At 37.1% G+C, this 113,054-nt stretch overlaps 14 protein-coding genes and 3 long non-coding RNA genes across 24 annotated transcripts in view; 10 read left to right on the top strand and 7 right to left on the bottom strand.

Annotated features, from left to right (window-relative positions):
- LOC111210009 overlaps positions 1–823 on the top strand; it is a 1,456-nt gene extending 633 nt beyond the window's left edge. Inside the window, exons 1-3 of the long non-coding RNA XR_002661398.2 lie at positions 1–178; positions 258–370; positions 490–823. The exon at positions 1–178 is cut by the window's left edge and continues 633 nt beyond it. This is a non-coding gene — a long non-coding RNA (uncharacterized LOC111210009). The remainder of the gene's footprint in view (positions 179–257; positions 371–489) is intronic.
- An 18,039-nt stretch (positions 824–18,862) lies between these two features.
- Positions 18,863–21,140, bottom strand: LOC106426068. Of its 2 annotated transcripts, XR_001285245.3 has the most exons (5): positions 20,789–21,140; positions 20,563–20,670; positions 19,546–20,243; positions 19,090–19,444; positions 18,863–19,003 (listed from the first exon to the last, which is right to left on the bottom strand). It is a non-coding gene; the product is annotated as an uncharacterized LOC106426068 (long non-coding RNA). The 2 variants fall into 2 exon arrangements; XR_001285246.3 differs by lacking the exon at positions 18,863–19,003 and having other exon boundaries at positions 19,140–19,444; positions 20,632–20,670; positions 20,789–21,128.
- Positions 21,141–37,792: 16,652 nt separating this feature from the next.
- LOC125593007 lies at positions 37,793–41,822 on the top strand. The gene is made up of 2 exons (XR_007328875.1): positions 37,793–39,447; positions 39,530–41,822. It is a non-coding gene; the product is annotated as an uncharacterized LOC125593007 (long non-coding RNA).
- A 4,580-nt stretch (positions 41,823–46,402) lies between these two features.
- Positions 46,403–48,324, bottom strand: LOC106426008 (protein RRP6-like 3). The gene is made up of 7 exons (XM_013866724.1): positions 48,186–48,324; positions 47,884–48,113; positions 47,699–47,797; positions 47,534–47,617; positions 47,446–47,449; positions 47,024–47,325; positions 46,403–46,930 (listed from the first exon to the last, which is right to left on the bottom strand). The coding sequence occupies exons 1-7, from the start codon at positions 48,322–48,324 to the stop codon at positions 46,403–46,405; spliced, it is 1,386 nt and encodes a 461-aa protein (XP_013722178.1).
- Positions 48,325–50,534: 2,210 nt separating this feature from the next.
- On the top strand, positions 50,535–55,661 carry LOC106426044 (FIP1[V]-like protein). The gene is made up of 8 exons (XM_013866759.3): positions 50,535–51,282; positions 51,665–51,894; positions 52,038–52,164; positions 52,244–52,312; positions 52,444–52,584; positions 52,748–52,849; positions 52,951–54,552; positions 54,753–55,661. The coding sequence occupies exons 1-8, from the start codon at positions 50,596–50,598 to the stop codon at positions 55,287–55,289; spliced, it is 3,495 nt and encodes a 1,164-aa protein (XP_013722213.2). The 5' UTR covers positions 50,535–50,595; the 3' UTR covers positions 55,290–55,661.
- On the bottom strand, positions 55,305–59,866 carry LOC106426013 (glycerophosphodiester phosphodiesterase GDPDL7-like). Its single transcript, XM_048768844.1, has 9 exons — positions 59,740–59,866; positions 59,501–59,633; positions 58,368–58,664; positions 58,174–58,283; positions 57,586–58,084; positions 57,186–57,506; positions 56,972–57,114; positions 56,393–56,876; positions 55,305–56,277 (listed from the first exon to the last, which is right to left on the bottom strand). Exons 2-9 carry the CDS (start codon positions 59,610–59,612, stop codon positions 55,976–55,978), a joined length of 2,268 nt encoding a protein of 755 aa, XP_048624801.1. The 5' UTR covers positions 59,613–59,633; positions 59,740–59,866; the 3' UTR covers positions 55,305–55,975.
- A 175-nt stretch (positions 59,867–60,041) lies between these two features.
- On the top strand, positions 60,042–62,046 carry LOC106426080 (VAMP-like protein YKT61). The gene is made up of 6 exons (XM_013866794.3): positions 60,042–60,515; positions 60,710–60,807; positions 60,881–60,985; positions 61,192–61,257; positions 61,449–61,535; positions 61,783–62,046. The coding sequence occupies exons 1-6, from the start codon at positions 60,323–60,325 to the stop codon at positions 61,831–61,833; spliced, it is 600 nt and encodes a 199-aa protein (XP_013722248.1). The 5' UTR covers positions 60,042–60,322; the 3' UTR covers positions 61,834–62,046.
- Positions 62,047–62,098: 52 nt separating this feature from the next.
- On the bottom strand, positions 62,099–62,937 carry LOC125593006 (temperature-induced lipocalin-1-like). Its single transcript, XM_048768845.1, has 2 exons — positions 62,500–62,937; positions 62,099–62,421 (listed from the first exon to the last, which is right to left on the bottom strand). The coding sequence occupies exons 1-2, from the start codon at positions 62,869–62,871 to the stop codon at positions 62,236–62,238; spliced, it is 558 nt and encodes a 185-aa protein (XP_048624802.1). The 5' UTR covers positions 62,872–62,937; the 3' UTR covers positions 62,099–62,235.
- Positions 62,938–67,776: 4,839 nt separating this feature from the next.
- Positions 67,777–70,096, bottom strand: LOC106426072 (glucan endo-1,3-beta-glucosidase 6). The gene is made up of 2 exons (XM_013866784.3): positions 69,587–70,096; positions 67,777–69,030 (listed from the first exon to the last, which is right to left on the bottom strand). The coding sequence occupies exons 1-2, from the start codon at positions 69,919–69,921 to the stop codon at positions 67,923–67,925; spliced, it is 1,443 nt and encodes a 480-aa protein (XP_013722238.1). The 5' UTR covers positions 69,922–70,096; the 3' UTR covers positions 67,777–67,922.
- A 4,747-nt stretch (positions 70,097–74,843) lies between these two features.
- LOC106426071 lies at positions 74,844–82,470 on the top strand. 2 transcript variants are annotated; one of them, XM_013866782.3, is made up of 24 exons: positions 74,844–75,063; positions 75,172–75,280; positions 75,366–75,530; positions 75,609–75,777; positions 75,871–75,963; positions 76,167–76,316; positions 76,396–76,435; positions 76,536–76,593; positions 76,680–76,762; positions 76,993–77,091; positions 77,208–77,323; positions 77,455–77,573; positions 77,766–77,836; positions 78,325–78,430; positions 78,605–78,744; positions 78,858–79,016; positions 79,298–79,401; positions 79,645–79,820; positions 80,384–80,573; positions 80,685–80,784; positions 80,968–81,136; positions 81,263–81,345; positions 81,431–81,507; positions 81,588–82,470. In XM_013866782.3, the coding sequence occupies exons 1-24, from the start codon at positions 74,992–74,994 to the stop codon at positions 81,757–81,759; spliced, it is 2,820 nt and encodes a 939-aa protein (XP_013722236.1). In that variant the 5' UTR covers positions 74,844–74,991; the 3' UTR covers positions 81,760–82,470. The 2 variants fall into 2 exon arrangements, with proteins under 2 accessions (XP_013722236.1, XP_013722237.1); XM_013866783.3 differs by lacking the exons at positions 76,167–76,316; positions 76,396–76,435; positions 76,536–76,593; ... (1 more) ...; positions 76,993–77,091; positions 77,208–77,323.
- Positions 82,135–83,470, top strand: LOC106426063. The gene is made up of 6 exons (XM_013866774.3): positions 82,135–82,387; positions 82,456–82,509; positions 82,601–82,681; positions 82,775–82,844; positions 82,995–83,083; positions 83,180–83,470. The coding sequence occupies exons 1-6, from the start codon at positions 82,196–82,198 to the stop codon at positions 83,312–83,314; spliced, it is 621 nt and encodes a 206-aa protein (XP_013722228.1). The 5' UTR covers positions 82,135–82,195; the 3' UTR covers positions 83,315–83,470.
- Positions 83,471–83,499: 29 nt separating this feature from the next.
- Positions 83,500–86,042, bottom strand: LOC106426062 (protein REPRESSOR OF SILENCING 3). The gene is made up of 4 exons (XM_013866773.3): positions 85,782–86,042; positions 85,513–85,701; positions 85,064–85,411; positions 83,500–84,958 (listed from the first exon to the last, which is right to left on the bottom strand). The coding sequence occupies exons 1-4, from the start codon at positions 85,983–85,985 to the stop codon at positions 83,636–83,638; spliced, it is 2,064 nt and encodes a 687-aa protein (XP_013722227.1). The 5' UTR covers positions 85,986–86,042; the 3' UTR covers positions 83,500–83,635.
- Positions 86,043–86,206: 164 nt separating this feature from the next.
- On the top strand, positions 86,207–91,860 carry LOC106426065 (phototropin-2). 6 transcript variants are annotated; one of them, XM_048768846.1, is made up of 22 exons: positions 86,207–86,310; positions 86,429–86,618; positions 86,892–87,438; positions 87,526–87,708; positions 87,794–87,885; positions 87,983–88,190; positions 88,478–88,679; positions 88,784–88,854; positions 88,940–89,046; positions 89,135–89,184; positions 89,275–89,517; positions 89,594–89,683; positions 89,758–89,834; positions 89,927–90,011; positions 90,100–90,180; positions 90,260–90,363; positions 90,479–90,528; positions 90,671–90,777; positions 90,861–90,983; positions 91,071–91,235; positions 91,333–91,473; positions 91,554–91,860. In XM_048768846.1, exons 3-22 carry the CDS (start codon positions 86,930–86,932, stop codon positions 91,668–91,670), a joined length of 2,805 nt encoding a protein of 934 aa, XP_048624803.1. In that variant the 5' UTR covers positions 86,207–86,310; positions 86,429–86,618; positions 86,892–86,929; the 3' UTR covers positions 91,671–91,860. The 6 variants fall into 6 exon arrangements, with proteins under 6 accessions (XP_048624803.1, XP_048624805.1, XP_013722229.2 ...); XM_048768848.1 differs by lacking the exon at positions 86,429–86,618 and having other exon boundaries at positions 86,211–86,310; XM_013866775.3 differs by lacking the exons at positions 86,207–86,310; positions 86,429–86,618 and having other exon boundaries at positions 86,636–87,438; positions 89,275–89,379; positions 89,458–89,517.
- A 750-nt stretch (positions 91,861–92,610) lies between these two features.
- On the top strand, positions 92,611–98,979 carry LOC106426049 (formin-like protein 13). Its single transcript, XM_013866764.3, has 17 exons — positions 92,611–92,869; positions 93,162–93,862; positions 94,017–94,238; positions 94,325–96,048; positions 96,144–96,258; positions 96,379–96,450; positions 96,540–96,638; positions 96,775–96,816; positions 96,906–96,986; positions 97,071–97,121; positions 97,202–97,283; positions 97,357–97,451; positions 97,532–97,603; positions 97,685–97,801; positions 98,081–98,149; positions 98,235–98,301; positions 98,420–98,979. Exons 1-17 carry the CDS (start codon positions 92,797–92,799, stop codon positions 98,656–98,658), a joined length of 3,921 nt encoding a protein of 1,306 aa, XP_013722218.2. The 5' UTR covers positions 92,611–92,796; the 3' UTR covers positions 98,659–98,979.
- A 2,571-nt stretch (positions 98,980–101,550) lies between these two features.
- Positions 101,551–103,605, top strand: LOC106426050 (histone-binding protein MSI1). Its single transcript, XM_013866765.3, has 6 exons — positions 101,551–101,997; positions 102,070–102,396; positions 102,516–102,668; positions 102,796–102,920; positions 103,024–103,119; positions 103,212–103,605. The coding sequence occupies exons 1-6, from the start codon at positions 101,653–101,655 to the stop codon at positions 103,444–103,446; spliced, it is 1,281 nt and encodes a 426-aa protein (XP_013722219.1). The 5' UTR covers positions 101,551–101,652; the 3' UTR covers positions 103,447–103,605.
- On the bottom strand, positions 103,520–104,816 carry LOC106426053 (bifunctional bis(5'-adenosyl)-triphosphatase/adenylylsulfatase FHIT). The gene is made up of 5 exons (XM_013866767.3): positions 104,582–104,816; positions 104,379–104,490; positions 104,165–104,313; positions 103,962–104,060; positions 103,520–103,885 (listed from the first exon to the last, which is right to left on the bottom strand). The coding sequence occupies exons 1-5, from the start codon at positions 104,639–104,641 to the stop codon at positions 103,766–103,768; spliced, it is 540 nt and encodes a 179-aa protein (XP_013722221.1). The 5' UTR covers positions 104,642–104,816; the 3' UTR covers positions 103,520–103,765.
- BNAC09G33700D lies at positions 104,763–105,804 on the top strand. The gene is made up of 3 exons (XM_013866766.3): positions 104,763–105,061; positions 105,133–105,365; positions 105,454–105,804. Exons 1-3 carry the CDS (start codon positions 104,855–104,857, stop codon positions 105,644–105,646), a joined length of 633 nt encoding a protein of 210 aa, XP_013722220.1. The 5' UTR covers positions 104,763–104,854; the 3' UTR covers positions 105,647–105,804.
- Positions 105,805–113,054: the final 7,250 nt, after the last annotated feature.

Consider the following 113,054-nt stretch of genomic DNA (forward strand, 5'->3'; position numbering starts at 1 on the left):
CGCCTTGCCTTCTAATTCGGAGGTTGACCACGGCGAATATGACTAAATCGGTGAAGCAAGGCGTTGACCCGCGCCTTGATCTGTGTTGATACAGTTCTATTTTCCGATGGTTGTCGCTACGCTTGCTGAATTTGGAATGAACTTGAAGGATACTGTCATTGAGGATATAATCGACAAGGTTAAGTTTTTTACTTTTCATATTTCTCTTCGCACAATGTCTTTGGTTGAAAGTGATGTCTTGAGTTTTGATTGTTCAGACCTTTGAGGAAGCAGACACAAAACATGATGGAAAGATCGATAAGGAAGATTGGAGAAGCCTTGTTCATAGACATCCCAGCCTTCTCAAGAACATGACTCTTTAGTATCTCAAGTGAGTTTTCTATTTATGTAACCGGGTTTGAATCTATGCAACATCATTGCCTATTTAGTTTCCTTTTGATGATACGTAATAGATAAAGGTCTTGATCTTGTTTGGTGTGTGCTTTGCAGGGATATCACGACTACGTTTCCAAGCTCTGCGTTCCATTCTCAGGTTGAAGATACCTGAAGATTAACAAAGGCAAGCAGCAAGACTTTATGTTTTTTTTTGTTCATTTGTTTCATTGAGCTTTTTTTGTGAAGCAATATACATAATTCATTTGTTTCTCTCAACTCCTATGTTTTTATTGAGTTTTGTTTTTGTGAAGCAAACTTCATTCGATTTTGCATCTTTGATCAGGACTATTTGTAGATACAACGTTTGCATCTTGATATGATATATAAAGTTTTATGTTTATTTGATCCAACCAAGTAAATTAAAGGGCGTTTACTTCAATCTGTGTTTTTATTAACAAGATAATGAAGACTAGGTAAAATCAGCGCTTTAAGCTGGAATCGTTAAGATATTAACTTTTGTAATAAGTCTGAATTAGTAACATCTTTACTCTTTTTTTTTTTAAATATCAAAATACAATTGATTTACAAAAAAAAATTATCTTTATGAAAATATATCAAAAAAAAATTGTTGTATTTATTTTTATTTTGTATATATAATTATATTCTTTACAATTTATTATTATTTGTGAAATAATTTTTAATTCTAAGTCCTTTCGTTAAAATTAGGGGTTGACGTTTGAATTCGGTTCACATGCCTATTCAATTATAGAGTTTTTGAGATTAAATATTTAAGCTCTATTCGGGTATTTATAAATTTTATTTTGAATTTGGTTTGAATTTTTGCGGCTTAATTCAGATTATCACCCGTTTAAATTATATTTAAAATAATTTAAATTCATATACACTTAATTTTTCAAAATCCAAAAATCAAAAAAATATATAACATATAAATTTGAATAATAGTAACACTATCATTTTTCATATTTTGTTTTGTTGTTTATAATTCTATGTGTATATTCTCAATGGCTTATAGCCTCAATTTTATATAGTAAATAAAATGATGATTTAGTATATTTTTGGTGTTTTTTAAATATTATGTGAACATTCTCAATTATTAAAAAGGTCAATTTTGGGGTATGTTTATACTTTACATTTTAATTTATTTCTTGTGTCTTGTTACACTTTGTTTCCATTAAAAAAAAAATCCAATCTTGATCTTGCTAAGGATCCCGAGATTGAAATGCTATGAATGATCTAGTATCGAATACTTGTAATAATATCAGAAAAAAAGTTCTCAGGTGATTCCAGACCTTCAGCTTATATATATAGTATAGGTTATTTTTATTAGCATAAAGCCTAAAGTTTGAAAATCACGAATACAATTTATTTACTTAAAATGTTTTGAAAGTCTTGAATTTTAAAAAATAATAATTATTTTTGATTTTATTTTTATATCAATTTTGAAAATGTTTTATATTTATTTATAATATTTTATTTTTTAACTTAATTTATTTGATATTGGTTTCTATTTTATTTTGAAATAAAAATTTTTTGAAAATACTAACATTTTTGAAAATAATAGATTTAAAAAAAATATTTTTTTCATACTTTGATTGCTTGCTTTTAATCCTATGTATATATTCTCGGGAAAAAAGTCATTTCATAACCAACATATCGCATATCGCAATATATTCAATTCATACATGACTTATATCACCGTGCCAAAACATACCTGAATTTTCGAAAACTTCAAATAACATACATGTTGTTTATCCTTTCGGCGAAATCGTACACCGGTCCCCACATCAGCTGCCACGTCATCTAAATTTGCCGACGTGGAATCTAAGTCATCTAATTTTGTTGATGAGGATGCCACGTGTATAAATTTTCTTTTTCTAAAAAATAACCAAAATAGTTGTTTTATAAAAATAATTATTTAGAAAATGTAAAATTTATAAATTTTTACATTTAGTAAAATCAAAATTAATTAAATAATAAATTTTAATCTTATATGAGAGATATATTCGTAAATATATAGAATAATCAATTTACATCATAATTTTTTTTAAATGGAGCGTTCGGGTACCTGTTAGGTTCATGACGGGTTTTCGGATTTTGGTTCTATTTTGTAATGCGTTCTAGGACCCATACTGGTATTTTTGTAAGTATGGGTCGAGATCAGATAAAATACATCGAGTTCGGTCGTTTTTCTATCACATCCCAGAACCCATAAAGTAACCGTATATCGTTCATATTTGAGTTATATTGGATCGGTTCGGATAACCCAAAGTAAAATCTAAAATTTAAGAGAAAATCATAAGAAATATATACTTATGAAGCAACAATAGCATTGAACTTAAATCATTACAACACATATATAACTCTAAAAAGTTATTTTTATAAAACGACTATTTTGGTTATTTTTTAGAATTTTTTTTTGTATATGTGGCATCTTCGTCAGCAAAATTAGATGGTTAGCATCCACGTCAGAAAAATTTAGATGACGTGGCAGCTAATGTGGCGACCAATGTATAATTTCGCCAAAATTAGATAAATTGAACATATTGTGATATGTTGGATATGAAATGTCGTGTATATTCTCAATAACTTATAGCCTTAACTTTTATATAGCAAATAAATGTTATTTTTGAATATTGTTTTTAGCATATAGCCTAAAATTTGAATCATGAGTTAAATTTATTTACTTAAAATATTTTGAAAGTCTTGCATTCTTAAAAATAATTATTATTTTGTATTTTATGTTTATGTTAAATTTCGTAAATATTCTATATATCAAGTTATTTTATTTATAATGTTTTACTTTTGTTAACTTGACTTATTTGATATTTTTTTTAAATAACGTTTTTGGAAATATTAAAATTTTTGAAAATAATATAAACTGTAATTATTATTTTCATATATTAATTAGTTGTTCATCGTATGTGTATATTTTCAATGACTTATAGCTTCATTTTTATATAGTAAATAAAATGATGATTAGCATATTTTGGCATTTTAAAAATATTATTCGAACATTCTCAATTATTTATACCTTTACTTATACGTATTATACGATATTTGTGAATATTTTCATTAGCATATAGTCTGAAATTTGAAAATTATGAATTAAATTTATTTACTTATATTTTTGTAAAGTCTTGCATTTTTAAAGTTAATTATTATTTTGTATTTATATTTTATGTTTAATTCGAAAAATATTTTATATATTAAGTTAACTTATTTATGCTGTTTTACTTTTGTGAAGTTAACTTATTTGATATTGATATCTATTTTATTTTAAAACAAACGTTTTTTGGTAATATTAACATTTTTAAAAATAACAAATTAAAATGTTGATTTGTCATAATATGATTAGTGGTATAAATTCACAGAATGCAAAATATATTGTAAAATATTATATATATATATATATTTAGAACTTTTAAAATAATAACAAAAGATTTGTAAAATATATTTTAATGATTTGGTCAAATATAATTGTAAAAGTACTTCATTTTTCAATTCAAATATGATAAACGTTTCTAAATATTTGAAATCAAAAATATATATACTATATGAATATATATTAAATGAAACTTCATGTTCATATGAATTTATGATCATTTGTATTGTAAACTATTAATTACCAAATAATTTATGTGATATTTTTAATAGTTTTAGTAATTTATAATCATTTTAACAAAATTTAATATAAATAGTGTTTTATGATCTGGATCTGTCGGTTGAACCGGTAAACCTAGTGACCCTTATAATCCAAGTTTGATTTAATAAAAAACACATTAAATAAAAATCTAATAAAACTTATAAACCCACCATTAGTCCTTAAATCCATGTTGGTTTACCCGGTAAAAACACTAAAAAAGTTTGATAATATTTTTTTTAAAAAATAATTAAACTTATCATACACTAGTTTTTATTAGTACATAAAATTGAATAAGTTATTTGATTTGTCGTATAACCTATATACTACTTTTATTTTCTTATAACATGATTATTTTTGATAGAAATCTTAATTCATAAATTTTGGAATGATTATTTTAAAGTTACATTTGTGAGTTTTGTAATTAAAGTATTATTAAATTGACTATAACTGAATTAACTATAAATGTTAAACATAATTTTTACATATAATGAGTTTTGACAAATTTATTAAGAAATGGGTTTTGATTAAAAAAATTTCAAAAACATACAAGGGGTTTAGACCTATTTTTTTTATAATTGTTGAAATGAAATTTTTAATGGATCATGGATACAATGAATTAAATTAATAGTTAAGTATAGTTTTAATCCCAAAAATCAAAAGAGTTAAATGTCATTAATAAAAATTATAATTATTTTATAACAATAAGGATAGTTTAGGTTACTATTATGTTTTTTATTAAGGGCATAAAACATAAATGATTATGTTTAATAGTATTGAATCTATTGATGCTATATATAGAAGTTGAATTGAAAAAGATAAGTATTTTCTGCTTTCTCTTTGCTTGCTGCTTGTTAAGCTAATTTGTTGTGGATTTTTTTCTCTCCTTTTCTTTGAATCAAAATTTGTTTTCCTTTGATCAAAATTTCTTAGAGAGATTATGCGATCATTAAAATAGCTGTATAATCATCCAAGTGCAGAAAGGTAAAGACTGATTCTCAAAGAATTGCTTACATAAAATATGTTTCTTGGTTGTGCTTTTTATTTATTTTATAAAAGACTCAGGATGTGTGTGTTTTGAAAGTTCGATTTAAATATACACAATTAGTCAATTACACAAGCAAAGCCATTTGTCCCATAAAAACACACACATGCGAAGCCAATGTGTCATATATCCCTTGCTGCAGAGTGCAGACAAAACAAGTAGTCATATCTACTTTAGCTGGGTCCAAAAAAGTCTGATATAAAATAATTTAGGTCTTTAAATGGTAGTCAAAAAGGCTCGTCAATACTAAAGACCGGCTTTCATTAAAAGGATCACCAATAATGCAAATACAATTAGGTCTTCATTCATGATTAAAATTTTATTAAAGAGAAATCTCTCTCAAAAGCGTTATAATAACAAATTTGAATTTTCCGTAAAATCGCAAAATTATATTATCCTTTCAAAACTAAAGAATCTGGTTTGCCTGTTAAAAACTAAGAGTATAAAAGTCAAGTTTTTCTACCAAATTGTAAAATCCAATTTTTTATCAAAACCATAAAATCTAATTCTCCCACCAAAATCGTAAAATGTGACATTTTAATTAAAATCACAAAATCTGACTTTTGTCAAGATCGTTAAATCAGAGTTTTCTGTCAATATATAGTTTTAACATATTTATTGTAATATAATAACTAATTTATTATTGATAATATGAAACATGTCATTTTAGTCTTTTTTATCTAACATCGTTCAAATACTATTATAAAAAAAAATTAACAACTTAGCATCTAGATGTTGTGTTTTTTATGAGGGCTATTTGTAGATACAACTTTTACATCTTGATATGATAATGTAAATTTTTGATGTTTATTGATTCAACAAAGTAATGTTAAAGGGTTTGCTTCAATCTGTGCTTTTGTTATTAAGAAAAGAATAGAACCAAAAAACGATCATCTATTTTCAGAACTGATTTTAACTTATTATTTTCCTAACTAGGGTTTTGACATCATCTTGAAAAATCTCAAAGAAAAAAAAAAGCAAAAATATGAAGCTATAGTCGGTTTCATTCAAGCATAGAATATGGAATATGCGGCAAAGAAGATAAGTAGCCGTTGAGGTGTTGACACAAATGTGACAAGCCAAAACAAATGGTTTGTATATCCATGTATTAAATCGCAAAGAAGATAAGTAGAGAGGATGAATATCTTTCAAACGAAGAAAAGCTTATCGAGGGCAGGTGACATAAATGTTTTGTTTTAGAGATAAGCAAGAGACTTGAAGATACTGAATGCATGACACCAACCTCTACATTAACACAGATTTCAAAACATAGATTAATAGAGAAATTTGAGACATGCATGTACTTTAAGCTACATGGTTCAAACAGAAACACCACTGAAAATTAAGCTACATGGTTCAAATCGAACTTACTGGGTGCTGTCAAAATTGATTCTCTATTTTTCTGAGAAGTAACATTGGTATTGGGAAAGAAATGAACACAAACAGCCTTAATCACAACGTTTCTATCATTTGAAAAAGTCGGTAAATCCATTCCAATCTAACCTCAAAATTTCAATTATAGCATATGAAAAAAATCCATAACCTCCAGCTAAAAGAGATACCCACTAAAGCTAAGTCACATCTAAATTACCATGAACACTCCAAGAAAATATAAATAGTAACAGTTTGATTTAAATTTGGCTAAAGTGTAGTTTGTTTGTTTTTTTTGAAAAAAATGATAAAAAGTGTAGTTTGTTAAAATCAAATCAATTAAATGATAAAACTTTTGATATGAAAATTATATCGGACTAATAAACTCAATATACATGGTGGCGTCGGAAATTAGGAAGTTGGGTATTTTTTTTAATTAATCGGCGAATCGTGTATGCTGACTGGAGAGAAAGCCGATTTTGTCCTCGGGAGGAGCTGAGAATTCTAGGGGGGAGTAGATGTAGAGGAAAATAGGAAACTGACACCAACTGATAGTGGAGATGTGACAGATGCAAAGTTGAGTTTTGTGAACTTTGTATGACGTAGAATTGGTTTCATATTGTGGTGGTAAGAAAACAAACGTATGTGACCATGTATAATTGTTTTCATATTGTGGTGGTAAAAAAACAAACGTATGTGGTCATATATAGTTTCACTAAAATTATGTGGTGTGTATAGCGATTTAACTCAAACATTTATCCGAACATTTTTCCTTAACTCCGGTTATCTAACTAAGAAACTGGTTTATTACGGTTTATCAATAACATTAGTTTCATCAGATTATATTAGTCGAACATAGTTACTACGATATTATAAAGTGGTAGACTGAAAACAAGTTCACTGCCAAAGATTGGAGTGTAACTAATGGTTGATGATGGTAATGATTACATCAATTACGAGAATGAAGAAACCCCATGACATAATAATAAAATAGATATTGAGCCTAAACAATGTGATACTGAAAAATAATAAACAACTTATCAAGATATATAACTAAAAAAAAAACTAATTTGTCAGAATGAGGACAACAAAAACTCCCCCATGATAGGATTAGAAATCGGCTAAGAAACTTTTCAGTAACAATATATTAATATTTTGTGTAACTGGTTATGTTGTTTTAAAACCGGATATGTGACAAGATATATTAAAATCATAGCCAGATATATGTTTTTGAATTGTCCTAGAAAAAAACTTTACAAAAGCGTCTAAGCTTTTTTCTCTGTCTTTCTTAAGAACAAAAACCTAGAATTGAGAAGGTAACTACTATTGTTTGATTACACACGAGACATATAGCTTTGGGGTAATCAATAAACTAGATGTAAATGAGTCCAAAAAGCTTCCAAATAAAACTCTTTGTCCTCAGGATTTGTAATCTCTTGACATGTATTCTCTTGGGATACAGGAAAAAGACACCAAAATAAATAGATGAAAAAATCTTAAATTATTTCTTCCTGGCACGGTACGATTCAGAAATCTTACTAGATCCAACTTGTTGTATAAAGTTCATCAGGTCAAACAGTTTTTTGTCTCTAAATCCTAAATCATAAACACTAAACCCTGAATATTAAACTTTTAGATAAATTTTTTGATGTCGTATCCGGCTTCTTAAATTATACCCAGTTATATCTATATGACTAAATTATTTGTAATAAATTTCATCTAAAAAATTCACATTTAATCCACATAAATAAAATGCAATCCGGAGAAATTAAAACCTATATAGCAATGTCGTTTTACATCTGTAATTTTTATATATTAGTTAATTAATAATTACTGGATATATGGTAAGAAATCTGGTTGAATTATATTTAAGCTGGATTTGTAATCATCATGTTGATCTATGCATTTATTCGTGGGCATTAGATATTTTAACATTTGTAGTATTTAAAATATAATGTTGAATACCCGAATATTCACTACAAGAAAACACGGACAATACCGACGGAAAAACCGACCGAAAAAAATCGGTCAGGATTTTCCAACAGAATTCCGACGAAAACTTGTCGGAAATCTATTTCGGCAAATTCGTCGGAATTGCGTCGGAAAATCCTGGCAGAATACTTTCGTCGGTATTTGGTCATACGATCCCGACAGAAAACCGACAAAAAACTGACAAAAATATGACCGTTGCAAAACATTGACACATACCGACGAAATACCGACGCAGTACCGACAATTTTGGAATTCGGTCAGAATTCCGTCGGTATATTCCGACGGAATACCGACGGATTGAACAGCCGTTTCACTTCCCGATGGAATACCGACGAATTTGCAGCCGTTGCACTTCCCGACGAAATACCGACGAATTATGTAGCCGTTAGTATCCGTTTAGATTACCGACGGAACACCGACGGGTTTTGTACGTTAATTTAGCCGTTATGATTCCCGACGGAATACCGACGAATATTTTCCGTCGGGAAGTTTTCCAGATTCATTATAAATACGACCTCTCCTTCATTCATTCAAATCACAACAATATAAATTATGGGTACTCCTTATAATTTCCGTTCTTGGTTAGATCAACCTCATATGGATCCAAATACAAATTTACTTACGGAGGAATACGCACGTGGTATTCAAGAATTCATGGGGGTGGTTCAAAGTCAACCGGAAGCAAGAACAAGTAAGTATTTATTATGTCCATGTTCTACTTGTAAGAATAATATCCGTGTCAAAAAAAAAGGAAGTATGGAGTCATTTATATTTGAAAGGATTTACACGTGGTTATAAGATTTGGTATCTTCATGGAGAAAGATTTGAGTATGGTAGTAGTAGCGAACCTCAAACTGCCGATAGGTTAGATGAACCTACCACAAATGTAGATTTTGGGGTAGGGACTGTTCAGATGGTATATGATGCATATGGAGAAAATTTACCGTCGGGTGAAGAGGAAGGAGATAGACAAGAACAACCCAATTTAGAAAATTTCCCATGTGAAGAGGAAGGAGAACGAGAACAACCCAATCTAGAAGCGAGAAGATTTTTTGAAATGTTAGATGCAGCTAAGCAGCCATTGTATCAAGGATGTAAAGATGGGCATTCACCTTTATCATCCGCAAGTCGATTGATGGCGCTAAAGACTGACTATAATTTGGCTGAAGGATGTGTGGATGCGATTGCAGATTTTGTTAGAGATGTTCTACCTGAAGATAATCTTGCACCTGGCTCATATTATGAGGTACAAAAATTGGTCGCTGGTCTTGGCTTACCATATCAGGTGATAGATGTATGCATCGATAACTGCATGATTTACTGGAGAGCAGATGAGAACAGGGAGAATTGTAAATTCTGTCGGAAACCTCATTATCAGGATACGAGCAGCTGACCAGGTATGTATGTTGAAATATATTTTCCATCGGAAGTAATCATATATAATTACTTCGACTTATATAATTTATAATTTTTCAGGTTTGCTATATTCGTTATCCGCGGATTAGGCAAAGGAACGATCCTTGGATCGTTGTCATGTCAATAAATCCCAGAAGCCGAGTACAAGGAGTATTTGATCCACTACAACAACAATTAACCGAAGAGGACGGCGAGATTGGAGAGTTTGACGAAGACGATTCAGATTCATCATGTTCATCATCAGATAATTCCTCAGATGCAGAGTAGATACTCTTTTATGAATGTATATGCAAATTACTTTTAAACATTGTAGATTTCTTCTAAAAACAAATTATGGGTTTGAAACATTGTATACTTTAAAATTAAAAAAATAAATTAGATTTGTTGATTTAAAAATCTAACGGTTGTTAAACAAAAATCAAACTGAAACTCTAAATTGATAATGTCCATTGGTATTCCGTCGGTATTTACCGACGCATTTCCGACGAACCCTTAGAATTTGAGGGTTTTGTCGGAAATGCGTCGGTAAATTCTAGGGGTTCGTCGGTATTCCGTCGGTATTTACCGACGCATTTCCGACGGAATACCGACGGACATTATCAATTTAGAGTTTCGGTTTCTTACAGGTATGTTTTTTTTACAGTTGTATTAAATATCATATATAACATCAGACAACAAATCTACCCATTGTATTCTCACAGTTTTAAAACTTTGAACATGACATATATATAATCATTCAATCAAAACCGTTCGAACAACATCATACACTTTTAAGTTGGCTTGTGCCAGTTCTCAGAAGTTGTAACACTCAAATAAATTTATAACATTTTTTGAGAATGTTTTATGATTATATAACATAATATATCGGTTTTAGAAAGTCGTACAACAAATAAAAATAATTTCGACACCCTGTGTAAACTCTAAACCGTAATCCATCGGTATCTCGTCGGAATATTCCTACAAATAACCAACGGAATTAACTATACCGACGAAGAACAGACGGAAATGGTCGTCGGTATTTAGAAAATTACCCGGGTGAAGCTGTACCGCGCAAAATTTCAGCGAACCGCCAATATTAAAAAACCGACGGATTTCCGACGGGTATATTAAATACCGACGGAAAAACCCGTCGGTAATCCGTCAGTTTGTTAAATGAATACATAAGAGAAAATCTCTTCTTTTTCCTCATTTCTTCCCCTTTTTTCTCTCTCTCCGCCCAACCTCTCCTCCTCCCTCGCGATTTCCGGCTAAATCCCCCAAATTCGACCTCCTCTTTCACCCAGTCATGTAAGATTTTCAATTCCTTTAACTTTGCTCATGGGATTTTAAAGGTTACAATGTTAGTTTTAGGGTTTATGTGATTTTGAGATTGATTAGGGATTTGGAAGTTAGTTTAGGGCCGGGATTGAAGTTTTGATTTAGGATTTGTGTGATTGAAGTTATAGATTTTGAAGTTATTGAAGTTATAAATTTTTTTTTTAATCAAATGTTTTTAATTATATAAAAATCGTTTTTATTTATAAAAAATCAGCATATGGTATAAAAAATATTTTTTTCATTATAAAAATTCGTTAAATAAATTATAAAACACATTTTAATTATTATAAAAATATTTTAATTATAAAACGTTTCTAAATAATAAAAAAGCTTACTAATGTTTTTTTTTGTAGGGATGAACCACCTCCTCTTATACTTAGACGTCGTTCTCGCCGGGGTACTTCTTCAGTCACTCAGAGTACTCAGAGTACGTCACCCGCTAGTAGCCCAGTTGCAGCTACCACTCCTCCAGCAGCCCCCACCCCTCTAGCAGCCCGCACCCCCCCCCTTCTGTAGCTTCCGGCCCTTCTCAAAGTTCAAGAGGAGGAGGATTCCCTACTACGATGACTGTTGCGGAGTTAGTTAGGCAACCTGGCCGAGAATCGCTTCAGCGCCTTGATCCAAATTATCTTATTGTCCCAAACACCACTTGGTAAGTATTTGTTTTAAAAGGTTCTTTCATTTTATATTCATCTTTTACATTTAATTGTGTTTGGTTTTATTTCGTAGGTTTGATTTGTCTGGCAATGGTATCACCAACAGCCTTCTTAGGATGGAGTACACGATGCTAAAGCGTGGTTATCCAACTTTCTACGACATGCATGAAGAAGATCAAGAACTTTGGTTTCGGCAATTTGCGGTATATGTTGTCAATTTTTAATATTATAAAAAAAATTTCTACAATTGTAACTTTCTAAAAAAAAATTGTATTTATTTTGCAGCAAGAGTTCACTTGGGAATCAGGGATTACAGAACAAGTGAAAATTGTTTTCCGCCGCAAAGCAGCTTCGCACTACACCAAGCGGATCAATGAGTGGAAGCAAAAATTCGATGTTGGCGAGGTCCCGAAGCACATCAACCCAGACGTTTGGTGGGATTTGTGTGCTCATTGGACGAAAGATGAGACAAAGTCTTTGTCGACAATCAACTCGCAAAATCGGTGTAGCGGGCGTGGCGGGAAAGGGATGTTTGTCCACAACTTAGGGGCAACAAGTTTACAGACCCGAGCACTTCAGCTAGTAAGTTTCTAATCTAATTTTCTTATTCATTTTTAAATATGTGATACTAAATATATTGTTTTTAGATGAAGGAAAACGGTGGAGTTCCCGTAGATGATTTTACCCTGATGAAGAACGCCTATACCAACAAGAAGACTGGGGAGATTCAGGATGGACTTATTAAGGGCGTAATCCAGGTCGTGGAAAATCGAAAAGTGGATCTCCTCGCGACTCAAGCTTCTATGTGTGAAGAAGGCGATTCTGCATCTTCCAACTCCTTAACCGTAGAGCAACTCAACAACCTTGTTCTTGAGGTACATTCTAATTTCTTTTTGCTATGTATGTGTGATATGTGTGTGTGCGTGCGTATGTGTGTGATATGTATTTGTTATTTCTCATTCAGGCTGTTCCAAAGAAAAAGGGCTGTTATGTTGGATTGGCTCGTTCGACCGGAGAGGCTTCTTCTTCTTCTTCAGCTCACTATCCACTCGTTGATGAGCTTATGGAGCAGATTAAGACCAAGGATACGGAGATTGAGTTCCTGAAGCACGACAATGCTGAAATCCGGGTTGAGCTGCAGCAAAACCGAACGACTATGGAGGAAAACAATGTTCTCACCCAGACCTTGTTGCAGAAGTTTAGGACCCGATTCGGTGAAGACTTTTAGTTGTTTTTTAATTTTCAAAAACTTTTTATTACTTTTTATAACTTTAATGTATAATAATGTTAAATTTATATATCTATAATGTTTTTAAATTCTAAATTATCAATTTTTTCCTGAAATTAAATTAAGAATTATAAAAATTGTTTTTTAATTAAAAAAGGAATACCGACGGATAGAGTTATCCGTCGGAATTTCTACATTTATGGACTTTTTTCGTCGGTATTTTCTGAATATTCCGATGAACACCCTTTGTCGGTATTTTCTGAAATTCCGACGAATTCTCTTCGTCGGTATTCTCTATAAATACCGACGGATATGCATCGTCGGACATTTTAGATAAAAACCGACGGAATACGTTCGTCGGTATTTGCCGACGAAATATGTTCGTCGGTATTTACCGACAAATTTCCGACGAATATCAGTATACCGACAAGATGATACCGACGGACATTTTTCGTCGGTATTCCATCGGTATGCGGCTTTCCCGACGAAATTATGACGGATTTGTCCATCGGTATCGCGCAGTTTTCTTGTAGTGATTTGTTTTTCTATCCGGGTTTTTCTTCGGCAATGACAATGATACTATGTCATCTCAAATCTTTGGGAGTGCTCCCTGGTATCAAGAGTGACAGTGTTGATGTACAAATTCATTAGTGTCTAAATAGCACTGCCGAGCTTGAAATCAAAAGCCAGAGAAAGTCACAGTCCTTCCTCAAAAACATCTGCAAAAAGTAACTCCTTTCGTCCTCATCCTAGCATATGAAGCTAGATCCAAAACCATGAAGTTAAATGAAAGACTTCTGTAAACAGTACCAAAACAGCATCAAATAAAACAAAAAAAAAGAATGATTCTCAAATACAAGCTTTCATATTTAAAGTTCAGATGACATGACATAACAAATCTGCAAGTAAATGTGGAGCCAAAAACAAACAAAAAAAATCAAAACTTTTGACGCTTAATTCTAGCATAAATCTCCAAAAGTAACAACAAAAATGAATAGGACAATTAAGTTTCCAGATTCATGATATGAAACCATGCTTGCCCTACTTAAAACATATACTTTATATGGAAGTGAAGACGTGTATCCGGTTATGTTGTTTTAAAACCATATTTGTAACAAAATATATTAAAATCATAGCCGTATATATGTTATTGAAAAAGTACTCATTTGTTCGATGGCGACTATATATAAGCTCTCAAATTATATATTAATAGATTTATTTTGAAAAAAAACTTGGAACGAATTACACAGCCATGTAAAACCAATAATGACCAAATATGGTCATTGACAACATGAATCTTCAAATCATGATTAATGCCTTAATGGCTAGCATTATATAAAATAATTCACAATACTAGGTAAATAATCAAGACATTGAATATAACCAGATATGTTCATCTTTGACTTCATCTTTAGGAAATTCATCGCAGTTGAGAGCGTTTACAACGGCCAACTCGCGAAGAGAAAACCTAAACGGTTCCGCTGCAAACTGAAACCAAGCTTCGTGTTTTTTCTCCACTTTTAATTACCTAGATAAGATGTATCTAGCAAATCTTCCAGAAAAACCAGGTTTCTCTGCGATGTCAACAATCTTACCAAAGGGAGACATGCGTATGTCTGGATCTCATCTTCTTCGAGGGAATTAAGGATGTGATTAATGGTTATGGAGTACTGGTAGGTAAGAACCCTGAGTCCGACCGGTTCTTCACCGGCTACAAACATCATCTCCGGATGCAGAACTGCATCCGTAACATCGTCTTCTAGAAGATCTACGATGCGAGATGAGACCATTTTCAAAATGAATTTCAGAGGTTTTGGGAAACTGAACAGCCTGAGGGAAGACGCTTATGAAAAGGTTTCATACAAATTGAGAGGTTTTTTGCAAAAAATTAAAAGCGTATATATTGTTTGCAATGTAAAAAGAACATAATTACTGTGGGAACAGAAATTCACACTGTCGATTTACGTTTAAATTAGGAAACTAGGAAAATCCTAATTTCCCAGAGGTCCCGGATCTCTGCGAGAGCCAACGGGAAGTGACCAAATATATGCGGAAATCATGAAAAGATAACAAATGAGTTTAAAGAAAATAGTAGATCTTATTTCGAGTCCGCGTAAGATCGTTGCGATCATTACAAGAGATCATAAAATCTTTGGCCACAAAGGCTGTCAGCGAGTTACCTAGTTCTAGCGGCCTAAGAGCTCAAACCTAGTTGAGTCGCAGCTCGATAACAAAAGACGAAGAAAATACAGAAAATGTTTTTGATTGATTTCGGACTGAACCTTATGAAAGGCTGCCTACGTACCCCTTTCGAAGATCAAGCCGAACGTAGTTCAAGAGTGAACCAAGAGATCGAACTGCTTGTGTGCGTTCGTCTGGTAATCGGGTGCCAGTCATGGAAACAGAGCATGTCAAGAATAATGCCTCAGAGTTTCTAAGTGCCGAGAGTTCTGAGTCTAAAAAGTTGTCATGTGTGCCTCTCACCTAGGACTCCTTATATACTCGCTCCTAGGTCGGTTTACGCTTTTTCCTCTTATGCCCTTAAGCCGTCATAACTTTAAAATGGAAATATTCTGTTTTTCCGATTTTTCTAATTATCTTCGAATACTTCGTATTTATCCGCGGAAACTTGACATTTATCTTTCCTTGCGAACCAAGCATAAACCGTCCTACGGTTTATGGGCTTTTGGTTAAAAAATTGTAAGTGGGTTTCGAGTCACGTCTTAGGTCTCTTTGGGCCGTTGTTTGACTCGAAACGTTTATTACGGCTTCTTTCGATAAAAACGAACTTTCCGCGGTTTTTATCGTAAAGTTCGATTGATGACTTCAAATGACGAGAAACATGAAATGGGTTGGCTACGGTCTTCGGGAGATAGGATTAAAGAGTATACGAGAATGCATGGATTCGTGTCGTATCAATTTTTAAGAAAGCACGGTCGCTACCTAGCGACCGAGTCGTGTGCATGCTCGGTCGCTACGTAGCGACCGAGCCATGTACGTGCTCGGTCGCTACGTAGCGACCGAGCTTCGGTGAGAGCTCAGTCGCTACGTAGCGACCGAGCTTCGGGGAGAGCTCGGTCGCAACGTAGCAACCTTGTTCGAGTCTTTCTCCGATTTTTCGTGATTGTGTTTTCTCCGCAAGATTCTTCGTAAAAATAAATCTTTTTCTAAGATTTATTTTTCGTAAAAACGTTCATGCCTATTTTTACGGACTTTCAGACATTAATTCTGTCGTGACCGATTTTGACCCCAACAATTACTACAGAAGCATGCTTGCCTGATAGGCAGCAATAGGGTTAAAAATGATATTTTTATTTTCCCGGTTTATTCAAAATGCGAAATGTCTAGTTACCTAAAATTCGAAATGTCTAGTTATAATAGATGCAAATTCACTTAGTAACTCTACAATATTTAAAATAACTTTTCTCCCACCCTAAAAACCAATAGAACAATAAACTAACTGTAACACATATCAGAAACAATTACATTATTGTATTTCAGTTTCAAGTTTATAATACAGAATCATATTAATTTAGAAATAATAAATTTACAAATAATATATGTATCACAGTGTTATTAAATAAATATACTGTTATAATAACACTTTTTCCATTTATATGGGCGAGGGATACCCGGAGATATATGTTGTGCAAGATGTGGAGCAGATGAGGAATCGATTAACCATGTCTTTTTTGAATGTCCCCCTGCACTTCAGGTATGGGCACTTTCGAAGATCCCAACAAATCCAGCTATGTTCCCCACAAGCTCTCTATTTGTGAATATGGATCATCTCTTTTGGAGAGTTGTCCCACAAATGGAGGATCATCAGTTTGCCTGGATACTTTGGTATATCTGGAAAGGAAGAAATAATAAAATATTTAGTAATATTGATGTGGATCCTATGGATACCCTTAAACTGGCGGAAACGAAATCAAAACTATGGGCTGAGGCACAAATATTGAATGATTAAAAGAGGACGACACATATAGAGGCTAATATTCTTCCGTCAATTCCAGGAAGATGGTGTTTTACGGATGGATCCTGGAAAGAAAATGAAAGTTTCTCAGGTCAAGGGTGGTACATCACATTAGAAGGATTTGCGGGACTAATGGGAGCAAGGAATGTACGGGCTTCACTCACTCCTCTCCATGCAGAGATGGAAGCTTTACTATGGGCTATGGAAGCTTTACTATGGGCTTTACATTTGCGACGGATTGTTCTCAATTGGTGAAGATGGTTTCGGAACCAGAAGAGTGACCAGCGTTTGCAAGTTATTTGGAAGATATACACATCCTGAAAGAGAGTTTTACTAGTGCAAAGATTATCTATGTACCAAGAACGCGGAACAAGAAGGCGGATAGCTTAGCCAGAAGTGCTAGGAAGGAAACGTCTTTTGTAGTTCACATGGATCAATATCTCCCAGTGTGGTTCACAGAGTCAATATGAGTCTGTAAAGTTGATGACAAAAAAAAAAAAAAATAATAATAACACTTTTTCCAATTGATATATCTATAAACTATTATACTAAAAATTTACATGAATATATTATACACTAGGGTAAACCCGCCCTACGGGCGGACAAATAAATCAAGTTATTATAATAATTGTACTTTAAATTTTTTGATATATTTTGACTAAGAATAGCATTTTTCATAAAATTTTCACAATATTTTTTTAATATTCATTTTCGAATTTATATGATGGATACTTATTATAATATCTTAAATTATACTTATTTAGTTTCTTTCAATGTTTATTTTAATTTAATAAAGAATAAGTAAAATAAAGTTATTGCTGTTTCATTTATATATTTGCTTCATGAAATATTTTTTTTCCTTTTTCTTTATAAATTTTTCTTAAAGCTAATGCTTTACAGGATATAAAAGAAATAACTTTATTCATTATAGCTAAATATTTTAAAATAGATAATCTGAAACTGTCGTTTTTATTTATAAATATACATGTTTGTTAGAATCTTATATGTATTATTATATATGAAAATAAAGTTAACCACAGTATCAAAATAATTGATTATAATTTTTTAAATAAATGTTACTAAAAAAATTTGATTGTGTTTTATCCTCAAATAAAATTATTTTTTTGCTTATATATATTTTTTTTTTCTAAAAGAAAATTATATGCATATTTAAAATATTATAATTATGAAAATGTTTGTTACTGTATTTATATTTATTTAAAAATTAAAATTCATATTTGTAAATATTCAAAATATAAATGTATTAAATTTTATTATTTTTAGTATTTTTGATGAAAAAATTTTTTTAATTAATTGACGAAAAGTATATTCATTTTAAAATTAAATAAGTACATTATTAAAATAGAAATAAATAATATAATTGTCTCTATATATTAAAGATGATATTCATTTGAGATACTCAATAAGCATATTTAAATTTAAAATATAAAATAAAGAATATAATAGTCTATATAGATAAAATTAGTTCATTCTATTTTTATATAGATATATTTAGAATGTTAAGGTATTACTTTTCTGAATTTGTTTTTGATATATAACATCAAAATTTGGAACACATGACTTCTTGTTGATCCTTGTTTAGTTTTTTTTCCTTTGAGAGATTAATTATTCCATTTGAGTGATCTAGATGTATTTCTTACGGAAAGCACGAAGATTTTTCTTGATGAGTCCCATCACTGGTTCTTCACCGGCGTCCGAGGAAGCTGTCATAGTAGGAGCCATCGAATAACAACCTGCTTTCAATTCAGCGAGCAGAAGCAATAGGCTTTGGTTTTCTACAGATTATAATAATTGAGAAGAAAAATTTGATGAATCTGTGAGAATCGAACACCCTTATTTATAGGTTTAGTTTTCGTACATAAGTGTATTGAATGAGATAAAGTGGATCATTGGTGTTAAAAGTAGTCATGCAGCCTACGGTTACGCTGCCGCACCTTCATAGCAACTACATGAAACATAGATCGACATCACAGTGGCGAGGTCCCCAAGAAAGATGAAGATGGAAGTGATTCGATTTTCCAAAATACTTACTTGAATTTTTGTCCAAAATAGTGGCGAAAACGCTAATACACTATCATCAGTGTCTAAGATCCACTATATAGCCCATTTAATCAAACAAAAAACAAAGCCATATGTATAAGCCAACGATGGAAGTTATTTAGCTATTCTTATACTCTTACTAAATTCTAATGTCGTAGAATCCCATAACAAAATCAAGCCTATCTTGATTAGATGCATAGCATCCACATCGCAACTTTTCGAGGAATATATACCACATTATTTTTGTGTTTAGAAACAAAGACATATACCTCTAGTTCTGTCAAATCTTTTGCCACACTTTGCTGTAGAAGTATTTGGACAGTGGAAAGCTCAGGCTTCTCGTAACCTATAAACCAAACCAATGGCAAAACACACGGTGCATCAGAAGATTATCTTTGTATCACCCTATGATTATAAGATTCTATAGTTGCAAATAAAGTGTGTTACCTTCAGAGACGGATCATGAGACACCATGGAACGGTGCCTGAAAGAACCTTCTAACGGGCGGCTTCCGCTTTTGATTATGAATTTTGCAAGACTCAACACTTGAAGCAGAATACCATACAACATGTTATTCTCTTTGTCGTTCCCCATATCTTCTTTTTCTCCTACTTCCTCTTCGCCAAATGAAGAATCTCCTAAAGACACAACGCACGCACTGGAGCATTGCCAATAGTCTCTCCAGCGGAAAGCTTTCAGGCTCTTGACTGCTTCCTGCTCTGCAAGTTCTTTCTTTTCCATCCATTTCTCAGAGGCCCGGGAAGGAAACATCACCAAGAAAAAACATCAGATTCTATTCAGATATCATACGTACACTTGCATCAAATTCAGTAATCAAATAATTTTCAGTTAAGAAACATACGCCAAAGCAGAAACACATATACTGTTTTTAAAACTTACTTCTGCTTTCTTTTACGATTATCCATGCCCTCTGTGGAGTCAAACATCCAGGAATCTAGCATTGCTGGGTTGGTTTCTTGAAGCAAGAAACGCCGTAATGAGAAGGTACTTTGCTGAAGTAGACATATGGAATTTCAACATTCAAGTTCTTTACTGTTTTCAAAACTGTAGCTAGCTTTATGTCTTCTCTCGTCTATGGTGGCATCATCATGAATGCGACTTGAGAGCCTGACTATCCACTATCCCTGCCATGAAAGCATGTGCATACAAAGAAAACATATGAAAAGGCAGTCATGAAACTCCGATATTGTAACTTTATGCAGGAGTTCAATTTGTTATCTATACAAACATAAATCAAAGGAGAATATATCTAATTCATTTCCTTACTCAAGAGTCAAGAGACAAATTATCCAGAAAGAACAAAATAAATTCTGAAGATTTGATTGTGAAAACCATCTAAATATGTAGAAAATTTAATAGACCAAATGATGTTGTCTTACGGTACAACTGAAAGCTTGAAGACATATATTTTAAAAGAGATGAAAATACTTAAATATGATAGACCTGATGTGTGTGTGCGTGAAATCTTAAGAAGTGACAAAGATTCAACGAACATGCCAAGAAAGGAGTCACCTTTGCTCTTCTTTGTCTTTTCCTCAGAGTTGACCATAACTACAAAGAGAGATTCAACGTTAATGCTCTCTGCGATCTCAACAAATTTGGTCTTCACTGTGAACCTAGTTAATAAAATAAAGGATTGAATTTTTGATTTGCAGGGGATGAATCTTACATATTTATACTCGCAGATTCACTCTATTGAAGGGATGAGAGAGGCATTGAATCTGAGATCGTGAGAGGAGTGGGAAGCTGCTGTTAATGCTGGCGTTAAAGCTTTAACGACGTTTGGACTCCACGGACATGTGTAACGTCTTTGGATTTCCTTCTCCGGTATGTCACAACACAGTCGGTCAACAAAGCTGCGGATGGGATTAGCGGTGGTATGATGAGGTAACGACGCTGCCGGAGATGACCTTAGAACTGTTTCGGCCGAGCTAAAGATTGGATGAGTTGAGGATGAGAGAACACGTGAATTAGGGTTAGTCCTCGTGCAGAGCATGGGCCTTTCCTCTAATGTAAACCGAAGCCCAACGAAGAGATCTCGTCTTAAACAAACTTAAGCCCGGGTTGGTGCAAAGATGAGGACACGTGTTGTCTCTGTAGAGATAGAGTTTCCACGTGGACACCCCAGGAGAATTATATATATATAGATTATATAACTCTTTTACCTTAATTTTTTTTTTAATATCTCCTTTTGACATTAAAATTATTTTTTTAAAATATCTCTATATATACACACTTTTTTTTAATGTGTTGAAGTAAAATATGACAAATTTTCCATTTTCAGTTATTATATATATATATATATATATATATACTTTTTATTTTTATTTTATTTTAAATGCCACACTACACATCATAAGAGTTTTTTTTGTCTAGAACCTTTTTTGATCGAAGTATGGAACTAGTAAAGTCGTAACTGGTTTTATTTATAATGTGATGAATTAATATTTTGAAAATTAATTTAGTTATAATGTGAACAAATGGTAGAATCGTTGAACTGCATCAAAAGTGTGGATGGTAGAAGCAAAGGCAGATCATCTGCTTTTACACGGATAAAGACAAAAAAAAATTATCTTTAGCCGGTCTCCTGCATTTTTTTCTTAGAAACATAAAAAACTGTGATTGGTGTTTGCTGTACACAAATGCAGGACATCTGCCACTATGCAGGACATCTGCCAATGATCTGTGTCTCCATTCATACTGTGAATTTGAATGAGATACATGATAAATGCAGTATAAATGCAGACAGAAATGATATGCAGATTGTTCTGTATATTTTCTCAATCAACATAAATAATGCAGAACATATTATAATATTAAAAAATAGTGAGACATGTATGCAGGGTAACTTATGTGATAAAAAAATGTGTTCTGCATATAAGAGGAAAATATGGGGTGGTCCAACACAGGTAGCTAATGCATGCTCCTCTTTCCTTGTGTTCTTAAAAACTACAAGAAAAGACATACTTAGCGAAGAAAATTAACGAGGAAAAACAATCCTCGTAAATTTGCGTCGAGTTTACGACGAATTTACGTGAAAAACTAAAGTCATCGTTATTTCCTCGTAACGTAACGACAAAACTGTTTCTTCGTAAAGTGGATGTAATTTTACGAGTATTTTACGAGGAAAAACTATTTCCTCGTAAATACGACGTAAACTTTGCGTGGTATTTACGAGGTAATAGTTTACGTGTATTTAGCGAGGAAATTTTTGAATCCACCAACTTTATAGGTGTTACACGTTTTTTTTGCCCACCTAATTAATTTTCGTCGTAAATTCATAGCAAAATTACAACTACCAGATTCGAATTTTCCTATAAATATGGATGTTTGAACATCATTTTAAACACACCAACAACAAAAAACGTGAAAGAAAAAAAATGGCTGGCTCCGGGACATTTATGCATCAAGCAGATTCAACACCGCTCGCCCAAGAAAGTGGTAAGATGTTCTGTCCTTGTCGGAAATGCAACAATTCGAAACTGGCAAATCGTTAAAATGTTTGGAAGCATTTAATAAATAGAGGTTTCACGGCAAATTACTATATCTGGTTTCAACATGGAGAAGGTTTTAATTATGATCAGAATGAAGCAAGTAGTAGTAATAGCAATTTTCAGGAAAAAGAACCGATTGATCATCATTTGCATAATGAACATAGTTACCATCAGGAGGAGATGGTAGATTATGATAGGGTTCATGATATGGTAGCTGATGCATTCGTAGCTCATGATGAAGATGAAGAACCTAATATAGATGCAAAAAAGTTTTACGAAATGTTAAACGCGGCGAATCAACCACTTTACAGTGGTTGTAGAGAAGGTCTCTCTAAATTGTCGTTAGCTGCTAGAATGATGAATATTAAAACTGATCACAATCTACCTGAAAGTTGCATGAACGAATGGGCGGACTTGTTTAGGAAGACAATGTGTCTGCTGATTCTTATTATGAGATTCAGAAACTGGTTTATAGTCTTGGGTTGCCTTCGGAGATGATAGATGTTTGCATCGACAACTGCATGATCTATTGGGGAGATGATGAGAAGCTAGAAGAATGTCGATTCTGCAAGAAGCCACGATTCAAGCCGCAAGGAAGGGGACGTAATAGGGTACCGTACCAAAGGATGTGGTACCTACCAATTACAGATAGATTGAAAAGATTGTATCAATCAGAGCAGACTGCTGGAAAGATGAGATGGCATGCCGAGCATACTCAGACGGATGGTGAGATGACTCATCCATCAGATGCAAGAGCCAGGAAACATTTCAACAAAGTACATCCAGATTTCGCTAGCAATATCCGGAATGTGTATCTCGGATTATGCACAGATGGATTTAGTCCGTTCGGAATGTCAGGGAGACAATATTCATTGTGGCCAGTCTTTCTTACTCCATACAACCTGCCACCGGAGATGTGCATGCAACGGGAGTTACTATTCTTGACCATATTAATACCTGGTCCGAACCATCCAAAAAGGTCCCTGGATGTTTTCCTACAACCACTGATAAAAGAGTTGAAGGATTTGTGGTCAACAGGGGTGAGGACGTATGACTGTTCAACGAAGACGAATTTTACGATGCGAGCGATGCTTTTGTGGACCATAAGTGATTTTCCTGCCTATGGGATGTTGTCTGGATGGACTACACATGGGAGATTAGCTTGTCCATATTGTAATGGAACGACAGATGCGTTTCAACTGAAGAATGGTAGGAAGACAAGTTGGTTTGATTGTCACCGTCGATTTCTTCCCATTGGCCATCCTTACCGAAGAAACAAGAATTTGTTTAGGCACAAAAGGGTTGTGAGAGACACTCCTCCTCCATATCTAACTGGAGAACAAATTGAAGCGCAAATCGACTACTACGGAGCTAACGAAACAGTTCGTTGGGGTGGTAATTGGCATGTCCCTCGTAATATGCCAGATTCTTACGGTGTTCATCACAACTGGCACAAGAAGAGTATATTTTGGGAGTTGCCATATTGGAAGGATCTTCTTCTGCGCCACAACCTCGATGTGATGCATATAGAGAAGAATTTCTTTGAGAACATCATGAATACAATATTGAATGTCCCAGGGAAGACAAAAGACAACATAAAATCGAGGTTGGACTTGCCGGATATTTGCTCAAGAAGCGAGTTACATATTAAAAGCAATGGACAAGTTCCCGTTCCGATATTCAGATTATCTTCAGAAAAAAAGTCGGTGTTGTTCAACTGGGTGGCATCAGAAGTGAAGTTCCCCGATGGGTATGTTTCGAATCTCTCTAGATGTGTTGAAAAGGGTCAAAAGTTCTCCGGGATGAAGAGTCATGATTGTCATGTATTTATGCAACGACTACTGCCCTTTGCATTTGCGGAGCTACTTCCAACAAACGTACATGAAGCACTTGCAGGTACGTAGTGTATTATATCACAATAATTTACAAAATAATATATGACTAACAATGTGTTTAATTTTTTTTTGAATATAAAAGGCATTGGAGCATTTTTCAGGGATCTGAGCACACGCACTCTTAAAGAAGAAGTTGTGGAACAGCTTCAGGAGAACATTCCCATCTTATTGTGCAACTTGGAGAAGATATTTCCTCCCGGATTTTTTGACGTCATGGAGCATCTAGCTGTCCACCTCCCATATGAGGCATTGCTTCGTGGACCTGTACATTACGGATGGATGTATCAGTATGAGCGAGCCATGAAATATTTGAAGGGAAAAGCAAAGAACCTCGCCAAAGTTGAAGGTTCTATAATTGCTGGAAGTTTGACGGAAGAAGTTTCTCACTTCACATCGTACTACTTTGCGTCAAAAGTACGTACACGGAGAAGAGCTCCAAGAAGATATGATGATGGTGGTGTTGCGCCAACATATGCAGTTGCTGGTGTTCCAGACATCTTTAGCCAGATTGGGCGACTCGGTGGGAAGTCTAAAGAGGTTTGGTGGTCGAGTGAACAAGACGCTCATAGTGCACACACCTATATTCTACTCAATTGCGAAGATCCATTGATTCGTTATTTTGAAAGGTAACATATATTGACACTTCGAAACACATATAAGTATAATTAATTGTATAATTGCGAGAGATTCATTCCTATAAAATGTGATTTTACAGCCTATTTGTTTCTCAAGTCGAAGAAACATTTCCTGGTATATCCACAAGTGACGTAGACAAAAGGAAAGATCAACACTTCATTAAGTGGTTGCGGAATCAGGTATTAACTAAAAAAATTTCATACATTATCTGTATTTCATTAACATTCTCTTTATTTTTGCAGGTTGATTATGACGACGACGATGCAGATTATCCTAAGTGGTTACACGAAGTAATTCAATCTCCACTTGTAAAGGTCACCACATCACAGATGTATTTCACACGAGGCTATACTTTTCATACATATGACTATGGTAGACAACGGGCGACCAGTAACTATGGAATATGTGTGAAAGGGGAAACAGATTTCTACGGGATCTTGACGGAGATTATTGAAGTCGAATTTCCAGGGATACTGAAGCTGAAATGCGTCCTCTTCAAATGTGAATGGTTCGACCCCGTCGTCAACAGAGGTGTTCGGTCTAACAAATTCGGTGTAGTTGATGTCAACGGTGGACGAAGGTACAACAAATTCGAGCCTTTCATCTTAGCTTCACAAGCAGACCAAGTTAGCTTCCTTCCATACCCTCGGATGAGAGATTCAGGTATAAATTGGTTAGCAGTAATCAAAGTTACACCTCGAGGACGAATCATCAGTGGAGAAGAACCACCATTGCAAGAAGAACAGATAAATGAAGTTGAGGAACCTGAACAAGAAATTGATGATATCCTTCTCATTGATCCGCATAATCACGAGTACGAAGATCTTACCGATGATGCCACAGACGAAGCTGTTGAAGACGAGTTTAATGAAAATGATGATGTTTCTAGTGATGACGAGAATGTCGATGTATCCGATTGATGTATTTGTTTTATGAATAAGATGAGGGAGTTTGTTTTATGAATAAGATAATGTGGGGTTTGTTTTATGAATAAGGTAATGTGGGAGTTTGTTTTATGAATAAGCAAATGTGGGAATTGTGGTTTGGAATGGAAATAAAGATGGGGTTTGAAATATATGAAGTAGAAAATAAGGAATATGGGGTTTGGGGTTTCGGGTTTCGGGTTTTGGATTCTAGGGATTTAAACATAACACTCGTTAATTCCACGTAAGCTTAAATCGTCGTAAAGTCCTCGTATTCCAACGAGTAAATAACGACGAAGGACTCGTTAATTCCACGTAGGACTAAATCGTCGTAAATACCACGTAGGATGAATTCGTCGTAAAAACCACGTAGGATGAAATCGTCGTAAATATAACGTAATACAACGAGGAAATAACGACGAAACCTAAAAATAAATATGGGGTTTGGAATATATGAAGTAGAAAATAAGGAATATGGGGTTTGGGGTTTGGGGTTTCGGGTTTCGGGTTTGGGGTTTGGGGTTTCGGGTTTTGGGGTTCCGGGTTTTGGATTTCGGGTTTTGGGTTTCGGGTTTTTGGTTTCGGGTTTGGGGTTTCGGGTTTAGGTGTTCGGGGTTTGGGGTTTCGGGTTTTGGATTTCGGGTTTCGGGTTTCGGGTTTCGGGTTTCGGGTTTTGGGTTTTGGGTTTCGGGTTTCGGGTTCTAGGGATTTAACCATAACACTCGTTAAAAATAACGACGAAACTTAAAATTAAATATGGGGTTTGGAATATATGAAGTAGAAAATTAAATATGGGGGTTTGGGTTTCGGGTTTCGGGTTTGGGGGTTGGGGTTTGGGGTTTCGGGTATGGGGTTTCGGGTTTCGGGTTTCGGTTTTGGGTTTCGGGTTTCGGGTTTCGGATTCTAGGGATTTAAACATAACACTCGTTAATTCCACGTAAGCACAAATCGTCGTAAAGTCCTCGTAGGATGAAATCGTCGTAACTACCACGTAAAATGATTTAAACAAAACACTCGTTAATTCCACGTAAGCAGAAATCGTCGTAAAGACCACGTAAACGGATTTATACATAAACCCGTTAATTCCACGTAAGTACAAATCGTCGTAAATATCTCGTAGTGTACAAACTTGAAAAAAAAAGAAAAGGAGAGAAATACCAGATTAACATGTGGCAAGACTTCTAGCAATTATAATACGTAAGTCTCGCCCACATGAATTCTAATATCTTCTCCTTTTCCTATTTTTTTCAAATATTTATAATTTGAATAGGATTTTTTTGAGGATTGTGATTTGAGATAAGGTGTGATTTGGGAGTTTGTGTGTGGTTTGAGAGTGAGAGTTGTGGGTATATTTATAGGAAAGCAAGCCTCGTTAATTCCTCGTAAGGTAAATCGTCGTTAATACCTCGTATAAAAAAACACGGGCCTTTGTGATTCCTCGCAATTTCCTCGTAAAAAAAAGACGGGCCTTTGTAACTGCTCGCTATTTCGTCGTAAACTTACGAGGAATTTGCGACGATATGTAATCTTATATATACACCCGAGCGCTCACTCTTTCTTTCCTCTCTACTTCCTCTCTACTTCCTCTCCATTTCGTAGCAATGGTTAGCCTCTCTGATTCCTCTCTAATTTGGTTAGTTTATGATAGATTAGGTGGTTAGTATAGGGAATTTAGATAGGTTTGCGGATTTTATGTTGTTTAGTGTTGATTATGTGGATAATGTTGGGAAATATATTGTTGATGTTAATTTTAAAAATTTCATTTTTTTCCAGGTTCGAAAAGGAAGACTTACTGCCCATTACAGAGAGATCTTCGGTGAGCCGGGTAGTCGTTTAGACCCGGCCTCTTCTTCCGCTCCCAGTTCTTCGGGCCAGGAGACTGTCCCCGAGACTCAGTACACTCAGAGAGTCTCTGGGTCTACTTCTTCTACTGCACCATCGGCTCCTCATGTGCCTCCTCCGATGCCTCCTCCTGTGCCTCCTCCGATGGCACCTCCGATGGCCGCCGATATTCATCCTGATTTGATGGTGCCTCCGAGTGCTCCTTACTCGCAGTACACTGTAGAGGACATTCTCAGTCTGCCAGGCAGAGAAGGTTTACCAGTCATCGACCCAGACCGACCGGACGGAACTTTGTGGTATGTTGCATTAATTTTTTTTTTAATTCGTTTAAATTTCTTTTATAACATTAAAAAATAATTTATATTTTAAATTTGTATTTTCCAGGTGGGGGGTTGACGGATGTCTTGCATCGGACGTAACCGACACGATCAAGGGTTACTTCTCCATGCCACATCCAAACTGGAGTAAGACGCCTCACTACGTCAGAAAGACGTGGTTCAAAATTTACGCTGTAAGTTTCTATTAATTAATTATATATACTTTAATTTTTTCATGATTTATATATATACTTTCTAAAAAACTAATTGTTAATTTATTTTTCCAACAGCAAAAATATACTTGGGCCTTGGGGATCACTGAGAGGGTGAGGAAGAAGTTTAACGCGAAGGCGAAAGTTCGCTTGTTGGACACGGTCTCCAACTGGAAGGGTGACTGGATCGTGAAGGGGTATGAGCGTGGCAAACCCGCTGAGCTCACCACGGATGTGTGGGATGGCCTCATCCGTTATTGGCGCCTTCCTGATTCCATTAGAATCGCCCAGGCTTGCTCTAACTCCCGTAACACGGTCGATGAGCACGGGAACGGGCCGATGCTTCACACTACGGGCCAAAAACCCCACGCCGGTGTCCGTTTGGAAATGGTAATTAAATATTTTATTAAATAATTTTTTTAATATATATATTAATTTATTCTAACTTTCTTAACTGTTTTTTAGGCCAAAGAGACGGGACATCTCCCTTCTCTTATGGAACTTTACGAGAGGACCCACAAGAACAAGGCGGGCGTATTTGTAGATGGCAAGTCCGAGCAAATCTACAACGACGTAGTTGCTCGGGTTGAAGACCGCCAGACTCAGCTGACCCAGCAGTCTACCGACGGATTACCCGTCACCTTATCCACACTTGACGTGGATAAGATTTACGAGGAGGTAAATTTTCAAAAAAATTATTTTTATTATTCATTTAATTTAACTTTAAATTTTTACTTACAATATTTATTTTTTGTTTTTAAGGTTGTCCCTAACAAAAGGGACGGACGTTGGGTATTGGTTCCGTCAACGATGTTCCGAGAGCGACATCGTCTTATGGTCAGCGACGGGATGATGAAGTCACTGAGCTGCGTAGAGAGTCCGCTCAGCTGCGTAACGAGTTGACCGCGACAAAATCTCGTATGGGTGGAGTCGAGGGTTTCTTGGACGTTATTGCGGCCACAAATCCGGAATGGGAGTCCATGTTGAGGAACATGCGACAACAACATCCCATTCAAGGCGAGTTATCCGACGTACATAACGAGGCGGATGTTACGAGGAGGAGTGATGAATTCTACCGGGCGATGAACGACCCTTAGTTTTTTTTTGTTGTTGTATTATATAAATTCAAAACTTATTTATATATAAAATATTTTCATTTTGATTTGTTTTTATTTTAAATTTTAATTTATTATTAAATTAAATAATTTTAATTATTTTTTAATTATATTTTTAAATTCTGTAAAAATAATAAAAACGAAGTAAATTCGTAGCTAATGTACGACCTCTTTTCGTGGAAACCTTACGAGGAAATGACGAGAAACAATTAACGACTATTTTACGAGGAAACATTTGCGAGGAAATAACGAGGAAAGGTTTACGAGTATTTTACGAGGAAATCGTTTCGTGGTTGTTACGTGTATTTTGCGAGGAAACTCTTTCAAGGTATTTACGTGTAGGTTACGAGGAACTCATTTCGAGGTATTTACGAGGAATTGTAGCGACGTCTTTGCGTGGAATATTGACGTGGTCTTTACGACGAATCGCCCTACTTCGTCTTTACGACGAAATATATTCCTCGCTAAGTTACGACGAATTAGCGAGGAAATATGTGTTACGACGGACGAGTAACGAGCAAACGCGCTTCCTCGCTATTTCGTCGTAAAGCCTCTTTTACGACGAAATAACGAGGAAAACCGCCCTCGTTAAGGTGATGTTTTCCTGTAGTGTAACAATTACTTTTTTCCTTTACCTCTAAATACTTCATACTACTCTACATTTTTCTTCTTTAGCATATCAAAAGTCCACTAAAGTTTAAGTTTTTTCTATTTTCATTTTTTAAATAAAGTTGTAAGATGAATTTTCTTATACAAATATATAAAATGACATATTTATATATATTTATAAGAAGAATCTACGAGCAAGAGGAATGAAGGGAGATATTTGTTGTATTAGATGTGGAGCTGAGGAGGAACCAATAAATCATGTGTTTATTGAGTGTCCTCATGCGCGTCAAGTTTTAGCTTTGTCAAAGATACTGTCTAACCCAGTTTACTTTCCCACAAGTTCACTATTTACAAATATGGATCATCTTTTCTGGAGGGTACTCCCGAAGATGGAAGATCATAATTTTGCATGGATACTATGGTATATTTGGAAAGGAAAGAATAATAAGGTCTTTAGTAATTTGGATATTGACCAAAGAGATACACTTAAGCTTGCAGAAACTGAATCAACACTTTGGGCTGGTGATTAAGACTACGCAGGCTCCACCACAGAATGAGGTTTTGAATCGGCAGCCGAGGGTTGGTCGTTGGTGTTTTATAGATGGTTCCTGGAAAGATAAAGAACCTTATTCAGGTCAAGGATGGTATAGCATACTCGAGGGCTTTCAGGGATTGATGGGTGCAAGGAATACTAGGGCATGTCATTCACCTCTTCATGCAGAGATGGAAGCTTTGATATGAGCAATGGAATGTATGAGGAATTTACATCAGTTTCAGGTTACATTTGCTACGGATTGTTCTCAATTGGTGAAGATGGTTTCGGAACCAGAGGAATGACCGGCGTTTGAGAGTTACATGCACGACATAAAGCTACTGAAGACACGTTTTACTAGCTCAGAGATCATTCATGTACCCCGGACGGAAAATCAAAAGGCGGATAGTCTAGCAAGATGTGCTAGAAAACAATCGTCTTTCGTCGTTCACATGGATGCAAAGTTACCGGTTTGGTTCGCAGAGTTTATATGAATCTGTCTGTTGATGACAAAAAAAAATATATAATAAATTTTATTAAATTTCACTAACACATATATATATTTAATTTACATATGAATTTTTGTCTTTTTGTATAAATTTTTATGCACATTATTTTCTGTATAATATTAAAATATATAATTACACTAATAATTAAATATAATAGTTAGATAAACAAAAAACATATAGGCTACAATTGATTTTTATTGTTGTTGATAATTAACATACAATAATTAACTAATATTTTTTATACAGAAACTATAATGTCATTTGATTATATTTTTATAGAAATAAATTAAATAAAATCATACATACTATTGATTGCATGTCTTTTTAAATTTAAATAGTTAGTTTTACAAGCATTTAATTTTTTTAATATAAATCGTATTCATTCTTAGATATATATACATTCATGTATTTTCAATATCGTGTTTAACTGATTTTTCAGGTTATGTCATATATATACATCCAATAACATAAGTTAAAATAATTGAGGCACATAATAAATATTTTTTAACAATTTATTATATGTACTATAACACATGCATGTATTTATTAAAATAATAAAAACTATTGATACGAATTTGTAGTTTTTTTTTTGTTTTAGATATTTAACTTAAAAATTATTGTTAACTCGATAAATTATTTTAACCGGTTTGATCTGCATTTTGTGTTTGATCTGCATTAATTTGATCTGCATTAATTTGATATGCATTCCATTCGAAGCTTCTATAGTTATCCAGTGCAAAAACTCAATTATTGTTACGAAAGTCAAAAATAAGGTGCAGCCGTGTTTCGTTGAAAATATAAAAAGATGTGGGGTCCGCTGCACTATTTGCACAGTAAATTTCTTTCTATATATACGAACGTTTTCGTTCATTGTAAAACACGCCTCAATCTCTTCTCTCTCTCTATAATAAGAAATTCTCTCTTCCTATATCAGTGTTAAAATTTCTACGGGTATAAAATTTTGCCCTTATCTAAATTTCTGCAATACAATAAAATACAAGTTCTTTTTATAACACGTTATCAGTTATCAGCACGATCACTCTGCGATTCGGAAAAATTTATTTGTATCATTTATACCCTGTTATAATGGTCGGTATACCGCCTCTACTATTATTTATATCATGTTATAATGGCCGGAATACCGCCTATATTATTTAGTAGTAATTTAATTTATTTATTGGTCGGCCGAGCCACCTTATATTCTGTTTATTATTTATTGGTCGGCCGAGCCGCCTTATATTCTGTTTATTATTTATTGGTCGGCCGAGCCGCCTTATATTCTGTTTATTATTAATTGGTCGGCCGAGCCGCCGTATAATTTATTTATTATTCTGCATTGATCGGCTGAGCCTTCGCATGATTTGTTGTCATAACATAAATATTTCATTGCTGTAATTTTTAATTTTATGAAATTTTATAGATTTGATTGACTGTTTAATACGATATTTTCAGACTGATTTTTAGTGCACTCGATTTAACCCCAACGGTCACAAAGAAAATTTTTCAAAAATTTTCCCTTTCTCCAACGGTCATGAACAGTAATTTTCATCTATAAATACAACTCATTTTCACTCCATTTTATCATCCAAAACATTTCATCTTCTCTCAAAAAATTTCAAATCGCTCTCCTCCGATATTTCATTTCAAGAAAGATGATTCGCGCACTTTTGTTTTTATGTGCCATTTTTATTTGTGTTTCTATTTATGGTTTATTCGTTGGAGAATTTACTCCGAGTGAATTTAAGATGAATATCGGTTTAATTTTCTTTACATCGCTTCTCCTTGTAATTGCTTGCATGATTAATGTAAACGGTTCCTTTTAATATGAATAATATTCTAATAATTTTATTTATGTGCTTTAGAAATACAAATGGCAAAAATCGAGAAACTTCAGTTTCCGGCATTGGAAGTAACTGGGACAAACTACACGGCATGGGTTACAAACATGGAGCTTCATCTAGATTCTGAAGAAATACTCGGAACAATAAAAGACGGCAATATATCAACCTCTCATGAAAAGGATAAGGCCGTGATATTTCTGAGAACATCTAGATGAAAATCTTACGCATGATTATGTGAGAACCAAAGATCCATTAGATCTTTGGAAAGCTCTGAAGGAGAGGTTTGATAACCAAAAGAAAATTACTCTCCCCCATGCACTCGATGAGTGGAAAAATCTACGATTTCAAGATTTTGAAAAAGTGGAAACGTACAATTCCGCTATATTGAGAATAGCGGCGCAATTAGATTATTGCGGTAAGCCTGTCTCGGAAGCAGAAATGCTCGAGAAAACTTACCAAACGTTCCACAAAAATCATTATGTTCTACAAGAACAATATAGAAATTGTGGGTATACGAGGTTCTCTGAACTCGTTGTGGCGCTTATGATAGCGGAGAGAAATAATGAACTCCTCATTAAAAACCACAATGCCCGACCCACGGGAACCAAAGCATTTCCTGAGGTAAATGCAACGGATATAAAAAATCCGGAAAAAGGAAATTATTCCTATCGTGGGCGTGGTCGTGGCCGTGGTCACAATCGTGGTTTTGGTCGTGGTCGTGGTCGTGGTTATCGATTTAACCGCAACCATGAAAGGAGTAACAACCCAAGAGGAAGGGGATCCAACACATGGAATCGATCTGATCGGGTAAAAGGGAAAGAAACCCAAGAAAACCCTACTCATAAAAATGAGAACGTCTGTTACAGATGTGGATCGAAGGGACACTGGTCTCAAGTATGTCGAACTCCTCGGCATCTATGCCAATTGTACCAAGAATCTATTAAAGGCAAGGCAAAGGAAGTAAATCTCAATGAACACCTTGTGGGTACAACATCGACATACCTCGAATCCTCTGACTTTATGGGAGATTTCGACGAGGCCACTCATCAAAATAATTGAAGTGCTTGTACTGATCAAGCTTAATAATGCCTAGTGATGCCATAAAATATTATGTATTTCACTTTCAAAATAATGTTGTATTTCAAAATATCTAATGTATAATTATTGTGTACTTGTTATTGATGCATAATATGTTTACTTATGAAAGTTTATTTTCTTTATTGATATTAACTGTGTGTTACAGAAATGGATAAGAAAGCAAATGGAACAACAACTAAACAAATTGGTAGAGAAGTTTGCATACCAGATAGTGGCACAACGCACACTATACTGAAGGATAAGAGATATTTCTCTACTTTAAAGTCAGTAAAAATGACTATAAACACAATATCAGGTCCTACAGACCTGATCGAAGGAATTGGCAAGGCAAACTTTATGTTGCCTAATGGAACAAAGTTTTCCATAGATAATGCCTTATATTCTCCAAATTCTAAGAGAAATTTGTTGAGTTTCAAAGATATATACCGTCAAGGGTATAACACTCAGTCTGCAACTGAGAATGGAAAGAAGTATTTGTATATAACTTCTGAAAAATCAGGCAAAGGCCTTGTACTGGAAAAATTTCCAGAACTTCCTTCTGGATTGCATCACACTTATATTGATGCTATAGAATCACATCTTGTGATCAAAAGAAATCCAGAAGATGTTACATTATGGCATGATCGCCTTGGTCATCCAGGCACTACAATGATGCGAAAAATCATTGAAAGCTCACATGGTCATTCAATAAAAACCCAAGATATATACCAAAGTAATAAAATGACATGTGATGCGTGTGCTCTTGGGAAATTAATCATAAGACCATCACCAACCAAAATTGACAAAGAATCACCAAAGTTTTTGGAAAGAATCCAAGGTGATATTTGTGGACCAATACATCCACCGTGTGGACCATTCTACTACTTTATGGTATTAATCGATGCATCGAGTAGATGGTCACATGTTTGTTTGTTATCATCTCGAAATATGGCATTTGCGAGATTTCTAACTCAGATAATCAAATTAAGAGCACAGTTCTCAGATTATCCAATTAAAAGAGTTAGATTAGATAACGCTGGTGAATTCACATCCCAAGCTTTTAATGATTATTGTATGGTATCAGGGATTGAAGTAGAGCATTCTGTTGCTCATGTTCATACACAAAATGGTTTGGCAGAATCATTAATTAAACGGCTGCAACTAATTGCAAGGCCATTGATCATGAGATCAAAACTCCCAACCTCTGTATGGGGACATGCTATTTTGCATGCAGAAGCACTAATTCGGATAAGACCAAGTGCATACCATAGATATTCCCCATTACAGTTAGCATTTGGAAAAGAACCAAATATCTCTCATCTAAAAATCTTTGGTTGTGCGGTTTATATTCCAATAGCACCACCGCAACGTACAAAGATGGGACCGCAAAGACGGTTGGGAATATATATTGGCTATGATTCTCCATCAATAATAAGATACCTAGAACCACAAACTGGTGATGTGTTTACGGCACGATTTGCCGATTGTCATTTCAATGAGAAAGAATTCCCAACTCTAGGGGGAGACAATAAACAAGTAGGAAAAGAGATCAAATGGAGTGTACCATCGTTATTACACCTTGATCCTCCTACGAAACAGTCAGAACTAGAAGTTCGACGTATCATGCATTTACAAAATATAGCAAATCAGCTACCTGATGCATTTGCTGATACCAAAATGGTAACTAAATCACATATACCCGCTGCAAATACTCCTGCTCGTATTGAAATACCACAAAATGGTGGAACGGCAGTTGATACACGTGAATCAGGAACACGTTTAAAGCGCGGTAGACCTATTGGTTCAAAGGATAAACTTCCTAGAAAACGTAAGGAATGTGAAAAGCATGATACTCCCAAAATAACAGAAAATATTTTGGACGAAGAAAATTGTGAATCTAACGACAATATAAAGCATCTTGAATCTGAAGGAAATCATGAGATTTCTATCAATTACATCCATAATGGAAAGATATGGAAACGAAATGAGATGGATGATATTGATGACGTTTTCTCATACCTTTTAGCAAAGGAAATAAATGAAGAAAACGAAGATCCAGAACCAAAGTCTGTATATGAATGTCAAAAGAGACATGACTGGATAAAATGGAAAGATGCAATTCAAGTCGAATTAGATTCGCTTAACAAACGAAATGTATTCGGACCTATTGTGCTCACACCCAAAGATGTAAAACCTGTTGGGTACAAATGGGTGTTTGTCCGAAAAAGAAATGAGAAAAACGAGATTACAAGATACAAAGCTCGTCTCGTAGCCCAAGGTTTCTCTCAAAGGCCAGGAATTGATTATGAGGAAACTTATTCTCCTGTTATGGACGCAATCACATTTAGATTCCTGATGAGCCTAGCGGCCAATGAAAATTTAGAAATGCGTCTCATGGATGTCGTTACGGCATATTTATATGGATCATTAGATACTGATATCTATATGAGAATCCCAGATGGATTTAAAATGCCAGAAACGTTAAGTTCCAAACCTAAAGAGTTATGTGCAATAAAATTGCAAAGATCATTATATGGGTTAAAACAATCTGGACGAATGTGGTATAATCGTCTCAGCGAACACTTAACAAAAGAAGGATACACGAATGATCCTATATGTCCTTGTGTTTTCATAAAGAAAACAACATCCGGATTTGTGATAATCGCGGTGTACGTTGATGATCTTAATATTATTGGAACTCAAAACGAAATCCAAAAGGCATCAAACTATCTGAAAGGAGAATTTGAGATGAAAGATCTCGGGCAGACAAAATATTGTCTAGGATTACAAATTGAGCATTCTCGAAAGGGTATATTTGTACACCAGTCTACATATACCAAACGAGTATTGAAACGCTTTAACATGGATAAAGCAACTCCTCTTAGCACCCCGATGGTCGTTAGATCACTTAATGTTGAAAATGATCCGTTTCGACCATCTGAGGAAAATGAAGAAATACTTGGTCCTGAAACTCCATACTTAAGTGCAATTGGAGCTCTTATGTATCTTGCAAATTGTACTCGACCTGACATATCTTTTGCCGTTAATCTTTTAGCGAGATTCAGTTCGTCTCCTACGCGAAGACATTGGAATGGAATTAAACATGTCTTTCGTTACCTTCAAGGAACAACTGATTTAGGCTTGTTTTATCCTAAAAGTTCAAAAGGTCAAATGATTGGTTTTGCAGATGCAGGTTATTTGTCAGATCCACACAAAGCTCGATCCCAGACAGGATATGTTTTTACAATTGGAGGCACCGCCATATCTTGGCGTTCTCAGAAGCAGACACTTGTTGCTACTTCTTCAAATCACGCTGAGATCATTGCACTCCATGAAGCAAGTAGAGAATGTGTATGGCTAAGATCAATAAGCCGACACATCTGTTCAAGCAGTGGGATTGACGAAAATACGGAGCCAACTATTCTATATGAAGATAACGCGGCATGTGTTGCTCAAACGAAGGAAGGATATATCAAAAGCGATAGAACCAAACATATACCTCCGAAGTTCTTCTCATACACTCAAGAGCTCGAGAAGAATAAAGAGATTGAAGTAAGATATGTTCGATCATGCGACAATGCAGCCGACCTCTTCACAAAATCACTCCCTACCTCGGTATTCAGGAAACACATCCATAACATTGGGATGCGCCATCAGAAGGATCTATGACTGTTCATTTGAGGGGGAGCTTACGTGGTTGTACTCTTTTTACCTTACTATGGTTTTTCCCATTGGGTTTTCCTGGAAAGGTTTTTAACGAGGCAACAAAGACGTTAAGCGAGAGCGGATAGTGACACCGGCCCCCAAGGGGGAGTGTTACGAAAGTCAAAAATAAGGTGCAGTCGTGTTTCGTTGAAAATATAAAAAGATGTGGGGCCCACTGCACTATTTGCACAGTAAATTTCTTTCTATATATACAAACGTTTTCGTTCATTGTAAAACACGCCTCAATCTCTTCTCTCTCTATAATAAGAAACTCTCTCTTCCTATATCAGTGTTAAAATTTCTATGGGTATAAAATTTTGCCCTTATCTAAATTTCTGCGATACAATAAAATACAAGTTCTTTTTATAACAATTATATCTTATTTGCATTATCATACAAGACTTTTTAGAAAAAGTAAAATAACATTGAAGTCAATTATTTGGACGTCACTTTTGAACATGTGACATATAGCTTTATGTTTCGTAGCGTGTACCAGTAGACAGTAGTTAAAAAATATTCTGAACTCTAGTTTCCTTTTTAATATTCTCATCAATACTTTACTACTCCCTGGTTTTTTATATTTGATGCTTTAAGATTGTGCACATAGATTAAAAACATTTAAATTTCTAAACAAAAACATCATTAATTGTTTACTTAACTACAATTTAACCAATAATAAAATAGAAATTATAATACCATTGTTCATCTAGCATTAATTAGTAATAAAATTTACATAGAAAATTGAAAACGTCAAATAATTTGGTATAAAAAATTCCTCTAAAACGTTAAATATAAAAAAACGGAAGGAGTATTTTATTAATTCAGTGATAAGGATTGATAATCTGAGAGACGTGTATCTTTAGTTCTTTACATGTTCTTCTCTTCATTCGAGAAAGAAGTTCGCCTACGAAAAGAGCTGGATCTTCTAATAAGTTTGACGGATGAACTATTTTATGATTAAATTAACTGTGTTTTAAAAAGAAAATTATATTTTTGGCCAGTGAGATATTTAAAAACCGGTTCTTAATTTTTTTAGTTAAAAATTAAGAGACAGTTTTTTATATTCTGCTAAGAGTTTCATTCTAAGAATCTTCCATTAATCATGCTATTATATTTTTTTTAGTTGCTTCTGTCTTTTTCCTTCCACCTCAGATTCAAATAAATTATTATCAAACGAAATTCTACACCACTCTCACAAGCCTAACGTCCTTGTTCTTGATAAAGCCTATCACCCTCTGTTGACACCAGACTCCAGTTAAAGTGCTCAAGAGAAACCCAAAAAGATGTATTCAACGCACCAGAGAAATCGTTGTTGAGAGAAATTTCCGTAAGATATCTCCAGTGAGGAATCAGGTCCACTACATGTGAAATAACTGAAGATATCTTGGAGAATTTTTCTCAACAACAGTGGCTCTATGTGTGAGTTCATTGAAGCGGAATGCGTCAGATGTTGAAACCTGAAGCTCACCGGAGCTGACCCCCCCCCCCCGGACACAAGGAGGACGGTCGGCGAGAGGAGAGATTGGAGTGGAATTCGATCGGCCTTAGAGAACAGTGAGTTCCCAGATCTGACCGGTTAGGAAAGGGAGCCATCAGTTAAAGGGTTTTGTATCTTGATATGGTATGTAAAGCTTTTAGGATTATTGATCTAACAAATGTAAGTTAAAGGGTTTGCTTCAATCTTTTTTTTTTTGTTATTTGAGGAATTGTGAAAAGAATAAACCCAAGAAGAAACGATTATCCCTCCCAAGAACAGGGGGCGCCGTCGTCGACTTCTCGTTACTGCTCCGGCGGTGGGGTCTCTCGACGCCGTCGGGAGCGGTTCATCTTCGGATTCTCTTGTCTTCCTCGTCGTTTCTGTAGTTTTCGCTCAGATCTGCGGAGCCTCCTCTCTCGCTTGTGTTGAGATGGAGATCCGGTCGGTTCAGGTTCTGTCGACATCTTCTTAGTCAAGGTTCGTGGTCATGAGCTAAACCCGTCCGATTCATTTTGGGCGGGCTACGGACGTGCCCAATTAATAAATGGTCCAACTGGACAAAAGACCAATTAGTACATAGTCCAATTGAGCAAAGACCAAATAGACAATGGGTGTCTATGAGCTTCATAAAACATAATTTCATGAGTTTAACAAAAGAAAACATAGCTGTACAATTTAACCCAAAAAAACAGTTTTATCGTTAAAATAAAAAATTAACTATTTTGATGTAAAATGTAGTTTTACTATTTTGACGGAAAACCTAATTTCTTAGGTTATAACACATTATATATTACTTAGGTCTCTTTGAATTCTGGATGTGCAATAGTTATCCCTAATAAGAAAAAAATTCATATGTTGAATTGATTGCTAAGTTGTAACGCTCTCCGGCCTAAGTAATATATATGTTGAAAAAACTTCATATGTTGAATTGATTGCTTAGTTGAATTCTGGATGTGTGAAACAAAGCGTTTACAAAGAGAAAAAGAGTGTTACAGTTGTCGACGTTTCTCGAACTGAGACTCATGGCTATGTGGGTCAAGCCAGTCTCTTGAAACGCCTTTTGACACATTAGTTCCGTTCTCAACCCCGCCTACAAGATCTTTTCCTTGAGCTTCTACTTAAACCTCTGCTTCCTGCTCGATGCGTTACCGTCTTGTAGTTGCGAAGGAGGAGCTCCTCCGTGTGGTCCTAGGTGGATGTTATCTTCAGCTTTAATCTACAAAAAACATTGAAAGAGAGGTAGCTTCTTAAATACCTTTGACACTCCTCCTCTATGGATCTTTTTATTTACAGAACAAACCAATCAACCACTGACTTTAGGAGAAGATGTATCAGCTTGTGAATCATCATTAGCATTCTCTTGTTCAATCTCCAAGCTTGGAATCACAAACCCATCAGTGTCTGTACCCAAATCAAATGATCGATTCAACGTTTTGGAATTGAACAAGCTGATGCAGAGATTGGAACAATGCTCTGAGAGTCACAAAGCATAGATTTTTAACTTGTGCGTCAACAAAAGCATACAAGTTTGAAGATTCGAGAAGACTCTTATAAAATGGAATTTAGGGTTTCAAAGCTTGGAGAATGAATCAAGAACATGTTGGAGAGTATACGGTCACATGAGTAGACTTTGAGATAAACAAATGTAATCGAACGATTTTTAAAGAAACCTAATTAACTTAATACATGTAATGTGTTGAAGACCGGTCGGATCCGGATTCGGTTATTGCAATGGGCAAGGTGGAAACTAAAGTATACTCGAATGCTATTTTTTTATTTTACCAAAACAAAAAAAAAACCTATTGGATGTTCAAAAAAAAAACTAAGAATGTTATTTTGTAGAATACATCATTTCACAAAGTTAAATAATAATTATTTATTCTATTAAAAACATACAATCAAGTGAAATTAAAATTAAACAAGAGATGTTATTACATGTATTTTAATCATTTTTATATTTATTATATCAAATTAATAAACTACAATATCTAAATTTAAAATATTTTATTTCCTATTTCATTACAAAAAATTAAATTTTTTTATTTTATTTAAAATAATAAATTAAATATATTAAAAATATTAGGATATATATTATTTCAGTTTTAATTTCGAAAACAAAAGAAAAACAATTATTTATATATACATATATATTCAATAAATAATAAATTAATAAACCGGATATTATGGGTATAAGGTAATTCAGTCCAACTCAATTTTGAAATAACCGAATTGAACCAGACTGGAAAATGAAAGATATTTGAATAGAAAACTTAGAGCATTATTAACCTCGGTTTCTTAGCCGATATTCTTGACTCATGATTTGATTTTTTTTTTCCGTTTCAGCTAAGAGACGGTTCTTATATCTCTTATTTAAGAGACAGTTTTTAACTTTTCTTAGTTAAAATCTAAGAAAAAAGTAAGAATCGTCTTTTATCCGAAGCTAAAAACCCAGTTAAGAGACCAGAGTTAATGATGATCTTAGACATCTCCATCTGGAGGTTTAGGGAGAGATTCTTAAGGAAAAAGGAAAAATAAATAAATAAAACATGTTATAATAACAGAGAACCGCTGCTAAATTAAGAGGATTTAGAGTTGGTAAAAATCACATACGTGGCGGCTTGGTATTGGCTTGTTCCTTTCACACGAAGGGGAAAAATTGTGTCTTCTTTCGTCGGTCGGGTCTCTCTCTTCTTCTTCTTCGAAATTGTCGGAGTCTCTTGGCCGGTTCTCTCTCAACGACTTCGTAGATGAAGTTTGATCTGTTTCATTGTTGATCGATTATGTCTCTCCCTTCTCCGATTATATCTCTCTCTTCGTCGATTATGTCTCTCTTTCTTTCTTCATCGGTTGGTCTCTCTTTTTGTCGTCGATTATGTCGAAATCTCCAACGGAGATGATGTTTGGTGCTTCTCTTTATTCGTCAAGTCCATCAATTGATTTTAATGGAATAATGTGTCTTCGAAACAAACAGACATATGGTAAAGAACCGACAGAATTGTGGAAGAGACATAAAACCGAAATAAGAAAAATAGTTTATATTTTTTTTAGTTAGGCCGTGGGAAGCTAAGTCCATCATTTGATTTTCATGGAATAGTGCGGTAGAGAACCGACAGAGTTGTAGAACCGAAAATAAGAAAAACAGTTTATATTTTTGTTTGCATATACGTACCTAAACTTGGTTTGGAATATTTGTTTAAATTTTATGAAATCTAATAATTTATGAATTTTTTAATATTTAAATTTAATAATTTAATTTCTAAAAAGAAAAAAAAAGAAATTAAGAACTTCATAGAGATTTTTTTTATTGGACCGTTACAAAACTAATTTCATTAGTAGGGATTCTAAACTTTATAAAATACACAATAAATTATTAAATTAATTTTAAGAACTCACACTTTAAGCAATGGAGATGGTTTTTAGTACCAAGAAATCCGAGCTTCAGCCATCTAAAACCATGAACCGAACCGATCTTGAAATAAATCGAATCCGATTTTGGTTAAACCAAGTAGACAATGAACGCCGAAGCTTACATTTTCCGTCCGATAACCCAAAACCCCTTTTCGCTGTTTAAAATCTGTGAAAATGTACTTTTATCTCCGGCGACGAAGAGAGGTAATAAGCAAAGCTCTCGCAATGACCGAAGCTCCACGCCATCGAGTAGCTGCGTCGGAGATTTTGTCTGACTGTTCTCGCAAGGTACTGTCAAAACCTGCTTACCATCAAAGAAATGTGTTGTTCTTGAAATTCCTTTTGGTGTTGGAAGTGCTGGTAAAAGCCTGTTGATTATCATATGATGTGTAACAGGAGCTCTCTTGGATCTTCTGACATAAACTGGTGTGTATAGTTCACCTATAGGCAGAAAAAAAAGCTCATCTTAATGGGATTACAAGCACAAGAAGCTTATCCTGAGCTCTGGCATCATGCCACTGATGGTGATTATTCAGGTATCAAGCAACAATATATAGCAAGTCAAAGGGCAATTTGGCCTCTAGATTTGATAGGGTGGATGATGATCAACAGGGTAAAGTGCAACGACTCAGAGTTGGTGGTAGGCCCCCAGGGTCAGCTATAATTCTTTCAAGTCAGGTGATGGAACAGCCACAGTCTGCTACTGTCATGGACTGAGAAAGCTGGAATGTGGGGAAAGCAGTCGTGCTTGGTGGAGTTGAACCTCCAGAGCAATGTTTGTCACACAAAGATGAGACTTGGATAAAACAGCTACAAGGGAGAATTCGGATTTACAGATTAGTGGAGCCGAAAATTGGGTCAAACAGCCCGTGACCAAGTGTCAGAAGCTTTACTGCTTGCTTGGTCAGCTCTTTGAGGATGGATTTTCTGGTATCTGCGAAAGTTGATGGATCCTTGGAGAAGCTTTAGTCAATCTGGTGCATTTGAATGTTTTTGCTCAGCAAAAGTAAATCTATAGAGTGACACATTAGCTAAGCATTGGTCAACAAGAAGTAGAGGTGCTGACATAGTGGCTAGGACTGTCATATCTGCACAATTGGTCGAGAAATGTCTTTGCTTTTTTTTGCTCTATCCAAATGCCATGAGGAGTTGTGTTGTAATTTGTAAACAGAGTACTCACCTGGATCTCACTGTTTTTTTTTTTGGTCTGTTTCCTACTTGTTGCATACATAATGAAACTCAGAAAATCTCTTTTAGCTCCACATTATGTATGCTTGAAAGTAAATCTCTACATAACAGGTAATGAATGAACAAAAGCAAAAGTCTGGAGTAATCTCATCTATATACACTTAGGCCATGTTCGTTTGCTCACTCAGATGGATCATCTGGGTAAAAATGCAAATTGATGTTCGTTTTGTGCATTATAATGCTACATCCAGATGGATCACCCAGCTGAATTTTTAAAAACTCATCTCAAATTCTCACCCAAATGAAGGTGAGTCTTGATGGTGCATCTGGATGCAGATGCATCTAGTTCAGTTCAAAATAATAAATGACAAAAATGATCTTTTAAAATCAAAACATTATTTTCAAACCGTAAATTCTATTTTTTTGCATATACATTTTTCCGCTATAACCAAAAAATGCATTTTCTCGCAAAAACTGAAAAATACACTTTCCCGTCAAAACCGCAAGATGCATTTTTCCGCAAAAAAAAAACATAAAACACACATTTTCATAAAAACACATTTTTGGGCTAAACCAGTGAAACCGTATTTTTCGACAAAAACCGAAAAACGCATTTTCCCCTCAAAACAAAAAAAAACGCATTTTTCTGCCAAAATCCAAAAAACGCATATTCTCACCAAAACTCTAAAAACCATTTTTCGGCCAAAACCACAAATTCTCGCCAAAACCGGAAAAAGCAATTTTCCCGCCAAAACCGGAAAATCGCATTTTCTCGCCAAACCCGGAAAACATAATTTTCCCGCCAAAAACGGAAAACGGAATTTTCCCGCCAAAAACGGAAAACTGAATTTTCCCGCCAAAAACGGAAAACGGAATTTTCCCGCCAAAAACGGAAAATGAATTTTCCCGCCAAAACCGGAAAACTGAATTTCCCGCCAAAATCGGAAAAACGAATTTTCCCGCCAAAACTGGAAAAGCGCATTTTTCCGCTAAAACCGGAAAAACGATTTTTCCGCCAAAACCGGAAAAACGATTTTCCCGCCAAAACTGGAAAACGCATTTTCCCGCCAAAATAGGAAAAACGCATTTTCCCGCCAAAACTGGAAAAATGTATTTTCCCGCCATAACCGGAAAAATGTATTTTCCCGCCAAAACCGCAAAAATGCTTTTCCCGCCAAAATCGCGAAAAATTCTTTTCCTGCCAAAATCGCGAAGAAAACTTTTCCCGCCAAAATCCTGAAAAAAACTTTTCTCGCCAAAACTTCAAAACACACTTTTGCGTCCAAACCGCAAAAACACATTTTCCCGCCAAACCCATAAAACATATTTTTCCGCCAAAACCATAAAAATGCACTTTTTCGCGAAAAACACATATTTCCTCAAAAACCGCAAAAATATTTTCGGCCAAAACGGTAAAAATGCTATTTTTCCGCCGAAACGTAAAAAATTATATTTTAGTCATTTTATTAACAAGTCCACCTGGATGCATATGGAAGTTAAAAAAATGAAAAGCAAACGAACATAGTTGCATTCAGATGATTCATCTGGACGCATGGACGAAATGAAGAAACGAACAACACCCAGATGGAGCATCTGGATAAGACATCTAGATGGACCATCTGGATGCATCTTCCAGATGTACAAACGAACAGGGCCTTAGTTCATGAGCACGAGCTGAAATGCTCACAGTCAAAGTCACAAACGACTGTTGACTAAACCAACCACACAAAAAAAAACATCCTTTAGGTAAATTTCTAGGATGAAGTCAAAGTCACAAACGACTCTTGACTAAACTAACCACAAAACAAAAGAAGACATCCTTGTGAAGTGAGTGTTACATGCCCCACGCACTAGGTAAATTTGTAGGATGAAGATCGTTCACGAACTGTTGCCTCCATTCTTCACAAAACCTTTTAACTCCATCTTCTCCGGAGTTCTTTAACAGATTATCAATGATCTGTTTTTCTACACTTGTTTCATTTTTTTCTTCCTTAGAACTCATCAACCCAATCTTTCGAACTCCTTCCAAAATCCTCGCGCGAAAGGTTGCTTCGGCCATAATGCCTCTCTACGATCTAACACCAATTGAAATTATCACAGTTGGTTCATAAACTAAATGTTTGAGTGAAACTATTTGACACGTACCTCCATGTATTCCTCACGGCGAGATTCTGGAATGGTCGGCCTATCCAAAAGCGCTGCTGCAGCTCTTCGAATATTTACATATTCTTTAGCTTCAACCATTTTCTGATGAGAAGATTGGGAGACTTCACATCTTGAACTCATTGTTTTCTTGTAACGCTCTCCAGCTTCTAGAGCAATTTTCTGACACTTTTGACACAGCCACACCATATCACGAGACTGATCCATTTTAAGTGTCTCTGTGAAATATTTCCGGTATGATGGTGGTACTATCCGGTGACGATTCAATTCGATCCCTTCTTTGCCGCAACTATTACACAAATCCTTTTTCTTCTCAACTTTTTCAGGACCACCCAAAGTTTCAGTCTTCAACTGTAATCTGTAAAGCATATTCTCCATGAATTTGAGTCTGTTCTGCAAGCCCCATCTTCAGATACCACTGCCCTTTTCCATGGTTACACCAAAACTTCAACGTTCCGTCACTCTCGTACACAGCAACGTCAGGCTTGCGTATAGGTATCTGTGATACCTTTGAAGTTTGTTTTCCACTTTTTTTCACGAGAGGGGAAAAAGGAATAATTATGAAATTTCCCAGAAGAGAACAATTCAACAGATTAATCACACACGTTCCATTCATACCCAGACACTTTTGAAGAATAAGTGGAAAAGCGGTATCAAGAGCTACAGACTTGTCTCTCATGATCTGGTTGAAGTAAACGTCGTAATGACACAGGAAAATTGCCGACACCTTATCAAATTTCCCCCCTATTCGTTGATCAGCATCATCGGTTGATTTAAACACATCGTATGTGGTTGGAACTTTCCGAGCAAATTTAAGCATAACCTCATTAGATAACACAAATTCTCTGCTTTCATCGTGAATCCGTGCCTGAGAAAGAAACGAACATTAAATTAAAACGACAAAACTTATTTATGAAATTCTGAACTGAAACAATTAAAAAAAAAAAGCAAGGAAACTAACCATCAGATCTCTCCATATACAAAGTTTCCAAGCAAGTTCACGACAATCATATTGTTCCCGATTAGCTAATTTGAAATCTTCTTGTCCTTTGGCATATAGTGTTAAGCACACTTTGTTGGACCGCCTAATAGACTCGTCATACTTTTTAACTTCTTTGAGCTCGGCAGTCAAAACATCTGCAATCCAAAGCAAATATTGCGTATCGGTTCTTGCATATCGCAACATCGTTGGTGGGAGTGGTCGCTCTGTCCAGTCACGAGTCTGCAGTGAAAGGTTTAGCATAGATAAGACAGATGATACAACTGAAAAAAAGACACACACACAATAAAATACACTCAACCGTAATGTCTTGTCCGTGTCTACATTACAAATAGTTTGTAGCAAACCCTCGAGTGATTTTTGAGACTTTTCCAATAACAAACATGCCTGTAAAAAACCAAATTAGAAAACAGAGAAACTACATACATAAATAAAATTAAAAAATAAATAACCAACACAACAAGTGTCTACCGTGTATGTATCAAAGATATTGACCAAATAGATATGGAAATCCTTTTGCAGCCAAATAATATCATTTTGAGCCCCATGAAACACCTAGAAGCACAGACCATACATTAAATATTAAAATAAGCATCAGTGGGGTTAGATTATTCGACAAGTTGGAAGAAAGATTACCTTGCAAATCCTTGGATTACTGAAAATAGGACGAAGAAGGGCCATTTCATCGTGAAGTGCAACCGTGTCCACTAAGTAATCCTCTTCTCGTGTAGAAATCTTCAAATTTCAGAGAAATATCAAACATCAAAGCAAAAAACTAAATAGGACAAAATATTGTAAACATTTATTAAAAGTGTAGTTACCTGCATAAGTGCAGTAAAACCCAAATACGATCGTAAATTTTGTTGCTCCGTGTCAACAGCAAAAACGTTTTGTTCTGCCAACTTGTTTGCTAGTTCCCTCAACTGCAAACTAGAATCGACCCACATGCAGTCCTTTGAAGTGTCCTCTTTGGTGAATGATGTCCAAAAACTATGTTCCGGAGGATTATCGATCAAGGCACCAATCTCCTTGCGAAAGGGATGACACTTCTCTGTTGCAATTTTAGAAAATAAAAAAAGTTATAAAATATGTAAAACCGAACCGAGTTGGATTGAAACCGTACCTGTAGAGGAAGACACGTTCAAGTGTTCAAATGGGGAAAATGAATTGTCTGCAAGGACGCACTTGAACTCGAATTGAGGCTTCCGCTCATAGCACAATGACAAGTTCATTAAGGAATTGTCAGCTTTCTCCGGTTCCATTCTTGAAAAGCTTCGTTTTTTTCTGAAACTGGTCGGAGATGCCGAGAGATATCTTAAGAAAAAAGTAGATTAATGAGCGATCAACGTTAATTTATCAAACAATCTAAGGTAAGTAATCATGATACCTAGTAGTGATCACTCTCTTCTTCACTGAAAATTTTCAAAACCTCTGTTTGTGAAACGCGTTGGAGGTGCAGACGTGAAGAAGAAGAAAGTAGCCGTTGGTTATTTTTTTATAATATTGTTCATATTTCTATTCTGATTAGTATGTTTGGGTCCATTTACATTATTGGGCTTCGTTTAATTAGTTAATGGGCTGGAAGGTGGTTTGAGGGATTTGTATTCGTTTCCGTTTCTATTTCGTCGGCTGTTGGAGACAAATAACGGGAGGACGTTGAAGCTACTTGAGGTTGAGATACGCCAGCTTTGCTCTGCTTCCAAAGAATTGCGGTAAAGATGCATCCTTTTTAATATCTGCTTGCTCGTATTATCTTGCATTTGTTCTTGTGTTGTGTGTTTTTGATTAACTACAACTTTTTTCATATGTAAATGTTTATGCTTTGTAAGTATGTTGTTGAAGAAGCTTAGCTTTGTTTGTGAGCTGTAGGTTTTTACTTTGGGTATGTTGTTGTCATTTCAAGTAATGATGGTGATTTTGAGTAGTGAAGATGTGACATGTAACTTCTTGTGTTGTGGGTTTTTGATAAGGTGCAAACTTTTCATATGTAATAATTAAGCTTTGTAAATATGTTGTTGAGGAAGCTCAGTTTACTTATGAGCTAAGTAATGTCACTTCAAGTAATGGTTTTTAGTGATCTTGAGTAGTAAAGATGCGACTTTTAACTTTTGTGAATCTCCGATTAACCATGTTCGTTTGACCTGATGCCATAACATGAAATTGGAATCTAGCCTGATATATTACTTCATTCGATAGTTTCTGAGTGTATGACACTTACCTGTACTTGCGTTAAACCTGCAAACATAAGTTTCATTATTATTTACGTTTTTTTTAAGTTTAACTGTTGATGAGCAGGTGATGTTCATTGTCAGTTCCCAGACCACTTGCGGTTGTTTGAGCATGGTGGATATCCTCTAGCTGCGAACGGGATTGGATCCGATGGTGCAGTTGGAAGTTGGAACTTCACTGATAAAAAAAATGTACACCAAGTGTGGAAGCATCGAGAGTGCTTATTATAGGTCTCAGATCAATAAAGCATCATTAGAACTAACTATTCAAGCAGATGCAAGAGAGCGGTATCGGGCCCAACAACTTATCCATAACTCCCTGCATAAAGGAAAATGGTGTATTGGGCTCATTCTTCACTTCCAGTACCATTTACGTTTAAATCCTATTCATGAATATACCAAAGGAACATTCACCTTCAATATGCCAGCAACAAACGCCCCTCAGTTGAATGTTCACATGTCTTTTGGAATCGATATGAACCTGCACTTTTCACATTTTTCATCACTAGTCTTAATTTAAATCAAATTGCCTTAAACTAGAGCAATCTGAGCCTGTTCACGAGAAGCTCCTTTTCACTAATCATGTACTCATCTTCATGAAAGATAAAATTCCAAGTAACCGTGTCTCTCTCCGGTTCCCCTGAAACAATGAGACGATCTATATTCATCACATAAAGAGAGAGAGAGAGATGCGTATGAACACTGAATTGCTTTTCCACGAACACTTTGTCTTTTGAGTCTTTCAGGCAGCAACACATACAAGTATCAGTTTATTTTCGCTAAAAACACAACGTTAGTACCTTCTCCCGGTTGCAAATTAAGAAGCTCCATAACTCGAGCTCCGACCGCATATCCAGCATCCTCTAGTCTGAGAAAGCAGTCATATCAATAACTAATTAAAAACATACTGTTAGAATGTGAATGATTCAGACAAAAAAAAACAATAAGCTGACCTTCTTTCAAGTTCAGCAATATTGTCAACCTGGGGTTGATTGTACCGAACTAGCTCCGAGAATAAAAACGCAAATGCGGCCAAGATCACCTGCACCAATACACGTAGAATTAATTGAATGTAGTCATAGCTTTTCCGGGAAAATAATCTAAACTGTTTTTTAACTTTTTAGATTTGCTCATGAATATTACTATTTATTGGAATTTTAATTTATTAATCCTAATTTGTTTTGGTTGTGGGCTATAAATAAGGCCCTAGAGGTGGGCCGAGACATCTCTTCTGCTTTAGAAGCCCTTTATAGCTTCACCACCGTCTCTCTCTTCTTTCTCGTGCTTCACTCGAATCAGCCTCCAATGGACGAAGACGATGAGTTCGGAGATCTCTACTCCGACGTGTTCCAACCCCCCGCCGTTCTTCCTCCCCCGCCTCCTCCTCTCCGTTCAATCGACCTCAACCTCCGATCCCAAGATCAAGATGAGCCAGAAGAACCTAATCCACCTCCCGTCTCTAGGGTTTCCGACACCACCGCCGCCTCCAAATTACCGCCCGCTCTCCCTCGCGACGCGAATCGCGATTCTGGCGGCGGCGACGATAAGGACATGACCTTCGACATCGAAGAGCCCGACGCCGATTCCGCGCCTTTGATTCCCGGTTTGGCCCTAGATCGAGGCGTCGCGACGACAATTGAGGAGGCTGGCGACGGAGGTGGAGGAGATGATTGGGATAGCGACAGTGAAGACGATCTACAGATAGTGTTGAACGACAACAACGTCATGATGGGAGGCGACAACAGAAGATCGAGGATGGGAGACAACGATGACGACGATGATGAAGAGCCGCTTGTGATTGTAACCGACACGGATCAGAACCAACCTATGGAGGATCAGCTCTGGGGAGAAGATGGTCTTCAAGGAGTCGAAGGAGAAGGCAAAGAGGGAGGAGGAGAAGCTCTCAAGGGGAGTGGGCCAGGAGGTGCTGTTGGGCCGCCTAAAGCTGGGTATAGCAGTCATGGGTATCATCCGTTTCATTCTCAGTTTAAGGTCAGTGTCAAGACAACAATATGTTGTCACTGGTTAGATTACTTTGTGGTCTGTGTTCTTGTCGGGAAAACATTTTATTTTTCGTAAATTATACTATACCTTTGTACTTGTACCTAAAGCTGAATGCAAATGCAGAGTATATAATAAATGTGAAAGGAAGATAAAGAACGTTATATCAATTTCCTCTCTTTGTATATCGCAATCCTAAAATCTAACCTTTAGCAATTAAATGAGAGAAGAAGAACATCTCTTGGGACCCTAACTAACATTATGAAGCCAACATCCAATCAAAGATTTCATATTTTCATTTGGATTAACGCTGAGAGAAAACAATAAGGCTTGGTATTGATGGACTTGACAATTAATTATATTTCTCTTGCAGTATGTAAGACCGGGGGCAGCTCCCACGCTTGGAGGTGCTGCATCTAATGCTGGGACTTCCTCAGGTCAAGTTCGTCCACCCGTCAACCTAGGTCCTGTGGCTGGTCGTGGCAGAGGAGATTGGCGTCCGATGGGAATGAGGAATCCTTCTGTTGCACAGAAAGGCTACCACCAGGCTTGGGGTAGTAATACAGCAGGGAGGGGACTTGACTTCACTCTTCCTTCTCACAAGTAAATTTTTTTTCTGTTCGGAACTGTGGTAGTGGAGGATCATGCCACTACTTAATTTTCGTCTGACAAATTTTAAGCAACAAGATTCTATTTGTATCGATTTGCGTTTCTTTTAATTGATGTCTACCCTTGCGCCTTTTTAGGACGATATTTGAGGTGGACATAGAGACTTTCGAGGAAAAGCCATGGAGATATCAAGGAGTTGATATCACAGACTACTTCAACTTTGGACTGAACGAGGAGACCTGGATAGACTATTGCAGACAGCTGGTAATTAATAACTGTGAATCATATCTTTTATTTCAGCGAATGAAGAGTACTAAGACGAACTTCGTTGAATTCCATACAGGACCAACGCCGTATAGAGACTACGATGCAAAGCAGAATACGTGTTTATGAAAGTGGTCGAACAGATCAGGTATACTGGATCTTGGCTTATAGTATGGCATTTAAGAGCGGATTATTCTTCGCAGGCTGGCAATATTTTGTCAACATCACATACAAAATGGGTGACATTTGATTCCTAATCAGTCTCTTGTTTAATGATAGGGTTATGATCCAGATCTTCCCCCAGAGCTAGCTGCAGCAACAGGGGCGCAGGGTGTTCCTGTTGGTTCTTCAGATTTAGTGAAGGTAGAAACTGCTCAAGGTGATTCAGCTAAAGTGCCAGCTCATGTTCGACCTGCACTGGTATGTTTCCTACTGCCTTTGTTCTCATTTAAAGTAGCATCGTCTATTTGTGGTTTTCTATATTGTATATCAAAGCTGGAACGTCGTGGCTATACATTTTTCTTGTTAGTATCTAAAACTTGAGAGTATTGGATGATTTTTTTTTTTTTTTTGGTTATTTCAGCCCCCTGGAAGACCGATACCTGTGGAGACTGGTTCTGGTGAGCGTCAGCCATCCGTTGATACACGTGCTCCTCGAATGCGTGATCTAGATGCTATCATTGAGGTTGAACATGTCTCAAATCTCTCTTTATTTTGGTTTTTACTGGTGAGGCATAGTTGCATGCTATAATGTCTGCTACTAATTGAAATCGATTTTGTTGCCAGATTGTATGTCAGGATTCACACGAGGATGCGCCTTCGGGTGAAAATGACACAGAACCAGCTGTTAGTAGCCTTCCTATAGAAAATGTTCCAGTTGAGACTGGGTACGTTAACAGCAGGAGACCAGATGGGGAATCTGCTGAACGAAGTCCTACCCAGGATGAACCACGTAAAAGGCTTCTCAGAAAGCAAGACGATGAGATCTCTAGAAGCACTGGTAGTGGCCAGAGTTTTCGTTCGTCGTCTCCTGTTGGGGACAGAGGCACAATGTCATCAAGTGTTGATCGTGAAGATATGGGAGGCGTAGCCGGCAAAGATGCTGAGATGGAAGAGGAGCGTAAAACGAGTTCTGCAGTTCAAGAAGATGATGGAGGGGAATCAAAGACGGAGAGAAGTAGTGGAAACAGCAAAGCAAGATCTGAAAGTCACAGAGATCATCAGCAATTGAAGGATAGTGCAGAACAGGAAGTTATTCAAAATAAGCATTCTACTCGACCAGCTAGCAGTAAGAAACATCACGATAACAGTGCACCGTATCAGAGCAGAAAGAATCAAGACAGAGGGAAAGAAATGGAAAGAACTCGAGCGGCGAGCAAAGGTGGTAGGGAGTACTCAAATCCTCATACGGACGTTGATTACTCAATTGCAAGGGGCGACGATTATGATAGAAGGAAAGAGCGAGATGTTGATGGGGGGTTCTGGCGCAGGAAAGAGGATGACCCATTCAGTAGAAGAGGTGGGGATGAAGGGTTTAGAAAAAGGGATCGTGAAGAGGATCTGGGCTCTAAGCAGAGGGGTAAAATGAGAGAGAGTGACATACGCAACAAAGATGATCATCATGTTCCATCGAGAAAGCATTTGGACGATGGTGGTTTAAGAAATAGTTATGAACTGGATGATCACATCGGGAAGAGGAGGAAGGATGAAGAATACTTAAGAAGAAACCGCTCTGAAAAGAACGAAATCTCATATGGTCAAAGAGAATCATCAACCAGCCGCCTGAAACGAGAACGGGGTGATAGGTTGGACCATCAAAAGAGAGATGTCCAACATAAAAGCAGAGATGATTTTGATGACCACAGTTCTCTCAGGCACAGAGACGATTTCTATATGCAGAGAGATGGAAATGACAGGTTGAGAGAGCGCGAGGGTATGGATAAATTGAAATTAACTCAGGAGGATGGCTTATCAGCACGAGGAAGAGAGAGGCAGGTACCTACTACAAGGGGTCATAGAGGCTCAGAAGACCGATCATCATCGATGATGAAGGATGATTATAAAACTTCTGAGAAAGAGCATCTCACAAAAGATTCAACAAGGCATAGTAAACAGACGAAGAGAAGGGAATATCATGGTGAAGAAAGTTCTCATCATAGAGGACACAGAGACTTCTCTGCACGCACAGATGAGACTGCTAACAATGAGAAAATGCCAAGGCAGGAGAGAACAAGTGCTAAAAGTGACAATGTTATTAATTCTTTGGACGGCCAGCAGTTGCAAGACAGAAAACATAAAGATTCCAGACGAAAGATTAAAGAACAACGAGAGGGTGCCGATTCAGTGAGGAGCAAGCAAGGAGAAGAAAATGGCAGTTCAGAAGTAACGGTATGCTCTATCAGCCTATCAACTTATTACTCTCATCCAAGTTTTGTAAACTTAACGTAACATGGTTATCGTGAATGCATTAGACTTTACAAAGTATTTTGTTCCTGTGATTAACCTCACCTAATAATATATCTCATGGGTTTGGTCACTTTTAATATGCCTCAACGGGTCAGTATTGATGCTTCTTTCATGCCTTCCAGGGCTCAAAAGGTAAAAACGAAGCAAGAAATCACAGGAGTGAGATCCCACAGCAGACTAACGCCACCAAAAGACACAAGGAGGATGCTTCATCTGGTGATGAGCTGCAAGATTCAAAGAGAGGACGTACGAAAATGGAGCGTTGGGCAAGCCACAAAGAGAGAGATGATGTTGTCACTGTCACGGCATCGTCCACTTCTTCAAAACTTCAAGAGAAGGAAAAAGGCACTAACGGCCGAGTTCTCGAACCTGTCCATGACAAGAATCGGGATTTAACTGAAGAGAAAAGTAGCCATGACCTTGCAGAGACCAAAGATAGAAGCGAGAAGGGACCTCCAGGAGATCGGCACTTGGACACGGTTGAGAAACTCAAGAAACGTAGTGAACGGTTCAAACTTCCAATGCCCACGGAGAAAGATACCACAGTCGTAAAGAAAATGGAGTCTGAGACGCTGCCCTCTGCAAAAATTGAAGGCCCTGTGGATTCAGAGGTGAAAGCAGAGCGGCCAGCAAGGAAAAGACGGTGGACAAGTAGCTGAGAGCCTGGCTCTCTTTGGCTGGATCGAGGGGTAGCTTCTTATACTTAAACGGATGGCATGAGATTCTCGCATCCCACGGAGCAGTTGTTGCCGTGGAGGATCAAGTTCCATGAAGATTAATTAGAAGAGCTTAGGAAGAGTGTGTGGGAGTGAGCTATGTTGTGTAAGAATAATACGCATAAGGATTTTACTTTGAGAGAATACTCTTTTGTAGTAGTTGATGTAAACTTTTGTCAAAGATTATTTGGTCTTTTAGTTTTGTTCACATACTAAGCGCCTCAAGAGAGAGCGAGGATATTTATAAAGTACTCGAGGCATTGTATTTTACTGTAGTAATTTTGTTACTGTTTTTTGTAAACAACCTTTTGAACACTTGACATTTGTATTTTCCTTTTTCCAGGTTTATTATGAGGAGACAGCAACAACTATGAAAGTAGAGACTGCTTGATGGAGAAAGGCTCGTAAATAGAATACGAGCTTATTATCACGTTTCAAAATCTCTTACGAAATCAAAACTTTCCTATTACAAACAAACAAAGTTTCTTTAGAGCTTTGATCTATAGTAATAAATCACTGTTTTGCGGCATATATTGTTTAAAATGAATAAAACGTAAATAGCTCAAGTTTCGAAAATGCTGAGGGCGGGCATGTTACAACGTATGAAGTTATATGGTGTGATTAAATTTTTATTCAGTGGCAAAGAGGAATCCCATAGCCAGTATTGCCAGCAAGGAAAGGCACAGATTAGCAGTGGTGGCAATAGAGCCAGAATGACCAGGGGCATTTGGCGTAGCTCCAGTTGCATTGTTGGCGGCCATGTTTGCAACAGGAGGCAGAGGAGGATCAATCACGTCTTTGGCGTCAAGAGGTGGGCTTGGGGCACTAGCTGGTGGCTGTGCTTCCTTGTTTGCCACGGAGATTAGAGAGCCAGCCTCTGCAGGTAAGATGGCATAGGGCTGCTCTTTGTCTAAATCTGAGCATGGACTCCCTGCATTTGCATCAAATGTTAAGCATCAGCTTTTGTGTTGTTAAATGATCAACATTATCTTTGTTATGTGTATATATTGGTTCTTTCATGAATCTTGTAGAGGTTTAGAATTTACTTAAGTATCTGGTGGCGGTGGCAGGGAACTCCGTGATGACTCCATCAACACCATTCCCTGCAATGAATGTGGCAAACTCTACAGTAGGATCAGAGAAGTAGTCGAACGCTATGGAGATATACTCGTTCCTTAGCACCGAGACATAAACAGAGATATTCCCCTTGTGCATTTCCTCCACTACGTTGGTCTTCCCTGCGGCAAAGCTTCCGGAGATGGTGACGAGAGAACTTCTCAAGATATTGACAGCATCTGCATGCTTCTTGATTTCGTCAACGGATGCCTTGGGAGCATCTCCTATTTCCTTGTCGATGCTCAAGACTCTAGTGTAGGGAGGGACAGCCTCAAAACCGGCCAGAACTGAACTGTCATCTGACTGAATCAATACCCTTTGGGTTGTTTGCTTGTCGAGTGTGGATTTGGTCAGAGCGGACTTGACTGCGTCTACGATTCCTAAGCCTTTCTTTGAGGCTAAATAAGCAGCATTCTATCAAAAAAAAAAAAAAAACAAGGCGTTAGTGGTGATGCTTTGAGTAAGTTAAAGGAGCATTAAAGAGTTGTAATGAAAAAAGAGGCATATGCCTGGATGTTGACAAGAACTCCAGTGACTGCCTTTTCTTTGCTGAACTTAAGGAAGTCATCAAGAGTTACGAACTTCCCGGCATTCTTGTTTGCTGGGTTTCTCGTGATTCCCACCTTAGTTATGAAAGGGCTCTGGATTTGAGCTGTAGGCAGAGACATCCCACTGTCAGTTATTTAGTTTCAGAAATCTTTAGAAAAGAAACCAGTTTCTTACGCTTCAGAGACTGGATCTCAGCCCAAGTGAGATCATAAGAGAAAACGCCGTTGGTAGGCTGGATTTCAGGAACGCTGGTGGCTCGGGACATGAACGTGGCCATGGCGGTGGTGCTTGCCGTGAGGTCTGCAGAATCATGGCAGAAAGCTATTCCATCTTTGGACATCTGAACAGAACAGTCGATCACATCTGCTCCATCTTCCACCGCTTTTTGATAAGCCAGGTCAGTGCAGCCTGGATAGTCTCCACTTGCTCCATTGTGAGTTATGACCAACGCATGGCCTGCTTTGGGGAGGTTTCCTTTTTGGTGAGAAAAGCAAGCTGCAAAGAATACATACACGCAAGGGGTATGAGCTTCTCATAGTAATCAAGTTTTTGAGTGGATAACAAGTGAACTCACTGATGGCTTGTGATGCTGTTGGCGGGAAATCGGTGATGAAGCCATCAACAGAGAACTGGCCATTGTCCACAAACTGGAGATACTCAGCAGAGGGATCATAGCTGTAGTTAAAGCTGGCGGGCATATCATTAGCAAAACCAGAGGCATAGACCTCTAAACCGGCCTTGTGGGCATCAGCCACAAGGGTGGTGGCCGGCTTAAGGTACTTGGCCGAGTCAATGGGCCAAATGTAGCCTTTGGGGACAAGAACGCCTGAAGCAAATGCCTTGATGGCTGCTAGGTTCTGCAGAATCTCGCTGTACTTTTTGTTGGTGGTGGGTTCCATTGCTTCAGGGTCTTTGAACTCGAATATGAGTTTTGTCTTGGACATGACTGCATCTCTCCCGATGCTCTTCAAGAAACCGATCTCCGGAGATGAGATGAAAGTAATGCCACGGAATCCCAGGCTTCTCAGGTACTCGGCTGGGCTTAGCTTGTGTTCCATGTAGAATGCGTCGTTCTGCACATTTGCGTTGTTTGTATTTTTTTTTAGTGAACCCTCCAGAGGTTGGTTACTTATATTGTTTCAAAGAGAGTAAGAAGAGAAACCTGAACGCTCAACCAGAACTTGGGAGGCTTGATTCCTAGGACGTCTTCCACGGCGGAAATAGGCATCTGGCCGTCGAAAATGCTGGGCCGAGAGTAGATGTTCTGGACCACTGCTCAACAAGACGCAAAATATGAAAAGGCGGTGGTGATGGTGGGAAGCATGAAAGGGGAGCAAAAAGATGACAATGACATACAAGAGACATTGGAGAAGATGGTGTCAGCAGAGTAGTCAAGGGCAAACCAGCCTTTAAGGTCCTGACCATTGACCTTGTAGGTCTTCTGGCCTTTGGGGAAGAGGGTGGGGATGGTGGTTGCATTGTCAAGCCTGATATCAGGCAAGCAAATGCCAGCACCGTCGTTTGTCATCTGAAGGTTGCACAAGATTGTGAGGCCAGGCGAGCTGCTGCTAATAGCCAAGTCATTTGCAAGGGCGCATGACTCCGGGAAAAGACCCGAGATGCCGCCTCTGGCCACAACCCCAGGTTCTTGACCTGAAAGACGAACAAAGAAAAGAGTGTTCACAAAAAAAAAAAAAGACAAACAAAGAAAAGATAGTTCTCTTGCTCAAACAGAATCATCTAAATTTTTTCATGTGTGATATTTTTAGTTAGACTATCTTTAAAATTTTATTTTTGTAAAATAATATGGCAAAACTTTAATATTTTTTACCAGTACTGAATATATCAGGGATATCTTTGTAAATCAATGATTAATTATTAATTCAACATTTAATCAAACAAGAATACTGTTTCCATATTTTTTGTATTTACTTTTAATTTAATTATAAATATATATTATTTTTAACCACCAAATATATTTATTTTTAATGTACACAGTCTTATAAAAATTGTTTTACTTTATATTTTATAAATATTAAACTCAATTCCCAAAAAACTAAAACAAAATTAGAAATTGAAATAATCTCATTTTGTTAATATTGAAATTATAACATTTTTATTAATATATATAAATATAATCTAATATTAAACCAAATAATTAAATTCACCTTAAATTTTTTTATAAAACAGGTTAATATGTTTAAATTAAGTACTATTTTATATACAATTTCATGTTTACCATAATATTAATAACACAGATTTATAATATTATCATTTATGACAAAATTAGTATAAAAATAATCTCGCGCTTTAGAAATGTAGATTAGAAGCTAATGGATCCTTACAGACAAACATTAGGTCTTGACCAAGAAAAAAACAAACAACACATGTTATTAATGTAATAATATGGGCAGTTTCACAGAATATACAATCAAGGAACAAAACAAAAAGAACATGCATGTTTTACTTTTACATAAAAGGAAACATACCGTTAAGGGTGAGCCATTTTTTGGTAGGAAGAGCCGCGGCAGCAGCAGGAGCCTTGGGAGCCGCAACACAAGAGTGTATGAAAAGGGAGAAAAGAATTAGAAACCTCAGCATCTTTATTTATATAGATTGATCCTGCATGTTGTATGTACGTACCCCAGTTGAGAACAAAAAGCAAAGTCAGATCACATATACAACGCACAATATATATATCATACATTTTAGAAAGAAGATGTCTTACAGTGAAAAAAAAAGAACATTAAAATAGATCCCTTCTTCTGCTTGTGTTTCCTCTCGTTATTATGTTGGTTTTGAGAAAGGAAAAGAAGAGAGGAAGAGATGGTGAAAGAATAGGGGTTAATTTAATGGGGGTAAAAAAAAAGTTACTTGCCCATATCCCATTTATTATGCCTATTTATTTCCCTTTCTATTTTTATCTCTTTTTCTCCTCCATTCCCTTCTTAACCGCTTTTATTATTTTTTCCCCTATTTTTTACTTATTTCGTACATATTTTTTCATAAATTAATGTAACACCTCAATTTTCCAAAAATTAAATGTTTTTAGACTTTGGACTATACTACGATATTAATTTTCATATACATTTATGTTATAAAAGTTGGGTTTATTATCTTATAGAATATGATTCTGGGTGGTAGATATAAATGAAAATTGCGTCTGGTTCCGACGACACCTCTTTTAAGTTTTGGTTTTGTTTCTTTTATACCACCGGACTTTTGCTTTTACAGGTTCCAAAACGCATCTCCTCCACCTCCGTCTCCTACTCCTCGCTTCCTCGTCACGCAAACTTTGATCCACCGGAGCAATGAAGATCACCGCCTTGCTTGTTCTCAAGGCCGCCCCCGAAACCTCGGATCCCGTGATCCTCGCAAATGCTTCTGACGTCTCTCACTTTGGCTATTTCCAGCGATCTAGCGTCAAGGAGTTCGTCGTCTTCGTGGGCCGCACTGTCGCTAGCCGAACCCCTCCTTCTCAGCGCCAGTCCGTCCAGCACGAAGGTTCCTTCTTCTGCCTCTAGATCTCTTGGGATCTATTCCCTCGAATCGGCTTTTCGATTTCACAACTTTGATGATTAGGATTTGCTATTTGCTTTCTCACCTCTTCCAAATTCTAGATAGATCTCAGATTCTCCTCGGTTTTGGGGGTAATTAATTAGGGGGTTTGGTATCTTTGTTTTGTTGTTGATGAATAGAGTACAAGGTTCACGCTTACAATAGGAATGGCCTTTGCGCGGTGGGATTCATGGACGATCATTATCCTGTTCGAAGTGCCTTTTCTCTTCTCAATCAGGTCTCATTTTATTATTCAGTGAGGAGGAGAAGATACCGTTTTGCTTGACATTAAACTTGTGTGTTTTTGTCAGGTCATAGATGAGTACCAGAAGAGTTTTGGTGAGGCATGGAGGTCTGCTAAAGAAGACTCCTCTCAGCCCTGGCCTTACTTAGCCGAAGCTCTTACCAAATTCCAGGTTTATTCTTTTTTCTTTTTTCTTTTTCCATTGTATTCTCTTCTCTCATGTGGAACTTGTTAAAAACTCTATGATATAATAAAGAATCCAACTTACTGTTTCCTCATGAACTACTTTTGTTTTATGACCAAGTTCTTGTGGATTGTGTTTGGGTGATTTGGTCTAAAGTGTTTATATTATTTACCCTGTATTTGTGTTATCATCAGGACCCGGCAGAGGCTGATAAGCTGTTGAAAATCCAGAGGGAGTTGGATGAGACCAAGATTATCCTCGTAAGTGCCACTCCTCTTTTCCTACGTTTTGGTAGATATTGATCTGCATAAATGTTGTCCCCAGATAATATGTGATGTTCTGTAAATGATTTATGGTTCTTCTGTGACTTCAACACAAGAGAGTCTTGCTCTGATACAAAGATATGTTTTTTCGTCTCCCTAAAAAACTGAATATATGTTCTGTATTGCAGCATAAGACCATTGATAGCGTTCTAGCCCGCGGTGAGAAGCTGGACAGCCTAGTGGAGAAGAGCTCTGATTTGAGCATGGCATCGCAGGTACCAACCTTCTAACTATCCCATACTATATATTGCCATCTTCTCCACTGTCTGGGTCTCTGAGCATAGTTGGTTAACACGGTAGAAAGGGCATATGATATGAGCGAACTTGAAAATGCTGTAGATAAATTGAGGGGAACTATCATATGCTACAAGGCTAGAAGCTGTTACACGTTATTGTTGGGGTAGATGAATAGAGAACGTACGAGGATGTTTCTGACATGAGAATCTTTTTTGAATGAAACAGATGTTCTACAAGCAAGCAAAGAAAACGAATTCATGCTGCACTATTCTGTGAGCTGCGACTCTGGATGGATGTCTTTGGGTATATATAGTCAACCAAACTTTTGCTGTGGGGCGAGACTGTTTTCCATTTTATATAATATATATTTGATTCCGTTCTCTCGTTTGCATGCACTCTTGAAATTCCATATAAGACTCATGTCGTGTGGCGTGTTATCCAAATACAGTTTCAATTGTCTTTGCCAGATTATATGATTGCTTTTGTTTATGTTTCTTTACGTTGATAGCATGATCACATTCTTGCATCAACTTGTTGGTACTTTATGTCAAAACAGATGTTATAAGATTTTGAAAGTAGACAAAAGCAGAACGATGATTACTAAAAAGGGGTCGCATATTACACAAACAAAGGTAGCAAAAAGAGATGAAACAAGTCTCCTTTTGCGTCCATGTGTATCTACTTCCCGAAGATAGACTTGAGCCACCAGACACCCTTGGTGTCGTCAGGGGCAGTGTTGGACTCAGGTGGTGTGTCGCTCTGAGGAGTCTTGTGAAGCTTGCTGACATCGTACCCTTCCTCCACCGCCTTCTCCACCAGCTGCTTGTACGTCTCTTCCTCCATATGCGCCGTCCTGCTCAGTATCTACGCCACATAATCAAACCTCAGCTTCTTTCATAATTCATCACAAAAAGAAAAGAAAAAAAAGGCAAAAAGACATACCCAAAGATAACTCCTCGAAGGCTGTCCGATGACGGCATGCTGGTACTCAGGATCAATGTACAACACCCAGTAATCCCCCGTGACGGGAATAACGGGAAGGAAAGGAGGGACAAAGAACTTGACTTTAAGCTTGGCCTCATCGCTCTTTGGATCAGCTTTGTAAGCTGAGCCTTGGATGAAACCTCTCTTGCCTCCGTTCCACGTCTCGTTCAAGACGTGCACCGTGCCGTCGGGGTTAAGGGTGTACGTGGCGCGAGTGTCGACACCGTCCTTGGGTTGAAACCTGGAAGGGAAAGAAGCAATCTCGTACCAACGGCCCATGTATCTCTCCAAGTCGAGCCCTTTCACAGCTTTCATCTCCGTCGACGTCATCTTTTCTTCTAGCTTACGGTTTCTTAGATATTTTGTTGTTTTTGAGGTTTGGTAGGATAAGAAAGAGGGACTCTGTTTTATTTTTATAGGAAAATAGGAAAAGAAAAAAATAACGAAGGAGATTTTCGTGGGAGGAGAGGCTGACACGTGGGAAGCGTGTGAGGTAAATGCTTCTAGTAGCGTCTATGCGTTGGAGTTAGAGCTAAGGAAACGCATTTTCTTTTCTTTTTGTTCTGTCGGAGTAGAATACAAATACAATGGGCTATGCATTCACACTTTGATTTGAGTTTCTTTTACCTTTTCTAGGTTCTACCAAAAATCTTTATATCGAAATGTAGATTTCTAGTTATGTAAAATGTTTTGTTTCCCTGATAGTGCATTCAATCGAATTCAACACTTACCAAAAAAATTATAAAACGTTAATGTGTCAGTTTTTAAGATTTAAGAGTAAAAGATCTCTTAAATGAAAACTTTTTAATTATTTTTGGACAGAAATAAGAAGGAAATTAAACCATTTGACTAAATAAATTGAATTTTTATTGTAGATAAACAAATGGGAAATTTATTATCTCGATTTATAAATAATTAAATGGGCCGTCAATGCAACGAAATTAATTAGGCCCAAATTTTCAAATAAGCCGCAAAAACTTTTATACTGCAGATTGAATTATTATATTATTAAAATATTAAACATATGACAAATTTAAAATTTATATATGATTAAATTGTTTTTTATGTATACAATTTTTTTTGTTTATATATCATCTATATGTTTGGCCGATACATTTAGATATTTTTTTTTACCAACTTCAGTAAATAAAATTTATATATTTTCGATTTTAAAATTATTCTAACTTTGAGAATATCAGATTTTTACTTTTTTTTTGACATAGGATGGAAAATTAAAACTATTAAAAATACAAATTAGATTAGACTTATAATTTGAAGTATAGTTTGGTTATGGACCACATAAGACAACAAAATTTTTTTACAAGTCCGACAATTATTTTACTTCAAGACCTAAATATAGAAAGCTGGTGATATTATTTGTTTGCAAATTGCAACTGATACTATATATATGATTAAAGTTAGGTTAACACTATATATATCATTAACTACTAAGAGAAGTTATTATTAATGCTTTTCTAGGCTACGAAAAACAATTAGACCGGTGTCAAAAGTTTTTTCTTATTCTTTAATATAAATTTCATAATTTAAGTTCTAAAGAATTGTGTTGTAAGGAAAAATATTTGATATATAAGTTCGTTTGGTAATAACAAAACAACTTAGTTTTTGTATTACTCTTTATATAAATTTTTGTAGGCTATGAAGGCTTAAGAATTAAACAATATTTTTCTTCTTTTCATTTTATTAACAAAACAATTTTGAATAGATGCGTCTCTTTGCTATTAATAAAAAAAATCAACACTTAAAAAAAATCATTACTTTCCGATTTATAGCAAAAACAGACAATACTTAGGACATAATATAAATCAAATTTTGATTTAAATTGTTGTCCAAGTAATACGAACTAAGAGTATATCTTGCACTTTTTTAAAAAGTTATTATGTTGGATCATAATATAAATATACATTGAGTCATTTAAAGAAAGTCTCATTTAATGAGATCGCCGAATATTAATTTAACTAGGATAAGACCCGCGCCTTGCGCGGGATTAAGTTATTATTTTTATTATATTTTGGAGAATGAAACAATAGTTTGGCTTCATTTGGATTAGGGGTGTTCAATCCGGATATCGGGTTGGTTTCGGTTCGGTTCGGTTTTTTTTGGTATTTCGGTTAGTAAAATATAACTACTATTCTAAATCCATATTTACTTTGACTTTAGTCTTTCACATACTTTTGAAAGATTTCAACTGGACGACTAAATTGATCAGCTAATCTTGTTGCTTTAAATCATTAGTATATATATATATATATATATATATATTATTTAGTTTGAATATTTATTAAAAAAAAATTCATATGCGTTATATTTTATGATCATTTGTAACTTATTATAACAAAAAAAATAATCTATTGATCACAAAATTTTCAGAGTGGAAATCTTCAAATTTCTAATAATATATAGATGTTTCGAAAAATTCAAAATATAACATATAAGAAATTTTTTTATTATATATTTAATGTGATTTTTTTAATATCTTTCAATAATATAAAATTAAAAAAAAAAGAACTAAGATACCAAAATTGTTATCAAATATTTATTATTCATAATAATTAATTTTCATATATACGTTAATCATATTAGGTAATTTCGTAGCTTCTAATGAAGGAAAGTGCAAAACAAATTTGGTAGATTATTTATCAATTCGATAGTTAGTTTAATAAAAAATATAATGTAAGTTAAGATGAACCAACCTATTTTTCTAAGAATAGTATATTTTATATAGTCATTTATTAAATGAGAATTTATAATCATACAGTTCTATGATCATTCATATCGTTTTATAACTGAATATTTAAATCATCGATAACAAAATTTTCAATGTGAAATCTTTAATAAGTTTATAATTTATAAATGTTTTTGAAAATTCATTGAAAGTTTTAATATTAAAATATTTATGTAATCTTATGGTATATAGTTTAATCTATATATATATATATGTTTTATTATTAAATGATATCTTTTACTCATATGGTTTTAAAATCATGTGTATCTTCTTATAATATTAAATAAAAGTTAATATTAATACAATTTTATGATCATTTGTAACTTATTTTGACAAAAAAATAATCTATTGATCACAAAATTTTCAGAGTGTGGATCTTCAAATTTCTAATAATTTATAGACGTTTTGAAAAATTCAAAATATAACATATAAGAAAAATAATAAATGTTTTTATTATATATTTACTGTGATTTTTAATATCTTTTAATAATATAAAATTAAAAAAAGAACTAAGATACAAAAATTGTTATCAAATATTTATTATTCATAATAATTAATTTTCACATATACGTTAATCATATTAGGTAATTTTGTAGCTTTTATTTAAGGAAAGTGCAAAACATTTTTTGGTACGTTATTTATCAATTCGATAGTTAGTTTAATAAAAAGTGTAATATAAGTTAAGATGTACCAACCTATTTTTTTAAGAATAGTATATTTTGTATAGTTATTTATTAAATAAGAATTTATAATCATACGGTTCTATGATCATTCATATCGTTTTATAACAAAATATTTAAATCATCGATAACAAAATTTTCAATCTGAAATCTTTAATAAGTTTATAATTTATAATTTTTCTTGAAAATTCATTGAAAGTTTTAATATTAAAATATTTATGTAATCTTATGGTATATAGTGTTTAATCTATATATATATATTTATTTTATTATTAAATGATATTTTTTACTCATATGGTTTTAAAATCATGTGTATCTTCTTATAATAAAAATGTTAAACCATTGATCATTAATTTTTAACATAATAATTTTAATAGTTTTAGTCATTTATTGTCGTTTTTAAAAATTCAAAATATAACATATACGAAAAAATCTAAATTTTACTTTTATAGCTAATTTGATTGTTTAATTTATTTTAATAATATAAAATTAAACAAAAATGATGGAGGAGATATAAATTGTTATCAAATCTTTATTATTAAAATTATTAATTGTCATATATATATTAGCCATTTATGGTAATTCCGTAGGTTTTATTTAAGGAAAGAAAATAGTATATCATATCATTATATCATATAGTTTGACCAACTTATGTATCTAACAACATATAAAAATCGAATGTGGACCTACTTATTTTTTAATTGAATGTAATTGATTACTTAATTGAGTGCCACATATGCATTGAGGCTTCTTTTAATTAATACAAAATTGAGGTTACATCTTTTCAAATGTTCCTCAATTAATATATAGGGGATGTGATCGCTGAGTATTAAGTTTATCATATCATATACATTTATGTTTGAGTCAATATAAGTTTTTCTAACAATTAGATTTTAGACTTACTAATTTTTCAATTGATTCTTATGTTGTCACGAAAGCCAGATTGACATTCTAATTAAATAACACCTAAGAAAAAAATTAATTAATACAAACTTTAAGTTATAACTTTTTAAATGTTTCTCTATTAATATATAAGAGATTTTTTGAGTTAATATACATGAGATTCTTTCAAGAGAAATTTTCTCGGATAGATTTTTTTAAGTTTTTGTCACAAAAATAGCCATCAATGAAGAAAATGACTAAAATAAGTTTTAGTAAAAGGTAAAAATGTATTTTGGGGATATAGTTTCAAATTATTAAAAATAAAAAGTAAATATTTAAAATTTCAAAATAAAAAGGGCTATTTTGTTCATTTTTTCGGATATTTCTGTGACAAAGTTCCATATTGGTTTTAATAATCGACAAACACATCATTTTCATTTTTGTAAAATTACAACAAACCTTTAATCCAAGATTTTGTGAATCCAATCACAGACAAAAAAATATATGTATTTCTATTTTTACTTGTTTCAAAAAAGGACTCGACTTGCGTAATAGTTGTCGACAAGAGCATATTCTCCGTCAACATCAGGTCATCACATACATCGTAATAGTTGTCTTGCGTAATAGTTGTCGACAACAAAATCTTTGATCCAATCACATAGACACAAAATAATGCGTTACTTATTTCAACATTTCGTTCATCATGTCATCAAATACATTATCGTCGACAAGAGCATTCTCTAGCTTTCCTGACTTCATTTCTGGATCCAGCATTGCAAGGTCTCCCACACACCCTCGACTGTTGACAACCTGTTGTCGGTACAATGAATCCATCACAGCCCTCTCCAGGAAAACAATCAGGGAGACCAGGACAAAGGGAGTGATTGTGCCTTTAATCCGGCCCTTAATTCTGAGTTTAGAGATATCAAATGTGCGAAACACCAAACAAATAGTTCCCTGAACACAGCACTATTTTCACTTGTTCTTGGGAGAGAGGAATTAGAATCCAAGAAAAGGAACAAAAAAGAGAAAAAAAAAACACATCACACATAATGCTACAACACAACAAGAAACCATCAAAAAATAGATAGCATGGCGATGGCTACAGCCACCAGCAGTGGGAAGAAGAACACTTGTCCTTGTACAGCCCCACCGTAATAAGGCTCTATCATAATCGGAAACCTGCACGTCCCCGTCGAAGGATCCGTCTTGGTCACCTCAGATATATTCGGAAACTTGCACGCCGTATCCAGCTGGTCATTTATCTGATAATAACTGTTAAACGCATAAGATATATTATCCTTCCCGTCCAGATTCCCACACGACGTCCCAACCCCGAGACTCGTGCAATCCCCGAGGCTACACGCGTAGCTCACGCTAGGCGCCACCTGAGGATCGTCCAGCCTCACGTTAGGCTTCATCACACACCACTTCCTCTGCAAATACCTCACACCTTTGGCTTGTATCAAAGCCCCCGTGTTGGTCGTTCCCAAGTTCAACACGTATTTTGGCAACCCGTCGAACGTGAATATCCCCCAGTGTCTCTCGAAGTAACCAGGCTGAACGCTTTTGGCGTCCTCGTCTATAAGGCTGAAGAGATAGGCATCTATTGGGCCGGGCCTCCTCGGAGTGCCTTTCCCGCCTGAGATGTGGGCCATGAAGCCTTGGTTGAACTTCCTAGCGAACTCCACGTTAGCGTTCTTGTCCCCATCCGTAGGCCATCCGATCTCGCCGACTATGATCGGCATGTTTCCGAAGCCGTTCTTCTCGAGGGCGTGGACCAGAGTGTCGTAGTTTGCGTCGAACATGTTGTAGTAGAATGTTCCACCGTCGCTGACCGGCTGCGAGTTGCCGTCGAAGAAGGCATAGTCCACTGGGAAGTTGGCGTCGTTGTAGAGACTGATGAAAGGGTAGATGTTGACGGTGAAGGGGCCGCCGTTGTCGCTCAAGAACTTGACGATTGTGATCATGAGGTCGCGGATGTTAGCTCTGAAGTCGCCTCCGGAGGGGAAGGTGTTGGAGCTTTCGTAGACATCGGCGTTTAGGGGACAGGTGACTTTCACTTGGTTCTGAAGACCGGCTTTTATTAAGGCGATTTGGATGTTTCTCAGCGCGGGGAATGTAGTGGTGAGATAGCTTCCGTTGTAAGTGGACAGGAAAGGCTCGTTGCCAACAGCCACGTACCTGTGCAACGAAACAGAATCAGGGATGCAACTTCAGTTGTCTATTCATAGAGTAAAGTCATGAGCTTTGTGCTCATTTTTCTCAGACAAAGACAGATCCAAACTACTTTGACTGTCTAAGAGAATTCAAACTCAAAGTGCAACAAAACCGAACCAGAGGAACAAACTCAGCTATCTACTTTAGTTTGTCTGATTATACAGCAAAGACATGACCTTTATGTTAATTTATCTCAGACAGAGACAGATCCAACCTACTTTAACTGTATACGAGAATTCAAACTCAAGGGCAACAAAACCGAACCAGAGAATCAAACTGAGCTTCTTTTTCTTTTGTAACTGAAACTCAACTTTCCACTTTAGCTGTTTGATTATACAATAAAGACATGGACTTTAAGTAGACTTCTCTCAGACAAAGAGAGATCCAGCTTACTTCAACTGTCTACAAGAATCCAAACTCAAGTCTCACTGATTCCAGTTCCTAACTAGTACAGTAACAAATGTGGAACCCTAAAAAGAAAAGTTGATAAAAGGTAAATAGAAAGAAAGGGGAAACCAACCTGATGTTGACGTTATCGGTTTTGATGTGAGTAGAAACATTTTTAGCAACCCATTTCTCAGCGGCTTTGAGGCTAGAGGCGAGAGAGGCTAGCATCTCGTTCGGGATACCAACCATAACCTCGATTCCTGATTTGCCCAGAGCTCTGAGAGTGTCGTACTCCGCGTCGAATAGCTTTACTTTCTGAATACCATTCTCTCTCAGCATCCTCACCACTATATCTGGTGGAAGAGGGTGCGACGCCTGCGTTCCCCAGTTCGCTCCAATCGAACTTGCTTTAGGACAAATCACCGCCGCCACCGTCAATACTATCACCGCCACGAAACTCCACCTCATCTCAAGGGTCTCCGATCTGAGACTTCGTGAAACAGAAAAAAGGTACACAACACTGTGAACTATGAGCTTTTTGAGCTTTGAGCTTTGCTGTACTGTCTGCTCCAGTCACCAGTGCGTATTAAAGCGACCACGCACGAGCTAGTGTGACCGCTGTTTTTGGCAAACACACAACGACAAAAATGACACGTAAGCATCGATGTCTTTGGTTTGTGGTCCCTTTCTCTTAACGGATAAGTGGGCTTCTCTATCACAGGCCCATTTTTTCCTTGAATTATTTCTATGTTCATACCATGTCGGTAGTACATTTTATAATCGATCCATATCACTCTGAATAGCAGGGTAGAGAGACTTTGAAGCATCTCCACAAAATGCTACATGAGTAAATCCAAGCTTCTTGAATTGCTATACATCCATACAAAGTACCATTGCATTTGACTTTAGTAAAGAAAGGATCACATTCCATTCTTGTTCATTGTCTATGGCTGAAACTGGAATGTTTTTTTTTTTTTGGTGTGAGAATACAATAATGTGGAATTAGTTATTCATGAGTTTTTCGAAAAAAATACCAACTACCTAAAAAACAAAAAAAAAATTGATTCCACGCATCTATATTATTAAAAGAGAAGTACAAAATAAAATTATCCCTTAATTTTGCAAATTATTTACACTTTCATTCCACTGATATATTTAATGATTCTAAATTTAAGTTTTCTTTGTTTTTTTCCAATTTAATTAATGCAACTAAAATAATTAATAACCTGCCTTTTAGGATTCTGTATCTTTTTCTATTTAATTAATGCATATTTCTAAATCTAATTTTAACCAAACATCATAGCAACAATTATTTAAGAAAATCAATTTGTCATTACTGTCATATGGATATATTACGGATTCTTTACTTTCAAATATTAAACCTACTATCATTGATGTACATAACTGTAACCTAGAAGATTAGAACTTTCTTTCATATAAACCACAACAATTCAGGGTTTTATGTATAAAATTCAAACCAATTATACAAATTAATATATTCATACGTATGTATTATTTTAGTTATCTTATACCCAAATCGTTTTTGTATTATTTCTAAACAAACAAAATCAAAGATATAAAAATCAAAACCATAATATCTTTATTTATCTTTCAAAAGGATAATTAAGGAGATTTAACATTTTACCAAAAAAAAAAGGATAATTAAGGAGAAATCATGGGTCAAAAAACAAAATAAATTACCCGATATATAGTATAAAATTATTATGTTTAGAGATGCCATATTAAAAAATTATTTAATATATAATTTTAAACTTATATATTACTATATACAAAATAAATATTTATTTATAAAAGAAAAACAAAAACCCGCGCGGGTCAAAGCTCTAGTAATAATACAATTAAAAACAAATACATATCTCATTTTTTTGATTCTTTAAACTACCACTATTTCATTCCATTTTATGTCATTGATTCAACACATTTTTTAATTGAATTACCAGTAACATCCTATATCATTTTTCTTACAAATAATTGCTTTCAGTCGATATGTTTGGAATATGCCATCTTTTGTTATTGGGGAAAAGATAGCATCTCCATACATCCAAGAAAATAAATTAGATATAGTTGTAGTGTAGTTATTGAGAAGAAAAACAATATTGAGGAGAGAATTTGATATTCTCTCCGTTTCAGAATAATACATGTTTATGATTTTCATCTTTATTAGTAAAACATAATCAAACTTAGTTATTATTGCATAGTTTTTTGTAATTTTATATTTCTTATATTTCTAAATCAATAATATTTCAAGAAATGCAATTAATGTTCTTCAAATTCACAAATTTTTTTTATTAGTTAACAAAAATTGTACTGGAAATATAAAAATACATCTTTTGAATTTTCTAGAGTATTTAACTTTCTGAAACGGAGAAAGTATAATTTAATCTAATAAAAACTCATTAAAACATATTCCTAATCATATATTTTTTTAACACCGAAAAATTTGATTACATTAACTTGAACATATTACATAAGCCGGCGATTGAGTTAATCCCGTAATCAAAGCTGGCTGACAAACGCATCAGTCACCGGAATCATAAGCCCACACATGGGAATCAACTTGAAAGACAACTAAACTTAAAGGCTACAAAACCCAAAACTAATTCAAATAGATGAAGATCAAAAGAAACCCAGACATCTTAGAACAATTATGCATGTTGATTCAGAGAAGAACCTTCGTGAAACACAAACGGTGGAGTCACCACATGACCAAAACCACCGAGAAGAAGGACCTCTTATAGTGAATAGCCCAACAATTTCAAAGAACACAACTTCAATCACCGGCGAGACAGAACAACAGAATGTTCCTACGCTTGACCGGAAGAGACGGAGTCGGATAACACGACATGCAACGCCACAAGGAAGCTTGACACTAGGATAGATCTCGATCAGATCTGAAGGTAAATGACAAGGAGCCAATCCAATTGACTCTGTATTCAACCGAAATGCAGAAGATTGATACAAAGCCGATACAAAGATAACTCGAAACCAACATGCAGAATCATTCAATCCGAAGCTAGGGCTTCAAAAAAATAGATCTCATCTAAAACGACTAGAAATGATATGCACCAACAACCGATTGAAGCGCATGATGATCGGCTCCAACTTCGATCCCTTCAGAGAAGAGATCTACTGTTAAGTAGAAGGAATCAAAGGAGAGATCATCCTCGTTCATCACGGAAAAGACAAAATGATTAAACCCGAGTCTGACTCTGTGAAAGCCACCGGAGTCGGAGAACGAAGATCTGATTTTGTAACTTTCTAGAGAGAAGGTAGATGTTTTTTCTAATCATATTTAATAGAACCGCATTTTGGAACTAAAATGGATATAGATAGAATTATAAAAGTTAACAAAAAAAGATGGAATTATAAAACACACCTAACCCCCAAAATATTATCAATCAAACCCAACCCGAAAACATATAAATCTTAAATCCGAAAATCGAAAAAATCTGAACCGAACCGACAATTTTGTTCGTCTACAATATTTGTAACATTTATATGTTTTTTTTCACGCAATTACGTTTTATATTTTTGTGTATATATTTTTGAAACTAGGTGTTCTGCCCGCACATGCGGGCATAGTGTTCTTATAGATATTTATCTGTTTATAACTATTAAATCAAAACCAACATAATAAATTATTAATTATGTTTTTAAAAAGATAAATCAAACATTAAACTTTATATTTTATAATAAAAAATATTATTTCAGATAAAACACAACATATTTAAGAATTATCTTATGTTTTAAAAATATATTTTATTTTTGAGAATTTTATTATATTTACTTATAGTCAATTATCAAATATAACATATAAACAAAATATTATTAATATATATATTCATTAGTTTTATCAAAATATATATATTCTTATTGTTGTGTTAAATTTTAAAAACAGTCACATATATTTTATAAAATATATTTATTTGTTTGATTAGCATTTAACTATAAATTGTTTTATATTTAACTATAAATTTTATAATAAAATGTTATTTTCAGATAACAAAATATATCTAAGAATTATCTTATGTTTTAAAACATGTTTTTTTTATTTTTGAAAATTTTATTATATTTATTTATAGTCAATTATCTAATATAATATATAAATATAATAGTATTAATAGAAAATCGTTTTTAATTATTTATATTATAGATAATTCTTATTATTATTAATTTTAATCACTTATTTAATCAGATATATTTTAAATTCGTTTTTATTTTTGACTAATTTATATAATTTATTCATTAAGGGTATAAATGATCTATACTATTAAAGCAGGATCCTATTGTCATAATTACCTTAGGGGCATGTTTCCTTCACTAACATTGCATGTTTCATTAAGGGCAATTAAGTAATATTAATAACAAATCTATATTGGGTCATTATTTTTGGATCCAGCCCAAATCAAATCTCTCTTGGGCCATTTGGACCTATTAAAAAATCAGATTCAATTCTCACCTTTTTTTTTTCCTTTGGACCATTGAGTCCAAGTTCAAATAACTTTTTTTCAACTATTCTTAATTATTATTTTTTTCTTTTCTTAATATAATTTAAGCATTCATAAAAATAATTGAATTTTTTTATTGAAAAGTATAAATCTTTATTAAAAGTATATAATTTTTTAATTAAAATATTAACCCCATAATAAAATTAATTTATCAGAGTTATACCAACTTAATTCATTAAAAAAAATAAAGTTTAATTTTTTTTAACATAAATAGTCATTTAAAATGAAATACGATAAATAAAGATAAAATTTTTAAGTCTTTTATAAAATAAAATACAAATATATGAAAATGTGACATTTACTAAATATTTGTCAATTGAAAAAAAAAACAAAAATAAACCCGCGCTTTGAAAGCGCGGGTCAAAATCTAGTTTATTATTAATTTTAAATCACTTTTTAATAAGATAGATTTTAAATTCGTTTTTATTTTTTGAATAATTTATATAATTATTCATTAAGGGTATAAACGATATTAACCGCTCTAACTTTTAACGTGAGAGCTCCGTTGCAAAAATTTACTTCACAAATAATAGTATAGATTTTAATCACTTATTTAATCAGATATATTTTAAATTCGTTTTTATTTTGACTAATTTATATAATTTATTCATTAAGGATATAAACGATTTATTATTAATTTTAAATCACTTTTTAATAAGATAGATTTGAAATTCGTTTTTATTTTTTGACTAATTTATATAATTATTCCATTAAGAGTATAAACGATATTAATCGAAGGGTATAAACGATATTAACCGCTATAACTTTTAACGTGAGAGCTCCGTTGCAAAAATTTAATTCGCAAATAATAGTATAGATTTTAAATATTTGATTTTAAGTTTTGTTAATTAAACAAAATTTGTTTAATTTATTTATTATTTTTGACTTGTTGGAAGACTGAAGAAAAAGCAATTTGTGGGGAAAAAAATACAGTTGCTAGTGTAGGAATTGTTGCGAGAGACAAGATCAAAACCCTACTTCGATCGATCACTAGGAGAAGAAGAAGACGATGCCTAGATTCGGGGCTGGGAACAGATCCGTCTCCAAGCTCGTGATCACCATCTGTGTTGCTGCTATCCTGGTACACGATTCCTTCCTTCGATCCATCCGTATAATCTGTTCATGATTTGGTTTCGGAATTTGCAATTCTCATTTCTCAATCGACTTTGCTTGATTTGTTCGTGACCAGTTCTTGCCATCTCTATCGTATGGAGCTCCACGTGGAAAGAGTTCTGTGTTTTCCTTGTTCAATCTCAAGGAAAAGAGCAGGTTTTGGAGCGAGTCTGTCTTTCGTAGCGGTACGTTATGTTCTGTTCTATCTGCTTGGTTTTGGATTTTCATGTGACATTACCCTTTTCATAACACTTGTTTGATGTTTATCAGAGTTTGATGATCTGGAGTCTTCAGCCCACTCGAACTCCGGTGTGGTGAATTACACAAAGGCAGGAACCATTGCGAGTTACCTAGAGCTTATGGAAGTTGATGCTGTCTACCTCCCTGTGCCTGTCAATTTCATTTTCATTGGGTTTGATGGAAAAGGAAACCAAGGTAAATTACATTCTCTGAATGTTCAGGCTTTTCTTTGAGATTTGGAGTCATCATTTGATTTTCTATTTTTTCCCACAGACTTCAAACTTCTTCCTGAGGAACTTGAGCGTTGGTTCAGTAAACTTGATCACGTGTTCGAACACACGCGAGTTCCTCATACCAAAGAAGTTCCCAATCCCTTTTACAAGACTAACATTGAAAAGGAGTTGAGACACCATCTTCCTATCATCAGTCGCCTCAACTACAAGTATAGTCATCTTTTTTGGCTGTTCATTCGCAATGGTGGTGTTGGTTTTATTTACCTAGACGATAAATTGGGGATTTATTTTCCTTTTGTCAGCTTTTCTGTTCATGCTATACAAATGGGGGAAAAGGTGACACAAGTAATCGAACGCGCCATCAATGTTTTAGCACGCAAGGATGACGTTTCTAGGTAATGCAGTTTGTCTTGTGGAAGTCCGTTACTGGTTAGTTTTATGCAGAGAGATCTGAGCCTGCATACCAATTGGTTCTGGAAACTTTATTTCACTCGTCATAGCTGGTTGCAACTTTTTTTTGTTTAAGTGGTGTTGTCTGATTCTCAGTTTTGGTGTCATATCCAAATGATTCTATCTCTATTTTTATCCTTGGTGACAGAGATGAGGAAAATGGTCTAAGACAAGTTGATGTTGAGATGATGGAATTCATTTTCTCTAGCCTTGTCGAATATTTTCATCTCGGGGATGCATACAATGTATTTGTTCTGAATCCTAAACGTGATATTAAAAAAGGCATATATGGATACCGGTGAGCACCTGATTTTTATCGTATCATTTTATTATATTACGGACAAAGAACATACAAGACTTACAAATGGATTTTGCAGGAGAGGGTTTTCAGACTCCGAGATATCTTATCTGAAAGAGGTGATTCTAGTTCTCTCAAGTGATCTCTTCGGTTAAGTTTTCTGTCAAGTTCTTGTATGTCAATGGCAAGTTCATATGACTCTTTTTATTCTTTTCGCAGAACAAGGACGTTATTAAAAAACTTCTTCAGTCAGGAAAGCCGTCAGAAACTATTTTAGGTACAGAAAGGCAAATAACAGCGATTTTTTTCCATTGATGATTTACATTCCAGTTTCTTATCTGATACCTGCTGGATATGTTGTAGCATTTGATATGGTGAGGAAGCCATTGTACCAGAAACATCCAATGCTTAAATTTTCCTGGACAAATGCGGAGGAGACTGATACGGTTTGTTATTTTTGCTGCACATTCAAGTTTTCTTATTCCATTGATTAGCCTTAATGTTTGTAAGATATGGCAAAAGCTTATTATGGCATTTTGTTTAGTTCTGTGGGGTCGTTTCAGAGACTATACTCATATTTGAGAACCAGACCCTTTGTTCTGTAGAATTTCCGTTCAGTTATGTCTTACAGTGTTGGCTATTTGTGTTACAGTGTTGATTGTTGTCTTGCTTTCAGGCCGAGTGGTACAATGCATGCCAGGATGCTCTTAACAAATTGGAACAGCTATCCCATGGTAAAGATGCAGCCGAGCTCATTCAGAGTAAGGTTTTGCAGGTATCAATCTTCTTTTAATTTAGCTCAATACTATCTGGTCCCAGAAGCTACTTTTATTCTAAATAGATTTCCGTACATGTGATTAACTTTGAATTTTTCTGAATGGAAATTTCAAGTTGCTTCACGGGAAGAATGAAGATATGAAGATTTTTCTGGAAAAGGGTTTAAAAGCTGGAGATATTAGCAATCTTAACGCAGAATGTCTGACTGATACTTGGATCGGAAAGGGCAGGTTGATTTTCTGAAGCTCTCAATGCATGTGTGTACATGTATTTAACCTTTTATTTCTGGCTTAGAGCGCCATCTGATGTGTGGCAACAAATGACAAAGCGTTTTCATGATTTTGTGAATACTTCCTGTCAGGTGGGCATTCATCGATTTAACTGCTGGCCCTTTTTCGTGGGGACCTTCTGTCGGTGGGGAAGGAGTGCGGACGGTACTTAGTTTGCCAAATGTGGGAAAGACCATTGGTGCAGTTGCAGGTACTGTTCGCAATAAAATCTTCTGCATTGTGGCTCCTAAGTAGTAAACCTCGTGACTATTGACCGTACTTTCAAATGTACAATTCTAGTAATCTATGGACACCTCTCTGTCATTCTCTGGCATTCCTTCATTTGCACAAAACGTTTCCTGAATTTCCGTTAATTTTGTGTTCACGATTTTTTTCTTGCTAGAAATATCTGAAGATGAAGCAGAAGAAAGACTTCAAGTTGCAATTCAGGATAAATTTTCTGTATTTGGAGAGGTGTGTTTTGGTTGGTGGAATAAGAAACCATTGGATTTCATCAAAATAGCTTTATCATGGGAGTCCTGGAGTTTTCTTTGGGCCCTGTTGTACTCCAGTACAAACAAAAATATGAGTAACAAATAAAAGTTGAACAACCAAATCCCTAGTACTTTAGAATTACAGCAGTGGGAGGCTTACCATAAGATAGTGATCATCTTAGACAATTATAGAATTTGGGTATAGGACTCAGGGATTCTTAAGATTAAGGAATCATCTTAGACAAAGCTCCACGAAAACTAGCTTCTCTATATTACATGACCTATAAAGGTGAACATGTTACTTGCTAAGTAAGGATCTAAATTCTTGAGCTGTATTTTCCTTGAGGCTGATACCTGTGGGATAAATGTACATGTGTTCCTGCGTACAAGGTCTCTGAGTTATGTTTTCATTTATCTTTCTGAAATTATTTTCGCCCACACTTCTAACTATTGCTCTTGTTTTCTCAGAAAGATCATCAGGCTGTTGACATTCTTCTAGCGGAGATTGATGTATATGAACTATTTGCTTTTAAGCACTGCAAGGGAAGGAAGGTGAAGCTTGCTCTTTGTGAAGGTGCTTCTTTTCTCTATATCTGCTTTATAAGTCTTAGTTTTCATGTACGATCGTATTTTCTATTCTGTAATTTCAGAAAGTAATCCGCACAGCACCCACATCATTTTCTTGAGTAATTGTTTCGATGATTTTTTTTGTGCCTTTTCCTCACTGTTTTCACTTTTCGTGTCCTAGAACTTGATGAGCGGATGCGGGATTTGAAAATTGAGCTGCAGTCACTTGAAGGAGATGCACATGATGAGGTTCATCAGAGAAAAGCCATGGAGGCACTCAAACGAATGGAGAGCTGGAATTTGTTTAGCGATGAACATGAGGTATTTACCATCCCTTCCTGGTTTGAGTATTCTTTCAGTAAGGGGATTGGAATCATAATGCTTCGGTTTTTATAAGAAAGTGTGACACTTACATCGTGATGTCGACTGCACAGGAGTTCCAAAATTACACAGTTGCACGAGATACTTTCCTTGCACATTTAGGTGCTACTCTCTGGGGATCCATGAGACATATAATATCCCCCTCAGTTGCCGATGGTGCATTTCATCATTATGAGAAGATCTCTTTTCAGCTTGTCTTCATCACACAAGAGGTATGTTCATGCCAAATGGTTTAAAGGATTCCCATCAGATCAAGTTTATTTTGGTGAGAACTTTTATAAATCGTATGGTCTAAAGTCACGAGGATGAAGACCTTTATGAGATGACCGAAACGTAAGATTATAGAAAATATTGTCATTTTCTTTCAAGATGTTATGTAACTTGCTACTAAGCATATTCGATTCATCTTACCAGTAACTTTGCCTGAGTTTTTCAGTCTAGTTTCTATTGATGCTGAAAAGAGGTTGTCACCCTGTTATTTTATTTTATGTAGAAAGTTCGACAAGTCAAGCAGCTGCCAGTTGATCTCAAGGCTCTTATGGATGGACTTTCTTCACTGTTGTTACCTTCTCAGAAACCTATGTTCAGCCAACATATGTATGCACTGAAATCTTAGTCCTGAAAACAAGCGTTACAACCGCCTATATAACTTATTACCATTAGGCTTGATCTTTCTGTTCTATTTGATAAACTGGTGGTTAGAACTTAGAACTAGTAGATTGTCTTGGCAACCATAAAGAGAGAGATATTTAGGAGTCTTATCGTATATTATCTTTCTTTTCCTCTTATTTCTAAACGCATCTTCGAATTATAATGAAATGTCAATAACAATTGTGATAGGTTAACCCTATCTGAAGATCCTGCCTTGGCTATGGCATTTTCAGTATCCCGAAGGGCAGCTGCTGTGCCTCTATTGCTTGTCAATGGAACTTACCGGAAGACAGTTCGTTCATATCTCGATTCATCAATCCTCCAGTACCAGTTACAGAGACTGAACGATCACACTTCCCTTAAAGGTCAGCTATGTAGCCGAAATTTTCTCTGTTATATAAGTATTTTTGTTTTGAAGTTGCTACCATTAAATTTGCTTTGTTGGGGCACCTTTTTTTTTTTATAAAAGAAGCCTTTTTGTAATCTACGCTTGAAACTAATTTGCTACCAGGAAAACTGATTTGATGTTCCTGATGTCTGTCTAAAAATATTAGTGTAGACACTATGGCCAAGACATCTATATAGATGGTTACTGTTGAGAAACTATGAGGACTGTTCTTCGTTTTGCATATGTATTTCAAATTTCCGTCCTACAGTAGTATGCCGTCGTTAGACAACTGCATAAGATCTGAGCTACGGTATTATTCATTGTCCTCAAGTTGTGACATATTTTTACTACCGTCTTCATTTAGACTTGATCCATTTGGGAATTAGCTCCTTTCCTACTGCTCAGTCAATTTCATTTCAGCTGTCTGTTTATCACGTTATATGTTTTTTTTTTTTTTTGTCTACTGGATCTCATGCATTGGTTGATGTGGATCCATAGTGACTGACATTGACACTGTGAGCTATCCTTGTTATAACTCAGGAGGCCATGCCCACAGCAGGGCTACTCTTGAAATCCCTATCTTTTGGCTCATCAATGGGGATCCGCTGCTGATTGACAAGCATTATCAAGCAAAGGCGCTTTCAAATATGGTCGTTGTTGTTCAATCGGAGGCATCTGCATGGGAGAGCCATTTGCAATGCAATGGTCGATCACTTTTATGGGATCTAAGGTTTTAACACACATGTTAGCAGCTTTTTATTAGCAGAGTTTTAGTGATAGGTCTAATTAGATTTTGGCATCATGAATCAGTTTTTCCTTATTCCTTGTCTTTGTAACATAGGAGCCCGGTGAAAGCGGCCATGGCTTCTGTTGCTGAACATCTAGCCGGATTGCTTCCTCTTCATCTTGTCTACAGTGTAGCTCATGAAAGTGCAATTGAGGTATGGAGTTATTCTTACAGAGTACACTAAATAGCATTGCTTTGTAATTATATGATTTTTTTTTCGTTTGCTGGTAACTTCTGCAAGCTTGTGAAACCTAGCACAAACACTGATTATAATCTTCAGCTAAAAGAAGAAGCTGATGGTCCGTCTAAGCATCTTTGAAAAAATTGTGTTTAACAGGACTGGACATGGTCAGTGGGTTGCAATCCATTTTCAACAACTTCTCAAGGTTGGCAGATTTCGCAGTTTCAATCTGACACAATTGCCCGGAGCTATATGATTACGGCGCTTGAAGAGTCAATACAAGCAGTGAATTCAGGGATTCATCTTCTGCGGCTGGAGCGAACGAGTATCCTTTGGATTTTTTCTTTATGCCTGCAGTTAGAGTAGAGGTTATGAGTTATTAACTATGAGGAGGTTTTATTGCCTGCTCGTCATTATATGCTAGTGTTAATATCCTTGACTCAGAAACAAGATGAAAAATCGTTTAAAATCTTCAAATCGAGGGAACGTGAGCTGATGAACAAGTACAAGTACGTGATCAGCCTATGGAGACGAGTGAGTACACATACATTGCTTTATTTTACTTTATTTGGTTCATAAAGTACAAGTACGTCAAATAATTATATCATAATGTTATCAGCTTTCGAATATTGCGGGAGAGACGCGTTATGGAGACGCAATGAGATTTCTGTATACCTTAGAGGAAGCCACAAGCGGGTTAGTAATACACCTTTTGCACCTGCTGTTGTTATAGGAATGGTTTTGCTAACCAGTCGGACCCTTTTCTTTTGTATCAGATTCGTAAGAGAAGTGAATGCAACAGTGGAGGTTTTGCACCCAATTCACTGTTCAAAAGAGAGGAAGGTGAAAGTGGAAATGGACATGACGACAGTTCCCGCCATGCTCGTAGTTCTGATACTTCTTTACGCTGCCTTCAAGCCAAGAGCTCCTAAGCCAAAGATCAACTGACGTTTTAAAATGTAAACGAAGAATCAAAATCCCATACAACCTTTTTTTTTTTTTGTCCCTTTATTAAACAGTGAAGTTCATCACTCTTTTTGTATCTTCGCTTGGGCAAGAACTATTGTAATCTGTTATCTGATTCAGTTGCAAAAGTATAGGATTCAGAAGTATAAAAAACGTGACTGACGAAGATGGTGCTTAGAAAAGATTGTGTGAACAGTAAATAGACAAGGCTGAAAGAACTTTGACAAAAAAAAAGACAAGACAAGACAAGACTGAAAAGCCTAACTTGTGGTTGGGTCGGGAGTGGGGCCCACTGGAGACAACGAGAACAGCATCTTTAACCAATCTCGAAAAAACAAAGATTCGTAAGAAAATAATAGAAAATTTTGGTTCTGAGAGGCTAGAAAGTTCCGGAGACATCGGAGGAACCCTAGATTAAATGAGAAGGAGAGAGAGAGAGAGAGAGAGAGAGAGTAAAATCATGGAGGAGGAGAAGAAGAAAGAGGGATCGTATAGGTACTGGGTGAGAGAAGCCACAGCGGACGCAGCTCCTCCTCCTCAGCCACAGAAGCTCACCAACAACGACGTCGTCGCTTCCAATGCTCCTGCCCTCGGCTCCCTATGGAATCAGGTTTGCTATTCCATTTTCATCAGTTAAAGTTCTTCTGTGCATTCTCTTAATTTTCCTTGTTTACATAGGCTGGCACTTGGGAGGAAAAAAATATCACGAAATGGGCCACTGATCGATTAAAGGTTTCTTCTTTCTTTCTTTCTTTCTTTTCCCCTTATTGTTCTTTCTCTTTCAAAGTGTTAATATGTTTTGTACTTGAAATAATGCTCGCAGGAGCTGCTGGTGTCAGTGGGTTCATTGCAATTCTCTTCTGGAAAAGCTGAGATTATAGATGTTAACAGATGTGTTGGAGATGTGAGTTCTCTCCTTTTCATCTTTGTGTTGTTCTCTATGTGTGTCATTGAATGGGTGATGATGATCCGTTGGTTGTTCCTCTCCCCTCGCTAGGCTTTCTTGGTCACAGTTCGGAACAAGAAAAGAGTTGGCTATACTTACGAGCTTTCCCTCAAAGTCCAAGGTAAAGACTCTCCACTGGCGTCACCATTTTGGCTTGATATTAAAATGTATTGCATTTGAGTTATATAGTTGATACTTATCTTCTCGTAGTCGTTGTTCGTGTAAACAGTACTTGCTTTTTTCATACGTTTGTGTTTGGTAATTTACTCAGGAGAGTGGTCTTTTGAAGAGAACACAAAGAAGGTGAAGGGGAGTCTCGACATTCCTGAGTTCTCATTCGGCGAGCTTGATGATCTTGAGGTAACATTTATGCCTAGAGAGTCTTTGATATGATTTGGAAGGATGATTATGATATTTGGACACTGATAAACGGCCTACACTTTGCGCAATGAGCAGGTGAACGTGAAGCTCAGTGAAGACAAAGAGCTTTCCCAGCAACTGAAGCAGCAAGTTCGGTTGGATATGATGCAGTTCCTGGAGCCTATACGCCTGAAACTTGGCCAGTTCGAGCAGGAACTCAAAGATCGATAGTGATTGTTTCTTTCCATTTCATATTTAGCAATTTTCTGTTGGCATCGAGAACTTGGTTAAAACATAACACTGCATCTTACAGTTTACCTTGTATTCATGCTTCATCTTTGTACCAACACTTCCACGTTTATTGTCTAAATTCAGTTCATCAATCAACTTTTAGTCCTTTTTTATCTAACGGGAAATGCTTCAAACCAGTGAACGTCGATAACTTAAATAAAGAGCACAAAATGTATAAAGAGAACAAAATGTATAATTAACACAAAAACCGCAGAGGAATACATAATTTGAAGAGCTTTTATAGATCTGTTACAATCCAACTCATTCTTCACTTTTCTTCTTTCTGCTTGGTTCGCTCAATGCCTTCTTAGCCCTTTTCCACTCGCTCACAGAAGTCTCGCTTCTCATAAAAGCGCAAGTCTCCCCTGATCCAATCTCTCTCCTAATCGGCCTCTTCACACCCAATCTACTTCCTCCACTCACATTCTTAGCCTTCAGAGTCTGCTGATTCTCTTTTAAACTTCTCAGAGGGGTACTACTACTAGCCCCGTGGACTCCCGCAACCTCGACACCATTGGCACTTCCACTCTGGTTAGAGTAGGTGAACTGGCCATCTCCACTGTTGTTCACTCTATCTGCTTCGGTCTTCTCAGGAGGTAAATTCGGGAAGAGTTGAGTAATACTGAATGAAGCATTCTGGTCCCTAACCAGCTGAGTCCAAGAAGCCTTCTGAAGCCATAATGAACCTCCTGCTGACTTCTTAGAAGCTTCCAATTGTCCTTTCTCTGTCTCTTCTTCGTCCATATCATGATCTAAGCTTTCATTTTCTGCATTCAAATCCTCTGCTGCATTCTCATCCTCTTCCACGTTCAAACTTCCATCCTCACTGTCGCCCTCGGTGCTTGCTGCAAGTTCCTCTGTTTCAGCATCCACATTTATGTCAGCAACGTCAGTATCTTCTGACACTGAGTGTTCTGAACCGTCAACATCAGCATCTTCTGACTCTGAGTGTTCTGAACCGTCAACGTCAGCATCTTCTGACACTGAGTGGTCTGAATCTACAACATCAGCATCTTCTGACTCTGAGTGGTCTGAACCTACACCGTCATTATCTTCTGACTCAGAGTGGTCTGAACCTTCAATGTCAGCATCTTCTGACCCTGAGTGGTCCGAAACTACAACGTCAGCATCTTCTGACTCTAAGTGGTCTGAACCTTCAACGTCATCATCTTCTGACTCTGAGTGGTCTGAATCTACAACGTCAGTATCTTCTGACTCTGAGTGGTCTGAACCTTCAAAGTCGGTGTCTGATGCAGGTTGTACTGCTTTACTGGAGCTAACATCTGGCAAGAAACTGGATACGCTAAAGTTACTGCTGTTTCCATTGGCCACAAGTGCTTTCCAGGAAGACTTTTGAGACCAGGAAATATTGTCATTCGACTTCTTGACGCCTGTTGTTCTGCTTGGTTCATCCGGATCGACTTCAGAAGGTTTCTTTTTTTCACGTATGGCCTGTGAAGCTTCCGGTTTTCCACTTCCCTCTGGAATGATTGACTGCCTCTTCTTGTTTGGATGAATGTTGTTCCCCTTTGTTCCCTCAGTATATCCTTCTCCACTTACATGTGTTTGATCAAGCATTGATTTCTGAGTTAAGATTAAATAAAAAAGCCATATCAGAGATAAGGTATGTTATGTAGATGCCACACTATTAGGTAAAGGTAAAAATGAAAACACATTAGCTACAAGTACCCGTTTTCTTGACAAGATATCCAGCTCAGCGTCCATCATGTCCTTCCCATTAGATACCACATTGATCAAAATGTTATCTTTGGTATCTACGATGATGTCATCTTTCTCACTGATGACGCTGTCGTCTTTCTGAAGAAGCTTATTCATCACGGAGTTCATAATATTCACCTCTTCTTCGTTTATCCCCACATTAAGCGCTTCCACATCACGGGCATGAGTTTCCTGAGGCGTGAGAGAAGCAGAATGCTCTTCACAATCGCAAAAAGTCTTGGGAAGAAGAGACGGCACCGCAACACGCTGGAAGCTATACTTATGTTTGCCAGTTCCACTTAGTGGCATAGCTTTCACCTGCAGCAAAACCAAAGTCATCTCAACCCTAATCCCCAACTCCAAGTTACTACTACTACTACGGTACTACCTTAGATGTAACAGATGAGCTTTTTAGGTACCTTTCTGAGTCTGGGAAAGAAGATGTTAAGGTGAGTGGAAGGAGGTGACTCCTCGGGGGCTTTAACAGTGTCATCAGAAGAAGCAGAAACAGAAGCTGACTCTGCCCATTCCCTCTTCAAGCGAGCCATGTAATGCTCTTTGGCTTTCTCCAGCCGCAGCTTCCCTCCTTTCCACTTACATCCATTGTACTGCCAAAATCGAATCACGGTTAAGAACAATAGAGAGCAGGGAATAAGGAAAGAGAAGGAGGTGGATCGAATCAGCTCACCGTGGAGAAGAGCTTGGTGAGTGAGTTCTCGGAGGCGGGAGAGAAGTCGATGTAAGCAAAGGAGCGACCTTTCGTCCTGACAAATTCGACAGCTTCGACGGAGCCCATGGGAGAGAAGATCTTGAGAAGATCGTCTCTCCCGACGCTTTCTCCTAATCCTCCGACATGAAGCCTAACGCCGCCGCCGCTTCCGCCTCCCTCCATTGTTTTTCTTTCTCTGCTGCTTCAGTTTCTTTCTCTCTTCCCCTAGTCTCCCTCGTTAATAAGGCCCATTATTAAAGGTCATAATGGGCTTTAAGTGGGAAAAGAACAGACCCACTAACATCCCTGAAGAGGTTTTTGCTTATGGGGTGGGGTCCGCCTTAATTAATTTATCGACCATTATTTGAAAGCTGAAACAGACGGTGAATGAATAGACGCAAGACAAAATTGTTGTTTCGTCGTCTGCGAAAGCATCCTGGGAGAAAGACGATACACACAGTGTTCGTCTTCCGTCTAATCAAATGGCGCATGTGCTACTCCGACACTCGTAAGTTACTGAGTTCTATCTAATTTTCACTTTATGATATTACAGTTACCGAACCTGAGAAGCAGGTGTGTCGGTTTGTCAGTTTTTTTTTCAAATCAATTATTGCAAATGTGAATAGAGAGTGTAATAAATTCAAGATGATGAAGAAATTACAAAAGAGGGGAATGATGAACAAGAGTGCACGTATTTAGGGTAAACATAGGGTGTGGTCCTTACTTCATGGGTCCATGTGAGTTTTTAATAGACGAAAGCGATGTCTATCCCTCCGCATCGCTCATTTGCAGCCTCAGAAACATTATTGTACAGTTGTGAGTTTTCAACTATCAAAGCTTTCTCATCGTCTTTGCTCCTTTTAAAGCCATGTACTATATATCCAGAGTTGCAGCTGATAAAGCTACACGTCTGGTCTTTATTTATTTTCGTTTTATTTTTATTATCAACTTCAATCTTTCTTTAACGTGTTTCTTGATTGCTTTCAAACACCTTTAATGCCATTTATTGGATGTTCCCGGTACCAGGTGTGTTAGCCTCTCATCTACCTATCTAACTCTGTGGTGAACTTGTCTGGTTTTGATTTGTAGCCTCTGTTTCGCCAAAAGAAAGAGAATAAAGAAACATTATGGAGATGCCGAGAGCCCCTCCGTCTATCTTCACGGATTTAGAGCCATTAAGTGAACGCAAATCACTTGAGGTTTTCAACCCCTCGAGTGGTAAAGAGGTAAACGGATCAGCTTCAGCTTCTTCTTCATCAAAGCCTCACGATGAAAATGGAAAAGGAAGCAGCAGTAAGTGGATGGAGTTTCAAGATACTGCAAAGTTAGCAGAGAGAACTGCTGAGTGGGGTTTATCAGCTGTTAAGCCTGACTCGGGAGAAGATGGGATTAGTTTCAAGGTGTCAAGTGAAGTGGACCGAAGCAAGACGTCTAGGAGGTCATCTGAAGAATCATCATCTTCTGAATCTGGGGCCTTTCCTAGAGTGTCGCAGGAGCTCAAAACCGCTCTTTCCACGTTGCAGCAGACTTTTGTTGTCTCTGATGCTACACAGCCACACTGTCCCATAGTATATGCCAGCAGTGGATTTTTCACCATGACTGGTTATTCTTCGAAAGAGATTGTTGGAAGAAACTGGTACGTCTCCTCTCATAAAATCTTTTTTTTCCTAGTTTCATCCATGATTGGTACTTAGCATGATATTGATTTTGAAACCCATGGCAGCCGGTTTCTGCAAGGGCCTGACACAGACCAGAAAGAGGTTGCCAAAATCAGAGATGCTGTCAAGAATGGAAAGAGTTACTGTGGAAGGCTCTTGAACTACAAAAAGGACGGAACTCCCTTTTGGAATCTTCTCACAATCACTCCTATTAAGGATGACCAAGGCAACACCATCAAATTCATTGGGTACCTCCCCCTTTTTTTTCCTTTATTAGTTAACTGTCTCCTCTACCAATCATTCTCACGCTTCCGTCTTTCTCCTGTATTGCAGGATGCAGGTTGAAGTAAGCAAATACACAGAAGGCGTGAACGATAAAGCATTGAGGCCTAATGGACTCTCCAAATCCCTGATCCGATATGATGGTTTCTGCTTCCCTCTATAGAATTAACGAATTTTTCTTTTCTTTTGTGTGATAAGAACAATGAATGTTAAAATGTCATGATTTTGATGTTGGTTCAGCTCGCCAGAAGGAGAAAGCTTTGGATTCCATTACTGAGGTCGTGCAAACAGTGAGACATCGCAAGTCTCAAGTGCGAGATTCAGTGAGCAATGATGTAATGGTGACGCCTGGTAGTACTACTACCACTACACCTGTTAGACAAGCTATACAACCAGATGAGGCTTCAAAGTCAGCCAGAACACCTGGACGTGTTTCTACTCCAGCGAAGTGAGTCTTTTTCACCCCCATATCCATGATTACTCGTAAACATTAAATCCTTAAAGGCATGTATCTTGCTCACAAAAGTGTGATGGAAGTGCCAGCATTTTGCTGAAAGCAACTTGTTTGATATCATTGCCAAACTCCAGTTGCTGCAATGTCCTACTCTATTCTATTTATTTGTTGTGTACTTTTGTAACCTTGTGCTAAGCCTTAGAATGTATTCTCTAACATATTCTGAAGCTGTAGATATATTCCCTGAATGATTTTTTGATCAACCCTCATGCAACGTGCAGGTCAAAGAGCAAATCACTTGATGCTCCTAGTGTGGAACCTGAAGAATTGATGTTGAGCACAGAAGTAATAGAGCCGAGGGACAGTTGGGACCGTTTAGAAAGAGAAAGGGATATTCGTCAAGGGATTGATCTGGCTACCACTCTTGAGCGCATAGAGAAGAATTTCGTCATCAGTGATCCTCGTCTTCCTGATACTCCTATTGTATGTTTATTTCAGTCATATATCGATTATATTAGTCAAGTGTGCTGCTATGTTGGCATAGACATGTGGTAAACATATAATGATGCAAATTGTTTTCTCTGCAGATATTTGCATCAGACAGCTTTCTTGAACTGACAGAGTATACACGTGAGGAAATTTTGGGGAGAAACTGTCGGTATGTGAATATTCTTCTCCTTGTACCTTTCACTCATGAGATTCATCATGCCGGATATGAAGATGTGCAAAGTGGTTGGCCTCAGGTTTCTTCAGGGGCCAGAGACAGATCAAGCGACTGTCCAGAAGATAAGAGACGCAATTAGAGAGCAAAGGGAGATAACTGTACAGTTGATAAACTACACGAAGAGCGGTAAGTTATCTGATAATGAACATTTTCAAATAATTCTCCTGCAAATTTTCAACTGCAGATGCTCATCAGTCCTCTGAATCATTTGCAGGAAAGAAATTCTGGAACTTATTCCACTTGCAACCTATGCGTGATCAAAAGGTCGCCATGAGATTATTGTTATGTCTAGATTCAGGTACTTGAAATTTTTTTTTGATATTTTGCTGACTACATGAATTTTTTCATCACCAGGGAGAGCTTCAATACTTCATTGGTGTGCAGCTTGATGGAAGTGATCATGTGGAACCTCTCCGAAACCGTTTATCTGAGAGAACAGAGATGCAGAGTTCTAAACTGGTACTTAGTTCATATCCTTCTGCGCTTTTAAAAAAAAAAATCTCTTTTCCATCAGAGGAGACTTATCACATTGTTCAGGTGAAAGCTACAGCAACAAATGTAGATGAAGCTGTCAGAGAACTTCCAGATGCTAATATGGTAAGTTTCATTAGTTCATGGTTACTTAACAAAGATGCAAAGGTATAAAATGCAATCGATCTTTGATGTGTTTTAGCGGCCGGAAGACCTGTGGGCTGCACACTCAAAACCTGTCTATCCTTTGCCTCACAAGAAGGAGAGTACGTCCTGGAAAGCAATACAGAAGGCATGCATCAAACTACATTACTGTTTTACTTTGTTTCTGTCATCCTGTTTTGATTGCTATAGTCTCCTTTGTAGATCCAAGCAAGTGGAGAAACAGTAGGACTACACCATTTCAAGCCAATAAAACCGTTGGGCTCTGGTGATACTGGCAGGTACCATAATAGTAAACTTGAAGTAAAAATATGTTCTAGTCTCCTTTTACTTTGTATATACTTACATGATTTTGCTTCTATGGGATACATAGTGTCCATTTGGTTGAACTGAAAGGCACAGGTGAGTTGTATGCCATGAAGGCAATGGAGAAAACCATGATGTTGAATCGTAACAAGGTATATGATGGAGAATGAGTTCCCTTTTCATCCTAAAAATGAAATTTTCTATTATACCTCTCATTGACAACGTGCAGCTTTTATACAGGTTCACAGAGCATGCATCGAAAGAGAAATCATTTCCCTTCTGGATCATCCTTTCCTTCCCACTCTCTACGCTTCCTTTCAGGTAATTTTTTTCTACTTTTTTGTTTCTGATCATTTCAGCTCCTGCTTCTCATTGCTAAAGCGTTATGTTCTGGCCCCAGACATCTACGCATGTTTGTTTGATTACAGACTTCTGCCCCGGTGGAGAGTTGTTTGCACTGCTTGACAGACAACCGATGAAATTTTTGTCGGAGGATTCAGCAAGGTACTCACTCTAATTTGATCCATTATGTGTGACACAAGATCCACTGGTCAGAAGCATATATCAATGTGGTGTTCTTACCCTTATGAGTAACTCTAATTAGTTGCTTTGTCATCAGGTTCTATGCAGCAGAGGTCGTTATTGGCTTAGAATATCTTCACTGCTTAGGTAACAAATAGTGAAATGAATCCTTGTCTCTGTTAATCTAAACATTTCTTGTTTATACATTTAGCCACACGCCTTGAGTAGTCTTTTCCTCCAATCATTCTAGCAGTTTCGTTTAAAATAAGTATATATGCTCCATAAACAGGAATAGTGTACCGAGACCTGAAGCCTGAAAATATACTGCTCATGAAGGATGGACACATTGTATTAGCAGACTTTGATCTATCATTCATGACGGCCTGCACACCCCAGGTACTTGTGTTTTTTAACTCCAACTCCATTTATTTACTGATAATATAAAGATATGTGATACTTAGGAGAATTATTGTGTGCAGCTTATTATTCCACCTGCACCTAGCAAACGAAGGAGATCCAAGAGTCAACCATTACCGACATTTGTTGCAGAACCAAACGCCCAGTCGAACTCGTTTGTAGGGACTGAAGAATACATTGCGCCTGTACGGTCATGCACTTAATGTTTATCTCTTCATTTGCAGCTGCTGTCCTCAATGCGTGTCTATTCATAGTTTACCTAATCATTACAGGAGATAATCACGGGCTCTGGGCATACGAGTGCTATTGATTGGTGGGCACTAGGTATCTTGTTGTATGAGATGCTTTATGGTCGCACACCTTTCAGGGGTAAGAATAGGCAGAAAACATTTGCCAACATCTTGCACAAAGATCTCACCTTCCCCAGCAGTATCCCTGTGAGCTATCTATCTATCCATCTATCTTGTAACAACATGTTTGTCTTGCAAATGAAAAAAAAAAAACAAATACTAATTTAACCATGAACTGGTGCAGGTAAGTCTTGTAGGTAGACAGTTGATCAACATGTTGCTAAATAGAGATCCAAGCAGTCGGTTAGGATCCAAAGGTGGGACAAATGAGATAAAACAGCATGCTTTCTTCCGCGGGATCAATTGGCCTCTCATACGAGGCATGGTAGGACTATAACTTTCATATATTAGTTCATGTCCATACAGTCGTGTTTGTCGGCTAACATATGTAGAGTGTGATTGCAGAGCCCTCCACCATTGGAAGCACCGTTGCGTATAATAGAGAAAGATCCGAAAGCCAAAGATATAAACTGGGAAGATGATGGGGTGCTTGTGAATTCTATTGACATTGATCTCTTCTAAACAAACACCGACTCTTTCCGTTCTTCTGCCTTTGAGACTCATTTTAGTGCAAACCTATTCTTCTCAATAAAGCAAAATGGTGTTGTATTCTAGTTGCTTACATGTTATATATGTAATAATACATCAGACATAAGAGGTGGTGTTGTATTCTAGTTGCTTACATATTAAACACAATTTTCCATTGCTTTTATATCTTCGAATCATCAAAAATAAAAACACATACAGTAATTCATGACCAAGTTAATATTGTTAAAATGTTTCACACCCTTTTTTTACTCTGTCACACCTTGGAAAATAAAATAGGAATCATTCTTCTGACTTAAGCCCCCTAAAACTGACGCCTGAATGTGCGCCAAAATAAGAGAAACAGAATACCCATCAAAGTAGTTTATTAACTAACAGATCAGAGTTAAGTTTTTTTGATAAAAATAGCCAAACTCACTATCTAAAGCAAATTTATACTAAAACAGAGCTAATATAGTTCGGAAACATCATTTTATTTCAGAATGAAAGTATGAAAACAAGAATCTACGATGCCATTGGAGAAATTGAACATGGCAAGGATCTCTACAACCAGAATAAACAAAAAAAACAGAGAATTTATAACTAACAGATCAGAATTATGCTAAAACAGAACCAAACTCGCTACGTAAAGTTATGCTAAAAGCCTAAAACAGAGCTCCTATAGTTATGAACCATTATTTTTCTTTGAACTGAAGGTCTGAAAACAAAGCCAATAAAGAAGTTGAAAAGAGCCAGGATCTACTACACTGCATGAAACCAGGAGTCTGCTCTTTAGGCATAGGCGGGCTTTACGCATGGGCCTAAATAAAAAGCCCATTAAAACAAAAACGGACTGAGAGATTAATGCCGATGCGTCCGTAGATGAGAAGACACGTGGCACGATGAAAGAGATGGCGGCTGATAATGGGATCCACGTCGTCAGTAAAACGCGCCAGAAGAAGCTGACCTTCTCCTCTTCCTGGATACAACACCATTTTTACATCTCCTTCTTCCTAACAGATTTCAAAAAAAAAAAGTAAACACAAAGGTCGTCGATTCTGTGTCCAACGAGAAGAAGAAGAAGAAGAAGAAGAAGAAGAAGGGGGTTTAGGGTTTTGATTCAATGGCCTTGTTTCGCAAATTGTTCTACCGCAAGCCTCCAGATGGTTTGCTCGAGATTTGCGACCGAGTTTTCGGTCTGTTTCTCTCTATTCTCTGTCTGATTCTACTTCCCGGTCTTATGAATCTGAGTGTCTGAAAAAATCGAGGCTTTCTATGTTCATTGCTACTTTCTGTGAAATTAGATCGTTTTTTATCTTTGATCTAGGTCAAATATTGATCTGTGATCTTCTACTTTCCCAGAAAGTTGATAGCTTTGGCAATGTTTGTGTGTCTGCGATAAAAATAGGATTTTTTTTTAAATTTTAAATCATGATTGGCTTTTAAGACACTGATACTGAAGACAAATGTTCTATCTTTATTTTGCAGTGTTTGACTGCTGCTTCTCCTCCGATTCTTGGGAAGAAGAGAACTACAAAGTTTACATGGCGGGAGTAGTCAACCAGCTGCAGGAGCACTTCCCCGATGTATCCTCTCTTGTCTTTAATTTCCGTGAAGTGGGTACTCGTAGCGTGATGGCTGATGTCTTATCAGAACACGGCTTGACCATAATGGATTACCCTCGCCACTACGAAGGCTGCTCTTTATTGCCTGTGGAAGTCATGCACCATTTTCTCCGCTCGAGTGAAAGCTGGCTCTCGCTTGGCCCAAGTAACTTGTTGCTTATGCATTGCGAGCGAGGGGCTTGGCCTGTTCTGGCTTTCATGCTAGCTGCGCTGCTTATATACAGGAAGCAGTACAGTGGCGAGTTAAAGACTTTGGATATGATCTACAAGCAGGCTCCGCGTGAGCTTCTTCAGTTGTTCTCGCCGTTGAACCCTATTCCTTCTCAGTGTCGATATCTACAGTACGTGTCTAGAAGGAATCTGGTCTCTGAATGGCCTCCTCTGGATAGGGCTCTCACTATGGACTGTGTTATTTTGAGATTTGTTCCTGATGTGAGTGGACAAGGAGGCTGCCGCCCAATCTTCCGGGTGTATGGTCAGGATCCGCTTTTTGTTGATGATAAAAAGCCCAAGCTTTTGTACTCCACTCCTAAGAAAGGGAAACACCTTAGGGTCTATAAGCAGGTATTGTTCACGGCAGATTCATAATCATAACGTGACCTCTGTCCTAGCATATGATAGATAAAAGCCAAATTGCATCTTCATCTTATGATCTTAACTAGAGAGATCAATTTTGATCATTGATCAGCCTTCTGTTGCATTTTATTTGGTTTTGCAGGCAGAATGTGAATTAGTCAAGATTGACATCAATTGTCATGTTCAAGGTGATATCGTGATTGAGTGCCTCAGTTTGAACGACGACCTGGTAAGAGAGGTCATGTTGTTTCGAGTGGTTTTCAACACAGCTTTTATTAGATCAAACATCTTGATGCTTAACCGTGACGAAGTAGACACATTATGGCATATTAAAGACCAATTCCCAAAGGGGTTCAGAGTTGAGGTATGTACTCATATTCTCTTTACATGTTATGCGCGGCTACTCCTTTTTAGCTTAGTAACTTACAAAGAGTACTTTTCTGCGTGAAGCTTCTCTTCTCAGATATGGATGCTGCCTCGTCTGTTGACGTCATGGATTTTTCGTGCTTGGAGGAGAAAGATGGTCTTCCAATAGAAGTTTTTTCCAAAGTTCAGGAGCTCTTCAATCAAGTTGACTGGGCTGATCAGACGGATGCCACTCGCAATATGCTTCAGCATTTAGCTATTGCAAATGCTGTCCATGAAAGACCAGAGGGGGGGAATTCAAGCCCAAGACTACAAGGGTTAAGCCCCAAAAGTATCCATGATTTAGTGAAACAGGCAGCAATGGATAGTAATGCAAAGTTAAAATTGTCTTCAGTGTCCGAGGTTGAAACGGTGGACTCACCGGAGAAACAACCTACTGGTACAGCCAAGAACTTTATAGCAGAAGATACGCATTCTGTCCTTCAGATAAGTGGCCAGGATGCAACAAAGTTGTCAGGTCAAGAGTCCCCTTCTCTCAAGCTTGTGCATCATTCTGCAACGGTTAAACCTTTTGTGGACGGTTCTGAATTCTCTGAAAAAGCCGAGGAAAATAATGGGAAAGTGGTCTCATTTGCGTCTTCCACGCCGTCACTACCTCATCCTACTATAACATCGTTGGCTCCAGTAGCAGCACCTCCCCCTCCTTCACCTCCTCCGGTTCCAACTGTTGCTTCTCAACCGTCAGAAAAGTTGCAGCATTCTGTTGTCCAACCGGCTGAAACAGTTTCACAGGGAAATTCGTGGGTGTCATTAGCTGGCTCTACATTTCATCAAACAACTCCAAACGAAAAACATCCCGTGACACTGCCTCCAACTTCTCTTGCATCCGATGTTTCTCCTCAGGAGTCTTCTAGAATAACAAAATCATCGTCGGTTCTGCCATCTGCTACATTATCAGCTGGTCCTACCAAACCTTCCCAAGCTGAGACATCTGGTTCTTTTTGTCCTGCTTCACCTCCAATAGGAGCTCCCAATGATGTGGCTTCACCTCTTGGACAACCGGCTAGATTACCTCCTCCAGTGTCTAAGTCAGACAAAACACATGGGTTACCTCAACCGCCACCTCCTCCCCCTCCTACTCCTCCTCCAATGCAGTATTCAGATCAGAACATAGTCGCTGCAGTTTCCCCTCCTATACCATCCCCAGCACCAGCTATCGCTGCCTCTCCAGTGTCTAACTCAGACAAAACACATGGGTTACCCCGACCGCCACCTCCTCCCCCACCTCCTTCTCCAATGCAGCATTCAGACGAGAATACAGTCGCTAGAGTTTCCCCTCCTGTACCACCCCCAGCGCCAGCTATAGCTGCCTCCCCTCCCCCTCCCCCTCCTCCTCCTCCTCCAGCTCCCCCGATACCACAATCTCATGGAAACTCTGCGATTAAAAGCTCACCTCCTGCACCTCCACGGCCTCCTGCTCCTCCTCCCCCTCCAAACGCACCACCTCCACCAGGTCAGATGAAGGCACCGTCAGCACCACCTCCACCCCCGTTAGGTCAGATGAGGTCACCATCAGCACCACCCCCTCCTCCGAAATTAGGAACTAAGTCATCCCCATCTTCTGGTACTGGTGTGCCTCCGACACCTGCTTTACCAGGTGGGTCTCTTTCATCAGGAAAAGGGAGAATGTTACGTGTAAATTCAAAGAATACAGCCAAAAAGTTGAAGCCATACCACTGGTTGAAACTGACAAGAGCTGTTAATGGGAGCTTATGGGCAGAAACACAAATGTCTAGCGAAGCTTCTAAGTATGCGTTGTTCATCTTGTCGTTACTTCTTTCTCTGATGCCTTCATTTCTTGTATGATTTCTAAGCCATTAGTTCTTACATGTTGTTGTTTAAGGGCTCCTGAGATTGACATGACAGAGCTTGAAAGTCTTTTCTCATCTGCTCCAGAAGAGGCAGGAAAGTCGAGACTAAATAGCTCTCGTGGACCTAAACCCGAGAAAGTTCAACTGGTAAATTGTGTATTTTAGAGTTAAAATTTGTGTTCTTGTGTCGATTCTGATATGTTTCCCAGAAAATGATAGTTTTGTCGATGGGAATACTAACTATTATGAGGAACTCTTATCTTGCAGATTGAACACAGGCGAGCATACAATTGTGAAATTATGCTTTCAAAAGTGAAAGTACCTCTGCAGGATTTGATGGTAATATAAAGCTCTGTAATGATGGCAGTTTAATCGGGTAAAATGTTAATGACAATTAAAAGCTAAATTGATTATGTAAATATTGGCAGTACTCAGTGCTTAACCTGGAGGAATCGGCTCTTGATGCTGATCAGGTTGAGAATCTAATCAAGTTTTGTCCAACAAGAGAAGAAATGGAATTACTTAAGGTATAAGAAGTGCACTCCTAACTAATTTTCTGCTGTTTTGATTCCAAAAGCCAGTAACCCCTACACAAAATGGGTATACTGTGATCCACCTTTTGTATGTTCCTCTGATTTTTCTTCATTTTTGCATGGTTTGCAGGGTTACACTGGTGACGTGGACAAGCTTGGAAAATGCGAGCTGGTACAGAACTTTGAAACAATTTTGTGGTTTTATTGGAGTAGCCATCAGAGTGATAACATCGTATATGCTTCTTGAAATTGTTTGGACAGTTCTTCTTAGAGATGATGAAAGTCCCACGAGTGGAAACAAAGCTTAGGGTATTCTCATTCAAAATTCAGTTCCGTTCTCAGGTTTGAAAACTGATTCCCTACTAATTACGAGTATCCTGAGCTTTGGTTTTAGTACTAATGGTCACTAGTAAACACTTGTTTTAGATCTCTGAACTCAAGAATAGTCTAAGTGTTGTGAACTCCGCAGCAGAACAGGTTAGTCAGACTCAACTTGCGGGTCTCCCAACGTGATTAAACATATCTCACAAATACTCTGTTGTTCCTCTTTTCATCAGATAAAGAATTCTGAGAAATTCAAAAGAATAATGCAGACAGTTTTGTCCCTTGGAAACGCCTTAAACCAGGGGACAGCTAGGGGTGAGTTTGAAAATGAAACGCAGAAACTATAGGTTATATCTTTTATCCTGCGCTGAATGTACTTTCTGTCTAGGTGCTGCGGTGGGGTTTAAGCTGGACAGTCTGCCAAAACTCAGTGAAACACGGGCGCGTAATAACCGTATGACTCTGATGCATTATCTATGCAAGGTAAGCTCCTGTAATGCTTCTGTAGCTATGTGGATGAACTAGATAAAGAAAAAATTTATATTCTGATGGATTGTCTGCAGATTCTTGCTGAGAAAATGCCAGAAGTTTTAGATTTCACGAAAGATTTATCCTCACTTGAGCCTTCAACAAAGGTACTTAGCTATCACATTTCATGTGCGGTTTGGTAAGAAACTTGAAAACTGTGTTAAATTTTCTGAACTTTGATAATACAGATTCAACTGAAGTTTTTGGCGGAGGAGATGCAAGCTATAAACAAGGGACTGGAGAAAGTCGTACAAGAACTATCCTTGTCCGAAAATGATGGCCCAATCTCACATAACTTTAACAAGGTATCTATGTTCGATCACTAGTTCCCTTTTCAATGCTTTCTCAGATCGTTTATTGGGAGAACAGTTAAGTTTTTCATGAGAAAGTTAAGTAGGCTGTGTAGTGTAGGTAGACATAGCCTCTACTTGAAGGAGTTCCTTTTTCCAGAGCTATGTTTTTTTTTTGTCACAGACAGAGCTATGTTATATGAAACAATCAAGTCTTATTTGAAAACAATCAAGTTTTATATGCACAGAGCTAAATGTACATCAAGGTCTTTTATTTATTTATTTATTTCGCAGATATTGAAGGAGTTCCTTCTTTATGCGGAAGCAGAAGTAAGGTCCTTGGCTTCACTCTATTCCGGAGTGGTATGTCACTAAAAATCCAGTGTGCATTTGATATATTATTGGCTTCTCTACCGTTGGTCAGAAAAAAAATAATTATGTAACGCAGGGACGAAACGTGGATGGCTTAATTCTCTACTTTGGTGAAGACCCAGCTAAATGTCCATTTGAACAGGGTATGCATATACAAGATGCATATATATATATATATATATATATATATATATATATATGTAACATTATGTGAAACAAGGTTTTTCAGAGTTGTTGAATCTAACAAAATGGTAATTGCAGTGGTGTCTACCCTTCTAAACTTTGTAAGGCTGTTCAACCGTGCGCATGAAGAAAACGGAAAACAACTTGAGGCAGAAGCTAAGAAGAAAGCTGAAGACGAGAAATCAAAAATAAGTGAAGTAGATAAAGAAAGCAGGAAGCCCTTGTCCTTGGAGGAACAAGTTAAGAAGGAGAAAACAAAAATAAGTGGATTTGATAAAGAAACCAAGGAGACACTGGATGAAGGAACCCCTGCTTGAAAAACTGCTCCTTTCTATTTTTAGATGGCAATGGAAGTAAAACAGTGTAGGACGGGAACGGACCGGCGAAGGTGAGGAGGCTATGCGGCTTAAACCCATGGTGTTTCCAGACAATATGAAAAGTGCAGCATTGTCACTTAACGACAAAGCTAACTTGTAAAATAGGGAGGGGGTATAAAATAATGTAATTAGAAAACAATAAACACAACTACATCATACATGCCTGGTCAAATCTGCAATAAGCAATGTTATTCCCTTCTTTAAAATTGTACAAGAGGCAAAGTGTCTACTTTTGCATATAATAAGAAAAACTCCTCTGTATGATCGTCTTTGGAGTAGCAAAACTAAGTCGGGTGGATTTGAGAGTGGCCTGGACTTTTATCCTTCCCTCACAGTTATCTTTCTATTTGTTCACGATGTGGAAGATATTGATAGTTTTTACTATAGTTATGAATTGTTAATGATCACCTATTTATGAACTTGGGATCTGTGTTTCTGCTATTGATGTCTACCCCTGTGTTATTTAGTACCATAGGCTCTGAATAACACAAGTTCATAGCATGTGGCTGAGCTCCTCCGGTGCATTGTTGGAGGCCAAGTTCTTATGTGTATGTTGCAGACAAGTTTCAGAGCAAGGGGATGGTGAGGTCAAAACAGGAGAAAATCCAAGTGCTTGGAGCAATAATATTTCATTTGTGTAAGAATTTGCCATCTTTTGGAAAAAAGAAACACATAAAGTTTCCTTTTTATTATTGTTTAACAGTCTTGATATATGTCCAGTAACAGTACTGTTGAACCACAATGACAAAATTGTTTGACTCAAGAACCAAAATCAAACACACAAACTCACTCATACACTCTCTAACCAACTCGACGACGTAAGTAAGAAAGTTGAGTTTGTAGAATAATAGAGATATGAAGAAGAATGCAGAAAAGATAGAAGATGGACACAAGAAATTGTTTACCCAGTGGTTCAACTAGAATGGTTTACGTCCACTGGGGCCTGGCAAGAGGCAATCCACTATAATCTCAAGTACAAAAAATATAGCACGTCTCTTTCTCTCACAACCAAAGCTCACAAACCAAGCTAGGTCTTTTCTTGGACCAAGGAGAAAGAGTATACACGAGCTCCTCTTATATAATAGGAGTCTATTAGGTTAACCTAGTCGGATTAGGGCATTCGCCCCTTTCCATAAACCTATTAGGAAATATTCCAAAATACTTGCAACTTCCATAACTCCATGAGAGTAATATTTCCAGGATCCTGCCGACTTCCATATCTCCATAAAAGTGACATTTCCTTTTCCTAACATGACGTCCTTGTCTTGGTTTAAGTTACTCAATCTTGTTTGATTTCCATCACCAAATCCTAACGCAGTCTATGACAGATTCTCTGACGTAACCACTGATGAATCCCAACAGGTACAACCAAAACCAAATGATTTGAAGACTCTGTGCAGCAGCAGCTCTAGCTCCCACGGTATGTTGTGGAAGAAAATGGTGAAAGTAACAGAGGTACGTGGAAATGCTCCAGACTCTATAACCTTGAATGCAATGGAAACATAAGGGAAGAAGCCTCCTGGGCAATATGTTCCAGCGTTGAAGCTTATCCTATACGTACATGGCTTCAAATCCTCGACCAAATCCATCAATGGCCCGCTACTCCCATCTTTATCAGTAGCTGAAGTGCCCACAACGGACCAGACCCTCTCCATGAAGAAAGGAAGGACTCGTAGTGTCCAAAACCGTCATTTCATATCCAATATATCGAGATATGTTCAAGCTTATATATGACCGTGCAAAAAAATACATGTACTAACATACATATTATTTATCTTTTTTGCAAAATTATACACCAGTCGTCACATCAGTTGTCACGTCATCTAATTTCAATGATGGGATGCTAAGTTAGCCAATTTTACTCACAATGATGCCACATGTACAATTTTTTTAAAAATTGTCGTTTTAAAAATAACTTTTCTAAAAATGTAAAATTTTATATTTTTTATTATTTAGTAATATTAACAAAAATTAATTAAATCATAAAATTTTAATCTTATATAAGATTTATATTTGTAAATGTTATATAATAAATTTACATCATAAATTCTTTAATCGTAGCGTTAGAGTATCCGTTGGGGTTCAGTTCAGGTTTTTCGGATTTCGATTCTATTTTATAACATGTCCTAAGATTCATACTGATATTTTTGTAAGTATGGGTCAGTATACGTTTTGTAACACTTTTCAAGATCCTTTCAGGTATTTTTTTACGTTTAAGACCGGATACGGTTTGGGTTCGGTTCGGATTTTAGGTTACGGATTTTATACACGACCCTATACACAACAATGATTTATCGAGAGTAAGACGACTGCAACACTAACATTAAATTTGATTCATCACAACACATATATAACTCTTATAAGGACGATATTGTGATAAGATCAAAACATTTATGAATATATATATGTTATATAAGGTTAAATTTTTATGATTTAATTAAAATTTGTTAATATTCTAAATAATAAAATTTATAAAATTTTACATTTTCTAAAAAACTATTTATATAATGTGATTATTTTTAAAAAAATCGTGTACGTGGCATACTCGTCGACGTAACATTTACATCAACTAAATTAGATGATGTGGCAGCTAATATGGCGACCGGTATATGATTTCACCGAAAAAATAAATAGTGGGTATGTTATTTGAAATTTTCAGATATAAATTGAACATATCGCGATTTAATGGGCATGAAATCGCCGTTTTCTCTCTTCTTGGGTGTTGTTGCAAGTCTGTTAAATGGGCCTCTAAATGGGCTTTTCCAAAATAGGCTCATTAGATATCTTTCCTTCCTTTTTTTGTCAAAATATTTCGTTCCTTCTACTTCATCTTCTTTGCCACCAATATATAGGAGATAGGACAGAGAAGAGATCTGTTGTCTTAGGGTTTTTGTCTTCTGCTTGTGCGCGGGAATAAAGAATTCATAGCCGGAAATGGCGAAAGACGACGTGGAGATGCGAGGGGAGGCGGAGGAGCGTATAATAAACGAAGACTACAAGATCTGGAAGAAGAACACTCCTTTCCTCTACGACCTCGTCATCACTCACGCTCTCGAGTGGCCTTCCCTTACCGTTGAATGGCTCCCCAGCCGCGAGGAGCCTCCCGGTCAAAACTACTCCGTCCAGAAGATGATTCTCGGTACCCACACTTGCGAGAACGAGCCCAATTATCTCATGATTGCCCAGGTTCAGCTTCCTCTCGAAGACACCGAGAGCGAAGCGCGTCAATACGACGACGACCGCTCCGAGTTTGGTGGGTTTGGCTGCGCCTCCGGAAAGGTACAATTTTTCAGGTTAATTCTGGGGTTTAGCGAATTGAATTATAAGAAAGTCGATTGCTTTTGCGTTTAGGTGCAAGTTATCCAGCAGATAGTTCACGAAGGTGAGGTGAATCGAGCTCGCTATATGCCTCAGAACCCTTTTATGATTGCCACCAAGACGGTTAGTGCGGAGGTGTATCTGTTCGATTACAGCAAGCACCCGTCTAAGCCAGCGCTTGATGGAGCTTGCAACCCTGATATGAGGCTCAAGGGTCACAGCTCTGAAGGTTATGGCCTGTCTTGGAGTACCTTCAAGGAAGGTCATTTGCTCAGCGGCTCTGATGACGCTCAGATCTGCTTGTGGGATGTTTGCGCCACTCCTAAAAGCAATCTTCTTGACGCTCAGCAGATCTTCAAGGTTTGCTTTCATTCTTTTGACTATTGTTTTGCATCATTCAGAGGACAATAAATTGCACCCACTGAAAGGAATTAGTCAAGTCCATGAATGTACTTGATTAGTAGTTGTTTTAATTTTAGGCTCATGAAGGCGTCGTGGAAGATGTTGCATGGCATATGAAACATGCACACCTCTTTGGATCCGTTGGAGATGATCAATACCTTCATATATGGGATCTTCGTTCTCCTTCTCCCAGTAGACCAGTAAAGTCGGTGGAAGCTCACTCCATGGAGGTGCGTTTGCAGTAAACTGACTTTTAAGACAAAACATTTTGATGCTAAACAAAAAAAAAAAACAATCGAATCATATTTGCCTTCTATGTATTTTCTGATTGCTTTTTTATTCTTTTAAATGCCTCAGGTTAATTGCTTAGCTTTCAATCCAGTTAATGAGTGGATTGTGGCAACAGGGTCAACTGATAAGACTGTTAAATTATTCGATCTACGGATGCTAAACAGCGCTCTTCACACATTTGATAGCCATAAGTGAGAACATTTTACTTTGAGACATATTATATGTTACTCAGAAGTAATTTAGCTCAAGTAAACGCACCATTGCTAACCTGATATTATTTACTTTGAATTCCAGGGAAGAGGTTTTCCAAGTTGGCTGGAACCCAAACAACGAGACAATCTTAGCCTCATGTTGCCTTGGAAGACGGCTTATGGTTTGGGACGTTAGCAGGTTTGATCAGTAGGCTTTGTTGCTTGGCTATAGAATGCTCTTGTTTCCTTATGGAGCAATATATTAATGTGTTTGATGGTGTCTTATGACAGGATCAACGACGAACAGACAGCAGAGGATGCAGAGGACGGCCCACCGGAGCTGCTGTTTATCCATGGTGGTCACACCAGCAAAGTTTCAGATTTCTCGTGGAACCCTTGTGAAGATTGGGTTATATCCAGTGTATCTGAGGACAACATACTCCAAATATGGCAAATGGCTGAGAACATTTATCATGACGAGGATGATGGTCCAGGTACAGTGGAAGAACCAACAAACGGTTCTTAGCTTATTGTTTGGTTCATATCTTGTGTAACATTATTTGTTTTATACATCCCTGCCTTTGATCTGTTTATGTAAGTTGTGGAAACAAGATTTCATACATGTTGGTTCTTCAAATAAACAAATAGTTGATTCTAATAATAACAATAAAAATGTCAACCAGAACTAAAACATTTCGATGATTCTCAGTTTTGGTGGCATAAGAAAGAGATTACAAGTTTGAATTGAAGTCTCTAACATCAACATCAACCTCAACTTGAGGATCGCTCGTCACAATGGTCTTATTGAAAAGGCTTGGAAGCCAATGGATAGCTTTTGCTCATAACTAGCAATCGAAAAGAGACCTGTACTGTGAAGCCTCGTTAGCCATCTCCTCGATGCTCCTATCAACACGGTCTTTGTCAAGATCAAGCTTCTGCTTAAGTTCCTTCTCCTTCTCATCAATCTACAACAAGACACCACTACCTTAAAGACGTTTCTAAACTCCAAGCTAGGAATGTGATGAAAACACAGCAACTTACTGCATCATAGATCTCATCATTCTTCTCAAAGTCGCCACCTTTACGAGGCAAGACATGAATGTGCACATGAGGAACACTCTGTCCCGCCTGAGGGCCATCCTATGCCATTATCAAGAAACCATAGTTACAGCGATCATTCCAATCCAGATCCTTTCAGAGTCACACACACACACACAATGAAGAATGAATTGGAAAGTAGTTACTTGGATGGCTAATGTGAGAGAAGTTGCATTGTGGAAGGTCTCAATCCGAGAGCCAACCTTCTGAGCAGTAAGCCAAAGGTCACTGGTCTCATCAGCTGTGAGATCAGTAAAGCGCGGCACAAGGCGTCTCGGGCAGACAAGAACATGACCTGAAACGAATAACAATGTCAGAAGAAGAAATGGGGATGAGTGACTGAAGAGTTAGTAGGCATACCAGGAAGAAGGGGTCGGAGATTAACCATGGCGTACGAGAGAGGAGTTGCGTAAAACACTTCACGCGGATCGATCTTGTAAGGCCCAAAGACGAAGGAAGAAGAAGTCGACATCTGCTGCATCAAATTCAAATCAGAAACTGAAACATCAATCGTTCGAAGTTACAAAGTAGAGTCGACAATGGTAAATCTTGTAACAGCTTGCCTCTCTCCGACAGCGAACAGTGGACAAGATCGCCTTCCCGCTTACTTGTAGCTTCAGCATCTCAGCTCCGCCTCCATCGCCATTTTGAGTCACTGTTACACCTTTCCCTCTTTCTTCTTCATGGGCTACAGGCCCATATCTCCTTTTTAGGCCTGGCCCATTAAATTAATTCCATCAATTGAGAAAGAGAGAGAGGATGATGAGAGATGAGAGATAAAAAGATAAGATTTTTCCAGATTCCTCTGCCTCGATCAAACACTCAGTTCAGAGAAAATGTGGAGCGTCACCGGAGCACTAGGCGTGGTGGTGCCTACCGCCGCCGCTTGCCGTCCGAAGCACCTTCTCACCTCCTCTAACCTTCTACCCAAGCAGACGAAGAAGCTACATCTCTATCCACAGCAGCCTCTGTCTCTAGCATCACATTTCTCCTCCTCTTTCAGAACAGCTGCTTCTTCCGTTGAACAACAGTCTGACAATAAGGTTTCTCTTCTCTCCTCTCCTTCTCGATAATCGAACCAAAATGCTTACCTTTTACCGATGATTGTTTGTAGGGAGAGAGCACTAAGTACTACTTCGTGGTTGCCAACGCCAAGTTCATGCTTGACGAAGAGGAACACTTTCAGGAGCAGTTGTTTGAACGTCTTCGATACTACGGAGAGAATGAGAAAGAGCTAGACTTCTGGCTCGTCATTGAGCCCAAGTTCCTCGACAAGTTCCCCAAGATCACTCAAAGGCTCCGTCGCCCTGCCGTCGCTCTTGTCTCCACCAATGGACCCTGGATCACGTTAGATACCCTTTTGAACCCCTAAGTCTCTTTATTTACAATTGTACCTCTTTCACACAGATTTTTTTTTTTTTTTGTGTTATAACAGGTTTATGAAGTTAAGGTTGGATCGAGTGCTTGCTGATTCCTTTGAAGCGACCTCTCTTGATGAAGCCTTGGCCTTTACTCCTACCACTCTTGAGTTCGATAAGCCTAAGAATTGGGTGGCGCCATACCCCAAGTATGAACCTGGATGGTGGGAAACCTTCTTGCCCAAAATAAAACAAGAATCTGTAGCATAGTACTTTGTCCTTTCTTTTTTTTCATTGTCGGAATCCATCTTTGTCTAAGAGTGCTTTCTAGTGTGTATTACTGAGCTTCTTGTATTTCTGTGTACTACAAATATGTTGCAACTCAGTTGAATCTAGTGACCAGAATCAATCAAAGGCAGTTTCACATATTTTTGATCATTCAAGATATCTGTTTTCTTCCTCATGATCAGAGTTCTTGGTAAGTTTTGTATCTGTGTGTGTCCCATCGATCTTGCTCATTTATTTGTGACAAATCAGTGTGGAGATTATACTTTTAACTACTCCATGGGGATACACGGGTTTTTATAATTACCATGTGGAAAGCACAAAGTTCAAATTTTACAAAGTGATGAATATTTCTACACTTGCAGAAGATGTAAAACTATACACGGTAAGCTCCATTGGTGGTTGAGTTCAGTAAGTTACTCTTGTGTAGCTAGTTCTGCAATTTCTGCAATGGGCTTCCACACGCAAAGGAATGGGTTGGTGGTCATGCAATGTGCAAACATTGATGATTGAGTATATAAAAAGGGGTGATATGCTTACCAGTTGCTAGGGATGTTAATATGCGCTAAACCTAACAGGGTTAGCCCTAACCCTGCAAACCCATTTGTAACCTTAACCTTCATTTTTTAAACAGGGTTTAAACAGGGTTGGCCCTAATAGGACCAATGTTTAAATTCTAACCCTTTTATTTTGATTCACACAACTATTATACAATATTTAATAATGTTTTTAACAAAAAAAAATTTAAAGTCGAGTTTTCTCGCCAAAAACTAAACGACGAAATTTTCCGTCGAAACCGCAAAATCGAGTTTTCAACTAAAACAACAAAATCGAGTTTTCCCTCCAAAAACACAAAATTGAGTTTTTCGTCAAAACTTCAAAATCGAGTTTTCCCGCCAAAAAATCAAAATCGAGTTTTTCGCCAAAACCTCAAAATCGAATTTTCCCGTGAAAACGTAAAATTAAGTTTTTTCTGGAAAACCCGTAAAACTCAATTTCACAGTTTTGGCGGGAAAACTCGATTTGCCGGTTTTGGAGGGAAAACTCGATTTTGCAGTTTCGGCGGGAAAACCCGATTTGCCGGTTTCGGCGGAAAACTCGATTTTGTTGTTTCGGCGGGAAAACACGATTTTGTAGTTTTGGCGGGAAAATTCGATTTGCCGGTTTCGGCGGGAAAACTCGTTTTTGCGGTTTTGGCGGGAAAACTCGATTTTCCGGTTTTGGCGGAAAACTCGATTTTGCGGTTTTGAGGGAAAACTAGATTTTGCGGTTTCAGCGGGAAAACCCGATTTGCCAGTTTCGACGGAAAACTTGATTTTGCTGTTTCGGCGGGAAAACGCGATTTTACAGTTTTGGCGGAAAAACTGGATTTGCCGGTTTTGACAGGAAAACTCGATTTTGCGGTTTTGGCGGGAAAACTTGATTTTGTGGTTTTGGTGGCAAAACTCAAATTAGGTTTTGGCGGAAAAAAACACAATTTTTGTTTTTTGACGGAAAAACTTTATTTTTAGTTGTGGAGCAAAAACTCGATTTTGCGATTTTGGAAGGAAAACTTTTGATTTTGATGCTCAACAAATTGGAGGAGAGAATCATATCATATCTTAATTTTTCTAGTTTTATCTTTAAAATTTAAGAACAAAAATAAATGAAATATTTTTTTCAGTTGAATGAGCTAACTCTGGTATCAGCCCTAACCCTTGATTATAATAAGGTTAAAATAGGGCTGGGTTAAAATAGGGTTGGGCTTATAATAAACAAAAGGGGGTTGAGCCCTAACCCTGTAGTTAACATCCCTACCAGTTGCCACATTCAGCAATAACCCTGACATTAGGACGGAGAGAAGGAAGTAGAGCGAGGAATTGGAGTTAAGATTTGGAAAGGACCTGTGTTGTTGATAAGATATATGGAAGGTGAGATGTAGCAAGCATGTGGGATGGGACACAGAGTAAATCAAACGAGAGAAACACAAACCTTTGCTTGACGACGATGATGATGCCACACGTTGCAATACATACTGCACGGCTTCCCATCTCCTAAGCAGTGATATGTTTAAGTAGGGCGTAATAACCATTGCTTGACGGCGATGATGATGATGAAAGAATGGTTGCGACTCAGAAGGCGATTGGCGATTTAGGTTTGGCGCCGCCTCCGGACCTACCTGCGCCTGATATGGGTGCCGATGAAGGTCGGGATGTCGGAGAGAGTTCGATACAAGTGCAAGGAAGATCTGAAAGGGAGAGTGGGATGAAGAAACATGAGGGTTTTGTTGCTACGAAAGCTTCGTCATGGGTGGATGTGGCTCAGGAGAAGAAGGTGTTACGAAAGTACAATCTGGAGATTACTGATTCGGATGGCCACTCAAATGTAGAGATACCAGGAGGTGGTAATCAATGCGAACCCACTTTGGAAGGATTCTCTGATAGGGAAGTTTCTGGATACTGCGCCTCACATTGCTTGGGTACATGCCGTCGTAAACAGAATCTGGAGAGAAGGTGGAAAGGGTCAACTTGTTGAGGTTCATGAAGTGGATACTATAACGATGAAGTTCAGAGTTCTTGATTCCGCTATGAGAGCTAGGATACTCAGAAGAGGGATGTGGAATATCGGCAACATACTTTTGGTGGTAACAAAATGGATTCCAGAAGAACTTACGGAGAAGCCAGAAGTAAAATCGATAACAATGTGGGTTTACCTCAAAAATGTTCCGATGAACATGTTCTCATGGGAGGGCCCAAGTTTCATCACCAGTGCAGCTGAGTATCCAGTGAGACTCCACCCGGAAACAGCTAATTGTTCTAACTTCAAGCTAGCAAAGATTTTCGTCAATGTGGATTTATCTAAGGAGCTACCTAAGAAAATCAACTTCACAAAGAATGGAAAATCCTCCCTGGTTGAATTCATCTACCCTCGATTACCTGTGAGATGTAACACTTGTGGCAAATGGGGTCACATTGAAAAGGTTTGTGAAATGAACAAAAAAAGATGAGATTTTTAAGTCTGTTACCGAGATCATCGAACATGGAATGAAAGGAAAGGATATGGGTGAGAAAGTGAATCCAAAAGAGGGTTATGTAGAGCAGACTGGGATCATGGAGAAAATTGTAGTAAGCAACACAGAGGAAGAAATAGAGGAAGTTGAAGTGATAGAAAGTTGGTTAAATGTTACTCCAGTAAAGGATAGCAGAAGCCCCAAATCAAAGGAGCTAAAATATGGACAGGTTAAAATTGCCTCGAGATTTTCTGTGCTAGATGATATTGATGACAATGGTGATCTGGTAAAGGAAGTAGAGGAGATAGACAAAGAGGATCCTCTGTCTTTGGAAAAAATAGGAGAAAACACAGTGATAGAAGAGACACGAGAAGAAGGTCAAGAAAACACTGCGACAGATGCTGATCCAATTCCTGTAACAGAAAGGCACATGAGATGCCTGAGTTAAATGGGGAAGAAGCTGATCATGATAAATCTGAGACTGAGGACGGGGAAGCTAGACAAGACACTGAGACAGATGATGGTTCAACCATCCCTGAAGTAGCCATGCCACAAGAGAAACCCGCTGAGCTAAACAAGAAAGAACACGAGCATGAGAAATCTGAGACTGAGAACGACAATGAAGGAAATATTATGGAAATGAGGAAAGGAGAAAACCAGATCTTCGCCGGCTCTGCAATTGGAGGAAACTCTAATCTACGACCCTCCTTACCAAGAAGTTCAAAAACAAATCACAGAATAGTCCCTAGCAAGGACACAGAAAACCCTGGTCACCCGGGAAAACACAGCAATCAAAAATCCTTCCAATGACAAGTTTCTTCTGGAATGTAAGGGGGTTTAACAAAGTTTCAAAGCAAACAGTCGTCAGTAATTGGATACAGAACAAAGGTCTGCAGTTTGGTGCCCTGTTGGAGACAAGAGTCAAGGAGAGAAAGTCCGCTCACATAGTTTCATCTGTTTTCTAGGGTTGGTCTTTTGTGAATAATTATGAGTTTAACAGGAAGGGAAGGATTTGGGTTGTATGGAATGATCAAGTAAGAGTAACTCCGGTATTTAAATCTGATCAGATTATCACGGTGTCAGTTCTATTGGAAGGAGATACATAAGAGTTTTTATGTTCCTTTGTGTATGCTGAAAACACAGTGGAGAGAAGAAAAGAGCTATGGGAAAACATTAAAGCTCATCAAGACTCGGCTATGTTCAGAAACAAGGAATGGGTTATTGCTGGAGATTTCGATGAAATTCTCGATGGAGAGGAGCATTCAAACTTCCAGGGCGTTGGTCTGTCCACGGCAGGCATGAGAGATTTTGATAATATAGTCCAGTATTGTAGTCTAAGTGACTTGGGATACCAGGGGCCGAAATTCACTTGGTGCAACAAAAGAGATGAAGGCATCATCTGCAAGAAGCTAGATCGAATTTTGGTAAATGAAGCATGGCTTGATCGCAGAACCTAAGCATATGGTATCTTTGAAGCAGGGGTCTGCTCTGACCATCTCATAGGGAGGTTCCACTTAAAGGCTGAGGCAGTTGGTAAGCGTAGACCTTTCAAGTTTTCAAACGCGGTTGCAGACATGCTTGAGTTTCTTCAGATGGTCTCAGATTACTGGAAAGACACTCAGCCATTGTTTCAGTCCACATCTGCGCTTTTCCGTTTCTCAAAGTACCTTAAAGCTCTAAAACCTTTGGTTCGGTCTTTAAGCAAAGAGAAGCTAGGAGCACTTACTAAAAAAGTAAAGGAAAGGCACTTGGATCTCTGTACTAAATAAGATAAATTGCTTGAGGCTCCTACTCATGAGAATATTACTGCGGAAAGATTGGCAGCAGAGAGGTGGCAAAGAGTCTCAGATATTGAGGAAAAACTACTCAGACAACGCTCTAAGCTCCATTGGCTACAAGTTGGTGATCGTAACAACATGGCCTTTCATAACGCAGCTAAGATTCACGAAACACGGAATGCAATACGAGAGATCAAATGTCCTGATGGAACTGTAGTTACCTCATAGGATGATATAAAAACGGAGGCTGAAAGATTCTTCAGTGAGTTTCTTTCTTTGGAGCCGCCAGATATAAGGGAAACAACAGTCACCGAGCTACAAGAAATATTGCCATTTCGATGCACTGAAGAGGATCGAGCTATGCTCACGAGAATAGTGACTGAAGAAGAAATCAGGGATGTGGTGTTTAAGATGCCAAGTAATAAATCGCCGGGCCCAGATGGCTTCACTACTGAGTTTTTCAAATCCTCATGGAGCATCATAGCGAAAGACTTCACGATCGCTGTGCAATCCTTCTTCAGTAAGGGCTTCCTACCTAAGGGATTCAACGCAACAATTCTGGAACTTATACCAAAGAAGGACTCAGCGCAGGAGATGAGAGATTACAAACCAATATCCTGTTGCAACGTCCTATACAAAGTGATATCCAAGATCATAGCGAACATATTAAAGAACACTCTCCCCCGGTGCATTTCTCATAATCAATCAGCGTTTGTAAGGGGCCGTCTGCTGGTAGAAAATCTGCTCCTAGCTACAGAGATTGTAAAGGATTATCACAAGGAAGATATCTCTCCAAGATGCGCCATGAAAATAGATATTGCAAAGGCTTTCGACTCGGTTCATTGGCCGTTTCTTCTGAAGACTTTGAAAGCTTTAAACATGCCTGATGATTTTATTCGATGGATTGAGCTATGCGTCTGTACCGCTTCTTTTTCAGTGCAAGTAAATGGCGAACTCGCGGGTTTCTTTCAGAGTAAGAGAGGTCTGAGGCAAGGCTGTGCACTGTCTCCATACCTTTTCGTGATCTGCATGAACGTGTTATCTCATATGCTTGACAAAGCACTGGAGAGGGAGTTCTTTGGCTATCACCCAAGATGTAAAAACATTCTGCTCACACATCTGTGCTTTGCATATGATTTAATGGTGTTTACCGATGGAACCAAGAGATCTATTGAAGGTGTGCTTCAAGTTTTTACAGACTTCGCTGCAATGTCAGGTCTAAATATCAACTTGGAGAAGTCGACTCTTTACATTGCGGGTATCTCGGAGGATACTGAAACAGACATTCTGAACAAATTCCCATTTGCATCAGGAAGGCTACCAGTTCGGTACTTGGGTCTTCCACTGCTCACAAAATGAATGACGGCAAATGACAACCTGCCGCTTGTGAAAAAATCAGGAAAAGAATGGGCTCGTGGACAGGAAGGTTCCTATCGCGTGCTGGCAGGCTGCAACTGATTAATTCTGTAATCACAAGCCTTGCAAATTTTTGGATGTCTGCTTTTCGACTGCCAGGAAGCTGTTTGAAGGAGATAGAACGCTTGTTCTCTGCGTTCTTGTGGTCTGTAGCAGAATTGAAAACTACAAAGGCAAAAGTTAGTTGGAAGGAGGTATGTCTACCAAAGGCAGAAGGAGGATTGGGGATCAGACCTCTGAAGGAAGTTAATGTAGTACATTGCCTAAAACTCATTTGGAGATTGTTCTCTACCAAGTCCTCATTATGGGTCATTTTGGTCGATAAGAAGCAACAGTTGCATGGACTCTTGGATGTGGAGAAAGCTCCTCAAGCTAAGGGATCTTGCCAACGGTTTTCTAAAAGTGGATGTGAGAAATTGAGAGAGCTCATCTTTGTGGTACGATAACTGGTCTCGCTTTGGAAAATTGAAAAATATCTTGGGAGACAGGGTCTTATCGATTTTGGCATTGGTGATAATGCTACTATTGCGGGAGTGTTGGCAAATCATCGACGTCGAAGACACCGGCTGGGCATCCTCAATGAGTTTGAGGAGGAAATAACTTTGCTTGGACTCAGGTCATCACAGGAGGATGAATGGAAGCAAACTGAAGAAAAATATGTAACCAAGTTTTCAACAAAAGAAAACATGGGAACAGGTCAGAAGCCACCGTCAAACTTGTTCATGGAGTAATGGCGTATGGTTCTCTCATTCAACTCCAAAGTATGCGTTCCTCCTCTGGGTAGTTATGCGAGACAGACTACAAACAACTGATATAATGCAACATTGGAACATAGCAATCAACATGACTTGTGTCTTGTGCAATGAAGAGCAGGAATCTGTTTGCCATCTGTTCTTTGGCTGCCGATTCTCGGGACAGATATGGAGAAAGCTAATCGAAGGTCTTATGCAGGATGACTTCATCACAGACTGGAATGTGCTTAAAGTGTTACAGTCTAACCCGAGACTCAACCCAACAAAGACCTTTATCTTTCGGTATGCTTTGCAAGCGACGATGCATACTGTGTGGACAGAGTGAAATGCTAGAAGGCATGGGAAACAACCGAAAGATATTGGCTGTCTAGTCAGGTTTGTGGACAAGACAATGAGACTCAGGTTACTTTCAGTGAAAGGGATGGGGCAGCAGTACCTTGATGAAGCTCTGATCACTT

This window comes from Brassica napus, chromosome C9 (genome assembly GCF_020379485.1).
Source record: "Brassica napus cultivar Da-Ae chromosome C9, Da-Ae, whole genome shotgun sequence".
NCBI classification, from domain to species: Eukaryota; Viridiplantae; Streptophyta; class Magnoliopsida; order Brassicales; family Brassicaceae; genus Brassica; species Brassica napus.

Excerpts from the sequence above, each read along its gene's own strand:
- LOC106426008 (XM_013866724.1), bottom strand. The coding sequence starts at position 48,324 with ATGGAACCGGAGAAAGCTGACAATTCCTTAATGAACTTGTCATTGTGC. Across the intron at positions 47,618-47,698 it reads GTAATCCAAGGATTTGCAAG|GTGTTTCATGGGGCTCAAAA; the intron begins GTAATCTTTCTT and ends CTGTGCTTCTAG. Across the intron at positions 46,931-47,023 it reads GTATATGGAGAGATCTGATG|GCACGGATTCACGATGAAAG; the intron begins GTTAGTTTCCTT and ends TTTCTTTCTCAG.
- LOC106426044 (XM_013866759.3), top strand. The coding sequence starts at position 50,596 with ATGGACGAAGACGATGAGTTCGGAGATCTCTACTCCGACGTGTTCCAA. Across the intron at positions 52,850-52,950 it reads ATCTAGATGCTATCATTGAG|ATTGTATGTCAGGATTCACA; the intron begins GTTGAACATGTC and ends TTTTGTTGCCAG. Across the intron at positions 54,553-54,752 it reads ATGGCAGTTCAGAAGTAACG|GGCTCAAAAGGTAAAAACGA; the intron begins GTATGCTCTATC and ends CATGCCTTCCAG.
- LOC106426013 (XM_048768844.1), bottom strand. The coding sequence starts at position 59,612 with ATGCTGAGGTTTCTAATTCTTTTCTCCCTTTTCATACACTCTTGTGTT. Across the intron at positions 58,665-59,500 it reads AAAATGGCTCACCCTTAACG|GTCAAGAACCTGGGGTTGTG; the intron begins GTATGTTTCCTT and ends TTCGTCTTTCAG. Across the intron at positions 56,278-56,392 it reads CACCGCCACCAGATACTTAA|GGAGTCCATGCTCAGATTTA; the intron begins GTAAATTCTAAA and ends ATGCAAATGCAG.
- LOC106426080 (XM_013866794.3), top strand. The coding sequence starts at position 60,323 with ATGAAGATCACCGCCTTGCTTGTTCTCAAGGCCGCCCCCGAAACCTCG. Across the intron at positions 60,516-60,709 it reads CCAGTCCGTCCAGCACGAAG|AGTACAAGGTTCACGCTTAC; the intron begins GTTCCTTCTTCT and ends GTTGATGAATAG. Across the intron at positions 61,258-61,448 it reads ATGAGACCAAGATTATCCTC|CATAAGACCATTGATAGCGT; the intron begins GTAAGTGCCACT and ends TCTGTATTGCAG.
- LOC125593006 (XM_048768845.1), bottom strand. The coding sequence starts at position 62,871 with ATGACGTCGACGGAGATGAAAGCTGTGAAAGGGCTCGACTTGGAGAGA. Across the intron at positions 62,422-62,499 it reads CTTCGAGGAGTTATCTTTGG|ATACTGAGCAGGACGGCGCA; the intron begins GTATGTCTTTTT and ends TATGTGGCGTAG.
- LOC106426072 (XM_013866784.3), bottom strand. The coding sequence starts at position 69,921 with ATGAGGTGGAGTTTCGTGGCGGTGATAGTATTGACGGTGGCGGCGGTG. Across the intron at positions 69,031-69,586 it reads ACCGATAACGTCAACATCAG|GTACGTGGCTGTTGGCAACG; the intron begins GTTGGTTTCCCC and ends TTCGTTGCACAG.
- LOC106426071 (XM_013866782.3), top strand. The coding sequence starts at position 74,992 with ATGCCTAGATTCGGGGCTGGGAACAGATCCGTCTCCAAGCTCGTGATC. Across the intron at positions 81,346-81,430 it reads TGATCAGCCTATGGAGACGA|CTTTCGAATATTGCGGGAGA; the intron begins GTGAGTACACAT and ends TAATGTTATCAG. Across the intron at positions 81,508-81,587 it reads TTAGAGGAAGCCACAAGCGG|ATTCGTAAGAGAAGTGAATG; the intron begins GTTAGTAATACA and ends CTTTTGTATCAG.
- LOC106426063 (XM_013866774.3), top strand. The coding sequence starts at position 82,196 with ATGAGAAGGAGAGAGAGAGAGAGAGAGAGAGAGAGTAAAATCATGGAG. Across the intron at positions 82,388-82,455 it reads TCGGCTCCCTATGGAATCAG|GCTGGCACTTGGGAGGAAAA; the intron begins GTTTGCTATTCC and ends TTGTTTACATAG. Across the intron at positions 82,682-82,774 it reads TTAACAGATGTGTTGGAGAT|GCTTTCTTGGTCACAGTTCG; the intron begins GTGAGTTCTCTC and ends TCCCCTCGCTAG.
- LOC106426062 (XM_013866773.3), bottom strand. The coding sequence starts at position 85,985 with ATGGAGGGAGGCGGAAGCGGCGGCGGCGTTAGGCTTCATGTCGGAGGA. Across the intron at positions 85,412-85,512 it reads TCTTTCCCAGACTCAGAAAG|GTGAAAGCTATGCCACTAAG; the intron begins GTACCTAAAAAG and ends GTTTTGCTGCAG. Across the intron at positions 84,959-85,063 it reads ATATCTTGTCAAGAAAACGG|AAATCAATGCTTGATCAAAC; the intron begins GTACTTGTAGCT and ends ATCTTAACTCAG.
- LOC106426065 (XM_048768846.1), top strand. The coding sequence starts at position 86,930 with ATGGAGATGCCGAGAGCCCCTCCGTCTATCTTCACGGATTTAGAGCCA. Across the intron at positions 89,047-89,134 it reads GATAAACTACACGAAGAGCG|GAAAGAAATTCTGGAACTTA; the intron begins GTAAGTTATCTG and ends AATCATTTGCAG. Across the intron at positions 90,364-90,478 it reads TTGTCGGAGGATTCAGCAAG|GTTCTATGCAGCAGAGGTCG; the intron begins GTACTCACTCTA and ends CTTTGTCATCAG.
- LOC106426049 (XM_013866764.3), top strand. The coding sequence starts at position 92,797 with ATGGCCTTGTTTCGCAAATTGTTCTACCGCAAGCCTCCAGATGGTTTG. Across the intron at positions 96,049-96,143 it reads ATGTCTAGCGAAGCTTCTAA|GGCTCCTGAGATTGACATGA; the intron begins GTATGCGTTGTT and ends TTGTTGTTTAAG. Across the intron at positions 98,302-98,419 it reads TAAATGTCCATTTGAACAGG|TGGTGTCTACCCTTCTAAAC; the intron begins GTATGCATATAC and ends TGGTAATTGCAG.
- LOC106426050 (XM_013866765.3), top strand. The coding sequence starts at position 101,653 with ATGGCGAAAGACGACGTGGAGATGCGAGGGGAGGCGGAGGAGCGTATA. Across the intron at positions 102,669-102,795 it reads TGGAAGCTCACTCCATGGAG|GTTAATTGCTTAGCTTTCAA; the intron begins GTGCGTTTGCAG and ends TAAATGCCTCAG. Across the intron at positions 103,120-103,211 it reads ATGGTTTGGGACGTTAGCAG|GATCAACGACGAACAGACAG; the intron begins GTTTGATCAGTA and ends GTCTTATGACAG.
- LOC106426053 (XM_013866767.3), bottom strand. The coding sequence starts at position 104,641 with ATGCTGAAGCTACAAGTAAGCGGGAAGGCGATCTTGTCCACTGTTCGC. Across the intron at positions 104,491-104,581 it reads CTGTTCGCTGTCGGAGAGAG|ATGTCGACTTCTTCTTCCTT; the intron begins GCAAGCTGTTAC and ends TTGATGCAGCAG. Across the intron at positions 104,314-104,378 it reads TCTCCGACCCCTTCTTCCTG|GTCATGTTCTTGTCTGCCCG; the intron begins GTATGCCTACTA and ends TATTCGTTTCAG.
- BNAC09G33700D (XM_013866766.3), top strand. The coding sequence starts at position 104,855 with ATGTGGAGCGTCACCGGAGCACTAGGCGTGGTGGTGCCTACCGCCGCC. Across the intron at positions 105,062-105,132 it reads AACAACAGTCTGACAATAAG|GGAGAGAGCACTAAGTACTA; the intron begins GTTTCTCTTCTC and ends GATTGTTTGTAG. Across the intron at positions 105,366-105,453 it reads ACCAATGGACCCTGGATCAC|GTTTATGAAGTTAAGGTTGG; the intron begins GTTAGATACCCT and ends GTGTTATAACAG.